Genomic DNA, 141,010 nt, shown 5'->3' with positions numbered 1-141,010 from the left:
GGAAAGCTGTTAAACACAGTCACATGATTTTACTGAAAGTGAGCAGAGTGAAAAATATTGTTGAGAGAATAGTAGAACAGCCTATGAGCGGACAGTGTACTTTATGCTCTTTGCAATTTTGTTTCCCTGTGTCACAGCTGCGACTCAGAGACTATGTCCTTGATAACCGTAACAAGGCGCCCATCGGACCTGACGACGTGTACAACATCCTACCTGTGGTGAAACACCTCACCATGACGACCCAGGATGCCTCACGGCTATTTCGTGCTGCCCAGGGTTACCTGCAGAAAGGTACATGTGTCTGTGTGTGTTTGTCATGACTGAATGAGCAAGTGTAGATCCCTCCCTCATACAATACAAATATTCTCAGTCTTTCTCTGTCGCTGTCTCTCTCTCTCTTGATGTCTCATTAACTATACAGTATTTTTTTTTTGGATGTACTACTGTAAATTTGTCTGAAATATGTTATGGTTATCTGTTTCTCACTCTGAAATGTGTGTGTGTGTGTCTTCAGGCCAGCTGGACAGGGGGTATGAGCAGCTGAAGGAGGCGGCCTATCTGTTTGGTCGTGTGTGTGATGACCTTCACCCGGAGGCCTGTAGCTGTCTCAGTCTGCTGGCCAAAGCAGCCTACCTACAGGGCCGGCCCACGGAGGTATGCGTTTCTCTGTGTGTGTGTCTGTATCAGTGTCTGTGTCTGTGTGTTGATATACTACCCATAATGCTCTGCTCTGCCCTTCCACCTCCAGGCTCGTAGTGTTCAACTGAGGGTGGTGGTGATCAGTGAGAGAGTGCTGGGCTTCGACCACCCCAACACCATCAAGCAGTATGTAAGTATGGAGACAGGACACACTCAACACAACATTACACCTACTTAACTCTCCTATTACACTGCAACCTACTCAACACCGTCAACCAGTGTGTGTGAGACACAGGAACAATCTTTAACCATAACACTAAGCGACTAAACGACTGCCGACTGACTGTATACAGCACATGCTGCACTGGTACTGGTGGTGCGGCTGTCTTGAGTGCATGCTGTGCTGTGAAGGAATGTCTTTACAGATCCCAGTTATACCCTGAGTGCATGCTGTACTGTAAAGGAATGTCTTTACAGATCCCAGTTATAGTCTGAGTGCATGCTTTACTGTGAAGGAATGTCTTTACAGATCCCAGTTATACTGTAGCCTGTGGCGTGTCTGAGCCTATTGTGTGTAGCCGTTGTATCCTGTGTCATGTTGTATTATTAATGTTGTATTAACTGAGGTTACTTAACAAAGGTAGAGGGTAAAGGTAAAGGTTAAGAATTTAGGAGATGTTTTTTTAAAGTGGCTTACAGAGATAAGCAAATCCAGGTCGATCACATTCCAAGCAGCGACGCTTCTCTATTTCTCTCTCTCTCTCAACTTCTCTGACTTGTTGTTTCTTGCTCTCTCTCTGACTTCTCTCTCTCTCTCTCTTTCTATGTAGGCTCTGTTGGCGGTGTATGTGTACTGTGGCGGTGAGGTGGCCTTGGCACAGCGGTGTCTGTACCGCGCTCGTCTCCTCATGCTGCTGGTGCACGGAGAAGACCACCCCTACATCGCCACCCTGGATGTAAGTCATTACTCATAGTTACTCATCATACTCATCATAACCACAATCCACTAATGCTAATACCCCAGTGGCTATTCCTGCCTTTTTAAAATGTCTGCCCCTGTCTCTTCTGCCTATAAATCCTTGTGAAACACACTTCCATTCTTAATCCCATCTAAACTCTGTCTTCCATCATTTACCCCTTCAATGCCGTTTCCCTTTCCATAAGGAAAGATTCATGTGGATTTTGACATTATCGTGGCTGATTCTTTGTCCAGTTATAAAACCTCACATAAACAAGTGCTAGCGGATGTCTGTAATACATTCAAGTAAATTAGGTCATGAAATGTATGAGTAACATCCTGATGTGGCCTCCTATTTTCCTTGCTCCTATCCCAGAGTTCCCTGGGATTAGTGTTACAGGGACCACAGTCCATCCAGTACCTGCAGAATGCCCTCAAAATCAACTCCTCCTTCAGGGGAGACATGGATGTCAAGACTGCCCTCAAGTAAGACATGAATCCATACCTTATTGCAAGAGTGCATACACCATTGCAGTTCTGTGATATTGGATGTTAAAGACAATACATGAACTACCGGTATTATCTCATTTGTCATAAGGATTTCCTTTCTTTATTTGGATTGGACACATCCAGTGCTTAGTGATTTGCTATAATGTCTATGGCAATGAAAACCAAATATCATGGATTTTAAGTTTGTGTTGTGTCATGTGTATGCAGTCACCATCTGCTGGCCCAGAAGATGTGTGTAGCTGGAGACTACAGGGCAGCCATGACCCACGAGAGGGAAGCCCAGACAGTGTTTAAGAACAAGGTCAGACAAGTTACACACACACACACACACGCGCATGCACGCACACACACACTCACACTCATGCAAACAAACTATAACAACAGTGAACCCATGTAAAAATATGTCTTTATCTTTATTCATTTCAATAGTGTAATCTGTAATTTAAAACCAAGTTAACATTTATATGCACACTTTTGTGTCATAGTGTGGCGAGGACCATCCCCAGACCAAATGCAGTGCTGATTTCCTGACAGCAATTACCCAGCAGGCTGTGCGTGTGGAGCGCTCCCTTCGTCAGGGAGGATCGGAGCTCTCTGACTTTACCACACCTGAGGTAAGATGATTGACACATTAAGAACTAGATTTTATGATATTTTGGTGTGAATGTTTAGATTTCTGTCCTTTGGAACACTAGACTCATGTTTATTGTTCACAACCTCAATGTTCTGTTTCTTGTGTCCAGACTTTGGCGCCCTCTACAGACACAACACTCGAACAGCTGGCTCTGGTCAATGGCATCCTCAAGACCTCCTACAGGTAGTGAGTGACCTTGTTCATAAGTCATTGAAGCCAAATAGTATTAGTACTGCCTGATACATGACACTTGGTAGTAAGCTAAACTACAAACAATTCAACTCTTTCCCTTTAGTGAGAAACTTCTTCAGATGAAAGAAAAACTGAGAGAAAAGAAGGCATTGGAGGAAGCCACAGAGACAAAATCTGAAACCCCAGAAACAGCCAATGGACAACCTGAAGAACAATCGGCCAATGATGGAGAGGTTGCCGAGGGTGAAACCACTCCCTCACCTGATGAGAGAGCTAACGGTCAGTTGAATTCTACTGCTAACGCTGAGTCACCCATCCTCAATGGAAACTGCTCAGCAAGTGACACAGACGAGGAAGGAGGAGCCACAAGGAATGAGGACCTATCAAAATTGACCAATGGTGAAGTGCACTCCACAGCAGCCAGTAACCAATCAGAAGAGGCAGAGCCAAAAGTTAACGGGGTGTCTGGATCTCACGAGGAAGAAGACAACACAAAAGATGGAGCCCTGACTGCTGTGAGCAAATCAGGGTCAAAGGTTGGTGTCTCCGTGGTGACGGATTCCCAATCTGAAGCCACCATGATCAATGGAAGAGACAGCATCATGGCCAACGGTGAAGTGACGCCAGCACTGCAAAATTCTGAGTGAGAGTTGAGCAACCAATCAGAAATAAGGATTTGTGAACATTGGCAGAGTGAACAAACCAATTAGAGCAAAATGACACATCAACTAGAGAATCACTGGCTAAACCATGCTTTTTGCCACCAAGTGACCAAGGCTATACCATATTTGAAGATGTTTAAGCCCTAACTCATAAAATTTCCACAACCCTCATAGTACTACTATGGGATTTGCTTTGATTCTAACCATGCAAGGTGACATTTTGCAGCACTGATATCATATCCAAGGACAGTATTTTGTTCTGATTTACTTTTAGAATTTAGAAAATAAAAAAAAGCCTTACAGTCACCCTTTTATTATGGTTATTCCCTGTAAATGTATTACTCACATTCCCTTTATCCCAAATGTCTACACCCCCAAGACTTAAAACTGGACCAGAAAAATCTGTTGCTCTCTCACAAATACAATTGACTCGTTTCATAACGAGGGCAGAGTGAGAAGAGAATGACATGAAAGAATGACGAGGTAAAATTGTTTTAAAAAAAAAAAAAAAGAGACACTAGAAAAGGAGGGATAGAAAGCAGTTGAGAGAAGAGAGGAGACTGTTGTTTTGTGGTCTCCTCATGTTGTCTACAGTGAATCATGTATCTGGTGATGGGAACGGGATGTTGCTGTCTGTCTGAAGGCTTTTTTAAATGGTTACAATAAACAAGACACTTTCACCAAAACAGATGGTTTTTGTGGATAGTTGTTTTTTGTGTGTTTTTAATAGGATTCGGTTAAAGCTCAGTTTGCTTTTCATGTAGACACAACACCACTGCATATTTGATACTTAAAGCAATGATACAATATAAAGTTATAGTTGTCTCTCTTTTTAGCCACATTGTATAATATACCATGATAAATTACCATGCTCTGCTTGCAATAGTAAGTCCCTGCCCCCCCCCCCCCCCCCAACACACACACTTACATCATCACTGTCATCACTTCACATACATACAGCACACTGCTTGCTACAGTAAGCCTCCTCTACATACTTGCTGCACACTGCCCGCCCCCCCCCCCCCCCCCCCCACCCCACATACACAGCACATTGTCTTCAGGATCTTCTCCAACACCCCCCCCCCCCCCCCCCCCTACATACACAGCACATTATTTCATCAGGAAGCTTCTCCAACACACATCCCCAACATACTTACAGCACACTGCCCCCCCCCCCCCCCCCCCCCCCCCAATACACAGCACATTGTCTCATGAGGAAGCTTCTCCAATACACATATTGCACACTGCCCACTCCCCACATACACAGCACACTATCCCATCTCCCCTGTCATCCCCCCAACCCCAACACACACACCAAGACCCCTGGCAGTTGGGTTAGCCCCTTGAGCCGTGGATCTGCCCAAGGTTTCTTCCTTGGTAAGGGAGTTTTTCCTTGCCCCTGTTGCTCTTGGGTGCTCCTTGTTGGTGCCCCCCACCCAATCCCAATCCTCCCCCACCTTTTTTATGCAGCCCTTGCCACTTAATCTACTAAACCCCTCTTCTACTGCACTTTTTACCCCCCCCCCCCCCCCCTATTAATGCACAAATAGGCTGACACCAGACATAATTTCACTGCATTTCTTACTTCCAGTAACTATATGCATGTGACAATAAACTTCCTTGTATCCTTGTATCCTTGTAAAAGACATTGAAGACACCATGACAATTTAAGATTCCTTTATGAATCCCAGAACCCAAATAGCAGTTGCTCACTAATCATAATTGAACGACATTAGCATTCAAAACGATATCAAGAACAGGGGTAAAAATATACAACTAAACTACCAAACCACTGATACTGACACTGACCACGCAACATTATGGCAGTTGAAGCATCAAAATATTTCCAAGAAGCACATAATCCTAGTATCTCTATGATGTCATTATGGGGATGATGGAACAAAAACATAAATAAACAGCTGACAACAGCCTAAGGGTAGGACATTCTTTGGGTGTGACAAGTCCTGAGTTCATCCCGGATAAGCCCCCAATTTGTTACGTTACCCCTTTTTAGCCTAAGGGAAAAGGGAATGTTAGCAAAAGTACTGTATGTTGGTTTTGCTAGGCTGTTCTAGTTTGCTTACTCCTACATAAGTGAAGAGTAATATATAAAGGACACAAGGGTAAAACCAATGTTTTTCAACTAATATTAACTACATGTGATGTGAGCAGATGTTAGCGACCAAATCAGATTGATTACCTAATTTTCACTTGGTATATCCTGACTGGCAGTCTTGTGTTCTTGTGCATGAATTATAGCTATTGTGTGACATGTGGAAGTGTTGAGCTAAATCCTAAATGTTTGTGGTTAAGCTCTTACTCATGGTGTTAAAATTATCAAATGGATTTTGTCTCATTATTACATAAGCTTAGCCTGGCTAACGTCAGACCTCATCTCATTGAGATGGGGTCTGGGAACTAGACATTAATTTTCTCGTATTTGAAACGTGGTTTACGAATGCCCAGAGCCGTTTATTGGGCGCTACGAATGTCTACCAAATGCATCTGTACATAGCTCATAACGGCTTTGGTGTGTCGTCATCGTCTTGCTGCCCTCCCTCCATTCTGTCATTGGTTCCTTCGTTGAGGTGAAAACAAAGTCCATAGAATCCAGGCTGCCTAGCAGCGTGAATAAAATCAGTTTAGTTAGACCTACTTCTAGGGCCCAGAGTGACTATGATGAGTTTTGCATGTTGGACTTTGAAAATGTGTCTTTATTCAAATTTTAGCTTATAGGGCAATAACATGAAAGTCTTGGAAAAAACTTTCATCACTTGATTCTCCATTCTTCCCTTCATATTCACAAACAATTTGTTTTCAGTAGCATTTTGAAAAGTTGTCACTATTCGAATATGTCACATATATTGCAAAAATGTCTCTCAGTTGTCAAAGATCTAAAGCATCATCCCTATAATCAATTAGGTATACTATTCAAATTTGCAATGCAACAAAATATTTGGAGCTGAATAGCCTAAGGTAGCCTAATTACAGGTACTGCAATCAGTATAGCCAAAGTCCTTTTAGGCAAGTCCCTCCACTCGGCGGCCATATACCAACGTTTTATGGGCACTCATCGGGCACAGTCTTTGGGTCGAACTGCGCGTGCGCAAGGCTTCACGACACCAATCTTGCTCCAGCGGCGAGATCACAACACATGATTGGCACGATGTCTTCACAACACACCATATGATTGGCTCAATGTATTCACATGTTTTGCCGAGGAAGGGGTGGGATATGTGTAGACAACGGCCATATTGGCGTGACAAACTAGCCCCATGCATTTCTATGGAGTATTTTTTGAGTGCTGTGTCTCCACATTAGAAAGTCTCTGGTATAGCTAAGACTAATCAGTATAATGATATGGTGCAATTATTCTGGTTTTGCTTTAGAGCTTTGGCTACAGCTTTTGCCTCCGCTCTCTCTGCTTTTCTGTGAATACCGTTACGGGCACTGGCAAGTTCAGCAAAGATTTTGCTATCCATTTCATTGATCTTCTTCTCGTGGTTCATCTCGAGGTTGGCTCGTAACTTTTCAAGTTTCTTCATGTCTTCGTCTTTCTCTCAGAGACCATTATCACGCAAGTTCCTAAGCTTCCTCTCCAGTGCCTGCTTGATCTTGGATATTTCACTGACTAAAAAAGCGACATCTTTGTCAGTATTTGATTGTTCCAGTTTTTCCATTCTCTGCAGTAACAGTCTCATCTCTCTTGCTCTGATATTTGCCTCTGTTTCCTCAAACATGGCAGTGGTGTAGAATTTTCCTCCATTTTGCTGAATCATTCTGTCAATCTTACCCAGAAGAGACATGATCTGATGTTTCTGTGTGTCTTTGTCCTTGTTGCAGAAGACGTGGTACCGACCACCACAGTCCTCAATTAGAGCCTGCAGGGTCGGCTGGACTTTGTTGTATGTACTCCTTAATGTCAATATTTTCTTCCCTCAGAAGCTCGCCTCTAGTGTAGCCCACAACTGTGTACGCTTTTGAGTACTCTCCAAAGATCTCCTGGATCATCTTCACTGTCTCCCTCTCCTCTTGGGTGAAGCGTCCCACAGAGATCAGACGCAGGAACACATGAGGTCCTGGTGAGGACATGGTGATGCACTTCCCAATCTCTTCCCGTATATTCTCATGGGAGACAGATGTATCAAACAGGCCTGGAGTGTCAATGACCTGCACCATTTTTGAACCAATTATTGCCGTCCTTTTCTCACACTCTGTTGTGACAGATACCATTAAGGCAGAGGACTTGAATTCCTTATTTCCCAGGATGGGAAACCGATTTTGTAAGGAGCTACCTCCCCGCCCCCAAACAAAAAACATGGCTACAGACAGAGTTAAGAGGAACATATAAATGTGGTTCTTGTAAACACTGTGGAGGAGATGTCCAAAGTAAGAGTGCATGACCCGAGAACACAGAGAGAATACAAGACGAATGGTTTTATCAATTGCAATTCTGAATATGTGGTGTATTGTCTGAAATGCCCATGTGGATGTTTTTATGTTGGCAGGACGAAAAGAAAACTTAAAGAGCGTTTTTATGAACACAAGTATGCAATTAGAGTACAGAATGAAGATCCTATGACCAAGCACTATAAGGATGTACACCACAGTGACCCTTCAAGCCTGAAAATTCAAGGGGTTGAAATTGTAACATCAATACGTGGTGGAGACAAACTCAAGTTATTACTGCAACGAGAAACTTATTGGATTTGGAAACTAAAAGCAATGGAATTTCCAGGCTTGAATGAGGAAATAGATTATGCACAGTTTTTGTTGTTTTTAGCTTTTCATGGTCTTGTAAGAAAATATAGGGCCTAGATCTATTTATAGGCTACTCTATGTATGTATGTAGATAGTGTAGTCTCACAACAAGTAAAATATGTATGTTTTCTTGATTTTGTGAATGTTTACTATCTTATGCAGGGACCCGTGTGAGAGGCGGCCCAAAGTTTGTTTTGCTATTTTGATTGACAGCTCTCTACTGCTGAGAGCTGTGTGAGAGGCGGGCTCAGCAGTGGGGAGAAGCTCACCACTAATTGTCTAGTTGTCTGCACCTGTCCTTACCCACATCCTTAACAAATGCACTACTCTGTTCTTTTGTGTTACTGCCCTGAAGAAGGCACTCATGCCGCTACGCGTGGGCCTTGTTTTTAATATGTCCATGTAGGACTTGTCAAATTAATAAAGACACTTTAAGTTGGAGTGCCTTAGTCAGAGAATTTATTCTCATTCTTGAACCTTTAGCCCCAATAGGTCATGAAAATGTTTGTCCCCTTTCATAAAGATGGTAATAATAAATGGCCCTGGCCTCCTTTGTTTATTCAAACCGATTATACCAATTAATGAGCCTATTATTTTAGAAATGCATGCAGCATTCATTCAGTTACTGAAAAATATCCTTTTTATTTTCACAAGAATACAACATTGCAAGAATAACACATAATGGTGAGTGCAAGAATGAATCTTGAGTAGACTCACAGGGTGATTCTTATCATTTTGTCTTTTGTTGTTATAATCAATGCTGATGATCATGATAAGATTTACGTGTGAAGAAGAAAAGGTGTACTGTCTGCTTCATGTGAATGTCAATATGCTTATAATGTACATTATGTGGTTGAAAGGACAAAGATCACTGTGCTCTTTATGTAAGTTTGAATTCTGACAATTAACCATTATTGACATGGGAAAAGAAGCAGCTTAAAGACATAAACTTTGCAGCTTCAAGTGTTATTTCATGAACTTAGAAAATACACAAAAAAATCAAGTAGAAAAAAATGTGAAATGAGCTAGGGCGTCTGATGTTTTACTTGGAAAATTAGACATGATGTTCACACACACAGACACATTCTTCGTAGTACTGTATTTATACAGTTTTTACGTAATAAAGTATTTATTAGTGTAGCTTACTTTTTTGTGATGTTGATGGCTTTCCCCCTTCAGAAACCTTTGTCGTCTATAATACAAACAGCAAAAGCCGGTTAGATCAGTTGATAGCCAGTATTGTTTTACCTGTCAATCCAACATTTAAATGACATTGCAAAGAGTACATTCACATGAATTTGAGTATACTAGCAACGATTGAGTTTTAAAGTATATTGTTTCTATGTGACATCATGTTCCCCAATTTCAGGAACCCAGACAAGCTTTTATCCCAATTTTGATAAACCCAGTCATGCCAGCTGGAGTTTTCTGTAGAACCCAGGATGCTGTTGCATGTATACACCATATCCTGTTTTTTGATTGCTGCTGATTACATGTACAGGCAGCCTCAATTGTACGTAGAAGTCTATGATATATTATGTACATTGTTATGCTGTGGCAGCAGAATATGAGTTGTGGAATATGCATAACATATAGCCTGGATGCACAGTAATTTTATGTTCTAACATTAATTTACATTTACATTTATATATTTTGCATTATCATGCATTTCAGGCTACCTTTTCAGGCAAGCTCCTTAACCACTAACACCACCCCACTAGTGTTTTTCAATAACATTATGATGGTTAATAAATTAATTCCAACTGAGAATCAGAGCCTACCATAAGATGGTGAAGTCTTACCTTCAAGTCTCATCTCCTTACAAACCACTTGTGTCACTCCTATATATATGCTCCTCAGTCTTGAACAGCCTACCAAAGACTGTGGTGAAATTTGATCTATTCGATTGTGTCTGCTGTTGAGTGAACGTCTAGAAAATGAAAGAATGTTGTTGACAAAGTTTTGCAGCAACCTTTAGATTACATAACATGCACAATATTTTAGGGAAGGGCATGTATGATTTTATGAGATATGATATATTACATGATAACAATAATTTTTTGCCTTTATTTGGACAGGACAGTGAAGATAGATGGGGTGGGAATCAGGAAATGACCGCAGGTCGGATTCAAACCTGGGTCCCCGTGGGCACTCGGACCCGTACTGTACATGTGGGCGCTGTAGCCTGCTGTGCCACAGTGCCCCCCACAATTATTAATATTTGACTCTGTATAAAATCACCACAACAACAAAATTATAGAGATATCAGTAATACACTAATCAAAATAGCATTTTCGTCGAGATAATCTGGGTGGGCATGTGCCCATCTATCTTCAAGGGGCACAACGCCTGGTTCCTTTCTGCATTCTCTGTATTTTACTTTTTCAGTATTATTTGGAGTTGATGACAATTTTCTGATTTCCCTGTCATAAAATATGAAAGGTAGTTCACATAATTGTACATGCACACATACAAAATTGATGGTGGTGAAACAATAATTTGTATCGATTACTGCTGCAACAATAATTAATAGTAATGTATTATTATTATTATTACTATTATTATTATTATTAGTAGTAGTAGTAGTAGCAGTTGTTGAAGCAGTACTACTACAAACTTTTTCAGACCAAGGACCACTTAACCAATAAGTAAAAAACTCACGGACCACCTAGCTAAAAAACAGTACACCTACTGTACTTCAACAGTATATTACACAGTAGGCCTACTCATTGAACCACTTTGCTTATCGTCTTTGCACCTTGCTTATTATGTCAGAGGATTTATATGATTTAGACTGGCATAGCTTACATAGGCAGTATTGCAGAATTGTTTGGATTTACATATGTGACCCCTGGGGGGGGGGGCCTTCAAACCAGTTACAGTTTGTAACCAACAATCTGAGTTTAGATGTTAGAAGCAGGTTATCCCAATAAAGGGAAATAAATGGAGAAAGGGACTGGAGTATTATAAAAGTAACAAAACAGTTTATTTTATTATTCACGTAGATGCATACATTAGAACAGACACTAGGCCTCTGGGCAGTAAACTCACAGGGACAACAATGTGCAAAATTAAGGTGTTTGGATAAGTAACACTCAAAGATTCAGCAAGTTTCAATCAGCAAACACAGAATATATATAGGGCACGTCACAGGTCACACACACAGCAATTCATTTACTATACACAGCAATCCAGTGATCACACAACAAGATTGTTACCCCCCCCCCCCCCCCCCGAATATTGCACTAACCCAATGGCCTAGAATACATACAACATACAACAGACAAACAGGAAACATACAGCAACACATACAAGCAACAAACAGAGGGAAACTAAACTTGATGTCAGAGTTCAGCTTGATAGACTACGAAACACTTGAAAAAACGGTACAGAATCTCAGCTCTTCCACATGTGTCTTAGACACTCTGCCTACGAATTTCTTCAAAACTGTTTTTCACCTCATAGCGGCGGATGTCCTTCAAATTGTAAATGTATCACTGCTGTCTGGCGCTTTTCCTAAGTCACTGAAAACAGCTGTTGTAAAGCCACTTCTCAAGAAGAATAACCTGGATGCCTCCATGCTAAACAATTACAGGCCCATATTCAATCTACCTTTTATTGGCAAAATTATTGAAAAAGTAGTCTTTAATCAATTAACCACCTTCCTAACATCAAATGGGTATTTTGATTACTTTCAGTCTGGTTTTCGGGCAAATCACAGCACTGAAACAGCTCTCATTAAAGTTTCCAATGACATACGCCTCAACACAGATTCAGGTAAAACATCAGTCCTAGTGCTACTGGATCTTAGTGCAGCATTTGACACTGTTGATCACAATATTTTACTACACAGACTAGAACACTGGGTTGGATTTACAGGCATAGTTATCAGCTGGCTAAAATCATATCTACAAGAAAGGAGCTTCTTTGTTGCCATCGGAAACTGTACCTCAACACCAACGTCCTTGACCTGTGGTGTTCCCCAGGGGTCGATCTTGGGGCCACTATTATTCAACCTCTATATGCTCCCACTTGGACAAATCATTCAAAATAATTTGATTTCATATCATAGCTATGCAGATGACACACAAATTTACTTAGCTCTATCACCAAACGACTATGGTCCTCTTGAATCTATGTGTCAGTGTATAGAACAAATCAACACCTGGATGTCTCAAAATTTTCTTCAGCTGAACAAAGAAAAAACTGAAGTAATTATATTTGGTAAAAATGAGGAAAGACTTAGGGTTGCCACTCTCCTTCACACAAAAGGGTTGAAGGCAAAGGATACTGTTAAAAATCTTGGTGTATTAATTGACAGTGATCTAAATTTGAACAGCCACATGAAAGCGATAACCACCTCAAAAATATTGCCAAACTCAGAGGGCTGATGTCAAAACATGACTTAGAAAAACTCATTCATGCATTTATCTCCAGCAGGGTTGATTACTGCAATGGACTGTTCACAGGCCTTCCTAAAAAGACTATTAAACAGCTTCAGGTGATACAAAATGCAGCAGCTAGGGGTGTGTGTGCTTCCCCCAGGACTTCCCGGATCATCCAGCTCCTGCCATCGCTGTTCGGCTACTGGGGGAACACACACACGCAGACTCTTGGAACTCCTGTACCCCCCCCGGAACCCCCTTAACCCCCAACCCTTAAATAAACTTTTGAACGTGACGCTTTTGTGGTCCTCGTCCTGTTTGGTGTCTGACACATTGAATGACCTCTGTGTATGAAATGTGCTATATAAATAAACTTGACTTGACTTGACAAGAGACTGATGGGCAGCACGGTGGGCCTCCCTCCCACACACACGCTCGCTCTCACACACACACAACTGAATACTAAAACAGGGCACAGGAAAAACCGTGGCCAAGGTGGCGTACGACGGTCCTCCTGTATGAACGCAGGCCGCGGCGTCTAGCCAGGAGTTTGTTTAGTTATAATTCCGTAGCGATCACTTTAAGCCGTCAGGTTTTTACTCGTACATTCCCCAGGCCAAAACTCTCAGGACAACAAACAGCACTCAGCAAGTTAGCGGTCACACTCTAGACCGGTGAATTTTCATTGAAACACGCGGACACAATTTGTAGCCGGCGAGGGCTTGTGGAGACAAGAAGCTGGACGTAACCACGGCACTAACCGCACAAACACCAGGCCAAGATTAACTTGTATGACCAACCGATACTCCAAGGAACCAAGAGTCTGGGTGGCGAGACACACTAATGAGGCACCGGTACGGTGTTCATTTTAGGACATCCTCAGACTCAGGTGTCAGACTCAGAAAAACATCTGTCATTTTCAGACAAAACTGCCTCAGCTTCAGAAAAACTTCTGTCATCTTCAGACAAAACTGCCTCAGCGTAAGAAAAACCTGTCATCCTCAGATAAAACTGCTTCAAACCAAACTGCCTCAGAAAAACATCTCTAAGGAGTCAGGTCTCAGAAAAAACGCTGTCAGAAAAAGTGGAGTCAGGTCTCAGAAAATCAGGTCTCAGAAAAGTATTAAGTATTAAATAAAGACAAATGTGCTATGCCATGATGTAATACCATATAATACCATTATAAAACGTTAGCAGTTGTCATTGTCATTGCACAACAATAATAGACAGACATAAAGATAGACAGGTACTTGAAATGTAATCCCCAGGGGACAATAACTGCAGCGTTGTTGAATTCATTTGATATGAGATGTTATCTTAACTTATTTAGAGAAATGTGCCTTGTTGTTGGTACCTGCTATTTCATGTATTATCATAATGGTATTATATGGTATTACATCATGACATAGCACATTTGTCTTTATGGGGGTTTGGGAATAATGATGTGATGATAATGATGCAGGTTTCTTACTGGTAGGTAGTGTACAACTGGGAAACGGTTAGCAAAAGTAAGAAATAATGGTCCAGGTGTCGTTCTGGACTTTCGTGGTGGAAAAATGTTTAACCCACTTTTCCCTAGCTCATTGAATGTACCGTAATCCTACGAAAAACAAATTATTTTGCTGTATGTAGTACGTAGCTTACTCCGGAATGTGCCTTACAGCAGCTGCTAATGTTACTAGCGAAGTGAGGTTAGCTAAGTTACATCCATGGATTTCCTATGTAACCCTGTTGAAAATGTATACATTAATATAAGATTTAAATACATAATTTCATAGTTAATAAATAGTATGTAAGGTTAAAAAGTTAAGATTCATTGACCAGCAATGATGTTATGAGTTTGCTCATTAAGAGAAATGCATATTGGGTAATGTTCATGTTTACTGAAAATAGCATTTAAAATGTTAAATATTTGTTGTTTAATAATATGTTAAAATGCTTTAAAAATGCCTGTAAGAATAGAAAGAAAGAGTTACACAAATGTTTTGTGAATTTATTTTATTTCTGAAAGTTTTGTGAATAAGCCAATCACATTCAAGTTCAAAAGACAAGGAAGTGAGTGGTGCGGGAGAGAAACGGGAAGACAACGTGAAATGGAGTTGAGAGAAAGCACGAGAGAGTACGAGTCGAGAAGCATGTTTGTGGATAGAGAACTGTTTATGTAATGCACCAGTTTAGTAAGTGTTCAACCAGAACTCTTATACAAAGCGTAAATGGTGATAGTTTATGTCCGGTTGAGTGGACGACTCAGCACACACAGACAGAAAGAAGTTTAAGCTAGCTGCTGACTTAGTGGCTAGTGCTTTGCATGGACTTTGCTAACAAGCTAGCAACCAGTGACCTTGACTAGTAAAGCCTGTGTGAAACTGCAAGAAGAACGACAAAGACCCGACGGAGCCGGATAGCGTTGCCGAGTGGTGGACTTTGCGAGGTCGTCAGCTGCATGAATCTTCTCTTCAACTGGCTCATCTTCATTGTGAATCTTCTCGTCATATCTCCTGCTCCTGCTCCTGCTGCTGCTGCTGCTGCTGATCCTGCGCGCGTGAGGCTACATTCCCTTTGAGTAAAGGTACCATTTTTCTTTTGTTTTTGCCTTCGTGGTGAAGCAGCCATTTTGTTTAGGGCTACAACGCACCCGAGCTGCATTCAGGCCTGCATCACTTGAACATTTGAAGGGTATTTACAATTAGACTAGGTTATTGCCGGCTATTTTATTTTCTTGGGCCCTTAGGTTTTCAATGTGAAAGTGTTTGCATTTATGATTTGAAAAGTGATTTTGAAAAGACACATTTAAATACTTACCTACTTTTTCTAAGTAAATCTTTTATACTTTTTATAAAACAGTTGTGGTGAATGACTTTTGATATTTTAAGTTAATTAAGAAAAAGAGTAATTTTGGTTAAAAAGTGAAAGTGTTTAAAGGATAAAGGTAAGTCCAAGACATTTAATTGTATGTTAAAGTGTACATATTAAGGCTTAAATAGTGATTTAAAGGGAAAGAGTAATTCATATAATAAGTTAGTAATTACACACACACAAGTTAAACACTGATTGCACACTGATGACGTTTATTAGTGAAACCCCACTTATTTGATTGATAGTATAGTTAAAGAATTCAGGATAGCCACCTCTCACTATAGCCAAACACGCTAGAGAGGCGCTACACCTACAATGTACATACCATTGGATCACTTTCTACCTTTACCATTGGATCACTTTCTACTTAATTTCTACATCTAACCAAGCACCAAATATAACATGCCAGTGACCAGGCTTGGAATTTCACCATTCTGGGGGCAAGGCCACTTGGCCTTCAGTTGGGCATATTTGGTGGGGGGCACAAAGGCCACATGGGCACCAAGGCCAAAGTTAACTATACAGTAGTAGGCTATAAAAATTATCAAAGTTGTATTTAGCCTATTCACTGCAGTAGACCTGCATCATTGTATGAAACATAACAAAAACATGAAACATGACATATTACATATAACTGTAAATCATCTGATCATCTAATAAAAACAGATATCTAGGCTATATATAACATTTATTTTATATTTGGCCTGCTATGAAATCATGTGTTGAACAATTTAAATTTAAGCACAGCTCATCTTTAAGAAACTCAAATAGCCTAGATGCATGCTTAGCATTTTGTGATCAGGCTACTTTCATAAACTCTTAGTCAGCTGTCCTCTGATTTACCAATATCTAGGCGATATTTGTAACATTTATTTTGTATTTTTTCCCGTTATGAAATCGTGTGGAACAATTTAAACACATCGTAAAACTTAAAGCCCAAATTTGGAGACATCAATGCATGTCGAAATGTACTGCAAATTCAAAACTGGATTACTCTGGAACGGCTAACTGTACAGGGGACTGCTTTACACCTTTATGTTCGGTAAGGTCTGCTGTTTATTCTGATATGTGGTTTGTCATGTGTTAAAAGAAGGGTTCGTATTCCACCGAGATGAATGGGTAGGGAGATCATGGACGCAAAACCTTCAGTAGAATGTATGATTAAATTGAATTATATTATTTACTTTTCTCGCGAACCGTTCAACACAGCAATTATCGGCTAACATCGTTTAAAAGCTGAGAAAAAGCTCTTTCATGTGACATCACTTGTGATGTCTGTGTGATGAATAGGCTACTTCGCGAGTAGTTCAACTGAAGAATGGGTGAATTTGGACGCACTTTCTTGCGATGTCACTTTCTCCACTGCGTAAAAGACTACATTAATTTGCGCTGTGAATGCTAAGATTATTTTGACAGGCCGCAGGCTAAATAAAAATCGCTATTAGTAGGACACAAAGCAGAATATTGAAAGAAGGGGGCACCAAGGCCACCGTGGCCTGTAAACCTATGATTTTCAAAGGGGCTTCACGGCCAACGCAAGGGGCTACCACGGCCGTCGTGGCCGCCGTGAAATTCCTACCCTGCCAGTGACAGAATAACGTATTAAGCATAATATTAAACTCACCGTTCTGTATCCGTCGTCTTCTTCTGTCCCCACAATAACTTTTCATTTGAGACGTTTTCGTCTGACTCTGTTTTTTCTGACAGCGTTTTTTCTGAGACCTGATTTTCTGAGACCTGACTCCACTTTTTCTGACAGCGTTTTTTCTGAGACCTGATTTTCTGAGACCTGACTCCACTTTTTCTGAGGCAGTTTGGTTTGAAGCAGTTTTATCTGAGGATGACAGAGGTTTTTCTTACGCTGAGGCAGTTTTGTCTGAAGATGACCGATGTTTTTCTGAGTCTGACACCTGAGTCTGAGGATGTCCTAAAATGAACACCGTACACCGGCAGTTTGTTGGATTTAAAGGTGTAGCACCAAGCGGCCACCACCTGATTCAATGAAGACGTACAATCAAGGCGCAAGTCCCACTGCCTACGTCCTACCCGCTACACATACAAGTTGTTCAACATTGCAAACAACTCATCTATACTATATTTTACCACGTCTGCTCACGGACTAGCTGTGGAACGGACCTGGGCCTCAGTGGTCCCTAGACCACACTTTGAAAAATAATGTACTACTAGTAGAAAGTCAATGGACTATTAGAGAATAATACATACAACTCACAGACTACAGTTTTTAAAATATAGCAGAACCTACCTTCAAGTCTCACCACTTTGTAATGCCCAGACTCAAACAGTTTATTTGATTTTTGTGCCATTCACACCTCAGGGAGAAATTTGATCAATGTGATTAGTCTGCTGCTTGCTAGGTCGACCTGTTCGCCGGGTGAACCTAAAAGAATGCTGAGGCATTCCTTGATAGTATTGAAAGTTTCCACAAGTCTTGAAAACAATGCACATATTTCTTGGCCCATGTAGTGTGAGGTATTCCTTGGTCAAAGATTTAGTCATGCCAAAACTGTGCTGTTTGCTTTGTAATTTTTTGACATGCAAGCATACAATGGGAGATTAGTGGCTTAAGGCACTTGCATGCAGGGTGCGATTTGTGTAAAAACCAGAGGGGGGGGTGATTTTGAATAAGTTTGTAACCCCCCCCCCCCCCCCCCCCCAAAAAAAATGAACGAACGATTCATAGCCTAGTAATGTCATGGCTAATAATACCCTAGGCTATATTATTTTTGCCACCTTTGTAACATTTTAGTTTTAGTTTACGTGGTGTATGACTTTAAACAGCGAGTGTGCTTGGTATGATGATCAGCTCCTCTAATGCAGGGTAGGACTACGTTTTGACAAGCATACAAATTCACCTTGTTCTTGCCCCATCTGAAATGACTTCTCTACTTTTGCTGCCTCCATCTTTTCTGTATTTGTTGTGTAAAAAAACGTTGTATATGATGGCACTGAAGTCTTAAGTTAGTGAATTGGCTAACAGTATTAGTTGGTAACCAAATAGCCTACACATTGCGCTACACGCTGCATAGGCTACGTGCATTCTCTCTCCTGCTGATTTGCGTTTAGTAGCCAAGTGCGTAATATTGCAAAAGTTGAAAAAATAAATGTGTTTATTGTAGCCTACAGAAAATAAATAGCCTATCATACTGTCAGTTAATTGTCTACTGTGCAGTGAAGAGTTTGGAGAGTAAAGTTATAGGGCAACTTGAAGTTTTATGAAAATAATTTACGAACCAGAACATAAAGACCATGAAGCTCCTATTTCTTGCAGCTGTTAAAACACCCGCTAGATAGTTTACAGTAAATACCCACCAACATTCGTTTTTGCAGTACAGATTATTTCTAAAAGTTATTTGTCTACTACTGGCTGATTTATCAAACGAGTGCTTTCTCGTTCGTCCTCCGCAAACTACAGGTGTTTCGGTAGAGAGCCATTGAATAAGCGATGCCAAGCAATTTCTGTAACACTTTTTGTGACATTCCCCAGAGGAAACTTTTGCTTCTCATTTGTATCCCTTCTGTTGCTAAGGAGGCAAAATGGTGATTCTCTTTTAAGGATCATTTAAGTATTACTTTTGTCACAATTATTTCTCCTAATTTTGCCTTAGGAGGAATAAAACAAGCAAAAGATGAGACACATAGCAATAAGACAAGTAGGAGTCACATAAGAGATATTAGTTTGAGAAGCAGGAGAAATACAGGAGATCTCTTATATGTTTGAGTAGTCTCACTTACAACTTGTTTCTCCTTAGGAGAAATAATAGAGCAGATGGAGTCACATAAGAGATATTAGTTTGAGAAGCAGGAGAAATACGGGCGATCTCTTATATGTTTGAGTGTAGTCTCATTTACAACTTGTTTCTCCTTAGGATAAATAATAGAGCAAATGAGGAGACATTGCAATGAGAAACTGTTAGTAGGAGTTACAATTGAGATCAGTTTGAGGGTCAAAAAATAGGGCACTCCATAGCATTTCAAACTTTTATTTTATAAAACAAAGCAAAACAGTTGTACTTTAAAAATGGACTTTAAGCAATGGGAGCTTGCACAGTTGCACTTTAAAATGGACTTCAAGCAATGGAAGCATGTTAATGCCTTGATATGTTCTTTTTATAATGTGTATTCATATTTTTTATTTTTTTGTGTGTGTGAGCGTAAGACCTTTTTAAGACCACTTACATGAAAATTAAGACCTACATCACACCCATTATGCGGTTGTAAAACACCAGATCAAATCCATAATGACAATTAAAACAACACTTCCCCATGATGTGCTGTCCTCTCCTTTCGACTGATTATGTTTATTCATTGCTGCCGGTGCGAAAACCCAAAGTATTGTTTGCGCATATCCTAAGAAATTAGACTAGTGTAGTTGCCACGATACCAAAATTATTGTTTCGATACCGATACCACATCAAGAATTGCAATTTCGATAATTCTTAAAAAATTTATTTGATTTGGGGGCCCAGACCACCTTGACATCATCAGTAATATTGAATATAGTGTTATCATTCACACCAGTGGGCATCCTAGATTCTGCTTGACTCTTTCCACACACACGGAAAATTATGGTTTATTTCATATGTTTCTATTTCATATACCTTCGAATTCATATAAAGTGTACAGTTAATGTATAGTATTTTTTAATCGGCATAATTACTATTTATCTGCTTAATTGCTAAACATATTTAGTCATTTGAATACTTAATATTTATTTTTAAACTATTACACCTAGGCAAATTTTAATGTGGTGTGTAGGCCTAGGTGTAATTGAGTGTTTGTCACTTTAAGAAATACGTGAGTAATTACTGTAGCCTTCAGTCTCACGGTTTTAGGCTAGTGAATAATAGTTGCACATAATGCATAAGGATATGTGGATGCAATTCATTGTTGTCTGTCATTAGATAAAATAAATGTAAATAAAAAACGATCAAGTTCATAGAGCGGATCATGTTCAATGATTTTAGCACTAATTACGAATGACATACATGACTTGAGCTAGCAGAATTAGTTAGTAAGGAGCTCTCTCCAGATGTAAAAGTTTGCAAAGGTTGCGCTGCCTATTTCTAAATGACATTAAACCCAATAGTAGACCTACGTACATCTCATAGCCTAGGTAGGTTAGCAACACAAAGTTGAGAGGTGCAAGTGAGCAAATCAACTTGATATTAGCCTATTATTATGTGTTACCACAGAATCACTTAAGTTAAACTAGCAGCCATGTCTCGCTGTTTATGGCACGACAGCTGCGCATATGTGTGTGAGGAGAAAAAACGCACAGCCACAGGCTTGGGGAGGAGGCACTAGAAGCATGCCTTGTGCACACAAACAAGAACACGGTCATTCTTAAAAGTATTGATACTAATAAAATTAGGTATTGTGACAACTGCTAATAGCTATTGCGACACTTTTGTAGTATCGGTGCTCCGTGCAACACTAAATTAGACGATCTCTGACGTTAATCAACCCCCTGTTGAATTTTCACATTGTTGTTGTTTTTTCCTAGCCTAGAAATCTAGACGCACCCGGCGGCGGCAAATTAATTTGCTCAGCCTGTACATCTAGTATCAAACCATAGGGATTTCTATTGGCTGATGCCGTGGACGTCATCCAATCACAGCGCTCTATTTTGTTAGAGAGTCTTAAGACGGGCTTAACAGGATGGCGACAGTCCTGCGACAGTAAACAACAAGGAAGGTGGCTATGGCAAACGAAGAGCGGTTGTTTGAATCGGCGTTGGCGTCAACTTTGGAGGAGTTGGACTTGTGCTTTTCTTTGAAAGTTGAGCAACACAATGCACTTAAGTCATTCCTTTCGAAGAAGGATGTATTTGCCATTTTGCCGACCGGATACGGATATGGTCGTAGCGCTGGCCTATTGCATGCCTAGGCAGTTTGAAAGACAATTCTCTGCCCGCCCCTTGGATTAAGCGAGGTGAATGGCTCGATTCCAGACTATACATTTCAATGATATAGGATGGCCCGCCAGGCTAGTTTTTTCCCCCATTTCACCTTGCTTGCAGGCTAGTATAATTAAAATTGAAGACCTTCGTTTAAAAAATTAAGACTTTGGCAACGGAATTTAAGACTTTTTCAGACCTTAATTAAGGAACATGACATTTAAGACCGTTTAAAGACTTTTAAGACCCCGCGGCTACCCTGCATTATGTCAGGAATACCAAAAGTACTTCTATACGGCTCTGGGCTATACTTCCCTGTCCATAACTCAGAATTGGCTGTGCCACATTTTCTTTTTCCTATGAACAGCACACAGTGATTTCCAACAAGAGCTATGGATCAATTCATACCGGATTTGTCCTTTAAGTGATTTGTAAACAAGGAGTGCTTTAGGGTCAATCCGGTAAATCAAAGACAATGACTCAATATTACATCTAAATTAGCCCAAAACATTTAGCTCTGATCACTCAAGAGACACTGACAATTGTCAAGAACAAAAACAAAATACAGAAAATACAGTATACACCAGGGGTATTCAATTAATCTTCAGCAAGGTCGTTATGGAAAATTTCCTCAAGCAAAGGTCCGGAGCATCATAATGTTTAGGCTATGTATGTATGTATAATATATATACAGGGGCGGAGCCAGAGGGGTGGCTCCGGGTGGCACAGGCCACCCTTGAGATTCGATTGGCCACCCCAGGTGCCACCCCAAATCCTAGTCTACGATTGGCCATTAACATGGTGTAAGGCGGGACCTTTCTTGATGCACTTGCAGCAGCCTTTATTGGCCTGCGGCACAATTGAACTGCGGAACGAAAGGTTTCCCCGATCAGGAAATACTCCTTAATACGCAACTTTGTGTAGGCTTAACAGAGGTAGCCTAAATATCGTGCCTATGACGATGACAGCTTTAAAAAGAAAAACATTTATTTCACTTGTCTCGCTGGATTGAAGGCAGAATGTGGGCTGTTGCGCAAATAGATGAATGAGGGTCGGGAGATTCCGTTAACAAAAACCTAAAGTTTTGCTAACATTTTCTCCATTATTATCGTAAAATATGTCTCCATGCAGGGCAGGGCTGGTTCTAACCTAGGCTACTATATTTGGGTGGGCTGGTAGAAATTTTGGGTGGGCAACATAGCAAAGCTGTCAAATTGGATCAAAACTAACATAACACAAAACAAACACAAAACAATAAGTACTACCTAGCTTGAGTTGCTGCAGCCAACAGCCAGGGATAGGCAGTATGTCTGATACATGTATGTAAAATACAAAATAGTATGTTGTCATTTTTATTTTATTTAATTGGGAAAAATGGCATCATATTTTGTATCAAAATACTTTATAGGTTTGTAGTTTAAAAATAGTGCCAAATTATTTTGGTAAAACCAATAACCTACTTTTGGTGATGTGATTATAAAAGTGCAAAACAATGAATGCAGCACTGGTGCTGACTTGTAATTTGCCCAGAGTTGTTGTGATCAGAATATTGAGATTCAGGGAGATAAGTTTCTTGAGAACTTTAGTCATCCAATTCAAACACATGGAACCGGTTATGTGGTTGTCCTGCAAGAAGTTGCACCATGTGCAACGTGCACAATGTTTGCACACATCCACAATACACTCCTTCATACCAACCTCAAGTTTCTTGAGAACTTTAAAGTTCTCAAGAAACTGATGATTAATCATCTAATCGGAAGACATGGAACCAGTTATGGTTGCCCTGCAACAAGTTACCCCACATGAAAATTTAATTAATAATTTGCCCAGACTTGTTGTGATCATAATATTGAGATTCAGGAAGATGAAATTGCTCACATACACAATACACTCCTTCATACCAACCTCAAGTTTCTTGAGAAAATAAACAAATAGACAAAAAAGCAGGTCAAATTATTGTAACAGCTACAAAAATAGATGGCCATAGAGTGGAGGAAATGTCTTGGATGAGTATATTTTGTATATCTTCATTTACAGTAATATAATAAAATTGATTATATTTTAATGTCCCCATGATGGAATTTGTTTTAGAACAGCATAGCCCAGTGACAGACAACTTAGATAATTAACTTTAATATGTTTGTAAATTGTATTCAAATACAAAGTCATTTTATGTGAGAGTAAGGTATTTGTGTTTTTTTGTCCTTCAATTTATGAGTATGGTGTTTGCATCTGATTTCCCTAATGTATTTGTGCTAATTTCACATCTTGAGCCTGTTTCTGTTTATCTGGATGTTTTGCCTCATGTGTTTCATGTTTAGATTGCAGATGCATTCTTTACAGTTAATAGGAGCCTCCTCACATTCCTCCTTATTTCGTATATATGATAAAACACACAAGAGTGCATTAGGCTACAGTTTAAATCGGCATCTTAAAAGCCTTTTCCCTTTCGTTTCCATCTCGTAAGCTCCACTACAGTAAAAGCGCATTGTTGTTTATTTTATCTCTGCTCTTTTTCGCCTATTGCGCAAAAGCCTCGTTATATCAATTTCTCATTCTTACAACATAGCCACGCCACAACACCAATAGGCCTACATACAGTAGCCTATATATAGCCTTGGCACAAGCAAGCACACGTTTAACTCGAGAGGAAAATGCGGATATCACTTACCAGATAAAGAAACCTCCAAATAGCCTACCGTACGTACTACAGCGACTTGAGTTATTTGCACAGTATGTTTACATCGGAATTGACGTCCATGGTGTTATGGATTCATTTGTCTGCGACGGAACATGCAACTTCTCTCTGGAACACCTTATCAGCTGAAGAGTAACCTTCTGCATAGTGCGCGACAACCCAAACCCTCGGATGCGCATTTGAACTTATTTTGGTAGGTCAGCACTTGTGCAGCGCAGGCTTTTCCCAAACTGGTGGTGCTTAAAATGCTATATAATACAACTGTGTTCAAAGCAGGATGAGGATAACCTAAGGTTGTATGTGTGTGTGAGCAGACAATAACGGCTTTGAAAATAGGCCATTTAACATTGTTTCACATTACATCCCATTGAACTCATTCCATGTAGCCTACAGAAGGACTGCAATAATAATGATAATAATAACTTATTACTATATTGCAAAATTCAGTGTCAGTGCACCACCATGCATACTACTACTGCTACTAGTAGTAGTAGTAGTAGTAGTAGTAGTAGTAGTAGTAGTAGTAGTAGTAGAAGGCAAGCAGTAGGCAGTGTGCTGTACATATCTATCAAACCACCTAGATGGTGAGGGTGGCGTAAAACAAGGTCAGGGAGGCCTTCATGCATTGTAGAATGTTTTGTGGTCGGAAAAAGTTTGAGAACTCATGCACAAGGCTATTGATTTGAAGGCCCATTGAAACTACAATAAATAGGTCTAAAAATTAGGTTTACTCAGTACTGTTCATATTGACATTTTAAAAGCCGACTTAAAAGTAACTCAAAAGTTACTTTCTCTAGTAACTACTTACTTTTGATATACAGTAATTGGTAAGGTAATTCAATTACTTTTGAAAGGAGTAACTAGTAACTGTAACTAATTACTAATTTTCAGTAACCTGCCCAACACTGCCTTCACCATACCTAGATATATCATGGTTTTATTTCAGTTAGGCTAATAGCTGGTTTGATTTGCATATACCTTTGGGTACAATGGGTATTATGTGTGAATGGCTTGGCAAAGGGGATGAGTAGGTGAATGTATCTTCGTTGGCTGTAGTTTTTAGCCCTAGCTGCAGTCATAGCCCAAATTCCTTTTAGTGAAGGCTGATGGTCATTGCATGTTTGAATTAACTACGATGTATCAGACTGCCTGTACCATGCTATATGTCATGCTGCAAAGTGTGGTAAATTGCAGTGTTTAATGTGGTTTGCTTTTTGTTTGATTTTTGTTGTGTTTTTTTAGATCCAGACTGCTACATGGTGTTGCTAAGCTGCTGTTCTCTACACTGTATGTTTGTATGACTGGTATGGTTCTTAGACTGTGCATATTTATTCATGTGTATTTTGTTTGCCCCTTCTAGCCTGTGGCTAGGTGTATGTAATAGCGTATAGGCCGTTCTGTGAGCCACAGGTTAGAGGGGCTTTTCTTTTCTTTTACCCCCGTCTTCCCTTGTCCCTTAAGGCCCTAAGTAATTTCAGATACAGTCGAGCCTGGGTAGTGTGGGAGGCTACTGGATAGCGGGTTCCCTTAAAGTTCACTCAATGACTGGTTGTAGTGCTGTGTGTGAGCCTTTAGTTAGGCTTTCCTTAGCGACAGAAGATTTGCAGTGCAGTGTATTGTGAATTCTTAGCGTGTATTACTTCAAGAAGTGCGGTCATCATTCACGTGTGGTAGTGAGACCTAACATCCTGTTAGTATTTCATCTCTCAGCCACTCGACTAGTCTAAACTTGATGGCTGTAACTTTCCCTTCCCCCCTCCATGTGTAATTGTTGACCAACCACAGCAACACCTTAAGTATTTAATAAAGACTGTATTTTTATACTTTTCTAAACACCTGTCTTTGTACATTCATTGGGATAGAGTTCCCCTTGCTCTAATATCAGACACTACTTATCTCAAGGGGTGGCGTAGTCAGCTGTGCATTAGGGGGCGCTACAGTAGCAAAGCTTAGAGAGAAGATCTTATCGGTGGTCCAAATGGAAGATCCTCTATTAGCTTACGAGAAAGAGAGAGAGGAGAAAATGGCAAAGGTGAGAGAGGAAGAGAGAAAGTTGAGAGAGGTAGAAGAAAAAGCAAGAGAGCAGGACAAATTAATAAAAGAGATGAAGGCAAAGGTTGAAGAGCAGGAGAAATTATTAATAAAAGAGATGAAGGCAAAGGTTGAAGAAGAGGAAAGGAAAAGGAGAGAGATGGAAGAGGAGCGATTGAGAAATGCGAGAAGGAGGCGGGGACCGAGGGAAGTGTTTGAGGATTTCTATTTTTCGCTCATAGTAACATTTTTTGACCTTAAAAGGCATTATAAATAATGTACAAAGGTCTCATTTAGTACTTTTGTTCAAATTATTTACACTTGATTCACATTTTACACAGTGTCATATATTTTTTTAGAATTGGGTTTGTAGGCTAATAAAGGCATTTGCACATTGCATAGACATAACCGTTTTATTTGCAATGATTTGTTTCTCCTAGACAATAATGAGATCACAGTGATATGAAAAATGAGATTATTGCTTTTGTCTCCCGCTTCTCAGGTTTGTCTCTGGAGCAAAAGAGTTAAGTTATCTCAGTGTAGACTCCCTTTAATATACAAATGAGATCTCATCAATATTTTAAATAATGCTCAGTGTTGTCTAATTTATACATCTCATATTTTACTCAGGCTGATCCACCAGAGAGCTCTCTCTGTAAACTCATGCAATTCTCATTTCAGATCTTTTTGGTAAATCTCAGATTAGGCTCCATCAGTTCTGTAAAAGAGATCTCTTCACAAGCTTGAACCGTTCTCATTCTAGTCATCTCAGTTTAGTCCTTTTTTGATTTACAAAAGAGATCTCAGCAAAGGCTTATACAATACTCAGACTTGCTCAATTTATATATCTCATATTTTACTCAGGCTTATCCATCAGAGAGCTCTCTAAGTGAACTAATCCCAGATAGCAAACATACACTGGGACGGAACTGGGCCACACCTACCACAACGTCCGGCACGGATCTGCATAATGGACCTGATCCGGCGTCCAAACGCACATTGGTCCAAAATTGGTCTGGATCCGTTTGACGGATCTGGTACCAATAAGGGCTAAGACTGGCCCAGTTCCGTATGGTAGTCTGTGTTACTGACGTGTTCCAGATCTGTTTATCATATGCAATACGGGTCCGCTTATTCTGTGTGGTACGGATTCGTTTTTTTATCATCAGTGATCCTGTTAGCGTTATCACTGTTTTTTTCCAAAATAGTTATTGTGATAGCTGTTTTGCTTAAGTTAAGCTAGTTGTTGTTGCTGGAAAATAATAGTAAAGTTCTATCGCTCGGTTGCTTATTGTTGTCTCTGAATAAACCAACAGAGATAAAAAGCAGATACTACCTTGAAAAGTTGGGCTGTCCTAGTCCAACCCCAGGCTGGTAAATCATGTCAAAAGATTGATAGTGAGCAAACCAAAGATCCTTGATTAACATTACTGCTTGGACTTCTGCATGCGTGGCAAGAATATGGGGTTGTTTCATAGCACTGTTAGATCTGACACAAACAACAATTGACTACTTTTACCACTGCTAGGTAATAATAAAAATAATGAAACGAACATATGATCAATATTGAGCCAACTATATCTTCTTTTCCAGCCTTACTGTAGAAATGAAGTGGCCATGGGAACATAGTGCACTCCCATGGTTTCTAAATTTGTGCCATTCCAAAATACCTTTTTTTTCTTTAGCAGCCAGTTGACAATGAAGTAGGGAAAGGGGTCAATTTAGAATCAGCACCTTAATTAATATCATTACCACCTGGGTCTGCTGTGAAAAAATGGTCCTTCGGCTCATATCCGTATCACAGGTTTGGGCCAAATCAGTGTTTTGTATTTTAAACGCTTCTCCTGACTTCCAGTTGAGTTGCGGAAATTGGACCTGGGACAAATCTGTAAATCGGTGATAAAACAGCATTGCTAGCAGAGCTGAAACCTGTATCGGGAGTAGACCTGGCCCACAGTCAGATACCGTATGTCCGCTACAGGCGGATCTAAAGGCTTTTATGCGGATCCGGCCCAAAGGAAATTGCTATCTGGGAGGGTTCATGTCTACAGCAGGTCACACACCAGTGCACAGGTGACTGTGATGAGCCATTAGGCTTGTGTGTGGTTCACATCAAGGCACTTCATGATGATTGTATGCAAAGGACTCATTTGCCTAATTCCTCTGGCCACTGGAACATGCCAGGCAATATAATGGATATGTAAGTAGTAAAGGTTGTGTGTTGCATGCAGTGTTTGGCCATGTTCTTTATGCCCTCAGACACATGCAACAAAGAAGACTTCATTAAATGATTACACACTCAGGCATGCCAAACAAGCATACACAAAAGTTTCAAGAGTGGGGGATGGAGTAAAATATGGAGACAAATTGAAGTGTGATTTATTTTCGCGGAACGGATGTACAGGACTGAGCGGCGGTCATATTTTGTACCGCTATGCGGTACATCTAGTTTTTTCAGTAGCAATTTTTTCTCCATAATTCTCTTTGTGTTTTTGTCCGTCTGTCTTCCTGTTTATAGGGCTTGAAAGTGAAAAACAGCAGTCAGGTAAAGTTTCGTTGGACACATGGGTATGTGTTGAAGAAAATATGTCCAGTTGTACTGTATTAAATAAATTGTAAACATATGTTTGTTTTTGCTTTCCTATCAGTAAACTGTGTGAGGCTGGTCCTGATTGGAAAGACTGGAGTTGGAAAGAGTGCTACAGGAAACACCATCCTAGGAAGGAAAGAATTTGATTCCATTGTTTCAACAGTTTCTGTCACGACAAAATGTGAAAAAAGCACAGCTATGATTGGTGCCAGAATGGTGCAGGTAATTGACACCCCAGGTCTTTTTGATACGACTGTCTCAAATGAGAAGATCAAAGAAGAGATTGGGAAATGCATCACCATGTCCTCACCAGGTCCCCATGTGTTCCTGCTGTTGGTCTCTGTTGGACGCTTCACCCAAGAGGAGAGGGAGACAGTGAAGATGATCCAGGAGATCTTTGGAGAGCACTCCAAAGCGTACACAATGGTGGGATTCACTAGAGGAGACGATCTTGGGGAATGCACAAGCATAGAGGAGTATATTCAGTCAGGCCATAATGAGATGAGGGAACTCATACAAGAATGTGGGGGAAGATACCATGTCTTCTACAATAAGAGAAATAGCAATGATTATCAGGCCAGCTCTCTGCTGGAGAAAGTTGACAAGATGATCCACCAAAATGGAGGAGGATTCTACACCACAGCCATGTATGAAGAGACAGAAGCAAACATTACAGCAAGAGAGATGATGCTTTTACATAAAAGAGTGGAGGAATTGAAGCAAAGAAGTAAAGTGATCTATTTTGCACGCTACAATGTAACAACTGTAGCCCAGCCAGTAGAGGGTGAGAAGACTCTAAACAATGTGAGAGGTGAACTTGTCAAATCAAGTGAGAAGGAGAGGTCCACGCCGGGGAAATTAAGGCCCCATGGGAATATGGAAGACATGGAAGAAAATATCTTATCTGAGCTGGCCAAGAGTCGTGATGTCATCCGGGAACAGGCTGAGAAGGATGAAGCCAAAGCCACTGCCAAAACTTTAAAATTAAGACGTTTTAGATGCTCCATCTCATAAGATCTGCCAGCATGGCAGTACAACATTTTGGGTGTGCCACTAATCTAGTCTTGTGAGACTGATCTAAATTCTAAATAGGTCTGGCCTTACTCCATTGTGGATTGTGCCTAGTCCTTGTATCCTAATGGACATACATTTAGGGATAACCGATTAATTAATTGGTTTAATGAAACTAATTAATTAATGAATTTATTAATTAGTTGTATTAATTAACAAACAATTAATGTTGCAAACTGATCTGATCTAAGCAGGGGGAAACAGTAGAGGGCGCCAACACGATAGGCTAATTAGTGACAGTGTTATGAATTAAATGAACAGTTAAGTGCTGCCATGGAGAGGAGAAAAGCGCTTCAAAAGTTGGTCAAATAAACCAACACGTTCGAAACAGTTATGACGCCAACTTTAAAATTATAGTCGTGAATGAGGCGGAATCATCTAATAATTGTATGCCAAAAAATGCTGCCAAAAAATTTGGAGTCACAGAATGCAACGTTCGGAGGTGGCAGGCACAAAAAGAACGACTAAAAAATTGCTATAGCCAAAGGAAAGCTTATGATAGAATCTATGAATATGTGATAGAAAAACGTCGGGATGCGATGCCAATCACAAGAGAAATCATTTGGCTGAGAGCTCTGGAGATAGCCAATTAGCTGAACATACCGACAAATAAATTCAAAGCTAGCACTGGGTGGTGTACACGAATGATGTGACGCAAAGGGCTGACACTGCGTCGTAGAACAAGTCTGGCTCAGCGCCTGCCCTCAGACTTCGAGGAGACGTTGCTGTCTTTTCAGCGATATGTGCTTGAACTGAGGAAAACTCACTCATACCCCCTGGATCAGATAGGGAATGCTGACCAAACGCCAGACATTTTTGACATGTCAACTGTAATGTGAATAAACCGACACGACACACAGAGCTGTAGTCGGAGCTTAGGCTACTCCATTTATTCGAACAGCACACGATTCTAACTTCCTACTCACGTGCCAACATAAAACCCAATCAACACGCAGCGTTGTCATAGCAATGCCAAACATAACATTTTCCCCCCCTTCACAAGAATCTAAGTGTGATACTCAGTTACAAAATCATTCAAACGTTCAGGCCGGGTATGTGCACGGGCTGGGCGAGGCTGGTGGTCGTCACCGGTCTCCGGGGTTGCCTCCTGGTGGTTGTCACCGCTCTCCGGGGTTGCCTCCATGGCTCCTTGCTGGGCAGGAGGCGCTGTGGCTGATGAGCGGTCAGGTTGCGGGGCAGCGCTTAGACCTAGTCCAGAAGGAGCCTGTACTTTGCGCAGACGGCTGGCATGCCAGCGAGTGCCATCTGTGAGCCTGAATGTGGCGGCCCCAAGCTGTTGGCTAACCTGGACAGGGTCTGACCAGAACGACTGCAATTTGTTGTCGCGGTGGGGTCGGCGGATCCTGACCCAGTCTTGAGCGGCAATGGCGGGTGGCCTGGCTCGCCGTCTCCGGTCAAACCAGTTCTTCATCTGGCTCTGACGAGCATGAACCCTCGCTAGGATTGGGTGAACTGGAGCCTGAGCCAGAACAGGGCGAAGTCTATCCAAAGGCAGCTGGAGTTCCCGTCCCAGCATGAGGGAGGCTGGGGAGGCCCCCGTGGTGGCATGTGGTGTGGCGCGGTAGTGTAAGAGTGTCTGGAGGAGGCTTGCATGGAACGTGAGCCCTTGAGCGAGGTGCGCCCTTATTCCATTCTTTAGGGACTGGTTCAGCCTTTCGACCCCCCCGTTGGCCGATGGGTTATAGTAAGCCGTGCGAATATGGCGAATCCCTTTCTCTTTCAGGTAGGTGCCCAGTTCATGTGAGACCATCTGAGGCCCATTGTCGGTGGTGATTTTCTTGGGCAAACCCCATCGGGCAAACAGCAAGTCTAAGATGTCAGTTAGCATCTTGGCAGTTACAGAGCCCACGGGTATAACCTCAGGCCACTTGGAATGGAGGTCATAAATAACGACCAGAAATCGTTGGTGGTGCGGCACGCCATGTAACTCTCCACAGATGTCTAGTTGTAGGTGCTCCCACGGTTGGGATGGCCAGTCCAAGGGCTGCATGGGTGGGGGCGGGGCTGGGGCCCTGGTCTTGCCACTGAGGAGACAGGCGGTGCAGTCCTTGACCAGGGTCTCGATGTCTCTGTCGATCCCCGGCCACCAAACAAGGTCCCGACACCGTTGTTTGAGCCTGACTATGCCCAAGTGACCCTCGTGTGCCATAGCAAGAACACGCGCACGAAGGGCACTTGGGACCACAGTGCAGAGCCCTCTAGCAACACAAGTGTCGTTCCAGCCTGCAAGCTGCTCACGGATTCTGAAATAGGGTGACAGCTCATCTGGTACCTTTGTAGGCCAGCCATGCCTAATGTATGAGGACACTAAGGAGAGGACAGGGTCGGCTGCTGAGGCGTCCAACAGCTCACGCAGTGACACAGTTTCCTGAAGTGGTGTGTGGAGAAGCTGTATGAGGTCATGCTCTGTTCGGTCCTGCTCGGAGGCCAGAAACTGAGGCGTGGGTTGAGCAGGGATTGACCGTGATAGCAAGTCTGCCACCACATTGTCACGCCCTGGTGTGAACTGCAGACGATAGTTGTACTGCTGTAGGCGGTCAGCCCAGCGGTGAAGTCGAAGTGGTTTGTGGCCAGTGCCTGACGTGGCCAGGAGAGCAGTGAGTGCTTGGTGGTCTGTTCTTAAGGTGAATGTGCGTCCATACAGATACATGTGCCACCGCTCACAAGCCCAGAGGCACGCTAGCGCCTCTCGCTCCCCTACCGAGTACCTCTGTTCTGTAGGGCTGAGTGCTCGAGAGGCAAAAGCGATTGGCCTTTCCACGCCCCCCTGGAGTTGGGACATCACGGCACCAATGGCGATGGCTGAGGCGTCACATGTGACGAGCGTGGAGCTGGCCGGGTCAAAGTGCGCTAGGACTGGTGGTGAAGTGAGCTGTGACTTCAGACGATGCACTGCTTCGGCACAAGCGGGTGTCCAGACCCAAGGCTCATCGGTTTTCATCAGCTTGCGCAGTGGAGCAGTTGTGTCTGAGTACTGAGGCAGAAACCGAAGGTAATACGCGGTCATCCCCAGGAAGGAGGCAACCTGGGCAGGTGATGTGGGCTCAGGGACACGCTGGATGGCCTCTGTGTTTGAGTGGAGCGGGCTTATGCCTTCGGCTGAGAGACGGAACCCCACATATTCAATGACCGAGGCCCCAAAGACACACTTGTCTCCATTAAGTGTGAGGTGGTGCTCAGCTAATGCGCTAAACACTCTGTGGAGGCGTTCGTCGTGCACTGCAGTGGTGGTTCCGTGAACAACAATGTCGTCAAGATAAGCAGCCACACCCGGAATCCCTGCCAGGATGGAAGCCATTATTTTCTGAAAACAGCTTGGAGCTGAACTCAGTCCAAAAGCCATGCGTTTGTAGCGAAAGACACCTTCATGGGTAATGAAGGCGGTTAGGTTGCGGCTATCAGGGTGTAAAGGCACTTGGAGGTAGCCCTGGCGGAGGTCAAGTTTTGAAAAAATCGTTGATCCATAAAACTGGGCTGTGAGCTCCTCTGTTGTCGGCAAAGGGTAGCGGTCAGGTATTATGGCTTTGTTTACTGCTCTGAGGTCCACGCAGATGCGCAGGCCTCCCGTCTTTTTCTTTGCCACCACCAGGTTGGATATCCACGGTGAAGCATTCACCTGCTCGATTATGTCCTCATCTAGCATGCGCCGTAGCTCAGAGGAGATGTCATCCCGCAGGGCTAGAGGAGAGCGGCGTAGTGGCTGCACCACTGGTGTTACATTACGATCTACCAGGGGCTGGTGGGCAAAAGCAGTGAGACAACCCACCCCATCAAACAATGCTGGCCACTGTTGGTGCCACGGAGTGGCGACAGTGTGGATTTCCGAGCCTGTGGTATCCAGTAGGGTGAATCCCAGGCCGTGGAAGAGGTCAAGGCCAAGTAGGTTAGTCCCATGGCGTGACACATGGAATGTGAATGTTGGCAGAGCCTTGTCCCCGTAACGTACAGGCAACTGGAGAGAGCCCACTATATCTATCTCAGCGTTTCCATAACCTCGCAAAGTTGTGGAGGCTGGTCCCAGTGGCTTATGGGAGAAGAAACGTTTCCAGGTTATCAAGTTCAACAGTGACACAGTGGCCCCTGTGTCAAGGAGGAGAGGCAGAGTGACATCATCTAGCATTAGAGAGCAGGTTTTGAATGAAACTCGTCCTGAGCGGACATTATGGATCACAGTTGGAGGAGCTACTGGGTTTTGTCGGTGGCCTCTGGCTGGGGCAGACCTACACACTTTGTGAAAATGATTGAGCTTCCCACAGTTGGAGCAGGCTTTTCCTCGTGCAGGGCAAGCTTGTGCTCTGGAATTGTGTGTGTGTGAGCCACAGTTACCACATGGCTGTTGTGATCTCTCACGGGGTTGTGAGGCTATTTGTACCATGTGTGGGCTGCTAGTGCCGATGGAGGCCGTTTGTGGCTGTGACTGTGCTGTATCCACTGTTTGATCATGCAGAAGCAGAGAGGCAGGAGAAGACAGACTGGCAGCGCATTCTAATGCAGACTCCACTTGTAATGCTATCTTAAGGGCCTGGGTTAATGTCAGGTCGTCATTTTCCAACAACAGTTTGTCCCTAATTTTGTCACAATTCGTGTGCAGGATGAGTTGGTCGCGTATTAATTCCTCTTGCAATGTCTTAAATTTGCATAAGCTAGCTAAACCTCGTAGGTCAGCCACGTATTGGGACACAGACTCACCCGCTCTTTGATGTCGCCGCCAGAACATAACACGACGGAGAAGAGCGCTCTGTGGAGCTGCAAAATGCTCCTTGAGTAGTTTTACAGAGTCATCATATTTTGTGGTTTTAGCAAAAGTTCCGAACACTCGTTGTCCCTCTGCTCCAAGACAGTGCAGCAACAGTGCACGCTTCCTCCCGTCGGGCACGCCTTCCAAGCCGGCTGCAAGGAGATAAGTTTCAAACGAAGCGATCCAACGGATCCATGGTACGGCAGGTTCTCCGGGTAGAGCCAGGAAAGGAGAGGGTGGAGGTAAAGAACAGTCAGCCATCCTCGTCGCCAATGTAATGTGAATAAACCGACACGACACACAGAGCTGTAGTCGGAGCTTAGGCTACTCCATTTATTCGAACAGCACACGATTCTAACTTCCTACTCACGTGCCAACATAAAACCCAATCAACACGCAGCGTTGTCATAGCAATGCCAAACATAACATCAACATCTGTCACTGTTGCCAAGAAAGGGGACAAATCAGTTATTATATCTACTGGAAATGGAAAAAAAAAACCGAATCACTGTAATGTTGGCGTGTCTCGCGGACCAAACTCCTCCCATATGTGATTTTGAAACGCAAGACTATGCCAAAGGAGACGATACCTGATGGCATTATCATACGTGCCCAGGAAAAGGGCTGGATGGACACTGACCTGGTAGTGGACTGGCTCAAGGTAATGTGGGGCAGGCGCCGCAGTGCGCTTCATAAGAAGAGAAATATGCTCGCTTTAGAAGCATTCGTCTTATATTCAGGGTCGTCTTATATTCGGGTATCAACCTGCGGATATATACGGTACACTTTTTTTGTGTCTGTTTTTGTGGACTAGGATGGATAAGGAAGTTATCCATTTTTAATTACTTTTGGTTGAGTTCATGGATTAACAAACCCATTGACAATTCATTTTGAAATATACTTTGTATTGTTGTCAGTGGAAAAAGATTTTATGTTTATGTTGTGTGTATATTGTGTATGTGAAATGTGTCACAAAGTCAATCAAGAAATCTGAATTTTTGTAGCCCTATGAGGCTGGATATGCCTCATAGACTTGTAGAAGTATAATCTCTGAATAATCTTGGTAAAACACAATCCTCGAAAATGATAGACACCATCTGATATTGATTTCAAGTAATCTTTGTTGTTATTCCAGTAGTGAGTGTATAGACACCTCACTCACTTAAATATCTTTATTACACGGCTCTTCACAATGCTAGTAGAATGCTCCATTGACTTGAATGGGATTTCCCAAAGTTCTAGCGGTAAATAAATTCATGTAATTACCGCTGCAAACATATAACTAGATCTACCGCAGAGCGGTACAAAATATGACCGCCGCCCAGTCCAGCACATTTTTTCCACAAAAAGAAATCACGCTGAAAGGCCTATATGATTCTAACTGTCTCACTAAATTGCATTATCCACACTCAATTCTCACTGGTATCTGCTAGACAACAAGTACCAAAACATGATTAGTTCATAGATTTCACATGTAAAATTCATTTTATACAACCCCATCTCCATCTTGCCTGTTCATAATTCTGAGAAATTCTTGATTGTTTGTGTTATGTTTATGTTATGTGTGTGGGTGTGTGAGTGTGTCCCGGGAATCATTGACGGAAATTTGGGCATGCGAAAAAGAAAAATAAAAAAAATAAAAAAATTTGACTAAACCTATATGACCTTCGCTGCGCGGCGGTCATAATTACCGCTGTCAATGGCAACGGGTTTTGTGCTTCTGATACGTCTTTCATATCACTACGCAAGGACTGGAACTTCATTCAAACGTGAAAGCAGACGGTTCATCAGCTGTGTTCTAAAGAATGTTTGTTTCAAGTTCAGCAGCGTGTGTTGTTGCGTACTATTTGTTTCTCACCAAAAGCCACGATGAAACGGTAACAAATAGGCTATAGCCTATGTGGGCTAAAGAGTCATATCGTGGGGAGTTTATTGTTTCGTTTTGGCAAGTAGCTGTTTAATAAGCGGGATAATGTATAGAACGCCGGTCATTATTGGGAAATAGGTCCCTTCTGGGTGGAACAAGACCCCGGTTCGCCCTGTCGGGACCTATTTCCCGATAATGACCGGTGTTCTATACATTTTCCCTTACGTATCAACATAAACATCAATGTCACTGCAATAAGATTCTGAGGGGACCTGGACCAAGACACCACAGCCAGTAATACATGTGATGGAAAGGTACATCATCAAGGAGGTGTGTGTGTGTGTGTGTGATCTCTACATTTTGTAATGCCAGCAAATATTTACCATTTCAGAGATCCCTTTTGTTGAATTACATCTAGGATTTAATGTTGATAATCAAATTTGACTGAATAAAATATTTGAGAAGCTAATACTATTCATGTGTATATTGAACAATTCATCATTGTTATTTTTTTGTTTGTTTAATTTTATTCAGCATGTGTTGTAAAGGTAACCGTAAAGGTACCATTCAAATAAAAGTGTTACATTTTCATATGCCTTTTTTAAGATTTGGGATTTTGTACCAAAGAGGGGATTACCAGTTTAATCTATGCATAATCATACTTTGGCTAGGAGTGGACTCGAACAATCCACAGTTTACAAGCAGGTAGGCCTCTGTATCCAATACACCACATTATCTCAGGAAAAATGCTTTATTGGCTTTAGAATGCAAGAAAGGAAGGATGTACACATCTTATGGTTACACTAACACAAAGCACACTTACACACAACAGATACTGTGAATACCAGCTAGCAGTAGCACACAATCCCATTCTGAAGTGCTGCAAGCTTGTGGGTTCAGGCCCATGTCTGAGAGTCAACACAACACCGGTTAAAAGAGCAACACAGGGAGCCGCTGTGGCGCAGGTGGCTACAGCGTCCACACCACCACATTTGGGTTTAAGTGTCTATGGGGAACAGGCTTTGAGTCCAATCTGGGTCAATTCCCAATTCCACCCTCTTTCTCGCTCTTTTAACTGTCTTGACTGATTAAACACATTAAAATTAAAATAAAATAACACACGGCCAAAACATTATGTGACAGTATGTCAGTGAGATGGTGAGAGAGAGAGAGAGAGAGAGCAGGCAATGCAACAGTGGCTGTGAGCAAACAGAAACAGAGAATTTCCCACTTATATTTATTATATTATATTATCCCACAAATAACAAGTGTTTTGATGTGGTTGTTCTTGTGAGTGTCCTTTCAGACTATTCTTAAGATATAGTGCATTTTTGCTGGTTGTGCTGTAAGGTCTTAGCCATGGCTTTCGCTTCAGCTTTCTCCGCTTGTCTGCGAATGCTATCACGACTTCTGGCAAGGTCAGTGAAAATTTTGCCATCTATTTCCTTGATCTTCTTCTGGTGGTTCTTCTCCAGGTCGGCTCGAATCTCTTCGAGTTTCTTCATGTCTTCGTCTCTCTCCTTGACAGCTTCATCACGCAGGTTCCTGAGCTTCCTCTCCAGTGCCAGCTTGATCTTGGATAATTCATTGACCAAAAAAGAGACGTCTTTGTCTTCATTTGCATGCTCTAGTTCCTCCATTCTCTGCTGTAGCAGTCTCATCTCTCTTGCTCTGATCTTTGCTTCTGTCTCCTCAAACATGGCGGTGGTGTAGAAGCTTCCTCCATTTTGTTGAATCATCCCGTCAATCTTCTTGAGGAGAGATAAGACCTGTTGTTCCCGAGTCTCTTTGTCCTTGTTACAGAAGACATGGTACCGACCACCACAGTCCTCCATGAGCTCCTTTAAAGCAGCTGGGCTTTTTTCAATGTATGTCTTCATGGCAATGCCCTCTTCCTTCAGTTCCTCTCCTTTGGTGAATCCTACCATTGTGTATGCTTTCGAATACTCACCAAAGATCTCCTGGATCATCTTCACTGTGTCTCTCTCCTCTTGGGTGAAGCGTCCTACAGAGATCAGAAGCAGGAACACATGTGGTCCTGGTGAGGACATGGTGATGCATTTTCCAATCTCCTCCCGTATATTCTCATTTGAGACTGCGGTGTCAAACAGACCTGGGGTGTCAATGACCTGCACCATTTTTGAACCAACTACTGCTGACCTTCTCTTACATTTTGTTGTGACAGACCCCATTAAAGCAGAGGATAAGAATTCCTTCTTCCCGAGGATGGTGTTTCCTGTGGCACTCTTTCCAACTCCAGTCTTTCCAATCAGGACCAGCCTCACACAGTCCACTAGAGAAAAGGATAGTATTAAATACTTAAAATATTCTTATCTTTTAAAACAATGTGTTAACATTTTATCCTTAGACAAGAGAGTTCACAGTTCTTGAGTCTGTGATAATACCTGTTTGTTTTTTCTCTCTTTCAAGCCCTAAAAAGAGAAAAGGAGAGTGATGAACTTTATTGAACCATAAAAAAAACTAAATATCATACTTCTCAAATACACTTCCACCCGAAATTCAACAAATATTTTACATGATTCATCATTGCAATATTGCATAATTCCCAATTAAACTGCCATGGTGTATATTATATTAACTAATGCTTACATGTGTTGAGTTTTGATGAAAACCGAGGAGGTGTCTCCACACTTTCAGGCTCCTGTCTCTCTGCAGGTTCCTGCCTTTGCCCTGCTGTGGGTTCAGACAAATTATGCGCAAACTTTGTTCGAGGTTTTTTCTGAACAGGTGGTGCAGTTTTGAGAATCTGCCTGAGATAGAAACCATTATTTTTCTCTGTTAGTCCCTCCATTTTAGACAAAAGGTGTTGAACTTGCTTTCTGTCTTGGTGTTTTGTGTTGTCGAAAATGTGCACTTTTGGCCTAATTGCCTCTGGGAAGTTCTCTGCAGCTGTTTCCTTTTGGTCACCGTGTGTGATAATAGCAAGAGAGGAATCTTCTGCTTTTTCTCCAAAAGTCGCCCTAATAGTTGCAAGTGTCTCTTCAAGGTTGCGACCAACATCAGCTGGGGTTAGCACCAGTAAAAACACACAAGGCCCTGGAGTTGTCTCTGTGGCGATGGAAACCATCTGTTTCTGTAGCACCTCTTGGCTAACTTTGGAGCCAAACAGGTCTGGGGTGTCGATGACGACCACATCTCTGCCACCGACCACTCCTCGGGCAATTTGTGGTTTCAGAGTTACGGGTTCAGGGGAGGAGGGTGGACGGGTCTGGAAGACTTGCTTCCCCAGGATGGTGTTCCCACACGAGCTCTTCCCCACACCACTCTTCCCCAGGAGCACAAGGTTCAGTCCCTCACCAGCTCTAGACACTGTTGAAGTAAAATCACATGGAGAGATTTCAAATGTCACTAATCTGGCTGCTTTGCCCAATCAATACTGTAGGTTGAACAGAAATATTCCTATTACAAATCAGATGATGAGAATACAGTCTTTGGTTAATCCTTTCTTAGTCATGAAGGTTAATATAGGGCTGGCTTCTGTGGTGCAAGATTTCCCCCAACAGTCTCAGAGGAACAGAATTTTCCAAATGGAGTTTTATATCTTTCATCTGCCCGAAATGACACTTTTTTCATGACATCTTTAAAGGTACTGTCAGTGATTCAGAATGACGTCATATCTGTTGATATGTGAAACAAACACCAGCAAAACACCAGAGAGCGAACTCACCAATCCCCTCCCCAAATTTCCATCTGCTTTTCGGTGATTGGCAAGAACAGTTTTGTATGGGGGACAGGCATGCTCCACCTTATTTCTAGTTCACGGAGCCAGGGGTGTGTAAGTTTTTGTTTTTTTACAGTGTACTCACAACTAGAGGATCGTCAGGAGATATTCAATGAATGTAACAAAAAGGGTTAGAAATAGCTTAGAACCGCTGACAGTACCTTAATGAAGGCAATGAAGGCTGAGCTCTGATAAACAGGCAGGGCTCTACACTAACATTTTTTTCCAGGAGCACTTGTGCGCCCAAGTTAAAACATTTAGGAGCACAGACAAAAATTTGGGCGCACAGTCAGTTCTGTACTTAACTTAAACATAATCTAACATTACACTGCAGCTAACACTTAAACATGCCAGTGCACCAATTGTGAATATTAAGAATGACTGACAACATTTAGGCTACAGGAAATAGGATTTTAAAGATCAGTGCCTACTTTATTTTCAGTCTGTTCTATTTTCCTACATTTTGTTAATGTAAAATAGTATAATACATTGACATATTTGCATTTAGCCTGTATATCAAGTATCCTGCCAAATGTAGGCTAATTTATTTATTTGTGAATCCATCTGTAGCTAATCCAAATATGCCCATGGTGACCTATCTGACTGCATACTGCCTAAAACAGCTAACTACAACATTTTCTCATCCACAAAACCCAACATAGGCTAATCAAGGATATATATTTTTTTTATACTTTTACTTTTTATTTGAAATATCTGCATTGATGGGGGCAGTAGGCAAACGTTAGGCCTACTTTCGTTTTGCACTTCAGCTTGTATTCGGTGTAAACAAACAAGCATGCGTGGAAGCCTGGAGTTGTCAGTAAGTAAGTCAGCCAATACGTCAACTGGGCTAAAAGGCATGTTAGGTTACCTTTTCTTCTCTCACTGCATTCTCAGAATCTCATCCTGTTCCTCCAAAATCCGATGAATTCGGTGGATAGAAGAACTAATTTCTTCAATCTTTGCATCTTGGCTGGCTAGTCTAACTTTCCACTTTTTCTGCGTGCTCTTGGATTTGATAGAAGCGACTACTAGCGAGTCACAACGCGAAACTGCTAACGTTGATGGGAGTTTTTATGCTGCATTCGCGACGTGATTCTATGATTTGCACCAGTAATGTTTCTTAATGTTGCGGTGTATTTTGTAGACAAACATTGACATGGTTAGAAGTCATTCGCACCAGTGCGCCTAAATATTTTTTTGCACTCACACGCCATCATTTTTACTCGCATGTGCGAGTGAAATGGGCGCACTGTAGAGCCCTGACAGGTCCGTACCACACATAATAAGCGGACCCATATTGCACATGATAAGCAGATCCATACCGCATCTGTAACATATCATACGGAGCTGGACCAGTGCTAGCCCCTATACGCAGTAGATCCGTCAATTGAATCCAAACCAATTTTGGACCGATGGGCATTTGGACACTGAGGGCCGGATGTACAGAGAAAGTGCTAATACCGAGTTTTTCTATGCGCAGAAAGCAAATTTACTTTGATTGGATTACACCTGCTTTTAACTGGCACAAGTTTTTCACCGCAAAACAGACATGCGCCGTTTTCATACATATGGCGGAATACCGAATCAATCTCTATTAGCACTTCTCCCCTGTGTTTGCGTGATACTCCTACTTTCCCCTGACCCTCCTATGAATGCATATGCATGACATGGTAAAGCGCAAATGGCCATTCGCAGCTCCCGGGACAGGCAGTCTGTACATACCTCGTCATGTTTTTATGTGCATGTTGCGAATCAAATACGCCTAGCCTGACGAGCCAGACTCACATTAAAATGTAGGGTCTGGGCACTCACCGTTCGCAGTGCTCAGTCCGAGGGGCAGGATAATCGGTTGTCTTTCAAATTCCCTCTACACCCAATAGGACAGCGCTATGAGTCCCATGCGGTTTCCCACCAGCGAAGCTAGTTGGCTTGTTCAAACTTTTGCCAACTTAAAAAAAGCTTAACTCTTGTCACACTGTTGGCCAACAGCAACATCCATCTTCTTTGTTTTCAACAGCAGGGAATTCAAGCCAAACCGTTGCAACTCTGCCATCAATCATTATGTTAAGCCCGCCTAACGACTATACACGATTTGATTGGCATGATAGAAGTTTAATTTTTCGAGCTCACAAGCCAACGGAGAGTTGCTAGACTAGCCCTGGAAGCAAATGTAATTTGCTGCCGCTAGAGTGCGTCTAGATTTCTAGGCTAAAATACGCCTGCAGTGGGCGCAAAAACGTTAGTACATCTGGTCCTGAATTGGGTCTGTATTTTTGCTATTTGGGAAAGCATGTGCAAGGTGGAATAAGTGGAATGATTATAGAATGTATGTTCTGCAAAAGAAGAATGTGGATATACCAGATTTCTTTGTTGATTTACTGACACCGCCCAACTTAATCTTTAAATGTGGCAGCCAGCTTTGTAACCGGTTCCTTAAAAGATGGTAATAGAATGGGAAAGCATGTGCAAGGTGGAATAAGTGGAATGATTATAGAATGTATGTTCTGCAAAAGAAGAATGTGGATATACCAGATTTCTTTGTTGATTTACTGACACCGCCCAACTTAATCTTTAAATGTGGCAGCCAGCTTTGTAACCGGTTCCTTAAAAGATGGCAATAGAATGATCATCTTTTTTTTTTTTATTATACAGCTGATTAAGGTGACGTGATAACGCCAGGGGCTGTTCTTATTTGGTTTTGCTCCTTAAGTTCAGGTGTAAGGTGAAATAGGTTCACGCAATACAGCTACTATTCGCACATCATACACCTGTTTGAACATCACCAACAACATGACGACCCTGCCACCTTTACAGGATCCCAAGGAATTACATTGCGGAGACCTGGTTAGAGAGGTAAAAACATTATTCTGAAGCTTCAGTCCTGGAAAATCTCCAGAATCACTGGAATCAAAACAACTGTTTCAATACATTAGGCTTATTGAACTTCATGCAGCATGATGCATGCTGGGTTTTGTACAATGCAAACATGTCTTTATCTGTGCAGTGCTGCATGAAGTTGAATGAGCCAATTGTCATATGAAATGATTGAAGGCGTGTCAACACGTCTGTCGAGTTTCCCATCACTAGTGCAAACAGCACTATTTGAACAAATCAGATTCTGCTCAGACAATCAAATATTCAAAAAGTTCTGACACCTTATATTACTACTTCTACTACTACAATAACTACTACTACAACAATAACTACTAATTCTACTACTACTACTACATATCTGTGAATTACTGAGGCTACGTAATTTCATCGATGTAAATGAAAAATTATTGTAACTTACTGTTTGTGATGTTGAAGGCTTTTTGAGAAATATTTCTACTGTAAAAAGGCAAAAGCCATAAATTACATGACTGTAAAATCAAATATATGATTCAAATCCACCCTCAAAATTACATTACAGCATCTGCATTAAGTGCATATTATTATTAGTTCATCATTATAACAGATTAGATGATGGATAGAACAGACAGACTTAATACTACTACTACTACTACTACTAATAATAATAATAATAATAATACATAACTATCGCTAGTACTAGTGATAATAATAATAATCATTATAAAGCTACAGTATATTACATTTTATGACATTTGCAGTAGAATAGGTTTTGCAGCAGTAGTATTTTTTTTTCTGGAAGTACTGTAGCATTGGCTGAAAATGATTTGTGGGTTATGCATTTCAATATTACCAGTATATGTTGTGTAATAATAAAGTGTCTTATTAACATTTGTGCTCAGTTCATAAAGACAATCCTACCAAAAATCAGCCTCCTGTGAGTTGGCGATGTGTCGTCTTCAAGTCTCAACTCTTCACAAACCATTCATGTCACTCTTCTTTGGTCTTTATATGTTCTGCTGAAATCTGATTGGGCCATGTGCGGGCTGATATTTAGAAAGTGAAAGAATTTTTGAAAATGTATGCACAGTATTGTAAGGAATTATTTTGGACAATGACAAGCCCAACCTGGTTGTATGGTCTAGTTTAAAACATTTACAATAGGCAAGCGAGAAGGCAACAATTCACTCATGGAATTACTGTAGAGTGTACACATATTTTAATTGATTATGTGGAACGACGATGAAAACATTTTATTTCAGGCTTTTCTGGTCTCTATCAGTATGAAATACAGAACTGATACTGTGTCTGTGGCAAAGCTGTTGTCCTGTGTGTGCACTGACAGAGGTGTCATCTCAAGGGTAGACTGGCTTGGCACTGATATGGCCTGAGCTAGGACCTACTCTTGAAATTAGAGTGTCATTATTCATCAGCTGCAAGCCAGGTCTGTCCTGAGGTCAAAATTGTAGCAATGAAATGGAGAGAAATCATAAGTGCATAACTGGGGCGTAGCCAGAGATTAAAATTAAGGTGTGCCTGTGAGATTTTAGGTGGCCTCAACCCAGTGAAAGCGAGTGGCGCAGAGACATGGAAATGTAAACACTACTCTTACTGTATAGCCTATAGTGCTCTCAAAATTAACGTGATCGCGTAATGACAATCAAAAACTGCACATTAAAATATGGTATACTCGCAAGAATAATTCACTTTCAGAGGCTGCATCATAAGTAGAAACAATAAGCCATAAGATATTTTAAGGCAGGATAAAAACTCAGTGCATATTTTAGAGATGGGTTTTTACTGATTATCAAAGACTGTGTAACCGATTGGCCTAAGTAAGGTATTAATGTTTGAGAATATATCCTTTGGACAAACATCAAGAATCTTAATCAGTGAAGGACAGGAGTAACAAGCACTTACTTTTCTGTAAATTTTTCTGTGCTAACACAGTCAGTTCAGAGACTCCAAAGGCGAATCCATAATGTGCGCTGGCTGCGTTTTGGCGGCAATGTGAGGCTACAGTGCAAGACGGCGGGGCTTGGATTTAAACATTAAAACAATTTCACCATCATGCAGACTTTTTGTCAACTCTCTTTCAAAAGACAGTAAGCTATTCAACTGCCATGTGTGCATTGAGGAGCTGATGGGTGTCTTCACCCGGTTAACTGTTATGGCAATGCCACGTATTTTCGCCACCTACTGGCGAATGCATAGACCACAACAATCCTATGGTTTGTGTACCCTGTAGCCTCGTTTTGATTTACAATGGCTGTCACGTGTATACTGTAAGGCGAATTGATTGTGTACAGTACAAGATAGTTCCTTGTGGTAGTCATTAGGGGGTGCTACACTTAAACAAAATAACATGTCCTCAAATGTAATCAAGAGATTACACTTTACTGTGGCTTGTGGCACAATCTGTGAGTGTGTGTATATGTGTACGTATGTGGGTAAATTTCACCTCAATTATTAGTCTGTTTCAATATGTTGTAACATACTTCGAACACAAGACAAATAGGCTCCTACCACAGCCATTTGCTGGCTATTAACCTTATGAGCCCTAGGCCATGGACGAGACAATGGATGGATACGCAGCAGGTCCTTCCCGGGAATGTGCCAACCTGTGGCCCCACCTCGCCAGACTATTTAGATTTTCTGAACAAGTTAATGATAGTTTTCGCTTCAAGTGTTTCAATTACAAAATAGTATTTTGTATTTGAAATACATATTTGAAATACATGTATACTGCCCATCCCTGGCAACATGGTAAAATGATGAAAATGACTTGATTTTACTTTCAATTCCTTTTACATTCTCCAAAGTATTAACATTAAAATTTTTCATAACTCCATGTAGGACGTTTCTGTACATAAATGTAAGCACTGTGGCAGTAGTAATGCAATATTTAGAAAATGTAGGCTACTCTTGTACTCTTGATACTCAAGTACTTTTAAAAACAAGTACTTCAGTACTTTTACTTAAGTAGACATCTGACTGTTGTACTTTTACTTGTACTTGAGTAAAATTTAGCAAATCTGTACTTTTAAGTAATGAACCTGTGTACTCTGTCCGCCTCTGAATAAGTCACACATTGAAAGATGGAAGGAAGAGACTGATTGTATTCATGTCATGCATGTTGCATTGTATTCATGTCATGCACTTGGTGTGGTATTTGGAGTAAGTAGGCCCTTCATGAAGTACCTTCATGGTAGGAAGTTCCTATTATTGACAGACCATAAGCCATTGCTTAAAACTCTAGGGCCTAAAACAGGTGTGGCAACACTGGCCACCTTTAGATATACAGTAGGCCTACTTACAAGATTACAAAGGGTCAGAGAAACATAGCAATGCTGATGCCTTATCAAGATTACCTGTGTGGATGGTGACGGTGATTCCTGAAAAGAGTGGCTTATTGCTTTTTTAAAACGGTTACTACATATATCTGTCAAGATTTTATAAAATAAAGGCACATAGAAATGTAACGATTTATTCATAGATAATCGCCAAGAAATATATTTCCGCTATCAGAATGGCTGCCAAGCAACGTCAAGACGCAGCTACTCTAACTTTTCTTTGAAGTTGTGGTAGCGCAGTACGAACGCAGAACGAAATGCGGTCAAGGTGTATGTAGGGGAGTTGGATTTTATCAGGCATCGAATGTGATTCAGCCAATCATAATCAAGGACCAGAACTATCTGTTTTGATCAGATACTAAATAGTTTGACTGGACTTTACTGTTAGCCTACAATTAATCATTAGTGTATCAGATATTAACCTTTTATGAAACTGTTGATTTACTTACTTACCAGAGTCTTAGTCACAAATGTAATTTGTGAATTTTGCAGATGAATTCTTTCGGTAACACTTGACACTGAACACATGACACGGTCATGACATATGAACCCTAACCCTTAATCCTAATCCTAACCCTAACTCTATCCCTAACCCTAACCTTAAACCTAACCCTAACTTTCCAAACTAACCAAATGTCACTTAACAGAAGCGTTGTCAAACATTTATGACATGTTTATGACATGTTCATGACAGGGTCATGTCACTCTTATGTTGATACTGTCAAGTAAAGTGTAACCATTCTCTTAACGTAATGGCTTACTTCTATTCACTATTGGCATCATGGTTTACTTCTGTATTCACTGACCAAATATTATGTATCTAATGTGGTCTTTGCTATTAGGCTACATGATTAAGTAGCCTAATGGGTCACGTATTACTGCATATTAATATTGACACAAAGCCTGTTACTGTACCCTAACTTAGCACATTGAGATAATATGAACTTCTGGGGAGATGCCAACTGCATCTTGTTTAAGTATGTGTACTGTAGCCTACTTATCAAATTACAATAAAGTGGAACCTAATCTAAATTTCTAGCCAGCGTTTTGGTAAAACTAGAGGCTTTGAACTAGTTGTAAGACACCAAAGGAGAGTCAGAGGGGAATGGTAATTAATTACAATTTTATCGAAGCCAACAATAGTTTTGGAAACAGGAAAACAAAAAAGGTAGCAGCTTAGTGGTGTTTAAGCAAACCAAAAATAATGTACACAAAAGGTAAATAAACAATCAAAATACAAAAACATCCAAAAGGGTTGTTTTTGTTTCAAGTTGACAAATCACACCAACACCCATCTCAAGCTCACACAAAAGGCCTACCAGTACACAGGCTACAGCCAGCCAGTCCCTCAATAATCAGCTTGAATTAGAACATAGTAAACAGAATAAATTAAAATTACTGTTACTTTAACTATTACACAACTCAAAAATCAACAAATTAACCAAAATTGTTGAATGCACTTGACAGACAGACTAGGCAAAACACAAGCAAACAAAATGCAAACAGGCAAATAGCCAAGACCCACTGGGTAGGTCACCAGAATAGTAGTAGCCTTAAGGCTGCCCGTGACCAGACAGCAATATAGGTTAACCTTTAAGTAATTGAAGATAAACGGTAGTAGGCAGTGCAATTAATCAATGAGGCAAAGGTGCTCAAACTCATATTACAAATTTATTAAATATAAATAAACAGTCAATCACATTGAATTCACAGTTAAAATGTACGTCAAATACGACAGTGTAATAAAACGAGACCACAGCCAGCAATACCGCCACCAGCAGCGCCAGACACCCCACAGCAGTCCCCACAGTAGTAAACAAACGAGCAAGCAAGCAGCAGGCGAGTTAGTAGCTTCAGTGTTCTCCGGCCTAGCCTAGCCAAGCAGTCATCCGCACGGCAACCCACAAATGTGCCAATCGCTCGGTACCGTCCCGCAAGTCCTCCACAGATCGTAGGCTACTCAGCTCTCCACCCGATCACCAGCAGCGATGTAATCACTCAGCTGAAACAAAGGAGACTTTTGGCAGTACGGAGCTAACTACCACTGCTAATACACGTTGTTCGAGGCAAAAAAGGGAGCTACTCACATTGCCGGGTGCAGACCAAATCTGCCACCTGGAATATAGCTTTTGCGTGGATGCCGAAATCCTGGAACTGCTCTGCTGTGTGTCCGGTTGTGTGTCCGACTGGGTAGGCCACCTCTGGCTCGGCCGCTGTGTCTTTTGCAGTTTTGACTTGATATCCTCCATGTCTGTCGATCCTGCAAATATAGGGGAAAAAAAAAAAAAAAAACCCTCCCACACACCTGTTCCCCCTCATTAAATTAAGCAGCCTCCTTCCTATAGGTTCGATTGAGAGTCTGGGAGTCTATTTATTGAGAGTCTGTTAATTGTCAGTTTGATTTGGGACAGCCGTGACTGGAATATCAAAGTCCACACGTGAAAGCAAAACAAAAAACACAGCACACAGGACACAAATAAATGCATTAAAACACAACAAACGTGAAACATGATATTTTGCACACCGCGACATCCCCCCAGGCTTTTCCTTTGGCAGTCCCTGACAAATAACTGTCCCACAGAAACTCACATCAAGTACAGAGCTGGTGGCTGACCTAAATTCTCCCTAGCAGACCGTCGAGGGCCCACTGGCTCAGGGTCCCTTGGGTCATCCCCTTGCTTTTAGACCAACCCCATGTTACCTACATGCTCAGCTACTACATAAGGTTCGGGGTGCCACCGGCCTCAGAGTTTACCTTGTCTATTCCGATTCCGAAGCCAGACTCTCACCTACAACCAGAGGGGCGGCTTTGGTGTGGGGTCCATAGAGATGCCTTTGTCGTGATGCTGCACGGCCGCTTTTCTCCTTCGACAGGGCTTGATTTTTCTGTAGGTTACACATGTCAACTGCATCTGACGTACCTCAGACTCCATGTTGGGCCAGAAGTAGTGTCTGCGGATGTTGGCCGTGGTTCGCTTCACTCCAGCATGGCCAGCAGCCTGGTGATACTTCTCCCACACTTCCTGCTTCCTAGAAGATGGGCAGACAAGCTGGAACACACTTATTGGTCTTCGGATGGATCATTCGGCGGCAAAGGGTTCCATCACGTATGACCAAGCGGCCAGCCTGTCGAAGTAGCCGCTTAACGCCTGATGACAAACCCCTCCACTCAGGGGGCCTTGGCAGATTCTGGCTGATCACATACCTTGCCACTGTCTGAATGTCAACGTCCTCTTGGTTAACCTTCCAGTCACCGCTGATCCGATGGACTGCAGCTTCAGTCTGGGACAGCAGGGGCTTGTTGGGCCGCATACGGACTTGGGACATTCCAGCAATTGGCTGCTTTATTGGAACTCTAGCTACAACATCAACGTTGCCTTCTTCGCAACACGAGTGGCCCTTGACCTCACAGTCCGATTCGAGCTGGGCACTCAATCTTAGTTCAGTAGCTCCAAGCCTAGCTGTTTGTAAATGCCACAGGGTTGTTGCCAGGGAACACTTGACGCCACACTCTTTGGGTCTGAGGGTCCTGGTGCGGCAACGACGGAAACTGGACTGGTCCCTGGAAAACAGCATTCCAACATGTAGCAATTACATTCATGCCAATAATGAGAGGGGTTGTGAGCCCTTCTTGCTTTACAATCACAACTCCACGGTCAGGCACTCGGACACCATCTATGGTAAAATTCAGTGTGGCATATCCAACGTAGGGGATGTCTAGGCCATTTGCAGCTTTCAGTGCCAGGAACATGGGCTCTGACCCCAAACCCACCTGGTTGGCAAAATGTTCATTGAACAGATCTTGCTGCATTAGTGTTACCTGAGAGCCTGTATCCAGCAATCCCTCCATTAACATTAACTTTTACAGTTGGACACTGGGCCACAAACACGGAATTGGTCCTTGCCTCACTAGTCCCACTGGTAAGCCCTGCTACTTGGACCTCAGCAGCAGGGGTAACTAGTTTAAAGGCAGCTGAGAATCAGAATGACGACGACAGTGACGCCCAACATGGCCTGCTTGTCCACAGTGATGGCATATAGGTTTACCTTCTGCATTCCAGAGATGAGATTGTAACTCAGCTCGCCTCCTCCCACAAGGTTGCCTACCAGTAGGCCCATCCATCATGGGCAGAGCTGTTGCCTGCTGTCGTCCGTTCCAAAGCTCCTGGGTCCACTCCCTTAGCTGGCCCTTCAGATCGCTCAGGAATTCCTCCTTCAGGGTCTGCTTCCAGCGACTTTCCTGTGGGTGTGACTGGAGGGTATTGGTCTCACTTACCCATGCACAGGCAACATCTTGGCCCTCCATGTTCTGGTGTTCCTCTTCCAACAACAAGGCTTCCTGATACACCTCTGCAAATGTCTCATCTGGACTCCTGCGAACATACATGCGTTTTTAGGGCACGACACAAACTACCGTCCCACAGGCCAAGCAGCAGTTGGTCTCGCAGCTGTCGGTCCGATGGGGCCTCTTCGGCACTCCGTTTTTGGAAATGCGGGGGAACTCCCTCAGCCGTAACACAAAGGACCTCAAGGACTCATTAGTTTGTTTGCAACTAAAAAAAAAACAGAGTGTAACACAGGAAGAGGTATCTGATCCCCATACGACTTTGTCAACACAGCCAAAATCTTTGAAGCCTTGTCCCGCTCCTTCATCCAAGACCAAAATTTCCTGTTTAGCTTCCCCCTGTAATGCCCCCAATAACAAATTTACAGCTTGAGACTCTGATGCAGAAGCATCGATTAAACCCGTTACCTGGTCTTTGCAGTCGCTATACTTTAAACCCTGTCTACTTCCATCAAACTTGAGAATCCATGGGGCCCCGGCAAAAATAGGCATAATCTTGACAATTTAAAAAATTCAATCTAAAAACAGTGTCAATATTTAAAACCTCTAACGAAACCCAATGCCTCTAGACTGCACACACTGCCGTCCACCAAACCCTGCTCGCAGCGCCAGAAAGATGTCACCAGAGTAGTAGCCTTAAGGCTGCCCTTGACCAGACAGCAATATAGGTTAACCTTTAAGTAATTGAAGATAAACGGCAGTAGGCAATGCAATTAATCAATGAGGCAAAGGGGCTCAAACTCCTATTACAAATTTATTAAATATAAATAAACAGTCAATCACATTGAATTCACAGTTAAAATGTACGTCAAATACGACACTGTAATAAAACGAGACCACAGCCAGTAATACCGCCGCCAGCCACCCGCAGCGCCAGACAGCAGTCCCCACAGTCAGCACAGCAGTAAACAAACGAGCAAGCAAGCAGCAGGCGAGTTAGTAGCTTCAGTGTTCTCCGGCCTAGCCTAGCCAAGCAGTCATCCGCACGGCAACCCACAAATGTGCCAATCGCTCGGTAGATCGTAGGCTACTCAGCTCTCCACCCGATCACCAGCAGCGATGTAATCGCTCAGCTGAAACAAAGGAGACTTTTGGCAGTACGAAGCAAACTACCACTGCTAATACACGTTGTTGTTCGAGGCAAAAAAGGAGCTACTCACATTGCCGGGTGCAGACCAAATCTGCCACCCGGAATATAGCTTTTGCGTGGATGCCGAAATCCTGGAACTGCTCTGTTGTGTGTCCGACTGGGTAGGCCACCTCTGGCTCGGCCGCTGTGTCTTTTGCAGTTCTGACTTGATACATCTTCTATGTCTGTCGATCCTGCAAATATAGGGGGGAAAACACTCCCACACACCTGTTCCCCCTCATTAAATTAAGCAGCCTCCTTCCTATAGGTTCGATTGAGAGTCTGGGAGTCTTTATATTAAACATTCAATTAAGGACAGCAGTAAAAAAAATATATATATTACTAATACTGTATATACAGTATAACTAAACTATCCCATTCAAAGACCATGACATTAGGGCAGTTAAAGCATCAAAATATATATGCTAAAAATAATAATAGTAAGAATAACATCTATGAGACTCAAAAGTTTACAGGTGTATCATACTATTAAGGAAGTCCCAATGATGATTTTGATAGCTCATAGTCTTGTTAACCCAAGCAAAATATACTGTTCAGTGAAGAATAACATTTTCCGAAAGAAGTACTTGAGTTGCATTTTTCAAACCATTGAAGATATTTTAAGAATGCTCTTTCAATAGCAAATTTCCAATACACTAAACACATAAATCTTATTTATTCATACTGATTGTTTGCCTGTGGATAACTAAGTGAGTCATTAAGTAAGTTAGTGTAACTGCTGGCTAAGTTCTTATGATATGGTGCACTTTTCATGATTTTTTTAGCCACAGCTTTTGCCTCGGCTTTCTCCGCTTCTTTGCGAATACCATCACGAGCACTGATGAGCTCGGCCAACATTTTGCCATCTATTTCACTGATCTTCTTGTCCTGGTTCTTCTCCAAGTTAGAGAGCAAGTCTTCGAACCATATCATGTCTTCATCCATGTCCTTGACAAATTTATCAGGTAGGTCCTTGGACTTCTTCTTCCATGGCAGCTTGATCTTGGATAGTTCATTAACTAAAAATGAGACTTTTTTGTCTTTATTTGCGTGCACCAGTTCTTCCATTCTCTGCTGTAATAATCTCATCTCTCTTGCTCTGATCTTTGCTTCTGTCTCCTCAAACATGGCGGTGGTGTAGAACTTTCCTCCATTTTGTTGAATCATTTTGTCCATCTTCTCCAGGAGAGATACAACCTGTTGTTTCTGTGTGCCTTTGTTCTTGTTACTGAAGACATGGTACCGGCCACTACAGTAATTAATCAGTTCTTTCAAAGCAGCTGGACCTGTCTGGATGTGGTCCTCAATGCTCCGGCCTTCATCAAGATCGTCTCCTCTTGTGAAGCCCACCATTGTGTATGCTCTGGAGTACTCTCCGAAGGTGTCCTGGATCATCTTCACTGTGTCTCTCTCCTCTTGGGTGAAGCGTCCAACAGAGATCAGAAGCAGGAACACATGGGGTCCTGGTGAGGACATGGTGATGCATTTCCCAATCTCTTCTTTGATCTTCTCATTTGAGACAGCCGTGTCAAACAGACCTGGGGTGTCAATGACCTGCAGCATTCTGGTACCTATCATTGTTGTCCTTTTCTTACATTTTTTTGTGAGAGACTTTCCCGAAGAAAAAGACTCAAATTCCGTCTTTCCCAGGATGGTGTTTCCTGTAGCACTCTTTCCAACTCCAGTCTTCCCTGTCAGGACCAGCCTCACACAGTCCACTGAAAGGAGAAAGAGGGAGTAGCTATGGTTTGTTTTCTTAAACATAGACATAGGCATACTCCCATAACAATCTTTTCTGAGGCCAGCTGTGATGTCCTATTACCCACAAATTTGTACCGCAACTCCAAAGAAACTGCTGTGACAATTTTTTTAGATATTTTTTGATTAGATTTGTCAAAATCTAGTGAGAAATGAACACGTTACTATCTGATTATACCGTCATTGTAACCATTGATAGTGTCAATATACACAGTTAAAATATTTGGGAAAGTGTAGCCTACCTGTTTGCACTTTTTCTTGTTGACGCCCTACAAACAGACACACACACACACACACACACACACAGACATAGACACACAAATATTATAAACATCACACAATGCATGCTTACTTTGAACATAGCCTGTTAGATATAGATCTGATGAACAAATAAAAGAAATATAAAGTTAGTCACTTTTCTTCCTACAATCATATTTTTTGTTTATCTTATCTTCATACTTAAATCCAATAGATTTGCTTGTCTCTCCAATACTGATATGCTGTTGAACATCATGTGACGTTTGAATTTTAATGTGAGGAGAATATGGGTTCATGTTCTATCTTTATTTGCTCTACCTTTACAGTAGGTACCTGGTTAGAGGTAGACACTAAAGTATAATGTCATATAACAAACTTACACTAAATATGATGAAAAGTCATGTGTCTCCTCTTGTCCAGCCCCCACTTCCTCCTTCCACTTGTGTTCATCTTTCTGTTTCTCTCTTCTCTGTTGATCTTCTCTCTTTGTCCTGGTTGATTGCAATGGTCTTGCTCCATCCGGATTTGATTTCATTGTGGGGTTGTCATTGGATCTCTCACCAAAGCTGTTGTTCTCCATCATTGCCTCAATTTTGTCCAGAAGATTGTCAACTTGATTTTGGCGTTCATCCTTGAAGAACAAGTGGAACTTATTTCTCAGTGCCCTAGGAAGACTTTTACTTGCTTGGCTGTTTATCAAGCTAATATTCTTCTCATCCATACTATCTAGGGTGATCAGAGCCATGGTATTTTCTACCGCCTTCTCACCAAAAGCTTTTTGCATGAAGCCAAGCCTTCCCTCAAGGTCAGACCCTACTTCACTCTTTGTAATCACCAACAGAAAGATGCAAGTACCAGAGGAGGTCATAGAGGTGATGGCCAAAATTTCTGCCTGTAGCTCCTCACGGGTGAGTTGGGAACCAAACAGTTCGGGGGTGTCAACAATGACCAAACGTTTACCTCTGACACGTCCACTGGACATTTCACTTGCCAGCGTTACAGGGTCAGAAGACGAGGAGGCACGAGTCTCAAATGCATCTCTCCCCAGGATGGTGCTCCCACACGAGCTCTTCCCAACCCCACTCTTCCCCAGGAGCACAATGTTCAGAGCATGGGATCTCTTGTCAGCTCTGGACTCTGTATAGAATAAACAGGGCACAATCAAAAAGGGGCATCTGTGTGTATGTGAGAGCCATACCAAGAAACCAATCACATAGGCTACGTTTGCACCGTCAGTTACTAATTGTGACCCAATTCCGATTTTTTTGTGTGCCACAATTCTGATGTGCAGTGTTAAGCGATATTTTCAGATCAATTATATGTGGACATAAATCAGATATGAGTCGGATATGTGCCAATGCGACTGCAGTCTAAACGGGCAGATTGGATATTCCCTGTCATTTTCTACTTGTACAATGTTGAAAAAATTGGCCACAATGTTGTGTGTTTTCACATTTACATTACACACAATGTTGCTTTCAGTTTCACGTGCACGCACGACTGGCAAAACGTCTAATTAAAATGACAACACAGCCACTGAAATACCTAATGCAAAGTTTGCAGTGCCTTCTGTTTTTTTTTGCTTTCATTTTAGTGGCCAAAGTTCCTCTGGTAAGCATGCGGATTGTCAAGCGTTTAAAATAAGTGAACTATGTTAAAAGTAAACAGATATCTACGGAAGCGTATTGCTGCCACACTAAAAAAAAATAAAAAGGCTCAGTATTATTTAATTATGTGAAAAGTTTTCTTGTTATAACAATATTTTTTTCACGTTTTAACAAGATATGTATCACGTTATTACATGAAATTATCACGTTATTTCATGATAATGATATTTTCACGTTATAACGTGAAAATATGTTATTTCAAGATATTATTTTTTCACGTTTTTACAAGATATGTATCACGTTTTTACATGAAATTATCACGTTATTTCAAAATAACGAAACTAAACGAAACGAGGCCACAAGAGCTCATGGCTGGCATAAATGATAACTAGTCGTGTCTATGAACTTGCACCCTGACTGCTATTCCACAGTGCTGCTTGATGAACAGTGCTGTTTGTTTTTGTGCATAGGTGTGTATGTGTGTGTAGGCTACGCGTGTGTGGTCAATTCCCAGCTGACTGAGGAGCAGCGAAGAGGGATGTGTGTGTATCGGCAGAGAGCCGCAGAAAAGGAGGTTCTGTGCAGGATAGCCTGCTCACACAGCCTGATAGTTCTGCTTTATCTTCTTATCAACACAATAAATAAAACTTTCGCTAACTTGACGCAAGAGGGAGAAAGGGCTTTGATAAATATGCAAATCTTCACGCAATGTGGGTGAATGTATAGAGCGCTCTGGCTCGGTAGCCTGCATGTCAGGTCATCGCAGTCATTAGGCTGTGGGGAAGGGACGCGGGGAGTGAGTAGTGAAGCACTGCAGTCGCACAGTGCAGGCTGCTGGAGAGCACAGCAAAGAAAACATTCAAACAGCAATAGCATGCGCTTTTTGAGATCACACTACAGTAATCACCCCGGCCTCTCCCGATTGCCACTCCGCTAGGCTAGCCTACTGCACACATGGTGCAGAATATTCTGGACAATGCTTGGGTGTTCGCATAGGCTATAGGCCTATAACAATATCATCCACCGTGTTCAATAACGAGAATGTCTTAAATCGAGCTTAAAATAAAATTTGATTGAGTCGTGTAAACGAGCATAGCCTATTCTTGCCTCTCGTTTCGTTTAGTTTCATTATCTTGAATAACGTGATAATTTCATGTAATAACGTGATATACTTATATCTTGTAAAAACATAAAAATATCATATCTTGAAATAACATGATATTTTCACGTTATAACGTGAAAATATCAGTATCATGAAATAATGTGATAATTTCATGTAATAACGTGATACATATCTTGTTAAAACGTAAAAAAGATATTGTTATAACAAGAAACTTTTCACTTTACGTAATACTGAGCCTTTTTATTTATTTTAGTGTGGCAGCAATACGTTTCCGTAGATATCTGATATGGGCTGAAATCTGATATATTCTGAAACGTAGCCTAGATGTAGACGGGCTGTCAAAAAAATCGGATAAGGGCAGAAAATCAGGACTGTGCATCAAGCCCTGTGCAGCCATTAATGAGCGGTGGTAGAGATAAGGAGGTGGACTAGCTTGCAGCCAGCAATATGTGGGTTCAATTTCCAGATTGTGCCATTGAGCAAGGCACTTAACCCCGAGTTGCTCTGGGGAGAATGGCCCTTGTAATATAATTGACATGTACATTTGCTTTGGATAAAAGTGACTGCTAAATGAATGTAAATGTAATAAAATAACTATCACTCTAATGTGGGGTTAATCATAGAGATACAGAACAGACAATATTGATTGATTTACATGTGTTTTGCAAATATGCCTTATTTTACAACAGGTCGTTTCAATATGGCAATTTTTAAAATGTGTGTTATGTACAGTATTATAAAGAAATGAAAGCAGATTTATATCATGTTCATTTTTTTATTGATTATAAAACAGATGTAATGTTAGTGAACTTACTACTTGCATCCGTTCCCTTTGATGATGAAATTTTCAGACCAGATTCACCAACTGCTGCTTCTCTTCAGTCTGTCGCACTTTAACTCAGAGAAACTTCTGAACTTGACTGTGGAGAACATTTGATCAGTTTGATTGGGTCTGCTGCAAATTGAATATATGGAAAATGAGGACATTTGAAGTCTTCTAGTGACCTTTTATCACCTTTTCATAACATGTACTTTTGCTCCACAAAGCCATCCTTGCTGTGCGGTCTTCATAAACTATGTATAGTGAAGTTAGACATCTAAACGTCATATTATCTGTAAGACTGTCAGAGTTAAAGCAAGCGACCAGTTAATAACATTAGTTAATGACATCGTAGGTTCAATCCCCAGGTGTGTGCTGTCGTCTCTTGCTTCTGACTGCGTGCAGTTGATCTAGTGTGACATGAGGAACTTTGTGCTGTGCAACTTTACTTGAAGCTACTTTTTAACTAAAGCCTATTGGTCCCTCGATGTAGAGCAACTATGATCCACCATTGACATTGATCCATTGAACATTGATCCACCAGACAGACAAATAATTTGACAACTTGAAATTCACGTAGGTAGGCTATACATTTTTTGATACTTAAATATTTAGGTTACACTTGACAGTATCGACATAAGACTGACATTACTGTACACTGTCATGAACGTGACATAACGCTTCTGTAATTAAGTGACATTCGGTCTTTGTCATAACAAGTTAGAGCTAGGGTTAGGGTTTGATAGCAATAATTTTACGGTTAAAATTAATAATAATCTAATTTCTACGTTATCCATGTGGCCCTTCTTGGTTTAAAACAAAGACACCCTCCCCTCCCCCAATGAAATGCTAATGTACTGGTTCTAAGGCCTATCAGGTACACCAGACAAAGGATGTTACCTTGATATAATGTATCCATGTGTCATGAAATGTAAATATATTCATGTTTGGTATCATTGTAATAGTAACAAGGATTGTAATGATTTGATTGTGAGAATGTTTGGAACATTCTATAAGTGATATTTCTGATATATAAGATATCGCTCCTCATGTTCTTCAGATAGGTCTGAAGTGGGTGTGAGTAGGGTTGTCTGATGCCAAGTGTAGAACCAATCACGTGGAATTGTTTTGCCGCCAGTTTTCTTTTTTGTTTAACCCATACAAAAGTGATTAACTTGCATTGTAAGAATAAGACTAAGATTAGAAGGATGGGGAACTGAAGAAGAGAGAGAGGGTGATCCAACAGAGGCCATGGCCTAGGCTACATAGACCATAGACCCTGTACCCTCCCAGTATATGTTGAGTAATAACAAGTGTCTTATTAACATTTGCGCTCAGTTCATAAAGACAATCCTACCAAAAATCAGCCTCCTGTGAGTTGGCGATGTGTCTTCACATCTCGCCTCTTCACAAACCACTCATGTCACCCTTCTTTGCTCTTTATATGTTCTTGTGAAATCTGATTGGGCCATGTGTGGACCGAATATTTAGAAAGTGAAAGAATTTCAACATTTCAACATCTGTCAGTGCCCATTTGATCACAACAGGCAACAATTTAAAACCAGAAGAGAGGAACAGGAGTTTCCAGTCTATTGTCCTCAGACCTGATCCTTGTGGAGATATCCCATAGGTTCCATTTTATGTTGAATTACATTACAGTTATGTGGATAGTATATTATGATTTACAAAATGATGCTGCCTCAATGCATTTTTGAAAAGCAAGAAAAGGTTACACTGAACATTTTTTAAATCTTACTCTGTTGTTTATTTTGAATGCAGCCTCATTTGGATGCGGCCACCAAAATTATCATTATTTCAAAACACATGAAATTACGGAGAATAGCAGTCGTGCGCTGTCTCCTGTATACCATGGTATTCAGAAAATATAAAACGGTCTCCCCAAAACATGAAATTGTGAACTTCCCCACCCTTATTACATAACATGGCTTTATCACAGTGATTGCTAAAACCAGTTTGTGTTAAATCACTAAGATAAACCTGTAATACCAAGTTCAACAGAGCAACTACAAAATGTGCTTTCTCTCTCTCTCTCTCTCACTCACTCACTCACTCACACACACACACACTCACACACACACACACACACACACACACACACACACACACACACACACACACACACACCACACACACTGTGTTATCTCTGCTCTCTCCTGATGATCTCCAGATCTGGGCAGTGCTGGTACTGTGGTTCTTCTGGGTCAACCCAGGTGGATTCTGGGAGTTGGCTGAGGCTTTGAGGGGTGAAGCAGATCAGTGCCGTATCATTGAACACATCCAGGAAACGCTGTGAGCAGGGCAGGGCTGTCTCTTCGCACACACTCATCACCTGGCAACAGTGTGAGTGGTCAAGGTCCTAACTTACTTTTTTAAAAAGTTACAGAATTATAAACAGAAGCTGGGGTGGATTCCAAGTAGGTGTGTTAATGACAAGAGTAAGTCCTCTTTTCCATGAGGTACATTTGCATTGCGTTGCTTCTGTGTCACATTTTCAGAAGCGAGAACCGCAAGACTTGGTGCATATTTGAAGTGAGGCAGTGTACAGCTGCTTCTGAAATATGCCACTGTGCGGCTGGTGGAAAAGGAAGCATTGACTTGCATGATGGCTATTAGCTCCTTCCTTGCGCATTGCAGATGGAACCCAATGGAGATTTAACATAAACAAATATGGTGGAATACAGGAGTATGTAGCACACCTCCTTATAGAAAATCCCTATGACTTCATTAAGCTACAGGGCTCTTCTTTTAGGAGGTTTTTTATTTACAAGAACTCTAAGTTAACTGACTTAGGTTGGTCACTAACAAATGTACTAGGAATTATATTTTGGTAATTGTTTTGAGTGAAAGGATACAGTGGACAGGTAGGCATAGTCCCTCTGGAGCTCCCTCTGCAGCATTCTAAGGGAAACACACACACACGTTTAAATTGCAAAGGAATTTGATTAATGTATTTTTTTTATTTAAGAATGCTGATGATTCGTACAATTTCAACATTAATGCAAATTCTGCCTGACATATTATCTTATAAAACACAAATCCTTTGTTTAAGCCAGCTTATATGTTTTGAAATGTCAACTTGTGAAATGTATTTTTTAAATGAAAATACACTTTAGACAAGGACAGTGTGGATTTGTTTCATCTCTCATTCACTTTTTGGCAACAGATGTCAGTTAGGACACACCTCTCTTGGATGCCATGGAAACTGTTGCCAATGATGAGGAGTTTGGGCAGGGCCTGAGAGCTCCAGTTCTTCCAGAGCAGGTTGTTATACAGAGCCTTCCCACAATGCATCAGGTAGAAGAGCGTTGGCTGACGCACAGCTCGCTTGCCTTCCTAAAACACCACCCATGCCACAGGATTATTGTTAAACAAACAAACAACAAAGATTCAATTCACTTTAAATATAAATCACCAGTGTCCCCTGCAGCTTGCAGATAAGAGAGCGATAGTGGGCATTTGTGTTTTATTCACCTCATTTTCCGTGAGTACTGAAAACCCCAGAGCTCTAAGTGTCTCAAGCTCCGTCAGTGAGAACACAGGATCATACACACTGCAGTGCTCCACTGGGATCTGCAGAGTGAAACTAGTGAGTAACCGGATAGTACTTTGCAAACATTGAACACTGTGTATCAATATATTTCTGTTTCCAAACATTCTTTTCAGATGCGTTATGAATGTTATTAATTGTGAGATGAACCTATTTGTGTCACTATTCATTCACTATTCATTCAAAGCATTCAAAACATGTCTAAACATATTTACACTGCGTATGCGTGTTGTCTTTTTGAGGACAAGAGCTCATATGTATATGGAACGATCAAAATAAACTCAGGGGCAAGCGTACAAGTGTAGCTTGTGCTTTTTGTTTGAAAGAGCGTGTCATCATTTATGTTTGGGTCTAAACTATAAAAAAAAAAAACTCTGGGTCACCCCTAATCAAGACTGATTTGCCAATGAGTGAGCCTTGTGCTCAGAGGCATTTAGGGTGATCAACCAATGGATGAGCTCTATGCACTATTGGACCAGGTGTTCACTAATTGGGATGAATATAAAGACACTTTGGATGTTGGCGTTGTGTAAGTTTGAAGAAGGCCAGACGGCCGAAACGTCACTTCAACATTAAAACATGGAGCAGAGTGTGCGGCATTCTCTTTATTTTCTTTAACATGGGTCTAAACTATATACATGCATGAACATGGTTCAAAGTGCATGTCAGGTGGGTATTATTATTTTATTACAATAATATTATTAGAAGCCTTGTAGCTTTATTTCCCTGGCAAAGCAGAGCCGTAGCTATAGAGCTAAGCCACACTTGAAATACCCTTGTGTCTATTTGGCACACACCTTTAGGGCATCCAGCAGGAGAAGTAGTAAGGCCAGCTGATAGCGTGCAGACACACATGTGGAGAAGCTGCCCAGGCCATAACACACACAATCCTGCAGGCATTCAATCTGGACACCTGTCTGACCCCTATAGGACCCAGTGTCGGACAACCGTCCTGTTAGTAGATCTGTGAATGATGAGACGGAGGAGATTACAAAAACAAGTGATCAATCATAATCAAAGTACAATTTTGGCATTAACACTTGCCTGACAGTTTGGCAGTTAGGCCAAACCAATCTGTATAGGCCTACGCTTGAACGATATGGAGATAGACAAGAGAACCACTAACCTTTCCACTCTGACCAGAAGTCCTCCCCTCTCAATTCATTCCTATGGGAAGAGGAGATTCAAACAGTAATAGCCTGTCATGTGTATGAGGCATGGTGTGTGTTTACTGTAGATATTGACTACTGCAGATTGCTTATACTGGAATGCTGTTTTCATTTATGCTACAGACACTCTTACTGACGCCAAAAAAGGGTGTAATGCTCACAAGGTCTGAATGATACGTTGCTGATCTCGATGGCTGTCGCCAGCTTCGGGGACTGGAAGATCAACAGCGGCCACAGTTGATGTTTTCTTCTTTCTACTTGAGGCTCCTTTACGCCGACCTGCTACCTGCCACTCATTGTCACTAGCCATCACTCAGTAATCAGTAAAGCCAAGCTAAGCCAAGGGGGCAGATGAGAGCACACTGAGCCTAGTTACTAGGATTCCTTTACGTATTTAACACGTAACGTTACCATGCTTTTTTGGTAAATTCTAGGTTAAACTGAGTTGTGTAGCCTATTCAGTATATAGCACATAATCGCATTTAATGACCATGTTATTTCAGCAACTGAGACGGTTCAGGCATCAAGGCAGCGACTTCACGTGTTTACAAAAACGTTACAGGGGAGCAACAGCAGCTTCCTGAAACAGTCTGTCGTCACAGTTTGATTCAAAATAAAAGTTAAACAATGTTCAAAATAAAAGTTCTATGTTCACTCGTTTGATTTGTACCAATTTTACAGGGCATACAACAGGTCTCCATTAGATAGCTAGCACCATTATTCTATATTGTCAGTTAAACAGATATGGAGTATCCTGACAGCATGCACCCCCACTCTCATCTCTCTAAATTGTTTAATTTTAGATTTGTGTTGCATGGAATTTGCAGTGTTCGGGATAAGTAGGCTACGACTTTTGTGGTTTTATTAGTCCATGAAGGAAGTTGCGCCACGAACTGGCGGAAAACGAAAGTGAAACTAGCGTAAGTAGGCTACCTGTTACAACAAAACATTCGCAAAATCTGTCCTATGAGGAATGATTGATGCGATGTCAGGTAACCAGGACTTTTTCACGTCTCCGATGGTGGACGAACTCAGAGACCATGATGCAATTCCATCTACAGCAGAGAGAAAGGTAGGAAGGTCTGGTTACAGGTTCCACTTGTGTAGAGCTCTGGCTAGGCTACAACTTGAACTAGACATGCAGAGTGAGGCAAACAACGTAGGCCCTAGGCTATAATTTGGAATACAAATCAGTCTACCTGAACTGCACTTGATGTTTGGTCAGTAAAATATTGGCTCTTTTATGGTTGGTAAATTTGGTAACACTTCTCAATCGCTATTTAAAACTATTATTAGGTGCTTGAGGGGATATGTGTCTGTGGCAGAGCTCTCTCAATCTAGCTGTAACTACCTGACCATTGGTGGTTGACACTATGGTGGTGGTTGACACTATGAATCACTTTGACATTGTAGCCTAAAATCTGTCCAGACATCTCAGATCTTTCCCAGATAGCAATTTCCTTTGGGCCGGATCCGCATAAAAGCCTTTAGATCCGCCTGTAGCGGACATACGGTATCTGACTGTGGGCCAGGTCTACTCCCGATACAGGTTTCAGCTCTGCTAGCAATGCTGTTTTATCACCGATTTACAGATTTGTCCCAGGTCCAATTTCCGCAACTCAACTGGAAGTCAGGAGATTTAAAATGTTGTTTAAAATACAAAACACTGATTTGGCCCAAACCTGTGATACGGATATGAGCCGAAGGATCATTTTTTCACAGCAGACCCAGGTGGTAATGATATGAATTAAGGTGCTGATTCTAAATTGACCCCTTTCCCTACTTCATTGTCAACTGGCTTCTAAAGAAAAAAAAGGTATTTTGGAATGGCACAAATTTAGAAACCATGGGGGTGCACTATGTTCCCATGGCCACTTCATTTCTACAGTAAGGCTGGAAAGGAAAATATAGTTGGCTCAATATTGATCATATGTTCGTTTCATTATTTTTATTATTACCTAGCAGTGGTAAAAGTAGTCAATTGTTGTTTGTGTCAGATCTAACAGTGCTATGAAACAACCCCATATTCTTGCCACGCATGCAGAAGTCCAAGCAGTAATGTTAATCAAGTTGCTCACTATCAATCTTTTGACATGATTTACCAGCCTGGGGTTGGACTAGGACAGCCCAACTTTTCAAGGTAGTATCTGCTTTTAATCTCTGTTGGTTTATTCAGAGACAACAAGCAACCGAGCGATTGATAACTTTACTATTATTTTCCAGCAACAACTAGCTTAACTTAAGCAAAACAGCTATCACAATAACTATTTTGGAAAAAAAACAGTGATAACGCTAACAGGATCACTGATGATAAAAAACGAGTGTAATTGTGACTTAGCCTATTTGCAAAAAGGAATAAATGTGGAATTAACACGACTTAAACTTTGTCTGGGATTGCACTTCTACAGCCAGGTTGTTGAATAAAAAAAATAATAAGACACTTATGTGTAAAGTTTTTTTTACCCCCCTTGTGTTTGTAGCCTAGCTTATGTTTATCAGTTGAGCTGTTGGGAAAACGTTGAACTTTAGCCTTGGTGAACCTATAACGAACCTGTTAGCAAATGTGTAGCAAACAGATTTTTCAGGATAATTAGCCCTAATTACCAATCACATTTCACATGTCAAATAAAGCCGGCTGATGTCTGATAAACGAGTCCGTACCACACACAATAAGCGGACCCGTATTGCATATGATAAACAGATCTGGAACACGTCAGTAACACAGACTACCATACGGAACTGGGCCAGTCTTAGCCCTTATTGGTACCAGATCCGCCAAACGGATCCAGACCAATTTTGGACCGATGTGCGTTTGGACGCCGGATCAGGTCCATTATGCAGATCCGTGCCGGACGTTGTGGTAGGTGTGGCCCAGTTCCGTCCCAGTGTATGTTTGCTATCTGGGTTGTGACTTGAGGTTTATTATCTACAAGTTCATAAGTCAACTTTGTGGTAGGCCTACTAAAATGTTATCAAGGCTTCCTTCCTGTTCTCCTTTTTGCTCCCCAAAGACAATTTTATTTCACTACATCCTAATGAAAGAACTAATGTTCAGCAATGCTATCAGTTTAGACAGGGTTCCATATGGATTACAGCACATTTTTTAAATAATTATGTTGGCAACTGTGAGAATGGGTTAGAGTGATTGCTGTTCAAGTCTGAAAAACTATAATTAAATAATGTTTTTTGTTTTTGTTTTTTTAAATAAATATGAATAAATCTGTGATATCACAAAGCAGTGTTGATTCTATGTATTTTTCTAACATAGACACGCTTCAGGGAGACCCACAGTAAAATTCAGCAGAGAATCCAGATGAAAGAGAAGAAGCTGCAGGCATTGAGGAAAGCTGTGGAGACACTCAAGGTGAGTAGCTAACAGGAGTGGAGGGCTGGTGGCTCTAGTCAGTCAAAGAAGAGTCTATAATGCAGAGTAACTTAGAAGCTCCTCCACTTTAGATGAAACATTCTACATTGTATGTGTCCTAACAGAGCTCTGCTCAGACAGCAGTGGTGGACAGTGAGAGGATCTTCATTGAAATGATCTACTTCATTGAGAGAAGGCGCTCTGAGGTGAAAGAGTTGATCAGAGCTCAGGAGAAGGCTGAGGTGAGTCGGGCTGAAAGCCTCCTGAAGCAACTGGAGCAGGAGATTGCTGAGCTGAAGAGGAGAGATTCTGAGATGGAGCAGCTTTTACATGCAAAGGATAACATCCAATTCCTCAAGGTAACTGTTGATGCATGGCTAGTTAGTTGGTTAGACAATGTTTTGTGTGTTGTGTTTGTTTCAATGAGGCACAATTACTCTCAGCTATTTTATCCATTTTCTTGCTCACAAAACACATGCAAAATTATTATATAACTTTATGATAGCCATATGGTACACTATGCAGGTTTAGGTATTTTTGGCGAATGTAGAGCTCCCTCTAGAGTCGTGTTATATGTATATTTTACTCCGCTGTTGTAACTTCTTGTAACTTACTGTACACAATGAAAATGCTTTTGTTGTGGAGGTGAAGGATTAACAACAGGCAAAACCTATCTCCAAAGGCCTATATCTACTGACAAGTTAATGTTTCACGATTCTCGTGAGATTTGTTGCTACGTCTATGCTGTATAGCTATGCTAGTTGAACAGTTGGTCTATTACAATTTAATTTACCAACAAATTGGTTTCGTAAAGGTTACATTAAGGTGAAAATCTTGCACAGTGTACCATTAAGCGACATCACTATAAATTCAGATGTCCCACACAAGTTGAAACCAAGCCGGCTTGAGGGTGAAATGTAATTATTTAGATGTACATCAAGAAACTTAATTTTGCCTCCAGTCATCCCTCTCTATTTCTTGTATTTCCCTCTAAAGACTTTCTAGTTTGTTAGTGACCAGCGTCGGTCTAAAGACTTACCCTGTATCACTATTAACCAGAGCCTTACAGAGAAATCTGTCTCCACACTAAAAGAACAGCTGGAAGACTTCTGCAAGCAGGAAGTCATGAAGATATCTGCAGGTTGGTCATATTCCTGCCATGAGTTTAATCTCCTGTCTTATTTTGTATCAGTGAAAACATGGAAATGGTAAATTCTAGGATCTGTGAAAATGTGAGATGGTGGTAGCATAATGGCTTAGGAGCTGGTATAGCATGCCCTAGCCAGAAAAGTTGTAGGTTTAATTGCCAACTGCAACTGTTGTGCAAAACACCTAACTCCGAGTTGCTCTGAGGAGACTAAACCTTGTAATAATTTACGTAAGTCACTTTGGATAAAAGTGTCAGCTAAATGAATAAGTAAGTGAAGTGAAGTAAAATACAAAAACACAACATGTGTGGGTAACAAGGAGTCATGCCCGTCTGTTGTGGAGAGATGAAGACAATGGTCTTCAGAAGAGAGATGCCACATTTTCCTTTGGCAAATTTGAATTTGCTCTGCAGGTCTGTCTGGAAAAGAGGCCATTTCCTCCCATTTCCAATGTTCCAAAAACCTGACAACATGATAAAACCTGACAACATGACATCGAAACAGTTTTTAAAAAACGCTTGTTTTTTGGTTTTTTTCTGTTGCTCTGCATATGTCATCTCCTTCATTGTTCTGATTTGTTTTAGGTCTATTCAATTGTAACCAGAGGCATTTTGGCTTGGAAATGGGAGGTGAATGAACCTTGTCCAGACCCAATCTCAATTTCAATTGAGATACGGTTTGGTGCTAACCGCTCACTTGTAATTGGTTGTAATGTTTTCTGCTCAGTGTCTGATGTCCAGGCTGTCTTGCCTGAACCAGTGACCAGAGAGGAGTTCTTACTGTGTAAGTTGGACTTGCAAGCCATGCAAGTTAAAACACACACACACACACACACACACACACACACACACACACATACAGTCAGATGCAAAGAAGCACTTGCATACATGTACTCAATGCATTTGCATGCACACAGACTCATACTTGTTAGTCACATTTGGAAAGGACTCCCCTCAAACACACACACATCACAAACACGCACAAAAGACAAATAAATACGTATCATTGTACTGGCTTCTCCCCCAACAGATTTCACTCCCTTCACACTGGATCCAAACACAGCACACAGAGAACTCCATCTGTCTGAGGGGAACAGGAGCGTGGAATGGAGAGCTAAGGTCCAGTCATATTCAGATCATCCAGAGAGATTTGATTGGCCTCAGGTACTGTGTAGAGAGGGAGTGTCTGGACGCTGCTACTGGGAGGTTGAGTGGAGTGGGGAAAATGCGGTTGATATAGCAGTCTCTTATAAAAGTATCAGCAGGAAAGGAGGGTGTGAGTGTGTGTTTGGAGGTAATGACCAATCCTGGAGTCTGATGCTTGTCAGCTCTAACTCCTCTTTCAGACACAACGATGAAGAGACTAAACTCCCTCTAGTCTGCAGTTCGAAAAAGATAGGAGTGTACGTGGATCACAGGGCAGGCACTCTGGCCTTCTACAGCATCTCTGATACAATGACCCTCCTGCACAGAGTTCAGACTACATTCACTCACACACTCTACCCTGGGTTTTTGGTTGGCTTTAGGTCATCGGTTAAGTTGTTGTGACAGAGATATACAGTATAGACACTTCTTCCAGAGCACATCCTTCCTGTCTATTCTGGGTTTTGGTTTTGGCGATAAAGGCACTATGTCGAGTTCCATAGGCTTTTAGTTGTCTTGAAAGCAGCCACATGTAAATCTTTTGTTAACCCATATTGTATGCAATACAGCGGCTACATGCTAACTTCAGTGTATATCTGGGCAACACAGCGCAAAGGGTTTTTGTTTATGCCAAAACAGTTGTTTCTTCCCATTCTGATGCTATTTCTAGTTTTCTTTTGTATGATTTATACAAACGCTAAATAGCACCTCATCTGTGAAGCTATTGTGACTCAAAAATAACTAAGACTATTCACCCAACTTCTCTTATATAGTTTCTCTAGTTAAGTTTGCTTTGCTATTAGATATTTATAATTAAGTTTGGTTTGCTATTAGATAAGTTTGCTTTGCTATTAAACTGTTATGACACTCAGGTAGGACCACATGTTGGAAAATGTCCTGCAATGTGTTGGTGATCTGGAAATAGAAGGTATCATCTGCTAAATCTCCAAGCCACTTTAGTTTACATGTCCTTTGTATCTTATATACTTTATACTTCTTTGCACTTCAGACTTGACTTGACTATTTAAATGATACTTTAATGTTCCTATTTATATTACCTAAATAAGTTGAGCTGGTTCTGAGTCTAAAGAATTTCACTACTGGAAATTATGTTGCATCTTGATCAAGTGTAGGAAAGTACTGAAGACAAACTCAGAATTTATTTAGAATGACCAAAATGCAAATAAAGACAGAGGTGTAATTTGTTAGATTACCCTAATTACAAAATGATATATAGCCAAGGCATTTCATGTTTTACCTAATCGGTTTTCTTGTTTTTGAAGATATATGTTCATTTTGAAATTGATGCCTGCAACACGTTCCAAAATTTACCACAGACAATTGTGGATTAATGTGACATCACATTGAGCTCGGCAGTGAAAACAACTAATAGTGAAAAGAGAATTTGGGATTGACGGGTACATGTGCTTTAGTGGATTATTTCCATTTAATTTTTATTTATTTCCATTTGGATTTATTATACCAATCCACCACATTCCACAGGAAAATATGGTACTATTTACTCTTATTTTACAGCATTAGTTACTAAAATAAAACACATTTATAGCCAGAGGTTTCCAACCATTTGGGCTTCTGATGTCTCACAAACACATGTAATGTACACATTTAATGTCCAGGAGAGTTGGTAAAAGCCTCCACCGAACTGGGATGTGTCCCTCTAAACTTCACATATGATTTTATTTCAGGGGATCCAGCAGCAGAGCTTTGTTTTTTAAATGCCTTCTTCCATATCATTTCATGACCCCTCAGATTTTTTTGTTGTCCCTGCATATAAAACTTTTTTATTTTTTATAAAACTTTTTTTCTACAACTGTAAAACTTTTTTTCTACAACTGTAAAATATTGCTTACATGCTGATCTTTCAATACTGGTGATCCAATGAGGTCATTTGATACACAGAGGGATCACACTTTTACTTAAATACATTCCCATGCCATGTTTTACTGTACTTTTCATACAAGATGTGTACTTGTAATACAGTATTTTTGCATTGCTGTATCTGTATTCTTACTTAAGTAAAGGATCTGAATTCACCCGTCAGTCTCTCATTACAGCACTTTTCACTCATTACAACACTTTTCAGTGTCAACCAGTGGCGATTCTAGAAAAATGTTGATGGGGTGGCGGGGCTGGGGCACAGACTCAAAGAGGAGTGGCACATAAACATAACAAAAGTAAAACAATACATATGAATGCCTTCAATATCAATATTAAAACAAATCATGCATTATTAATAGCCAAACTGTTTTATGTAAATATTATTTCAAAACACAACTTTATGAAGTAACAAATAGCTTACGTTTTTGTAAATCACCTGAAGCACATAACTTCGTAGATGCAATGCAACAAGAAAGAGAGTATTTTCAGGTAAAGCAGTAGGGAGGTTTTCCACCATTATGTAAGCTAGATGTGCATAAAGAACAACTTCATTACAATGGTAGAAAGAGACATTTCATGCTGACGATCCCAACCATCCCAACTTTCATTTTTATTTATTTCCATTTGGATTTATTTATCTTCGGTAGGGTGGCGAACTGGATTCTGGGGGTGGCCTGTGCCTCCATCTGGCTCTGCCCCTGGTGTCAACTCTGTATCTGATTTGGCATCGGGTGGATGGGGTAGTTTATATAAGAGCCCTTTAAGACATATATAGCCCCGGTACTCACCTGTTTCAGTCCTTTTTGCAGTGGCTGTGACCGTGTCATGGCCTTGGTGTTCCTACATCACACACATATAGCAAACCCAACTCTGATTGGTGCTACACCTTATGATGAGAGCAGATGCTCTCCTGTATCTGGCCTGTGGCATCAACCACTGAATGCTTTCTACCGGGGGTTAAGATCATTGTGAGCTTTGAAGTGAGTTTCACAGTAAGACAACAGACAATCCAGACAGGAGTTCACTGCTTTGAGTTTTCGCCCAGTGTAGATGTACACAGACACTTCGGAAAAGGTCTGTCTGCACTGGGGACAGCTGTAGATGCCTCATTCTTGATCACAGCAGTCCTTAATACATTCAATACAATAGTTGTGTCCACATGGAATGGGGACAGGTCCAGACAAGCTGGACAAGTGGAAGACCCCTCTCTTTTGGCATCTGCCATTTCTTGTCCAGATCACACACACCCAGAAAGTAGACGGCAGTGTGAAAGGTCACTTTTGGTTTCCTGTATTTGTATCAGGAGGAGTGGCTGCCACATTGCTAAGGAGGATGGTCAGTAATATGCCCTATATTTTATGCCTGGTGCAGCATGGGTCGAGGTGGGATGTAACTAGTCTTTGATAGTTTGTGTATTGTGCCCAATGCAATTATCATCAGCTCTCTAAGGTTCCTAGACATTCAAATCTGTTCCGAAGCGAGTTTTCCTTAGGACTGCAAGCCATGTTGTAGTTTGCAGATCTGGCTTTATTTCTGATACGAAGCTTGGAGGTCTGGTAGCATCTGAATGTGTTGGTGTTTTTTGGAGGTAATTACACTTCTTTTTGTGTATCACTTTGGCTCTGCCTCTGTCAATGGTCTGTACCCGCATTTTGCTTTGTGAAGTTGGCATTCATCCACTCCATAAACAGTGATATCAGTCTATCAGAGTGCATTCTCTATTCCCAGTTTCTGTTGCTGTACTGTATACTCACTTCCTGGAATGTCTCCCTTAGTTGATCCGTCTTTGATGGAAGGGCATCAATCTCTGATTCCAAAATAGATTCTGTGTTCTAGCTCAGTTCATTTTTCACAGGCTCTACTAGGTCTTGCAGTGGATTTGCAAATTTTATTTTAATCTAACCTTGAGGCTGTATCATTGGCAGGGTTGGGTCAGATTACTTTGAAATGTAATCCATTACTGACTTAGCCTGGCCCATCCTATATCATTGAAATGTATAGTCTGGAATCGAATCATTCACCTGCTTAATCCAAGGGGCGGGCAGAGAATTGTCTTTCAAACTGCCTAGGCATGCAATAGGCCAGCGCTACGACCATATCCGTATCCGGTCGGCAAAACGGCAAATACATCCTTCTTCGAAAGGAATGACTTAAGTGCATTGTGTTGCTCTACTTTCAAAGAAAAGCACAAGTACAACTCCTCCAAAGTTGACGCCAACGCCGATTCAAACAACCGCTCTTCGTTCGCCATAGCCACCTTCCTTGTTGTTCACCGTCGCAGGATGTTGTTATCCTGTTAAGACCACCTTAAGACTCTCTAACGAAATAGAGCGCTGTGATTGGAGAACATCCACGGTGTTAAGCCAATAGAATTTCCTATGGTTCGATACTAGACGTACAGGCTGAGCAAATTAATTTGCCGCCGCTAGGGTGCATCTAGATTTCTAGGCTATTACTGACTACAAATTACATGGCAATTTTTGTAATCAGTAACGTAATCAGTTGGATTACCAAAAACATGTAACTTAATCTGATTACTTTAGGATTACTTTTAGATTACTTCAATAAATATGTCCCTTAAGTAAAAGACACCACCACTGAATTTATGAAAGAATTCTCATTCTATTTTTCTCTTTATTATTTCAATACATCTAAGAAATCTCTTTGCTCTGAGTAAAGCATTTCTCTGTGAATTAACTGATCTTTTCCTTCAAAAATCTTAATGTAGCCCCTTGTTTTAGTGTTACCATTTACTTTAAGATCACCAGGTCCCATTATCTGAAAAACACCCAAAACTAATAACATTTCTATAGCTATTCTTCACTTTGGGGGTGGTGTTTTGGTGGTTGAAATTTTCACCCCATCCCAAAATTGATCACTTAGTCATCATGGATGTGATCATGGATCACTATTCTCCAAACATGCACAACTCAGTTTAACCTTTATAAGGGCACACCTGGACAATGAATTTAGCTTTCGCTGGATTTTTTTGACCCAGGGACATGGCCTGAGATTGAATGACACCATGTCCATTTCAATTGTGGGGGGAGAAAATTTCTCAAAGTAAACGGTAACACTAAAACAAGAGGCTACATTAAGATTAGGAGGCCGAGAGACCTGCCCCAATAGTAAATAAGTTAGTAAGTAAGTTAAAAGATAGCCAGGCTATCATAAAAAAGTTGCCTTGGATGCTTCCGGTGACGACATGCTTTAAGCAGCAACCTAAAAGTTGAGCTCCGTCCAACCAAATACTAAATAACCTAACAAACTTCTTAAAACTCGGCATTTCATCACGAATTGACAATGGCAACATCTTCAAGAAATAGACCTGCAACTAAACAAGATGCGTCGAAAGAGAAGAATGATAATTTGAAATTAAATCAAAATGCGGGTAACGATAGTGCTAGCCCAGAATCCAAAATACTAGCCGAGCTAGAAAAGCTAAGGTCAGAAAACCGGGAAGGACATAATCAGACCAAATTATGCCTTACGAAACTGGAAACATCAATGGAAGAACTGAAAGGTGAAATGACAAAGCTAGAGAAAAGAACCAAGGAGGCGGAAGATCGTATAAGTGCTGCCGAAGACGATGGGAGAAGGTACGAGAGAGCTATACGTTATCTGTTACACCGAGAGATGAACCTAACAGCTAGATGCGAAGATTTGCAGAACAGAACAAGGCGTAACAATCTGAGAATCTATCGGGTGCCTGAGGGTAGCGAGGGGAAAAATGTGAAGACATTTGTCAAGGAGCTGATTCAGTCTGTTCTTAAACCAATGCCTGACGTGAATATGCAAATAGAGAGAGCACACCGCTCTATAGCCTCCAAACCGAAAAACCCCAATGCTACTCCTAGGTCGTTAGTAGTCCGATTTGTGGATTACTCGGTCAAAGACAAGATCCTTCGACAAGCATGGAGTCAAAAACTAATATACAAAGACGAGCAAATATACTTCGACCACGACTACTCTCCGGAATTGCAAAGGAAGAGAACACAAGTGCGAGAGGTCATCAAACAACTAAAGGAGAAGAACATTAAAGCCAAGTGCCTCTATCCAGCGCAACTGAAATTGACCATGGAAACAGGGGAACAGACCTACCCTACGCTCACAGAGGCTCTTCCAGTCTTGGCGGAGTATGACATACATCCAGAAGTAGACGAAAGAGCTAAGATGGAGGGCGAGATGTCCCGCTACAGGTGGAATGTTGTGGGTGAGAGACGTGGGGAAGATGCAGCGGGAGTGTTGCCTTCTGCGGATCTTGCGGCCCTCTTTGACTAAGAGTGAGGTCAACGCCGAGACTTTTCTTTGAATATTTCTGGATATACTTAAGGTTAGGATTATTATTTCTTCCTTCTTTTCTTCAATGGACGGAACTCAGCTGAACTGTGAGTGAATAGCACAATGAGCAGCAACCGCTCCACGAACTGGACGACAGCAGCCAAGACACTTTGTGTTAATCCCACGGAGGAACTGTCACCATCCTCTGCCCAGGCTACATCGGGATATGGTTTGCTTAGTTTAGAGGCCAATGTTCTTTTCTTTCTCAGTAGGCCTACAGCAAACCATTTGGGTATGTGGAAGTGTATTGTTCTTATAGTTAGACGTTTTATTTTATGTTTGATTTGTTACTGTCACCTTGAGATTATTAGTCTAGTTACTGGTGGAGCTTTGTTAACAGGTAGTTTAAATGTTAAGAATGAGTGATATAGGTAGGCTTAAGGATAGGCTCCAAACATGTACATATAACTGGTATGAATAGTCTTAACTGCATTAGCTATAATGTTAAGGGCTTAGGCAATCCAATCAAGAGGAAAAAAATACTTAGCCAATTTAAAAAATTACATTGTTCTATAGCAATGATCCAAGAAACCCATCTGTCCGAAAAAGAGCATTTAAAGCTTAAAAGAGAATGGGTAGATCAGGTGTTCAGCTCCTCTTTTGAAAGGGGGAGAAGACGGGGCGTGGCCATTCTCTTTAATAAATCTGTATACTTCAATCATATAGAAACGGTTAAAGATAAAGATGGCAGATATATCATTGTAAAGGGGGATATTAGTGGCACAAGAGTAACACTGCTCAATCTATATGCCCCAAATGAAGACTGTTCTATCTTTTTTAAAGACATAGCAACTTTATTAGCAGGCACAGTAGAAGGGATTGTGTTAATAGGAGGCGATTTCAACTGTGTCCTGAGACAAAATATGGATAGGCTACCTGCAGAAGTGGGCTCAGTATCTAGAAAAGCTACTACACTACAGGCTATGATGAGCGAACTGGGCTTAGTGGATGTATGGCGGCGCTTACATCCCAAAGAGAAGGACTTTACTTTTATGTCACAGGTACATGGCAGTTACTCCAGGTTGGACATGTTTCTAATATCTGGACCAGATCTGTATAGGGTCAATGAGTGTAAAATAGAGCCAATCACCATATCAGATCATGCTCCAGTCACTTTAAAAATAAATATAGGGCCAACCAAATCATTTAAGTATTGGAGACTTAATGTTTCATTGTTAAAGGACGAATTAATTAAACAAGAAATACACAAGGAATTAACAAATTATTTTGAGATAAATGAAGGTGATACCGTCTCTCCAATAACTCTGTGGGAGGGGGCTAAGGCTGTGATGCGGGGCTGTATTATTGCCATTTCTTCTAGATTGAAAAAGCAAAGGTTAAGTCAACAGGATAGGCTAGAGAAAGAAATTAAGCAATTAGAAACAGAACATCAGCAATCTAAGAAACAAGAAGTATTGCATGCATTGAAAGAGAAAAGGAAAACATTGGATGACCTACTAACTTACAAAACAGAGGGGGCTTTAAGATTTGTAAATAGAAAATATTATGAAATGGGAAACAAAGCAAGTCGCTTGTTGGCTTTCCAATTGCGGAAAGCGCAAAATAGCAGGACAGTTCACAAAATAAAAAGTCCAGACAGTGACGAAATCTTAACACAACCTACTGATGTTACAGAGGCTTTTGCCACATACTATAGAAAGTTATATGAAGAGCAGCTGGACCCACACAAAAAAGACAAGATTGAGTCTTTTTTTAGATCCATCAAACTGGCAAAACTAACATCAGAAGAGGCTGACATGCTGTCATTGCCAATTACAGAAAAAGAAATCAGAGACAATATCTTAAAACTTAAAAATAACAAATCCCCAGGAACAGATGGTTTCCCAGGAGAATACTACAAAACATTTATAGATTATCTGACCCCAATCTTGTGTAAGGTCTATAACCATGCATTAAATAAGGGAGATCCGCCTGGATCCTGGTCAGAAGCGATAATTAGTGTTATCCACAAAGAAAACAAGGACCCAATCCAATGTACCTCCTATCGTCCAATCAGCCTCCTGTGTGTTGATCTTAAAATTCTTACTTCAATTATAGCGAAAAGAGTACAAAAATTCATACACAAACTCGTAAAACCGGATCAGACAGGTTTTATTAATAATCGACAAGGAGTAGACAATGTCAGGAGGGCTTTAAACCTGCAATGTATTGCAGCCAAAAGGAATACCCCTTCAATGCTTCTCAGCTTAGATGCTGAGAAGGCATTTGATAGGGTTGACTGGTCTTTCCTCTATCAGACTCTAAGATATATGGGTTTTAATGACACATTTATTAATTGGATAGGCATATTTTATAAAAACCCTAAATCTAGAGTTAGAGTGAATGGGCACTGCTCCAACTTCTTCCCACTGGGACGTGGCACCCGCCAGGGAGACTCTTTATCTCCTTCTTTATTTGCCTTAAGCATAGAACCATTGGCTGAATTAATAAGGACAAACCCCCTCATACTGGGTATTCCTGATGAGGGAATGATTCAACACAAACTAGCTCTATTTGCTGATGACATATTGCTATTCTTAGAGCGTCCCATGGTTTCTATCCCTGCACTTCTAAATAGCTTAAATAAATACAGTGCAGTGTCAGGATATAAGATAAATACTAACAAATCGGAAGCAATGATGATAAGTGGTGAATGGCCGCAGCAATTAGATGACTTGGTCTCCTTTAAAAAATCCAAACAGGGATTTAGATATTTAGGCGTTATTTTGACACCAAAACCAGCACAGCTTTACTCCTCCAATTACAACAAATTAATCGAAGAGATCAACCAAGATATAAGTAGGTGGGATATGCTACCTCTGTCACTTTTTGGCCGAATAGAGTCAGTGAGGATGAATATCTTACCTAGACTCCTTTTCTTATTTCAATCTCTGCCTATTCATGTGCCACAATCAACCCTTAAGCTTCTCGAAAAACGTATATCAAAATTTATTTGGCAAAATAGGAGACCCAGAATACGTCTAAAAATATTGATGGCAAGTAAAGAAAAAGGAGGCCTGGGTCTACCTAATCTTAAAATGTATTATTTAGCAGCCCAACTTAGAGCAATAGTGGCATGGGTGACCACAGATGAAGAAACAGGATGGCTATCCATTGAACAGAATTCCTTACCAGGGATACCAATATCTACTCTTCCATTTCTTAGTCAGCAGGCTCAGAAAAAAATAAGAATTAATAACATCTGGGTCAAACACACACTTAAAGCCTGGAGCAGTGTCCAGAAGCAATTAAAGGGGTCTATGCCTCTATCAAGAGCAATGCCCATTCTTGGAAACATTGATTTTCTCCCATCTTTGACAGACTTAGCATTCAGAAGATGGGCGGAGAAGGGGTTGGTTATTATAAATCAGTTGTTTGAAAACAACACATTGCGATCATTTTCACAACTTCAAGATAAGTTTGACTTGCCCTCATGTGACTTGTATAGATACCTACAAATACGACATTATATCACAAAGCACACAGATTGGGATAGTCTAAAAAGAGATCCAACTGGGGTTGAATGGTACTTTATACATATATCTCAACAAATGGTATCAACAAAGCATCAAGTATCACATATCTATAGGAGTCTTATGAAAGACACATCAGATAATACTTTCCATATAAAAAGTGAATGGGAAATGGAGTTTAATACAATTATAGATGATGATACATGGGAAGATATATGTCTGGCAAGTCATAAAGGGATTGGAAGTCAAATGTGGAAAGAATTTGACTGGAAGGTGAAAATGAGATTCTTTAGGACCCCTCTTAAGGTATCAATGTTCAAAAACAATGCCCCAAACACTTGCTGGAGAAACTGTGGCATGGTTGGGGACCATACCCACATATTCTGGGACTGCTCCGTGATACAGACATACTGGAAAGACATTAAAAAGGAGTTGGACAAAATATTTAGGATGGATATTCCTCTGGACCCTTTACTTTTCATACTGGAGAAAACACCTGAAAACCTGCTTTCTAAGGACCAAAGCTACATGTTTCACATCTTGTTAATGATTGCAAGAAAAATGATCACTATTAATTGGATGAAGCCTAGCCCTCCTACAATAGCTCAGTGGATACAAAAAATCCAACAGGTCCATACAATGGAAAATATGACTGCTATTTTACAGCTGAAAATACCTTTGTTTGTAAGAAGATGGACCCCTGTTATTCTGGGCCTTGATTTAGAATAATCTAAACATACCGTGTGAATGCAATGGTTTATCTATCCTGCCTCTATGTAATCAGTATATGTGTTGAATGAAGCTCAAACACAAGGTGACTCCCCCCCCCTTTTTTTTTTTTTTTTTTCTCTTTCCTCCTTTTTTTTTTTGGTTGTTTTTAACCCTGAGAGTGTGTTTAATGTGTGTGTGTGTGGGTCTATGTTTGTATTGTAATGCTAAAATTGCTTGTAATGTTCAGTATGGGCAATAAAGTTCAAAAAAAAAAAGTTGCCTTGTTTGCATGATAAAATGTAATTAGGTAATCCCCAACAATGTAACTGTAATCTGATTACACATTTTTTTTATTGTATCCGGGCTGATTATAGTTGCTTGATTTTTGTAATAACATTACGTAATCCAGATTACATGTAATCCGTTACTACCCAACCCTGATCATTGGTATCTGTGACTCAGTTATTATCAGTTGAATCAACTGGCTTACATAGAGTTGTCTGATTTTAACAGTAACTACTGAAGTTTAGTCTATGTGTGCAAAAAGGAAAGGTAATGCATGAGCAGTGTGACTTGCTCATATGTGACCCTGCAAAACAAGTCGCTTTGCGCACGCACGGTGCTATTTCGAGAAAATCCACGATAAACAAACGTACGGGTTAAAATGTTGAATTTTACGTAAAAACGTAAGAAACAAATTTCACGGAAAAACATACGTTTTGACTGTTAAATCCTGACTTTATTTAGGTGAAGATTCAACACATTAGCAGTCATTCCCTTTTGTCTACGCCGCTATAAGGTTTTACGGTAGGGTACGGTAGAGCTGATTTACTCATTAGGCTACTCATTACACGTTACTCAATGTGTCAGCTCTCTATCGTTCTTGGCAGATGTAACCGAATATGAATGTGTAAGACTTGCCTTTCAGGGCACGAACGGTCAAAAGCACGAACTTTTAGAAATATCCTGGCGTCATTTTAGGGACCAGAAGTTTTCCATTGACGTAGCGCATTTTAAAAGTATACACAATCTGTGTACACAGAACCTCTCCCCTTACTTCCCTCGAAATACATTAATTATATTCTATAGTGACACCTAATGACCGTCCCAGGTATTAACTAGGGGGCAGAAAAAGCTCATTGCACGGTTGTGCAATGAGTCTTTTCGCAAAAAGTCATCCGCGAAAAGTCACGCTACCGTAAGGCTAATAATAGCTGTGCCCTCACACATCGCACGTGACAATTTACTTAAAAAGGTGATTTTCTCCTCTTCTGGTGTATCGTGACAGGAGAACCATGCCAACTTTGGATGCGGTTATCTTAGTGATACTTTTTGCAATACCCTCGATATACATATAGTTGGAAAGCTTAGTTTATGCCCGCTCGTCTAAGCACAATAACTTAATTTTGTAATTTTTACCAAAGCGACTGATTTCGCCTTGCAGGGTCACATATACATGAATACACAGACTATATTAATTTTGTCCAAGAAAACTGCACTGTACATAAACATAAATACTACAAACTGCACCACATCACACAATTGCAATCAAATACTTAAAGGTAGAGTCAGGGATTTTATGCAATTTCAAGCCCATACATTTTTGTGTCACATTCAGCAATCATCTCACGACTGCTAGCTGCCCATTCCATAAGTACACTGTAAAAAGTAAAAAAAAAGACAGCCCAGGCTCTGAAAACTGGAAACAAACAAAGTAGGGGCAGCCTGTCCCCCTAATAAAAAACGAAACCTTGTGTGGAATTTCTCTGGGAATACTGAAGGTAAGGACAAGCTACCTCTCTGGCGTGTTCGTTTGGTCTATGGTTGAAATATAATGTATGTTTTTTTGCACAAAAGAGTCTGCTAATAAATTTAAATATAAACATAAACACAAACAAACCTGACTTCCTGCACAATCCCTGACTATAGCTTTAATGCTTTAAAGCAGGATCTCAAGAGGAAGAAGGAGAAAGGTATTAAACGGTGTGCTATATTATTCAGGACATGAAAGTGTCATTTGTTAAAGCAGAAACTTTTATTGAAGACAAACACGCTACCGTAATCGTAAACATGGTAAAACTGATACAAGCATGTGAGAAGATAATAAAGCCTCAGCTTTTAAACTGATCAATCAGAGTGCTGCTGAGTAAATGGTAGCGTTAATGGTGGTATCATTTTGATCAGAGTAAATGATGTACACTAGCCAATCATAAAACCAATAGATAAAAGTAACTTGCTGCTAACATAAATGGGCACTATTCAGCCCCCAAACAGCTGTTAGCAAAAGTTGTGGTAAGTTGTAAGTTGTGGTTCTTGATGACAAAAATAGTAACGCACAGTGACTTTGATAGGTAACTTTAATCTGATTACTCGTTTAGAAATAGCAGCGCACTGGATTACTTGTTACCGAAAAAAGTGGTCAGAATAGAGTAACACGTTACTGCATCACTGTCACTGATCAGGATATTATCTGTATACGACTTGACTTTGGCTCTACCTTCCTCCCTCCTGTTCTCAGGTTTACACCGCTGTGTTTGGATCCAGTGTGAAGCGAGTCTAATAAAGGAGAAGATAGGACAAGCTTAGAACGTTTACTTTTGTAAGGTGTGTGTGTGTGTGTGTGTGTGTGTGTGTGTGTGTGTGTGTGTGTGTGTGTGTGTGTGTGTGTGAGAGAGAGAGGGAGAGACAGTGAGAGTGAGAATATGTTTGTCTGAGGAGTGTGTGTCTATGAGCAACTTACACTGTGAGAACTCCTATCTGCTCACTGGTTCAGAAAGAAAGCCTAGATTTTACTGAGACATAAAACACTGCATTACAACGATTAGTAAACATAATAACGTATGAATTGTATAACAAGATCACAGCATGCTCATTTCTAAATCGGTAGAGACTTCTAACCCTCCTGCTCTGTCACTATAGCTTGGCTGCATTTAAGAGATAAACAAGATTTTAAGTTATGTGGCTTCTTAAGTCCTATTACATACACACACACACACACATACATACACAGACACACACAGACAATCACCTCCCCAGCTCACCGGCGTAAAGTAAGCTTGACGTGACCAAGGTGGACAGCATTGGTCATGAGGTCTACCACCTCCTTGTGTGAGTAGCCAGTAATGGATGTGCCATCGATGCAGATGAGCTCGTCCCCCACCTGAAGCCGGCCATCCCGCTCTGCTGCTCCCAACGGCATGATCATCGCAATGTACACCTGAACAAAAACACACGCTCAAGTATATATTATATACATACATACACACTTATATTACAGGACTGTTTTGCTCTCCCTCTAATGTACCCATGCATTGTTTGTTGTTGTTAAAAAATATGTGACAGAAAATTGCTCTCAAATATGCAAATTATTTTTGCAAATGAATTAACATGGCTGACACCAATCCAACTCTCAATTGAGAACTGGTCTGGACACAGTCAGTTCTCTTTTGATTTCCAAGCATAACCAGCAGTGAAATGAAACTCTTAAAGGGACACCAGGCAAGCCTTTTTCTCTAAGAAACCCCCCCTCGCTCGGTCTGAAGCTCTTTTCCTTTTCTTTGCGTCTTCTGTCAAGGATTTTCGCTGCTTCTTCGCCGGCTCTGCCATTATACACACGTTTGCAACAATCTAGCGTTTCATTAGCCTGCCTGCTTCGGTCGGCGGGTAGGATACACTGAACTTGCAAGCGGGATATTCTTCCTACAGGCAGTAGGGGCAGGCGAGAGAGTCCTCATTCGCCCTGTAACGAGTCATTTAACCATATACCGACTTACGAAGATGAGTAATTAACACGAAAACGTTGCCTGGTGTCCCTTTAAATACCTCCAGGAGTATAGCAAGAAAGCAAAATAGATGCCATCAGTGCAGCCATTGGCTGTGTGCGGTGCCAACCACCCTCTTCTGTCTGTCATTGTGTAAAGCTCGCTCCATGCTGGATATGTGGTTGTGATTAGTTTCTGAGATTGAATTCAAAGATTTGAATTCAAAATGTGCTCTCAGAATCATCTGGTCTCCAGGTTACAGTTGAATGGTAGTCAATCTTAAACAGAGCTTATGCTGGCAGCATTTTCCAACAAAGACTATTAGAGCTATATAGTGATATGGGCCATATTTAAAAAGGTGGGCTGCCTGCTCAGAAGGTTCACATCAGAAATACTCACGGCCTGCCCGGGTCTCTCTCCTCCACAGATTTTTAGGCCAAAGCCTGACTCATCATGCAGTGTGATGAACACATCCAGATTCACAGTGTTCACAGCCGAGGCTGGAGAAGAGGAAGAAGTCACTCAACACAAGTTAATATATATAACTGCTGAGAATGTGCTGTACTTGGGCTTAAATCTGATGCAAACATATGCTGGAATGTCTTGCCAGTTAAACAGATGTTCAGAGAAAAGAAAATTCTGACACTATTTTGTGACAACTAAATTAGCTCATTTATATTAACCACACCAAGGAGGTTGGTGTACACACATGAACACACAAATACACACACACTCACACACACACACACACTCACACACACACATGTTTATAAGATTTGGATAGAACTGGCTAGGATTTCCCCATATCTTATTCTTAATCAAATCAAATGTCAAAGCGCAAAGTCAAAAAAGATGGCTTCAACACAGCAGTAAGTCTTCCAGACACCCAGAAACTTTTCACCAAGCACTTCATTCAGGTGGATGGCAAACAAAACTTGCAGATCTTCAGGCATTTATCTATCTCATTAGCTCACCTCCTCGGATCACCAAGAGTGTGATGGTGGCCCCTATGGGCACCTTCTTGAGCAGGCCCACCACCTGCGTGTGGCTGAGCATCTGCACGTCGCAGTTGTTGATCTCCTTGATGATGTCGTCCTTGAGCAGGCCACAACAGCTCTGCTCGTCCAAGAGCTTACTGACCCTCTGGCCCAGCGGGCTGTCGACGATGCAAAAGCCGAACCCACATGGCCCACTCTGCAGCACCACCTCTAATAGCTTCGGCCCTAGGTGGGTGCCCTCCACCCGACCCCAATACTCCACTGGGGATTCCAGGACGTCAGTGGATAGCATCTGTCTGTCCACAGTGCAATGCATGGGGACGGCTTTGGTCATGACCCTGCTGGCGGTGTTGGGCAGTGAGCAGCTGCGTTGCAGCCGCAACTCGGTCTGCTGGCCCACCACAGATTGGGTCTTGCCAAACATGCTGCGACCTCCCATTTCCACTGGCACATCATATGAACAGATGAGGGGAGAGCAGAGGAGAGAAGACGAGAGGGGAGTGTGTAAGAAGTAGTGAGTAGAGAGGAAAAGATAAGGAGATACGAATATTAGCGATTGCTGTTATAACTAACTGTATAACTAACTGTAACAACTGTGCGTGTGTGTGCGTGTGTGTGTGGTGGCGGCATGTATATATGTCACCGTAAGATCTCTCTAGTCACTGGCTCAGGAATAATAACCGGTACAAATAATCACCAATTATATTATTTATACAGAGCATCTCTGATGTAAAACCTTAAAGGCTGTCAGAATCGCTCAGTGATAACTTACTGCGGTTTGTTCTTCTGACTGGGAGTTCTGGATCAGTATCTGGGAACCAGACAAAGAAGACCAAGGATGTGTAGATGAGACTGGCCTACTTATGGCCTAGTGCCCATATCATTTCAGCATATTTAAATGTTTAAAGTGTGTGTGTGTGTGTTTGATTAGATGATGTGGACTTGATCAGTCAGACCAAAATACTGTAAATAGCTCATGACTGTGGCGTTTTGTCCAACCTGCTGCAGATATCTTGACTACTCCTTGCATGATGATGTCATCTAGTTTCTCTTCCAGCTGCGCCTTCACTGCAGAGACAGATTCCTTCACAGCCTCAAATGAGAAACTTGATTGGCTGAATGTCTTGCTGGTTGTTACTGTACTGCAAGGAGCACTGGTGGCTGACACAACATTCTACAGAGAGATACACACAAAAGATCTGTCATGAAACAGACAATCATTAAATTGCAGAATGATCGAATGCTCCCTCGGGTATGATAGTAGCTTTATTGAGATTTCAGGAATAGCAACTCAGTAGATGATCTGTAAATTGTAAATCTGTAAAGTATTTTTTTAAATTAATTAATGACATTATACCTTGAGGAAATGGATGTGGTCGTTTGTGTGTGAAAGCTTCTCCAGCTCAGCATGTCTCCTCTTCATCTCAGCAATCTCCTGCTCCAGTTGCTTCAGGAGTCCTTTAGCCCGACTCACCTCAGCCTTCTCCTGAGCTCTGATCAGCTCTTTCACCTCAGTGCGTCTTCTCTCAATGGAGCGGATCATCTCAGTGAAGATCCTCTCACTGTCCTCCACTGCTGTTTGTGCAGATCTCTGTTGGAAACACACAAAGAGGAGGGAAAGAGAGGCACAGTCTCGCTCATTATGATCTCTTTTAGATCATGTGACAAATCCTGCGAGACTGACATTCTGGCTGTGTCCGAAATGGAAGGATATGGAAATATGTATCTGTATTATATTTTAATGTTATGTCAGATATACAATATTTCCTGGCTGGCGTGATGTCTTGACAGCCATGACCTAGTTGTAGTGCATCATTGTGATAAACGTCACAGCACATATCTCAAACCTCCATCAGCCAGCTGTGTTCTGTGTGTCTGTCAGTAGGCCAACTCACCCTGACAGTCCCCTCAGCCTTCCTCAGTTCCTGCAGCTCCATCTCTCTCTTCTGTACCCTCTGCTGGAAGCTCCTCTGGATCTGCCCCAACTGCGTCTACAGGTATATTGAAGAAAACCATTAGATCCAAATCACAATGCAAATATTCCTGAATTAACATACTGTTTCACTCTGCTCATGTTGTTGAACAGACCATTTGTAAGAGGGCTATTTCATTACATTGTGTTAGTGAGAAAAACACAAAAGATATTTTGTCAATCATCCATATGGGCTCCTCACAAACTGTTTTATTTTTTGTAAGTATTACATCTGTGTGAATATCCCACCACCTATATATTGTTTTGTATATTGTTAATGATAGATTATCTGTTTGATTAACAGATTTATGTATTGTGTCAATTTGTGTTTTCAGCAACACAAAACAACAAGGGTGGCGGCAGCCTTAAGTTTGTGTAGAATTCTACAAGGAACCAGGAAAATAATTCACTCAACAGGTTAAGTTAACCATCTGGTTTTACAAGTTCACAACAGTAGAGGACCCCCCCCACACACACACACACACATCACTTACATTCTGACATCATTCAACCCAACACTGGATTGGTGTTTACAATGTACTATTGTTAAACCGCGACACAAAAAATATCCAGTGTAAACTGTCCCTACCTGTTTCTCCTTTCTCCCTGCAGAGGTGGACACAGTGTCATGGCCTTTGTGTTCATTCAGCAGACAGAGAAAACAGACACAGCTTTGATCCGTACGACAAAATATCTCCAAAGGCTTCCCATGTTGGGCACAGATCCTCTCCTGTAGCTGACCTGTGGCATCAACCACTTTGTGGTTTCTTCCAGGATTAAGTTCATTGTGAGCTTTATAGTGAGTTTCACAGTACGAATGCACACACTCCAGGCAGGACTTTACAGCTTTGAGTTTTCTCCCAGTGCATACATCACACTCCACATCTCCAGGTCCAGCATAACAGTGAAAAGGAGGATTAGCTTGAATTCTGGTCTTCCTAAATTTCTCCACCATTTCAGCAATCAGAGGATTTTTGTAGAGAACAGGTCTGGGAGTGAAGGTGTGTTTGCACAGGGGGCAGCTGTAGACTCTTTTCTGATCCTCCCGATCCCAGCAGTCATGAATGCACCTCATACAGTAATTATGTCCACAGGGAATAGCTACTGGATCCTTCAGGAGATCCAGACAGACTGGACAAATGAAAGACTCTTCGTCCTGAGAAATCGCCTCTGCCATTTTCAATCTCTCACCAACAACAAGCACACTCTGAGAAGCAGCAGCAGAGTGAGTTGAGTTTTGTTTCTGTTTTGTCATTAGAACTCTCAGGAGAAAGACAGGTAAGGTAAGGTTGGGGAGTAGCCAATCAGAGCAGGGAGCTTGCCCGCCCTTTAAATAAGATCTACCTGATAAAAGTAGTATGGAGTCGATGAAGACAGTTTAGATCATGCTGTAAATGTTGATCCCGTCTTTTAGGATCCCGTCTTTCACACATGGCCATTTCCCCATATCCATGTTCCCCCACCCCGCCCTTACAAACTCACAAATATTAACTTGCACACAAAGATTCATGCAAACAAATGCACGCACACAAATCTGCCTTTATACAGTGCCTATAAAAAGTATTCACCCCATTGGATATTTCCCCTTTTACTTATTTTATAAATGGAATCTTGTTCAATTTAATTTGGCCTTTTCTACAATAATTTAGAAGAATTCCCTCTTTAATGTCAAAGTGAATGCAGATTTCTACAAAGTAATGTTAATGAACTAAAAATATAAAATGCAAAATAAGAGATTGCAGTGACTGACCTAAATCAACAGCGGTCCAGCCAATAGGTAGTGCTAATAGTCTCACAATTAGTGAAATGGAGATCGCCTGAGTGCAGTGAATGTATAGTATTGTAGCGACTGGCTGTCAATCAGCCATGTATAACCCTGGGCACGCTGATGGTTGGCAGCCTGGTGAGAAGGGGCGGACCCCCCTGGGTTGAGGAAGTTCTGTCTCTTTTCAGTTCTGGGCCTGACACGGCCCGCTGTGTTTTATGCCAACAGGTGTTATACGGTGGCTGGCTTTCATGTTAACTGGCTGGACTTTTGCCTCTGGAGTTAACGTAACCGCCCCCTTCTCTTGCAGATGTGTTCAGCTGATGATTTAGCCTCCGATACCTGGTCGCAGATTCGTCTGACAAGAAGTTGTGTGGAATCTTGTGTCAGATAAGGTCTGATCTTCCTAATGACCGACATAATTTTGCAATTAAAGCTACATGCTCAGAGAAGTTAGATCAGTCATCAATTACACCGACCAAGTTAGTAATATAAAGACACCTGCGTCTGGAAGGTCCAGTCATTGGTCAATAAGTTTTCCTGGCTATAATTCCACCGTGAAGACAAAAGAACACTCAAAACAACTCAAAGAAAAGTTTTTGAAAAGCATAAGTGGGGGGATGGATACAAAACAAATGTTCAAGTCACTGAACATCCCCTGGAGTTTAGTGAAATCCACCATTAAGGAATGTAGGATTATGGAAAATGTGCAAATCTGCCTAGAGCAGGCTGTCATCACAAACTAAGTGAAACTAACCGTTCAAGAAGAATACTGGTGGGGAGGCCACCAGGGCACCTTTGACAACTCTGAAGGACTTAAAAGCTTCAGCAGTTGAGATGGGAGAAACTCTGCATACAACAACTTTTGCCCGAGTCCTTCAAGAGCCAAAGCTCTATGAGTGAGTGGCAAAGGTCTTATTATATCTCGACTTAAGTTCTCCCAAAGACATGTGCGAGACCGAGACTCCAAGGTCAAATGGGAGAAGGTTTCCCATTGAGTGACAAGAGGTTACAAAGAGGCTACAAGGGTAGCCCTAAAAAAGACATCACTTACCCCAATAATATTCTAATGACTGAATGAAAATCTTAAGTACATTCTCATCCAAAATCCCTGATTTGCAGTCTGAATTAAAGATGCAACATGTTATAAAACATATTTTAAAAAGGGGTATTCTGTAGACCTAGAAGTAGGCTTACCATTTACAGTGTTTCCATAATGGTCCTCTCTGCAGAATGCTGTTTACACAAACTCAAATCTCTACCTACCTTTTACAATAATGAGCTCGAAGATGCTGTGAGTGAGTTTACCAGTCACAACACTATGCAGCCTTCTTTTGCCACAAGAGCACCAGTTATACATTGGATGAGTAGTTATCCATTGGAAAACTAGATGTACCGCATAGCGGTACAAAATATGACCGCCGCTCAGTCCTGTACATCCGTTCCGCGAAAATAAATCACACTTCAATTTGTCTCCATATTTTACTCCATCCCCCACTCTTGAAACTTTTGTGTATGCTTGTTCGGCATGCCTGAGTGTGTGTGTGCGGCTGCACAGAGAGTAGCCTACTGGTGCTGAAAAGGTGAATAGAATGTAGAATAGCCAAAGAAGATGTAGCATTGTTATAAAACCTTTAACATCTCTAAACAATCACAAGTAGGGCAGTTCATCACAGTTCATCCATTGTTCAGTTCAGCAACTGGATTGATGAAAGGTCACTTACACCTGTAGGCTACATTGTATTTGGGAAAAGCAAAAGGTATCAGCATAATGTTATTTATTTATTTATTTATTTATTTATTTATAAACAAAAACATCTCTGTCAGATCAAAAACAAAGGTCATTTTTGGATGGATGGATTTTTTGTGAATGTTTCTTCTTCTACATAAGATTTTAGTCATCTTTAGTTCATGTAATACTTTATTGTCAATGCACAAATTAAGTAACAGTAGTCTGAAACGTTATTGTTAATGCACAAATTAAGTAACAGTAGTCTGAAACGAAATGCTGTTTTACATCTAACCAGTGGTGCAAATAACTGACATGTCCAAATGGGCCTTGATGAAATGCGTCGCTAGACTGTTCATACACATTTTAACGGGCCAAAGTTGAAGAGCTGTTGTCCGTTATTGTTCGTGCAAATATAGGCTGATTCATGTTCCCTTGCATTGTGTAACTGAGGTCCATGGCTAGTCTGGCTTTCACCAGACCAAGCTCAATCTTTTAAGAAATCAAAAAATAAATAGCGGGCAGATTAGGTTGGGTTCACCCAGCCTAGTCCATAGGCACCCGATATTGTTTAATTTTCCGATTGAGATATCCACGCTCTGGCTATTCTAAATGCAAAAATGCATCAGGGAGTTATGACAAAACTGTAACTAACAAACTAGATCCTAATGGAAAGCTGTTAGCTTCCCTAAGCTACAGGTAGGCTTATAAGGTAGGCCTATATTTACAACATAAATTGTCAATAGGCTATGCTGGCGACACAAATAAAATCTCCTTTGGAAACCAATGGCTTACGCCTTAGTATCAAGCGGACTTAAACTGCCATATCGTGGCGAAAAGTTGTAATAAAATTCACGCAGCTCCATGAGTCAAGGAAAGCGCGAATAATAAAGTAGCCACTTCTAAATGGGACCCACTACACAGTAGCTTAAGGTGTGTTGCTAAAGCAGCCATAATGAAAGGAAGGTGTCATTGTTTGGATATTTCACACACACGTGCTTTTTAATTTCACAGACTACAACTACCAAGCTGGAATCAAAGCACATCGATTCCCCTCTCACACCCTGCACGCACTTAAAACAAAATAAACAGGCGTCTCAGTCACAAGCATGTATAGGCAAAACTGTATCAGACCGGTGTGTAACGTTGGTAAATCTTCCATTGCACAGAATGATTTTTGTAGCACGTGCAACAAATGACAGTCGAAAGATACAATTACAGTGCTGCTATCAATTTGCTTGGTATAACCGCATTTATAGTTTTCTACAAATGCAATCAATCAAATTGGCCTCCATCACCATCACTCAACCAACGCTAACGGTAACATTACCTAGGTCCTTATTGATATTATAAGATTAACGTACCTGCAGTAAAAACCAAGCATGTCCGATAAACATCCTCAGATTTATTTCGGCTTCAAGAAGAAATGGGAATTACATTTCATGTGAACATCGTCCTATCCTTATTAGACGTTCTCTGCGGTACAGTCCTTGTAGGAAGCGTCCATTGTTTTTCCAACCCACTTTTAACTTCCAACAAAATGACGTCTCACTGCAACTATGCGCCATCTAGTGCAGGGGTCCCCAGTCGTTTATGTACCATGGACCGGTTTGATTCCTATTTTTTTTCCACGGACCGGCGGCGGGGGGTTCCATGTTCCATATGTGTTGTGCATGCATTACTTGAAAAGAACTAGCTCCAGTTATGTATGAACAGTGAAGGTAACGATCTCTTAAACATGTGAAAAACGTGAACTTGAAAAAGTGAAAGTGAAAACGTGTGAACATGCTTAACAAAATATGGGAACAAAACATGGGAACTAAACGTGCATTACGAATATAATCAGTGGGAGCCCTGCTTATGGAATGATGGAAGACACCCTCAGTGTGTTTGAAATGTCCAGTCGATTGCGCAATTTGGTCTTAGTTGCAGTCATTGCCGAAAACCCGGCCTCGTGGTGGGAAATGGTAGCAACGTCTTCAGCGCTTTTACGGCTATCTCAGGATATTCTGCTTTGTTATTGATCCAAAAACCCGCCAGAGAGGTTTCCTTATAGACACTCTTAAGACCACCGTCATTTGCAATTTCGATCAACTGCTCTTCCTCCTGCGCTGACAAGTTAGGACTATTTGGGATATTGACAAATGGGTTGCGGACCCACTCATTGGTTTGCCGTGGATCTTTGGAGGATGGGAAGTAACGCTCAAACTCATTTGAAAGCGCCACAAGGTGATCGCACCAGCTGCGAGAGAAAGGGCCCTGCCTCAGTATCTCCCAAAACCCCCACTACTGTTTGGAACATATCAAATACACCCCGGTCCACTCGTCGTCCCCACAAATCAAGCTTGGCTTTAAATGCAGCTTTATCTGCCAGTTTAAAGACAGTCGTCATTCTCCCCTGGAGTGACCGGTTGAGGTCATTAAGCAATCCGAATATGTCACACAGGTAAGCGAGTTTTGACACCCAGTCCTCATCACTAAAATGTGCAGCTTTTTTCTGTAAGAAATCTCTGCGGCGGCTCTCTAAACTCAAACACTCTGGCCAGTGACCTGCTAAAGATGCTTGTTTTTTGTTGCTCATTCTAGCAGTTTAGCTAACTTCGTGTGACATACCGTTCGCCAAGAACTGATCAAGTGAAGTGAGCTGACCTGAGGCTGCGCAGCGCTGAAGGCAATATGTAAAAGTGTTGAAGGCGGGACAGACAGACGTAAGAAAATAGACCTTGCAAAATGCAAACATGCGTGCAATCAAACAACTGCATATAGGCCTATGCCATGTAAAAACGTGACATTATTGCGAATTAAATTTAGTTTAGTTTGCATGCATTTTTTTTTAAACTCATTTCGTAGGCTACGGCCCAGTTAGGAATGTCCCGCCACCCGGTACCGGTCCGCGGCCCGGTGGTTGGGGACCGCTGATCTAGTGGACAAACGACTACTTATCGCCAATACTGGAAATGCAGCCATGATGATGATGATGAATATTTATTTTGGCTTTCTTTTAATCCTACTGAATTTGTAATTATGTATCGGCCGTTCTAATACCGATAGTATGTGGGTGCCTGTGTGTGTGTGCATGTGTATATGTGTGCACCGCCATCTACAGGCCAATGAGTGTACAGTCACTAAATGTACACATAACCTAATTTTTTTTAGACCCCCCCATGGATGAAATTCTACGAAACTTGGCATACCACCAGAGAATGCCAGGTCAATCATACACATAAAATTTGGTGCAGTTCTGAACATCTTAACTGAAGATAGGGGCGATTAAAGCAGAATAATATTGCATTTTCATTTTTTTACTGGGGGGGGGGGGGTGCAAATCACAAATGAGTGATTATGGGCCAGGTTGATGTGGGCCCTTGAGACCAACATACCATAAAAGATTCTTCATCCTCAGTGCCACGGTTCAGGTAGTTATTTAGGAAAAACTGCTTTTTTTGCGGTTCAGGAGGCCCAGCATGGGGGGGGGGGGAGTGGCCCCCGGGGACGAAACGAAATTTTTCCGTAAAAGTCTAGTGGGGCTACATACCCACCAAAATTCATGTGCCCCGGTGGTTCATGTGCCCCAGGTATCGTTGACCAAAAATTCAGGAAGTAGATGACGGAAAAAAAAAAAAAAAAAAACTTTGACAATCCCTATATGACCGCTTCGCTAGCTTCGCTAGCGGCGGTCATAATAATAATTGCCAAAGGCTGCAATTGACATTAATGCCTTTCCTACTGACATAGCCTAGCTCTGAGAGAAGACATTTTCTGCCTCATTTTGCAACATTTTCCAAAGTCAAGTCAAGTCAAGTCAAGTCAAGTTTATTTATATACCGCATTTCATAGAGGTCATTCAATGTGCTTTACACAAACAAAATAAAGTGAAACTATTTTTTGCTGGTTGGAAAGAAGGGGAATGCGAGACTTGACAAAAGATTTTTCGGGGGTCACCAGACAAGAAGTTTAACAACCACTGTTTTCTGGCACTGAATGCCTAATGTTTTGATCATTCTTCACTGTAAACAAAAGTCATTTCTAGGTGATCTCATGATGATGGTATGCATCACAGCCAAAATATGAGGGCGATGTATGTGACAAACATGATTATTGTTAAAATGATAACTTTATTCAGTAGTTGAAAGAAGTTGTCGCAGACTGTAAAAAATAATACTGTGGTTTTGTTGCTTTAACTGTATTTGTTTAGTTAATATAACTAAACTCTGTGAAAATTGTCGAGTCAAAAAGGAATACTAAGTTTTCACTGATTCAACTTTGTTCTAAGTTCAATGAACAAGCATTTTGTTGTCTTCACTTAAAGGAGAATTCCGGTGTGATATTGACCTAAAGTGTATTGAAACATGATACCGAGTGTGAACGTATGTCTCATAGCCCATCTCGGCTTGTCCCCTGCACTCCAAAATCTGGCGCTAGTTAGCCGATGCTACCAACAGCTTTTTCAATAGTGGTGCTTCGGCATCGGGCTAGCCATGCAAATAAATCACTGTTTTACACCCATTTACGAGGCTCAGTGTATCTCCACACTTCATTGGTAGACTTCCGAGGGCCCTGACATTTAAAACGAGACATTGAGAACTTTGAAAAAGCACTGGTAGTTTACTTACAAGACGATTTATACAGACAGTATCTTCACGAAGTTTAGCGTTTGCAGCCATCTTGAATTTAGTCACGATAAGTCGAGCAACGAGTAAGAATGAACAGGTATGATAAGGGATCAGATTCCAAAAATAATTCAGTGGAAATGCATGGATTCCAGTTGCTGCTACTGGAAGAAACTGGAATCCATGCATTTCCACTGAATTATTTTTGGACAATATCACACCGGAATTCTCCTTTAAATGAACAAGTAGCCCTAACAAAACACGACACATGCTCGTTACTGCCACCTCTGGCCAGACCTGTTTACATCACTTTGCCCTGTTGGAAGAAAAGCACATGGAGGAATCATCTCAACTTTCATCCGACGTAATCCGTCAATATTCAGTGTTTTTGGTGAGTAGACTTTAGTACACAACCACTCAATGAATTCAATGAGTAGAACTATTTCCATATAATTGGATAAAACACTTGCATTTCGTAGATGTTTTCGCTTAACCACATATCTCGCTAGTTATACCAGTAAAATCTAGCTATCATAATGCTGTAATGTACCAAGCCACTTGAAGAAAACAAGTCTTTTCTCTATTCCTTATGGTTATTTCCCCTTGTGTATTTTACAAAAATAGCTAAGGAGATGTTTTTTGTTTGTTTGTTTAAGCCAAGTTGGTTGGTGGTTATCTATTTGCATACATTCACTTACATGGGTACGAACTAGCCTGCTAACTAACGGAAGCTTCACTTGTCCATCAGCATGTTCTTCCTTCACAAGGACTAATGACAATTTAACCTTAATTCAGATTAGTAAGGGTGATATGTTTGTTTTCACAGTTTGAGCCAAAAGTTTACTTTAAAAACAGCACTGAGAGTGTGTGGCAAGAAATGAGTCAATAACTGAAGGATTTTACACTGCAGGTTACTTGATACATCCTATATCAAGATACAAGGAAGTTTATTGTCACATGCATATAGTTACTGGAAGTAAGAAATGCAGTGAAATTATGTCTGGCGTCAGCCTATTTGTGCATTAATGGGGGGGGGGGGGGGGGGTGCAGTAGAAGAGGGGTTTAGTAGATTAAGTGGCAAGGGCTGCATAAGAAAGGTGGGGGAGGATTGGGATTGGGGGGGGGGGGGGGGGGTGGGGCACCAACAAGGAGCACCCAAGAGCAACAGGGGCAAGGAAAAACTCCCTTACCAAGGAAGAAACCTTGGGAAGATCCACGGCTCAAAGGGCTAACCCAACTGCCAGGGGTCTTGGTGTGTGTGTTGGGGGGATGACAGGGGAGATGGGATAGTGTGCTGTGTATGTGGGGAGAGGGCAGTGTGCAATATGTGTGTTGGAGAAGCTTCCTGATGAAATAATGTGCTGTGTATGTAGGGGAGAGGGGGGGGGCAGTGTACTGCAAGTATGGTGAAGGGACTTACTATTGCATGTATTGTATGTATGATGTATGTGAGTGACAGTGGCGGCTGGTGGTATTTTTTTCTAGTGAAGCAGTTATGAAATTATGAAAAGTGATGGCAAGCTAATGGAGACAGTGATTGCCCAGAGTGTTGCGTCAATCATATTCAACGGCAGGAAGTGTGAAATTCTGCCCAATCGGTCACTGCTTCACGGGTGGGACTTATCTGCCATAAGGATCAATTGAAACGGAAAAAATCCACGAGCCGCCTGGGGTTTCACTCGATTTACATTGAAGTCAATGGGGAAAGATATCTATGGTAGTGAAGCAAAACGAAAAGTTGGTGAAGCAGTCTGATTCACTGTAATTCTCTGTTCCACCGCGGGTGCGATGGCGCTGTTGTCACTCACAGAACGGATTTCAGGAAAACAGCTCGTGTTAGTGACTGTATTTCTGTTTCAAAGGAGTAAAATTGTGATAATTGTAAGATTTTTTTTGTGTTTTGTTTTTTACTTTTTTTTGGTGAAGCAAAACCTTCACCTGTAGTCTTATAGAAGCCTCCTCTGGTGAGTGATGACAGTCAACCATCTCCGATGCTATTTAGCACAGTGGACATAAATGTAGATTATTATTATGAACCCATTAAGCATATCTTTATTAAGTATGACTTCATTCTCACTATGTTTAGTATAGGTGATAAAAGTTACCTAAGCATTTCTACAGTGTTCATAGAAAGTCTTTATTCAAATCTGAATAATATTGTGTATCATAATGTAGGCCATGTAGTATCAATGTTTAACAGATATCTCAATGATGCTCTTACAAACACATTTTTGTGCATTGAAATCTCAGATGCTTGTAATTTATCTCTGTTACAGAAGAGTGTTAATGAAGTGGACCTGTAAACTGAGCCCATTTTCAACGTGGAATCAGAGGGTCATCAGAAGACATACTCTGAAGCACGGACAGCACAGCCACTTTTGCCCCTTGCTCTGCATGTTTTATCACCTTCAGAAGGCAAGTTGATCTGAACGGACATTTCTGTACACACAATTGACTTTTTTTATTTTATAGTGTCACCAGGTATTAACAGAATTGCCTGTAGAATGAACACAAAAATATTGATTTAATGTCTTTTATCTTTTCTTTTTTGTTGTCATATTCTGCATTCTGCATTCACTGCATCCTCACGGAATTCAACTGTCTGATGTCTGCTGATCTCCTGAGAACCTTCCTCAGTGAACTTGATGAATATCTGCCCATGTTTCTTGTCCTTTTCAGAAAAAGGGACCCTGCCATCACAAACATTCTTAGATGGCTTGATGCTCATGTAAGTATTGAACATATGACTCCTGCATTCTATGATGTGAATATTAATGAGCTCAGAGTTTTTTCTATTTTGTTTTTGTTTAACATTGTGTTTGCGTTTGTGTGTTTCCTTTTGCATTTCAGGATTCCAACCAGAATAAGCGAACAACAGTCCTGCTTGGCATGCCCCACTGTCTTCGTCAAGATACTTCCAGCATTCTAAAGACCTGTGAGGTAGGTTTAGCAAATTACTTCAATTGTGATTTGGAAGCACTGGTTGAAATACAAGGACATGCTCTACAGATGGAAACTCATCATTTTATAAAGCATGTAACATTGTATTTGAACTAAGCAGATTATTTTAACTGTTCTTAACTGTAATAGAATAAAAGCATGTCCCTGGTAATAAGTTAAATATTCACCTTTCTGGTGATTTGTTTTTCAGCCAACTGGTCCAGTTGAAGATGTCTTAAAAGAAACCAGTGTGGGGATCCTGATCGTGTATGAGGACTGCAGCAAATGCGTGGTTCTACAAAATCAATGACATATGTCTTGTTTTGGAGGAACAGTTTATCGTCATGGACATTTCCAATATTCCAAAGGCCTTTGAACTCTTTGGACCGATGGGTCTCAATATGGACTACCCGAAGCATCTAAAATTCACATTTGAAGTACTACAAAAGCTGTTCTTGAACATTGGAGGGAGCTCCTCTTCACATGAACATTGCAGCTGTTTTCTCCAAAACAGGCTGCTTGGTAAAGAGTAGTACAACAACCTTCCGTAGAACTTGGACTTGGTCCTCAGTTTTGATTTGTTTTTATGTGTGTTTTCAGATTATTTTTTCTAATGTAGCATAATGGGTTTCCCCCCCAAATTTGATGTGCTGTACATCCACCTGTGTATTTTTAGTTGTTTTTTTCTTTGATATTATGATGTGCATCCTCTCTTTGAAAAAAATAAGTATAAAAGTTTTTAAAAGTTAATAAAAACTAACAAGGAAAATACATGTCTGAACAAATTTATTTCAACTAATGATCCTATTTTGAAACAACATGTAAATTAATCAAGTTAACTTACATGGCTTTTTTGACACAACAAGAGTCTATGTAAAATTTGCAGTTGACTTGAAAGATAAGTTAAATCAAATTTAATTTTATGTCAAGTTAACTCAAAAACGTAAGGCAGCGGGGTAACAAACCTTTTTAAGTAAACTAAATCTGTATTTATTACATTGTAATACACATATATATGTCAGTTTCATGTAATATACCTAATTACTTAGACAACATTTGTAATGTTAAATGAAAAATGTAAAACAATTTACTTTCCCTGTTTTTCCCCCCTCTAAATCACTAGTCCTATTAAAAAAACATGCTAAAAAGATGGATTAGTAATACACAGTAGACTAGAAAAACCTTTCATTCATGTTCTAATAATTTTGAGATAAATGTGTGTTAGTTCTCATGTAATAACACATTTCTTTTCAGGTGGTTGTAGTTTTTTAGCTGTCTCTTCAGCTTGAGCTTTCTCTGCTATTTCACGCAGTTGACCTTGAATTTTGGAGAGCTCACCAAAGACCTTCTCCTCTACGTCTACGTGTTTTTTCTTTTCAATATGCAATTTCTCCAGTTTCTCTTGTAGGAGTTTAATCTCTCTTCGTCTGATTTGTTTCTCAGTTCCTTCATACATGGCTGTGGTATAGAATCTTTCTCCATTTTGGTGAATCATCTTGTCAATCTTCTCCAGGAGAGAACTAACCTGGTGACCCTTATCTTTTTCTTTGTTTCTGAAGACATGGTACCGGCCATCACAGTCCTCAATGAGTTCCTTCAAAGCAGCTGGGCCTGTCTGGATGTATTTCTCAATGGTACAGTCTTCATCTTCAAGAATCTCTCCTCTGGTGAAGCCTACCATTGTGTATGCTCTGGAGTTCTCTCCAAATGTGTCTTGAATCATCTTCACCGTGTCTCTCTCCTCTTTGGTGAAGCGTCCCATGGAGATCAGAAGCAGGAACACATGGGGTCCTGGTGAGGACATGGTGATGCACTTCCCAATCTCTGCTCTGATCTTCTCATTGGAGACAGCCGTGTCAAACAGACCTGGAGTGTCAACTACCTGCACGGCTCGGGAGCCAATGATTGCATTCTTTTTTTGACATTCTGCTGTGACAGATACCATTGCAGTGGAGGACTTAAATTCCTCTTTTCCCAGGATGGTGTTTCCTGTGGCACTTTTTCCAACTCCAGTCTTCCCAATCAGGACCAGCCTGATCCAGTCAACTACAGGAAAGAGAAAGGAAAATGGTTGGTCACAAAACATTTCCGCATTTGTATGTATATCTGTATGTAATGAAAAACACGGCAAAGGCATGTCAAAGGTACTCTACCTTTATTTTTCTCTCTTTCAAGCCCTGGAAACAGATATCATCCATGCATGTATATAGACAGAGAGACAAGACAGAGAGAAGCACAAACACACATGAAAAAACACCAACTTGTTTTCTTTAACATGGACATGGACAAGACATATCAGTAAGACAAAGTCAATGTGATAGTCAGTGAGCTTACATTTGTTAAGAAATCAATGAGCTTACATTTGTTAAGTTTATCTGAAAACATTTCAGGTGTCTCCTCTTGCTCTGGTTTGTTTGTTCCCTTTGAGAGTATTTCCTTTCCTTTTGATATTTCGTTTTGTGGACTATGACCATCCTCAGGCTTGTGTTCTGTCAGAAAGATTCTCCTGGCTGTGACAGCTGGCTTGCTCTGCACTGCTTCCCTGGAAGAATCTTCATTTCCCCCCTGCATTCTCTCTGTATTTTATCCAAAAGACTTGAGTTGAGACTCAAGACGTTTTGAGTATTTGAGTAATAACACAAATCTTGATGGAACTTTACTGTTTGGAGTTGATGACAATTTTGTGAATTTCCTGTCATAAAACATGGAAAATTCACAAAATTGTACATGCACACATGCATTGACATTGATACTCAGTGAAAAACTTGGCAAAAAATAGTTTGTCTACCACTACTGCTGCAGCAATAATTAAAAGCAGGGACTAAACTTTTATGTAATTCATTTCTAGATGGAGATTTTTTCTGGCATCTGCCAGAATGACAACCTTTAATGAGGCATGAAAAAAGATGTAAATCTAGCAAGCATGCCTGAGGCACAGGGTGGAACAAGTGGAATGCCGATGGAATGTAATGCACCAATTAAATGCTTTGTTCTGAAGAGGTACAAATGAATGTGGGTATACTGACAACACCCACATCAATCATCAATAGATGTTGCTCTTTATAACATAAATATCATCAGGTTTTTAAATTATACAGCAGAGTAAGATAACAAACACCATGGGATTTTCTTGCTTGGCATGGCTCTGTTTAAGTTCATATGTATGGTGAACTAGCTTTAAGCAATCCAGCTGGATAAACTGCTCAAACCTGGTCTTGGATAAAATATTCTGAAGCTTCAGTCCTGGGAAATCACCTGCCCTGTTGTAATATTGGAGTTGTAAGCTGTAACTTACTGTTTTTGCTCCTGAAATATTTTAGAGCACAAAAATGGCAAACGATTTTAAAAGATTACATGACTGTAAATACAACAGAACATAGGGCCAGTAAGAGACTCTATAAAATTCAGTTTGGAAATGACATATCCACCTATCCACCTGATAATAATAGATATTAATCAACATTATAATAACAATCAACATTAGAATAAGATAAAAAAGATTCAACATTCTTGTCACTGAACAAGTACCAACCAGAATGTAGTTTTACATCTGACCAGAAGCACAAACAGTAGATTAAATGACTGTTGAGGAGATATCTACAATTTATATAAATCTCTTTGATAAGTAATTAGATAATAACCAGATACTACATACAATAGTAGTATACTAGTAGTGCTTATTTATACTGTCTATGAGTACTACTAGAAGCTGCGGTGTCAATTGCAATTATAATTACACATGACATTGAAACATTAGAAGTGGAATCAGAGTTGCAGCAACACAATGCCATTTTCATTTTCTAGATGTAGCATTGGCTGGGTAGGAGTTGTGCATTATGCAAAAAAATATTACCCCAATGTCTTAACAATATTTATGTTTTTAGTTCATAAAGGGATTCCTGCCGAGAAACAGAGCCTACCGTGAGTTGGTGATGTGCTGTCTTCTTGTTGACTCACCTCTTCACAAACCACTCATGTCTCACTGAAAACACTCACTGCCATGTGCTGAAATCTGATTGGGCTGTCTGTGGACTAAGCATTTAGAAAGTGAAAGAATTTTGACAACCAGGCCTTTGATGGCACAATATACCAAGAAAGAATCTAAACTGTATCTATTATATTATTTATTTTGACCTAGCACCTTCACAGACCTCAGGTCAACTATCTGGCTCAGTTGATGATTTACTGGATATTTGTTTTATTTAAACATATTAAGGATGATATTGCTTCGCTGCGCGGCGGTCATAAAAAATAAAAGTAAAAAGACATACAAACTAAAATAAAAGTAAAAAAGAGATAAAAACTTAAATAAAAGTAAAAAGAGATTAAAAACCAACTCAAATCCAATAAATAAAATAAAATCAAATAAATAAAATATACTGCCCACATAACACATCTACATACCATCAACACACTACCTGGGGTTAAAAGCCAGAGAAAAGAGGTGAGTTTTAAGATGGGACTTAAAAAGGGACAGTGAAGGGGCCTGTCTGATGTGAAGGGGCAGATTGTTCCATAGTTTTGGAGCTGCAACGGCAAAAGCTCGTTCCCCTCTAGATTTTAGCCTGGCTCTGGGCTCTGTCAGGAGCAGCTGGAAGTCGGGGAGGGACATTATCAACTGGAGAGCCTGAGGGCTTCAAATGACCAACATATCCAGCACAAAGGGCAGGGTCACAGGCTGAAATGAGTCAAAAACAGCAGAGAAGGGGACAGACACTGAAGGGTCAATGGCAGGTGGTGAAATAAGTGTTCTGGCAGATGTGACTTTATCAATAAAAAAGTGAAGAAAGTTTTCACACACAGCCGGGGAGGCCTCAATTCCAACAGTCTGTGGTGCATTTAAAACAGAGTTAATAACTTTAAACAAAACACGAGGTTTGTGAGAGTTTGACAGGACAATATCAGAGAAATATTTTCTTTTAGCCTCTTTCACAACGGATTGGTAATGACGCCAGCAATCCCTCAGCATTTGAAATGACACTTGTAATTTGTTTTCCATTTTCTCTCAACTCTTCGGCAATTCTGTCTGGCAGCACGGGTTGTTTCATTTAGCCAGGGCTCCGCCTCCGACATAGTGTTATGCCGTTATGCCGCAATGTCTATGGCAGTTTGACAGGTGTCGAGAAACCATGAGTTCAGAGACTCAGTATCACACCCAGATGCAGGCAATACACAGTTTTGACTGAAGGCAGTGGTGAAGCGAGCAGCAGTGGAAGGGTTAATAACCCGACATCTACGAGCAGCAGCAGCGCGAGGTTTGGCTGCTTGACAGCAAACGGTAGCTTCAAACAGTACAGGCATATGGTCAGAGAAAAATGCATCACAGATCTCCAGATTGTCAACAGGCAGACCGTAAGATAACACAAGATCAGGTGTGTGACCACGTTCAATGTGTAAGCCCAATTACACACTCACCCTTGAATATGTAAAGATATAACTCCAATGGCAAAAAAGTTGGGTCAATGTGTTAAATGCACATAACAACAGAATGTAATAATCTGCAAACCTTATAAACCCATATTTAGCTGCAAAAAGACACAGACAACATATCACGTGCTGAAAGTGACCTATTTCATGGAAAATATAAGCTCATTTGGATTTTGATGCTAGCAATACATCTAAAAAAATTGGTTCAGGGGCAACTAAAGGCAGGAAATATTGTGTAATAATAAAGACATCAAAAGGAGGAAGATACACTACTAATTGGGTTAATTGGCACCATGACTGGGTATAAAAAGGGCATCCCACAGATCCAGAGTCTCTCAGAAGTAAAGATGGCGAGGCATTCATATTTGAAAACCTATGTGGGCAAATAGTGCAACCATATAACCATAATATTTTTCTAGGCTACACTATTTACTGGCTATATTAGCCCATACAGTATGTACAACCCCTCCCTCCATCCCCCAGTATGGACTGTGGTCTAACATCATACTTGACCAATGACTGACCCTGTTACTGCAAACCTATCCTTGCACTGCTGCTATAATTCTTATATTACTATGTTGACATGTTTCTCTATATTGTCCACTTATACTATAACTGTAATATTACTATGCTTTTTTCTCTTATATTGTCCATATTTAATACTTTTCTGTTATATTGTCCATATTTATTGCTGGTCACTAGACTTTAACCCTGCACTGTTGCACTGTTGGACTTATTTGCACTACCACCATGACACACCAAGTGGTATTGAGCACCTTACCACTGCATGCTAAATCACAGGGTCAGTCCCTGCCCTGTCACTGCAAGCGCCTCATGCTTATACATCCTTAGTACATTCATGTGGATCCTTGTTTTAGTATCTTTAGTGTCTTTTACTGTTCATTTTAGTCATATGGATTTTTTTTTTCTTTTATCATCCTGTTTATGTTGTTGTGGTGTCTTAACCTTGAATTTGAATAAAGTATCTATCTATCTATCTATCTATCTATCTATCTTTCTATCTATCTATCTGTCTATCTAGATAGTTTTTGCCTGTTATTAGTCCTTTTCCTCCACAACAGAAGCATTTTCGTTGGGTATAGGGGGAACAAGCCATAAGAAGTAGGCTAGGCTATTTACAACGGCAAAGTAAAATATAAATATAATGTGACTCTAGGGGAGCTCTATAGTTGCCAAAAATACCTGAAACTGCATAGTATACCTTTTAAAGGACCTTTTTCTGTGTCTCGATCCATTCTACTGGATCTCTCACTTTTCTCTCTCTCACTTTCTCTCACTACTTCTCTTTCTTCACTTTTTCTCACTTTTGCTCTCTCTCTCTCTATTCCAATTTCAATTACTCTTCAAACTATTTTGATATTTTGATATTAATATTCATACTAGGCACCCCAGCAACACCTTAGTTACCACTTCAATTACCCTAGCAACATTCTAGCAATGGTTTTACATGCACTGGTAATTCCTTGGAAGTGTATTTATTTAGGCAATAGGCATAGACTTCACTCATGTAGAACAGTATTCTTCATCAATCGGGTTTTGACTTCACAGATCAGCTTTACAGGATGATGCCTTGTCATGTACTATTTTCTTCAGTTTCCACCATATATTTTCAATGAGATTGAGATTCAGACTGTTTGCTTGCCATCTCATTGACTTGATATGTCTTTCCTGAATAAAACTTTGGTAACACTTTACTTGACAGTATCGACATAAGAGTGACATGACACTGTCATGAACACATGACACTGTTATGAACCCTAACCCTAATCCTAACCTCTAACCCTAATCCTAACCCTAAACCTAACCCTAATCCTAACCCTACAGTAACTTGTTATGACAAAAACCGAATGTCACTTAATAACAGAAGTGTTATGTCATAAACGTTTATGACTTGTTTATGACACATTCATGACAGTGTCATGTCACCCTTATGTCGATACTGTCAAGTAAAGTGTAACCAAAACTTTTAACCTTCTTTACTCTATGAAAGGATAAATTATTATCCTGGAAAATTATTACCTCATCACCAAAACTCCTTTGAATTGGTGAAATGACAAAAGTGTCCAAAATGTGTCATTTGGACTGCACTAAACAACATTTTCAGCATAATCTCCTTGCCCAATGCAGATTTATGATTCAGTCCATGCTTCTCTTTAGCCCACTATAAACAAATTTAAATGAAATAATATAACTGCCTGACGAAAACAAGCAATTTTCCACAGTCATTGATGATATGGTGTTGCATGTCAGGACCAGGGGAAATGGCAGTCATTACCTCTAAATGCACAAGTGTACATTGACATTTTGGACACTTTTGTCATTCCATCAATCAAAAGGAAATTTTTAGTGATGAGGAAGTCCTTTTCCAGGATGATAATGTCCAGGATGATTATCATGGAGAGGAAAAGATGCAAAGGCAGTCCTGTGAAGCAATAAAACACATCAATACACAGGTGCATGTTCTCAAAAAATGTAAACTTTATTAAAAGATCCACCCTGTATATATAGTATACATGTATCAAACTCAGAAGGCTTGACATTATAGATATAACAATGGAGAAGACCATCTGATGAAGAGAACATACTTTGTACAATTTAGGATCATTGTATAACACACAAAAAAGTAATACATTTGTAAGGAAATCTTGTATAGCTAAAGAGTTCCCATCTGGACAGCACTTATTCCAAGGCACTTAGTTGCACAAAATGTACCACCCTAAATACAAAGTACTGATACCACACATATCATACAGAATACAAAGATAGTGATATCTGGAGAGTTTGTGCATCAGCAGCACTTGAGATCATCAGAGGGAGGAACTCCGAGAGGGCCAGTGAGGCAGGAAGAAAGAGAGAGAGAGAGAGTCTAGACAATGTGACAGTGATTGTAAAATTATTAAAGGAAAATTCCGGTATTTAGCACTTTGAGTCCCTTTTCTGGTTTGTTTTGGATGAACTAGAGTGGTGGACACCAACATTTTGACGATTGGTCCCGACTTTTCTGACTCGTTTTGAATCGCCTTTGACATCCGTTCAATATTTTTTCCAAAACAAGTAGCGTAGTAAAAATACAGTTTCTGGCGTGTTTTATTTGCCATTTTGTAAAATCCCATTGATTTCTGTTGGAAGACTCATTGCACATTGATATTACTGCGCCACCGTCTATGCTTCAGGCTCAAATATTGAACGGAAGTTTATACCCGGTTGTGAGGTGTCTGAAAAAATAGTTCCACAATAGCAAATAAGACGGCTGGAAATCATACATTGCGCCGATATATTTGATTTTAATAATCAACGAACACCACTAACCACTCGGTGAGTTGCACAGTTTTGAAAACGAACGTTAAGGGTTGTTTTAAGACATGTTTGAGCATGCCTGTAGGCAGCCACTCTGAGTAGTCAAAGGCGATTCAAAATGAGTCAGAAAAGTCGAGACAGGACCAATCGTCAAAATTTCGGTGTCCACCACTCTAGTTCATCCAAAACAAACCAGAAAAGGGACTCAAAGTGCTAAATACCGGAATTTTCCTTTAAGATAATGATTATCTTGATAGTATTAGAAGAAGATCTTTGGCCTCTTTCTCTAATAGTGAAATGGCACTCTTTACTTTCTCCTTCATTTCTCACCCATCCAGACTATTCTTAAGATATAGTGCATTTTTGCTGGTTGTGCTGTAAGGTCTTAGCCATGGCTTTCGCTTCAGCTTTCTCCGCTTGTCTGCGAATTTCATCGCGACTTTTGGTGAGCTCAGAGAAAATGTTGCTATCTATTTCCTTGATCTTCTTCTCGTGGTTCTTCTCCAGGTCGGCTCGTAACTCTTCGAGTTTCTTCATGTCTTCGTCCTTCTCCTTGACAGCTTCATCACATAGGTTCCTGAGCTTCCTCTCCAGTGCCAGCTTGATCTTGGATAATTCATTGACCAAAAAAGAGACGTCTTTGTCTTCATTTGCATGCTCCAGTTCCTCCATTCTCTGCTGTAGCAGTCTCATCTCTCTTGCTCTGATCTTTGCTTCTGTCTCCTCAAACATGGCGGTGGTGTAGAAGCTTCCTCCATTTTGTTGAATCATTCTGTTAGTCTTCTCCAGGAGAGATAAGACCTGTTGTTCCCGAGTCTCTTTGTCCTTGTTACAGAAGACATGGTACCGACCACCACAGTCCTCCATGAGCTCCTTTAAAGCAGCTGGGCTTTTTTCAATGTATGTCTTCATGGCAATGCCCTCTTCCTTCAGTTCCTCTCCTTTGGTGAATCCTACCATTGTGTATGCTTTCGAATACTCACCAAAGATCTCCTGGATTATCTTCACCGTGTCTCTCTCCTCTTGGGTGAAGCGTCCAACAGAGATCAGAAGCAGGAACACATGGGGTCCTGGTGAGGACATGGTGATGCATTTTCCAATCTCCTCCCGTATATTCTCATGTGTGACTGCTGTATCAAACAGACCTGGGGTGTCAATGACCTGCATCATTTTTTAACCAACTACTGCTGACCTTCTCTTACATTTTCTTGTGACAGACCCCATTAAAGCAGAGGATAAGAATTCCTTCTTTCCGAGGATGGTGTTTCCTGTTGGACTCTTTCCAACTCCAGTCTTCCCAATCAGGACCAGCCTCACACAGTCCACTAGAGTAAAGACAAATACTCGAGTTTTTAAAAAAAAAAATTTTATCCTATTTTTATCCTCAGACAGGAGAATGAAGAAGTTTTGAATGTAATATTACCTGTTTGCTTTTTCTCCCTTTCAAGCCCTAGGAGAAAGAAAGAGAGAAATATATATACTGTATATATATATAATTCGATAAATATATTCGAAAACCGAAAAGGTGTCTCCACACTTCCATGTCTCTCCACAGGGCCCTTTCTTTGCCCTGCTGCAGGCCTGAGATAGAAAACATTATTTTTTTCCTCTATTTGTCTCTCTATTTTGGACAAAAGGTGTTGAACTTGCTTGCTTGGAAACCATCTGTTTCTGTAACTCCTTTTGGCTAACCTGAGAACCAAACTGGTCTGGGGTGTCAATGACGACCACATCTGTGCCACCGATCACTCCTCGGGCAATTTGTGGTTTCAGAGTTACGGGTTCAGGGGAGGAGGGTGGTGCTCCCACACGAGCTCTTCCCCACACCACTCTTCCCCAGGAGCACAAGGTTCAGTCCCTCACCAGCGCTAGACACTGTTGAGGTAAAATCACATTGAGAGATTTCAAACGTCACTAATCTGGCTGCTTTCCTATTTAAGATCAAATCATGAGTTAATCCTTTCCTAATAATGGAGGTTAATAGGGACTGTGTTTATAGCTGTTATCTGCAATGTTTCATTTATGCAAAACAAACATGTTTTAATGGTAAAACCATAGCCTATATAATTGCAAAACCCTATATAAACTTCTAAGTCCATAGTTCATTATTTAGAATGATAATAATACATTGTGTATAAGAAACTGAGATGTGAATATCTCGAGAACTGTAGGGACAATACAATAAATTAATATATATGTATATTAATGACTGCACACTATGCATGAACACACACACACACACACACACACACACACACATAAACACACACACACACATAAATGCACACATACACACACACACACACACAAACACACATAAACACAAACATGTATACGCAAGCATGCACAAACAAACCCACATGCATGCACACACACACACACACACAAACACGCACACACACAAACACACACATGCAGGCAAGCAGGTACACACACACGCACAAGCACACATATACTGTACACAAAAGCAAACACACACACACACACATGCACATACTCATTTACATACACAAAAGTTGGGGGATGGAGTAGGAGACAAATTGACAAGCAAGATTTATTTTTGCGGAGAGAATGTGCAGGACTGAGCATCAATCATATTTTGTACCGCTTTACGGTACATCTAGGTATAAAGTATTACAGAGAGATATGAAACGAAAACGAAACGAAACATCTTGCCACTTCTAGTTGGAGATTTGTCTCTCTTATTTGCCAGAAATGACATCTGCATGGCACCTTGAATGAGGCATGAAAGATGAGGTCTAGCAAGCATGCCTGAGGCACAGGGTGGAACAAGCAGAATGCCGATGGAGGTAGTGCATGGGCGTAGATTTAGGGTGGGACGCTAAGGACTAGTCCTAATCAAAATTTTAAGATGACAAAATTGTCCCCACCAATATTTTAGCGAACTTATATGTACTGCTGATCATTCCGACAGCCAGCACGACAATACAAGAAACGTCAGGGTTATCTGACACGCAGGCTACACGCATGGAGAATGCCAATGCACAGGCTACTTTGCAGTGGCAGTCAAGCGAGCAGGTGTGTCAACGACAACGGTAAGTTACCAGGGCTGTCTGCCAATACATACCCCATAAAAGGCCAAAGTAAAACATTTTGATATTGAATTTGACTGACAGAGCTTTCAATTCGGCAGCCGTGGCCTAGGCTACTGGTTAGCGCTTCGGACTTGTAACCGGAGGGTTGCCGATTCGAACCCCGACCCCTCATTGCTACCCAAGTGCTGCTGTTGTTGCAGGTAGCTCACTGCGCCGGGATTAGTGTGTGCTTCACCTCACTGTGTGCTGAGTGTTTCACTAATTCACGGATTGGGATAAATGCAGAGATTAAAATATACTTATACTTACAATTAACCACATTATAATCAATAGGCCAAAATCATAATTGTGTATCTGTGCCGAATTTCGTAATTCAAGTCCAGTGTAGAACTGAATAAGAAAATCATAAGGCTGTATATCTTGAACTTCCAGTATGTGAGAAACTTGACTTGCCTTAATATCTCCAACCTCAAGTATGCAGATAATAAGGAAATATAATTGTTATTTAATTAAACAAGGTGAACTTCTCCCCACTGTGCAATGCAGAAAAGGATGCTACAAGGAAGGGAATTCAAACACACTCAACACCTTACCATCTATTGATGTCATTGTGGTTCATTGAGATATCTGACATTTTTTCTGTTAATTGGCTTGGATACAAAAGGACATTGTTGCCTTTGTCGGTGTCCTTATGTGAACTTGCACAGGTAACCTTGCTCATCTTTACTTGCGTACGACTTCACACCAGTGGTTCAGGGCAGCCGTGGCCTACTGGTTAGCGCTTCGGACTTGTGACCGGAGGGTTGCCGGGTTCAAACCCCGATCAGTAGGCACGGCTGAAGTGCCCTTGAGCAAGGCACCTAACCCCTCACTGCTCCCTGAGCGCCGCTGTTGTTGCAGGCAGCTTACTGCGCCGTGATTAGTGGGTACCTCACTGTGTGCTGAGTGTGTTTCACTAATTCACAGATTGGGATAAATGCAGAGACCAAATTTCCCTCACGGGATCAAAGGGGTATTTATACTTATACCAGAGCTGATGCTTAAGCAAAGGCCGTCACTGAAAAGCTGTGAATGTCGTTGAACACAGCTGTTCTCACATTAGCTGATTGCGATAAACATTAACCATTGTTGCCTAATTACCAATTATTCATCAAGTAGTAACTTTTTTTTAGTGTTTTTCACATAGTATTTTGCAGTATTTTTAAAATACAAAAATACACACCAAAAAAGTATTTTGATACAAAATACAGAGCCATTTCCTTCAACCCAATAAAATAAAAATTACAAAATACTATTTTGTATTTGAAATACATATTACATGTTTCAGAAATCTTGACATGTCTAAGTTTTGGGTTGCAATATACAGGTAGTGGGCTCTCTGTTAATTTTAATGAGTAGGCCTAAGCCTAAAGTTACAGCATTTCTATCACAATTGACCAGACTTTGACCTTTGGTCTGCTTTTAACAAAATTCTGGCTATGATTGTTCCTTGTATTACATCATGAGCCATCACTGTGCCTATTGCATTCTACTGTTGTTAGCCTTAAGCCTAGCTCAGTCATTATGTTATACCACATCACCCTCCATTAGAAGTGCAATGAGCTGCATTGAGCATAATAAACTGCATTTAGAATTCCAAATTCATATTTCTAGATATTTTGGTGAAAGTAACTCAAAAGTAATACAATAGTAGTGTAATGCCTTACAATTCAGATACATATTATAATGTAACAAATTATTTTGAAATGACAGTAATGAGTAATACATAACACTGATGACAACCATCACTTTCTATGTGTGTGTGTGTGTGTGTGTGTGTGTGTGTGTGTGTGTGTGTGTGTGTGTGTGTGTGTGTGGAGGGTCAATCAAATTCTATGATTGCCACTGATGTGAATGATCTCACAAATCACACAAACCAAATCAAGTTTTAAAAAAATCGCAAAAGTATCGAAATTGAGATTCTTCACTTAGTATTGGTATTGAAACACTAATGTTGGTATTGTGACAACAGGAGTTGGGGATGTGTCCCCACCAAAGCTGAGACCAAACCTACGCCCTTGAGGTAGTGTACCAATCGTTTTGTTCTGAAGATGCACACATGAGATATTTCCTTTGTTGTTTGAGTTTACTGACAACACCTATAGCCTGAAGATTCCAGACCCAAATCTGAGAGATTAAGGGTCTGTCCATGAATAATGTGAATGAATAATGCCCCAACTCGAGGGGCGGCACCAAGCATGCATTTGAAGGTGTAAGGTGAAATAGCTTCTAGCAATACAGCTGAAAACTACTTGCATGCAATACTGACATATGATTAAAAACATCTCCAACAAGAGACTTGATTACCTTGACACCTTTAGAGGGCAATGCTTAAACCTGGTTTCAGAGATAAAAACTATCTTGGACCTTTATTCATGGAAAATCACCTTATTTGTGAAGTCAAACAACACTCAGAGTGTTTTGAAACATTGGGGTTTCAGTACTTAAGTATGGTGTATGCAGTAACTTACTGTTTTGTGATTTTGATGGCCTTTTCCCTTTGACAAAATACTCTGCAGCACAAAAACGCGAAAGTTTTAAAAAGATCACATAAGTGCAAATACAACATAATATAGGGCCAGTGTGAGACTCTGTAAAACAAGTTTGAAATGACAAATCCACCTTCAAAATATTATTACAATGTCTACATGTAATGTGGGTAAGTTAACTCAAAGTAAGTGGTAAACCTCCTGGGCAATACCATGGAAAATTACATTTTTTGTAACACCCATAACGCCAATAAAATCTGAAGGTATGATATGATGTGAATGATTACATGAAATTTGAGCATTTGCTATTTTTGGCTGAAGAATGTAAATGAGAAAAAATGCACAAAAAATGAATGTTATCATTCTCATCATACAAATGCCAAGGCATTTCACTGGCGTTATGGATGTGACAAAAAGTCAATTTTCTGTGGAATTACCCTCCTACAACAAGAGCCCTCTGGCATTGTTTTTTTTAGAAGAATGAAGCCATTAAGCTCTTTTATTAGGAGGTTTAACACTTCCTCTGAGTTACCTTACCCAGGTTTGTCACTAAACTACATACTTGAAATACCCCCCTTGAGACCCGAAACACATATACTACTACTACTACTACTACTACTACTGCTTATAACAATAATATTTATGACCGCCGCGCAGCGAAGCGGCGGTCATATAGGTTTAGTCAGATTATTATTTTTTTTTTTTCGCATGTCCAAATTTCCGTCAAGGATTCCCGGGACACTGAAAGACCGGGGTAGACGAAACTTGGTGGGCATGTAACCCCATATGGATAGCATGGAACCATCGTTTTTCGTTTTGATCTGTAGCCCCCCCGCTGGACTGCACCCCCCGAAAGGAGGGTAGGGCAGACACAGTTTTCTGTGAATATCTCGAGAACCGTAAGGTTTAGGAGGACCATTTTTTTTTGTATGTTGATCTCAAGGGGCCATGTCAACCCATTCCATAACCACTCATTTCATGTATAGCGCCACCTAGTTAAACACAAAAAAGTAAAAATGAGGTGTTGTAATCGCAGGTATCTGTGACCTAACATAGTCAAAACTGCACAAAATTGGAAGTGTAGGATCATTATGACACCCTGTGAATGCACGCCAAGTTTCGTCGAATTCCGTTCATGGGGGGCCACACAATAAATTAACTATTACTATACACCAACTGGCCTGTAGGTGGCCGGAGACAGTTTTCTGTGAATATCTCGAGAACTGTAGGGCCTAGGAGGTCCACCTTTTTTTTGTATGTTGGTCTTAAGGGGGTATGTCAACCCATCCCATTACCACTTATTTCATGTATAGCACCACCTAGTTAAAAATTAAAAAGCAAAAAATTAGGTGTTTTCACCACAATATCTCTGGCTGACATGGTCAAAACTGCACGAAATTGAAAGTGTAGGATCATTATGACACCCTCCAAATGCATGCCAGGCCTTACAATAAAATAATTTATGTGTACATTTAGTGACCGTACACCAACAAGGATTCCCGGGACACTGAAAGACCGGGGTGCACGAAACTTGGTGGGCATGCACACAATTCAAGAATTTCTCAGAATTATGAACAGGCAAGATGGGGGTGGGGTTGTATAAAATTAATTTTACATGTGAAATCTATGAACTAATCATGTTTTGGTACTTGTTGTCTAGCAGATACCAGTGAGAATTGAGTGTGGATAATGCAATTTAGTGAGACAGTTAGAATCATATAGGCCTTTCAGCGTGATTTATTTTTGTGGAAAAAATGTGCTGGACTGGGCGGCGGTCATGTTTTGTACCGCTCTGCGGTACATCTAGTTATTATGGTGTTGGTAGTAGGGCTTATGTATACTGTCTATGAGTACTATTAGTAGGATAGCAGCACTTCCCAATTAGAATTATCACAGTTCAACTTCTTTTATTAACAACTATTTTTCAAAAAGGAAATAATTTCTGTCAGTAGCAGTGGCATTGGAGTTGCAGAAGTGCATTGAATTGTTTTTCTGGACATACAGTAGCATTGGCTGGATAGGAGTTGTGGATAATGCAAAAAATTTTAACATTCATGCACTAAGTTCATAAAGTGATTCCTTCCAAGAATCAGAGCCTACCCTGAGTTGGTGATGTGTTGTCTTCAGACCTCTTCACAAACCACTCCTGTTCCTCTTCTTTCATCTTTATATGCTCCTCAGTCACTGACGACTGTGGTTGAATCTGATTGGGTTGTCTGTAGATTCAACATTTAGAAAGTGAAAGAATTTTGACAATCTGACTTTAGTATCATATCATATTTACAACTGATGTGTAGACAACATTGTACTGCAGGGATTAGTACAGAGTAGGGCTGCACGATTTGGGGGAAAATATCTAATTGCAATTTTTCTGTCTGATATTGCAATTGTAATTTGATTTGCGATATAATTTTTGAAAGTAAAGCTTCTAAATTCAATATGTTGCTTTAAGGCCACTTCTGATTGATGCTGACATTTGAACCCTCCTCTCATTAACAGGGAAGATGCACAGTCCATGATTTCCAAAAAGAATAACAAATTGATTGGTCTAACTACAGGACATTTTCCACTTTACCTCAGCCCATCTGAAATGAACTTGGGCCGAGACAAGATGACAGAATTTCTGTGGCATGTCTGACTGTGGTTTCTTCTTTGCATGGTAGAGTTTTGTGGATTGAGTATTAAACTGTGATCACTAGTTCACAATCTGAAATTTACATAAAGAGATGCGAATGAAGAGTGTGTTTGGCAAGGTCTCTGCCCAGGGTCTTGAAGTGTTTTGCGGGATCGTGCAAGAGTCAACTGCGCTGGCAGTCATGTAGGATCCCGGCATACACCCCTTTATTCTATTATTTAGACTGCAAATCAGAGACCTGACAGATTGAAGAAGCAGGTGTGGCAAATTCTGCACACTCCTCTCGAACTTCTGTTTGTAAGCGCCATTTCATAATTATTGGAGCCAATACAATGTTTTTCTTTACAGAAACAGGGCTGGTTTTAAGTGCATTGCCATCTGAAGCCCAAAATATTTCTCTGGATTCTCTGAATATTTGAATGATATTTCTCGTAATTATCTGTTGATGAGTATTTTTATTGTTTATTTTTATTGTCGTTGCATTATTTGCCCATATACTTCTGAGTTACGTGTTGCTAGCATCAAATAAAACAAATGGTGTATTTTATATTAAATTTCAAATTTGTCACTTTCAACATGTTGTCTATGTCTTTCTTGCAGCTAAATATGGGTTGATGAAATTTGCAGATTATCACATTCTGTTCTTATGTGCATTTTAAACAGTGTCCCATTTTTTTGAATGGGGGTTGTACTATATTTTATGTTAGATGTCTAGATATGATTATGTAATATGATGGGATTCCACAAATAACAAGGTGTGGCACCCATCATGTCTACAGGTGCAAGAAAGCATGACATGCCAAGACAATGCCTTGTTGATATTGCATTAAGTAGCGGAGAGTGAAAACCAGAGTTTCCAGTTTCTTATTCTTGTGAAAATCAACCGAGCAGGCAGGTTTTTATTATATGTTGAATACATATATGTTATCATGTGGATTATATTATTTTGGAGGTCAGGTTACATAACAAGAAACATAAACAGTAAAACATTTGTTAAATCATAACTTGTAACATGTCAGACCTGTTTTACAATGCCCTACATTCTTTCAAAATGATGTTGTTGTCATGATGTTGTTGTCAAAATGTTATTATTATGACCGCCGCGCAGCTTTTTCGCATTTTCGCATTTTCGCAAATTTCCGTCAAGGATTCCCGGGACACTGAAAGACCGGGGTACACGAAACTTGGTGGGCATGTAACCCCACATGGATAGCATGGAACCATCGTTTTTCGTTTTGATCTGTAGCCCCCCCGCTGGACTGGACCCCCCCCGAAAGGAGGGTAGGGCAGGCACAGTTTTCTGTGAATATCTCGAGAACCGTAGGGTTTAGGAGGACCATTTTTTTGGTATGTTGATCTCAAGGGGCCATGTCAACCCATTCCATAACCACTCATTTCATGTATAGCGCCACCTAGTTAAAAATTAAAAAGCAAAAAATGAGGTGTTTTCATCACAATATCTCTGGCTGACATTGTCAAAACTGCACGAAATTGAAAGTGTAGGATCATTATGACACCCTCCGAATGCATGCCAAGTTTTGTGAACTTTCGTTCATGGGGGGCCTTACAATAAAATAATTTATGTGTACATTTAGTGACCGTACACCAACAGTTTTCTGTGAATATCTTGAGAACCGTAGGGCCTAGGATGACCAATTTTTTCCGTATGTTTGCCTCCAGGGGTCATGTTAACCCATTCCATATGCACACATGTGCATAAACAGATACACACGCACACACATTCACAGTAATCATACGTATGACACATACTCACACAGTAGACATATGTACGCATGCATGCACATGCACAAACACAGGCACATACGCAGGCACACACACACACAGTTAGACAGTTAGAATCATATAGGCCTTGAATTTCCCCTGGGGATCAATAAAGTATCTATCTATCTCTATCTATCTTTCAGTGTGATTTATTTTTGTGGAAAAAATGTGCTGGACTGGGCAGCGGTCATATTTTGTATCGCTCTGCGGTACATCTAGTTGTTGATCAGGTGATGTTGAGTAAAGAAAAGCTTGCACTAAGATGCGGTGACAAGCTGACATTATGTTTGTGCATATTAGTCCATTTTATTGTATATTCTATAATTTATTTTGAGTGTAAAATGTCCAAATATATGCAATGGGATGCTTTCATGCATTTAATAATCTACATTTGTAAATAGAACACATTTGCAACATCAGACATTTTGAAATGAAAAATGTAGAGCTTTCATCCATCTTGAAATATTTCAGCATTTCAGACATGCATTCTAGTGCTTGCTGCAGTGCTGATTTTCCATATTTTTTCTCAGGATGCTTGTAAATCAACTTGAAAATGAACTTTTAGGCTACTGTCACACCATATTAGGGCAGTCTGAAGTAACAATGGTATTGGTAGCCTATACCAATTAGTTTGGCTAACACACTAGACTATTAAAGGGAAACTTACTGCTGTGATGGAAAGCAGACATTATAAGGCACTGTATTTGTGCAAGGAGAAGTGTCCTGTCATAACTCCCACCATCTAGGATTCATCGTCCACCACCATCAACCCTTAGTGTGCCAACCACCCCAAGAGAGATGCAAATGGTTTGTGCAAAGCCAGTGCTTCAGAAAAAAACACATATCACATAGGTTATCATTAACAAAAAATGAATAAATAAAAAGGCACAAAGAAAGAATGCACACAGGTGAACACAACAGCAAGTTCCCACCTTCAGAGTGAATGTAGATTCAGAGAATGGAGTCTATGCTAAAGTTAAAGTTAAGTCCACAGATGTGGAGTAGTGGAGTTTATCATGGTTAGTCCCAGCGAAGGCGGCCGACCTGTGCTGAGACACTGCGCCATACCTCTACCAGGTGGCTCAGCCAGCAGTCAAACATAGTTACACGACTTTAAACGACCGTGGTAATACATATTTTTATTTATACTTTCACTATTCGAATAGTGTTGTAATACTTAGGATACAATTATTCTTTATTTATTCATCTAAAATTTGAACTAGTCGTCTTTCAGGCCTCTACAAGTTGCTGTGCATGTGTAGTGGTTGCTTTGCAGTTTAATTGTGTATTACGTAACTGTGTGCTCTTGGCTTTGTGTGTGTCTTAAACCCTGAAGGTGTGCAGGTAAGTTTCAAGTTTATTTGTCACATATTTAATTATACAGGTACAGTATAACCAGTAGTGAAATGCTTAAGTACCTGTCCAGTTGTGCACAGTTACCCCTAAGTCCCCTGTGTTTCCAACTGTTAGTTCAATCAAATTTTAACTGATTGACCTTTCCTCTCTTTAACCTCTTTTATTTTGTACCGACAGTACTCATGACCTCGAGAAAGAGAGGTGTGAAAAATCGCTGGAATTCTCCTTCAAACAGACTCTCTTTTATTGCTGTGTTATTCGTCTGAATTTCTGTGTGGCAGCAAAGTAAAAACCACACCCCACGACCACAGTGATGACAATAATTGAAATTGAGAAATTCTGTCATTCCAGATGTCTTTGAGTAATTATCTGGGATCACAGACACAAAGCAGCCGTCATCTGTGTAGTCAACTGTATTTGAGTTTGTTTTAATATGTTGACTATTCTCAGAGAGACAATGAATGTCACAGGGTAAGCTTGGCAAGGCAATTTTATTTGTCAATTTAGGTAAGGTATTTATCAAGGTATTTATCAAGGTGTGTTATTCAATGTGTTGTAGTTTGTTTAATCAAAGTCCAAAGACAGTCCAAAGTAATCTGGGCTATTTGAAGTGGCAGTTTAGTATGTTGTCGTTTTGAATAGCCACTGCATACCCGTGTTGGCGTGTTGTTGCAAATTTCACAGAATCATTTTAGGCAAGCAAACTGCATACAGAGGCCGTCTTTATTGTTGAGGTCAGACATGATAATCATCCAAACATCTTGCACTCGCTTGAGTTTCAGGGGTAGATCTACTAACACTTTTGTGCCCACTTGAGACGTAATTTCATCGCAGTGTGCGCGTAAAATCATGGCATGGTATGTACAAACAGCCCGCACTTTGGGACTGCGTGTAGCAGGAGCTGAGAATGGCAATTTGCGCTTTTCCGTGTCATACATATGCATTCATAGGAAGGTCAAGGGGAAAGTGGGAGTTTCCCATAAAAAGATGGGAGGAGAAGCATAAAGTAAGTAAGTGTAAATACTCTTTTGATCCCGTGAGGGAAATTTAGTCTCTGCATTTATCCCAATACATGAATTAGTGAAACACACTTAGCACACAGTGAACAAAAGCACACACTAATCCCGGCATTAGGTGCCTTGCTCAAGAGCACTTCAGCCATGCCTACTGGTCAGGGTTCAAACTGGCAACCCTCCGGTTACAAGTCCAAAGCGCTAACCAGTAGGCCACGGCTGCCCAAAAATAGAGTGCGTAGTCGGCAGGATTAAAGTGCGTCTAATTATGTATTTCCCTGTACAGTATGTATGAAAACTCCCTGTGAAAGCTCACCTGTTTTGCGGTGAAAATTCTCCACCTCATAAATGCAGGTGTAAGACTCCTCACAATATTACAAACCTTGGCAACAGGATCAATCATTTCATACAGCCATAGCATTAGCTGTCAATACCTACATTTCCAATGCTGAAATAACAATCATCAAGATAGATAGATAGGCCCCAGCTGTGGCGCAACTGGCTGGGGCACCTGCACCGTGACCCGGGTTCGATTCCCGCCCTGTGGTCCTTTCCGGATCCCACCCCTGCTTTCTCTCCCATTCGCCTCCTGTCACTCTCTACTGTCCTATCATTAAAGGCATAAAAAGCCCAAAAAATATACTTAAAAAAAAAAAAAGATAGATAGATAGATACTTTATTGAGTAAGGGGAAAATCAAGGTCTCAGAAGCATACAGACATCACACACAACATGCACTTACAGTAGAAAAAGTAATATACATATAAATATATTATACAATATACTATATATATTACAATATATATATAATATACTATAAAAAACTAAATCAAATATCAAATATCAAATATCAACATAGTGTGCTTAAGGATGATCAAGCATGACAGGGCAGGGACTGAGCCTGTAATTCAGAGAGCAGCTGAGGATGATTGCTTCCTTGTTGTCCCTGTCAAGGGTGCCATGGTCGTTGACCCCTCAACAGACACAAGCAAGATGCAATATATCAGATGAAGGGGTGGGGATAGTAATATGGACATATAAGAGAATAATGTATAATGTAGACAAGATAATATAACAAAACTATGTCAGTGCAAGAATAGGTTGAGGTAAAAGGGTTACAGCCATTGGTCAAGTATTGAGTATAAGCAGAGACTTTCTAATGTGGAGACACAGCACTCAAAAAATACTCCATAGAAATGCATGGGGCTAGTTTGTCACGCCAATATGGCCGTTGTCTACACATATCCCACCCCTTCCTCGGCAAAACGTCGACATGTGAATACATTGAGCCAATCATATGGTGTGTTGTGAAGACATCGTGCCAATCATGTGTTGTGATCTCGCCACTGGAGCAAGATTGGTGTCGTGAAGCCTTGCGCACGCGCAGTTCGACCCAAAGACTGTGCCCGATGAGTGCCCATAAAACGTTGGTATATGGCCGCCGAGTGGAGGGACTTGGCCTAAAAGGACTTTGGTATAAGGCAATTAAGCATCAAGTACGGCCACAGTCCAGGAGGGAGGGAGGGGTTTTGCAAATGTGCTAATATAGCATGTAAACAGACTATGCAGAGAAGTCTATCTCTCCTCTACCCTTAAGTGAAGCGTTGAACAGTTCAATGGCCCTGGGGACAAATGACTTCCTCAGCCTTTCAGTTGTGCATGGCAGTGAGCGAAGTCTCCAGCTGATCAGGCTCTTCTGCTTTACAATAGTGCTATGGAGTGGATGACATTGATTGTACCCACATACCAACTGCCCCCCCTTCAATGCACATTTACAGAAATAGAAAACATACTGTTGTGACCTCAACAACAATTAAAGTAATGTCCATTCCAAGATGCTTCTCAACACCGGGCACAACTCCAGTGCTTTATTGAACAGAGTCGTTGCAGAGTCGTAACATACAATACGTTTTTCATCACCTCAAAACTACCCCCACGACACCCCCATATGTCATAACTCACTCTTGCTCTCACACCACACGCACACTCAGGCAATTCAAAAACAGTATACCTCACATAAAACCCCCCACATTATGACATCCCTCCCCCCATAGTTCAAAATAAGTCCCTTTTTCTTTCTTTGTTTTTTTCCCCCTAGGTACACTTAATTTTCCTGGCAAACGAAATAACAACTTCAGTAAGCTAACCAGAACTAACTGAGAGTGAGGGGTAGACTGCCCTCACTCCCGCGGGCCTCCCGCTCCAAACTACAAATCTAAACGAACAGGTGCATTGCAGACTCTTATCGACCGCCAGGGGACAACATTAGACCCAGCTTTAGCGGGCTCCCCCGTATCGGGATGTGGGATGTCCTCACCGTCTGGCTGACCTGCAGTGGTGCCCTCCGGAGTAGGGGGCTCTAGCGGGAGGATGCTCTGCTGCTCATTACCTGGATCCCACTCCTCCTCGGCTAATGGAGAGGTGCGTCGGCACAGTAGGTGGTCCACATGACGACGCTACACATTGCCAGCTACCTCCACTCTGTAAGAGAGCGGCCCTGTCTTGTCGATCACCATGCCAGGCAGCCACTTCTCCCTTCCCGAGAAGTCTCTTACCCACACTGTTGTTCTGAGTGGCAACTCCCGACTGACTGGGTGTCTTTTTGAGTTGGCTACCATTCTCTCTTGACTACGGAGGACTTTCGGTTGCATGTCAGTCAGGCCACAACAGATCCCACCTGGTGCGCACACGCCGACCAAACATCAACTCTGCAGGGGAGAGACCAGTGGTGGCGTGTGGGATGAAACGGTATGCTGCCAGGAATCTTGCTAACCTTTCTCTCAGTGTTCCACCTGTTATCTTCTTAAGTGATTTCTTCAGTGACTGCACTGCCCTCTCCACCAGTCCATTTGAGGATGGGTGGTAGGGGGCGGAGGTGAGGTGACGAACACCATTCATCTTCAAAAACCCCTTAAATTCAGAGCTGGTCAGAGCTGGTGGAAGACAGTGGCATTATCGGACACTATGGTATATGGAAGGCCATGTGCACTGAAAACCTCTCTGAGGTGCTCCACTGTTGCTGCTGATGTGGCTGACTTCACTTCCAACCACTTCGAATGAGCATCCATAAGCACCAAAAACATTTCTCCTAGGAACGGGCCAGCATAGTCAATGTGCAAGCGTGTACAGGGACTGTATCCAGTCCAAGCCACCACATGTAAGCCCGCACTACAGCTTTCATCCTTGATGCCCCTGGGTGCGCCTCATGCAGCTCCTCCAGCAGAGCCTGCCGTCCTTGTGGTGGGATGATGACGCAAAGCCCCCATAAAAGGACTCCGTTCTCAATTGTGAGCTCGATCTTCACACCTCTTGAAATAGGGCTGAATATCTCCAGCAGGGCCACCCTCCCATGACGTACTGGCAGACCCGGGCCAGAAGGGAGTCACGTCGGGTCCAATCTTTTAATTGGGTGCTTGTTATGGGTGCTGTCTGAAACTGCTGCATCCGACACACCAGCTCAGGGGGAGTGACGGGATCTAGCACCGTGTGGGGCAGTGGCAATCTGCTTAGACTACCAGGGCCTCTTTTTCCAAATGGGCGTACTTTTTCTCAGCTGGTGCCAGAGCTCGCGATGCAAAACAGACTGGGCGCTCAGTTCCATCTTGGTATCTTTAAGACAATACTGCTGACTGACAATACCGAGGCCAAATGGTGAAGCATCAGCAGCAATCGCCAGTGGGAGTGCGGGGTCATAGTGGGCTAGGAGCACCCCTGAAGACAACAAGGCCTTTGACTTGTCAAATGCATGTTTATGCAATAGTTATGTGTGTGTGTGTGGGGGGGGGGAGTCATTCAAAATAAGTTATTTTTTATGTTCTTCACAGAAAATGAGCCAAGACCAATGAGTCCGAGTTGGGAGAAATAATAAATCTGGACCCGAATATAATAATTGTAGGTGCTATGTACCTTAACTGTGTCCTCCTCCTAACTGGGCCTGCTGTGTGTGTGTGTGTGTGTGTGTCTGTGCGTCTGCAGGGGTGCCATCACTTGTGTGAAAGTAGTATTGCCAAATTTTTTGCCAAGCCCAATGTGTTGTATTTATATCAGAGGCAATTCATTCGGAATGGGTCATGCAGGAAGCCTACTTATTACCAGTGTAACCTTTCATTGTGAAATGGCACCCCTATGTGGTAATTGTTTGTAATGCATCTGTGCTGGCTTCATTAAAAAGCTTCAAAAACATATTATGGTTTATTTGTTTTATTGAAAATGTGAAAACAAAATAAAATAAAATAAAATAGAATAGAAAATTAAAATTAAAAATTAGGTTCTTCTGCACTTTTTAAAGCATTTCCGTACAGACTTGGAGATGGATGAAAAGAATCTGGCAAAAATGTTTTGTTTCTTGGATTTCTCCTCAGAGCCCTTTTCTGTCTGGGATGTGGAGGTTTGTGCTTTGCTGCCCTGACCTACAATGGAGCAGGAAGTGTTTCAAAATGAAAGCTTGCCAACGTTTATGATAAATAATTCACAACATAATTAAACTGACTAGAAGTAAAACTCCTTGTCAGAATCTCAACAGGCTACTATCAGAAGCTTTCCTGTTCCACTCTCTTTGCATTTAAGGCCTTTAAAGACATTTTTTTTTTTCAAGTCAAGGCCTTGTCCATGTTAGAGAACACCTATTATATCAATACTCTACTTTGTCTATTACTTATTGACAAAACAATAATATAAGCTGAATAAATTAATGAAAATCATCATCTGACAAATTAATGTATGTAGATCCATTGTTATTTTTGTTACTATGTCCAACTGTAGCTGTAGATGAAGGATCCTCCTGCAAATTACCCTCTTGTGGATTTATTGCTGATGTGTTTGTGTCCTGTATCAGCACCATTGGGGACACAGCATTTTTCTTAGAGAGGCGCTGCAATGTAAAAGAACCATTTTACATCACAATGCATTCAAAATACCGCATATTATATGCAGCAGTGGTTTTGTCTTACTTGGTGACCCATGTAAACTCAAGTTTTTGGGACAAGCCCTTGTCAAAGGGTTAATATCTGTTACATTACATTTAGAATTTAGTATATATGCTTTACAACTCTGACTATGTTTACCTTTCCATTGATCCTCCTAGACACATTTGATTTTTTGTTCTTTTTTATCTTCTTTCTCTCTTCTCCAGTGCATGGGTTGATGTCAACCCAGTCAGTGTCAGACATCTCAAAAGATCTGTTGGGGCAAGCAGCAACCTTGCTTCTTTGGCCTGCGCTGGGGCTGGGAAGTTCAACCTCACTGGAAGCCATGATCACCATTCCAGCTTCCTCCGGCTTCGTTGCCAACTCGTTGAAATGTATGCTCTGGCATGAGCAAGGAGGCCGCGCCCGAGCTGCTAATATTTCAGAAAGCACTCTCATTGTTTCGCTCACAAGCCGGTCTATCAGCAAGTGCAATTTAGTTGTTTCATCCAGGGCATGAGAGGAACAGATAGAGTCTCCAGAGCAGCTTCCATGTGCTTCCTTTGCCATGCAGGGGTTGGAGCTCGGGGTTCCCTGGATGAAGTCCTCTGGGACACACACTCTACATGGGCAAGATGGGAACAGCAGCTGATGCAAGAACTTTTTCACAGACTCCTCAGTTAACATGTATGCATCATTTCGTCTCTGCAGTGATGGCAGATCTGTGTCGGAAACGCTTCGGCCAGCCAGCAGGTTGCATCTCTGGCAGGTGTTCTTTTTCAGTAGATGACACACCTGATTGGTAAGGTCAAAGGAAAACTGCCGAAGCCCTCCATTGTTAATGAAATATTCCAACCTTGCCAAAACCTGGCCCATTCCATCAGCTTCAGCTCTCTTTGCTGTAGTAGAGGGTTTCTGTGACATGCACTTATCCTTCTTCTGTGAAGCAGACCATGCAGTAGCAACTGGTGTACCCACCCCTATCTCAGGCTCAGTTATCCTGGTCAAGGTGGGAGTTATTTCCACAGTAGATGCAAATGGGCGAAAACGTGCTATATCCTCTTCGTAGAGAACAATGTCCTGTGAATGTGAACGCTCCTTCCTGATCACTTCATGAATACGCAGAGTCATAACCTTTCTGACAACATCTTTAGTTTGCGGCTCAGTGTTGTTATGGTCCACCACCATTTTGTCACAATGAGTTTCAGCTGGAAGTACATTCTCACATGAACTTTGTTTATCAAAGTAAACTGTGCTCTTTCTTCCTGCTGTTAAATGAAAATCCTTTGAGGGTTTCTTGGGAGAGGGCCTCTTGGGAGAGGGCCTGACCCTTGGGGAAGTCCTCTCCTTGTGTCCTGCATCTTGTTTGCCATGTCTCTGACCAGTATAACACTCCTCTGACAGCCCTTTCTGTGAACAGCATTGATCGCTTAAGGAAAGTGGAGTTTCAATTGCTGCCCATATTTTTAACTTTAAATCCTTTGCACTTTTCTTTGGTCCTATCTTGTCAGTGGAAGAAGCAATACTGCCTGTACCATTTACTTTTCCCCTCCTGGTGCTAGGAAGTTCATTCAGACGGAGCATCACATCGTCAACACATTCAGTGGCTGCAAGACTCATTTCTGTTTCCATGTCTCCAGCAGCTTTTGAGCTTTGTTTGAATGGCTGAGAACCTCCACTTCCCTTTTCATTTCCCATTCCAGTTTCCTTATGCAAGATCAAAAAGTGCTTGACTTTATGCTGTACTTTGCCAAACATGTCGGTGGCAGACAAAGAAATACTCTCTTCACCGATTTCTGACACTGCAACCAGGATGTCAAGAACAGTGCCAACTATGCCTGTTGTGAGACTATCTGTTGTAACGATGTAGGGTAATACAGCACACTTCTTTGGCGATGCTATCTTCTCTGCTTTTAACACATTTGGTTGTTTGGCTGTGCAATCCACAAATGGACACTTGACATGTTGTAGAAGCACATGGAGTACAGTTTTGGTGGCCTTTGTCTTAAAGTCAGCGGTGAGCAGAAGGGGAGGCACCTTCTTCAAAGAGCTGGAGCCAAAGGAAAAGCCAGGATGGAGTGCGCTTTTAGAGGCTTTTGAAGATGCCAGGAGTTTGGTCTTCTTGGCCAGTGCATGTAACAGGATAGTGGTTGCTTCAGGATGCTCGTAATGGAGACAGGAGCTCTCAATGAGAGTCAAAACCGCAATCACCACTTTCTTTGTGATATCTCTTGCCTTTTTGAGGAGCTGTTCTTCCCCAGAAAGGCCACTGGCAGCCAATATCCGTGCATCCAGTCTCTTGGTGAGCACTTTTAAGGTCTCCTCCTCTAGTTGAAGAGCTGGGCCTCTCCCATCAGCACCAGGTCCAGTGGGTGGAGTGCTTAGGGAAATCCTTTCCAGAGTCACAATGAAGGCCTTCTTGACCTCCTGACGAATTTGTCCACGTAATGTGCGGACAAAAGGTAAATTTGAAGGAGACCTACGAAATTAGAATTATGACAAGTTTAATTATTTTGTGTCTATTGTAAATCACACTTAAGTTGTAGTTTTTCAAGAGCCATCAAACTTTTTTTCTTACCCTTTAAATACAGCAGCATCAGATGAGCTCTGAGGCAGCTGAGAATCCTCCAAGTAAGTTGCATCATAGTCCATGATTTGGACAACAACTGGTTTAAACTTCTTAAATGTAGATTTCGACAAATGTGAAATAAAGCCTAAGCATAATTCTACAAAGTCCAGTCTCATCATCTGCTAAGAAGAAACAACATTATGAGAACCAGTCGACACTCAAGCGGTAAAGGAAGAGGCATATTTTTAGTATGTAAGTGCAGATATTATCGCAGAAGAACTGCCGTAAAAACTTACATCCTGCATTCCACTTGTCACAACAGTCCACTGTCTGGAAGAGAAAGACATCAATAAAAAAATCCAGTTTAACAGTTACACCAAAACGAATCAACAGACTTTGTCACAGGAGTACAACACCCTGCAGATAAACAAATTCTGATGCGAACAGCATTGCTGTGTCACAGGAAATACTCCTTTATCTGGCCCTGTAACATAGGGCCTTCACAAATATTTATGTTCTGCCCCAAATCTACATGCTTATGATTAAGAAAATATATGGACATACTCATCACTTAATTTCTCTATGACAGCAATGATATCGCAGTGAACAGAGCTACTTCTGTTGATCTTCACTCTTTTGTGTTCTTGACAGGCTGCAGGATGACCTTGGGTAGGGCTTCTTTCAGACATTTTTTTAAAAATCCTTCACAGGAAAGAAGAGGGATACAAAGACGTAGGCTACATAAATATTTATGTGGTTGATTGTGTCCCTTGTTCCTTGAATCACTGAATAAGCTACTGTAATGCGCCCTTTTAAATTGCCCCTTGGGAACAAATAAAGTGCTTTGAATTGAATTGAATTATTAAACACTAATAAAAAGGAATCCACCCAGAAAATATCTAATACAAATTTAGAAATTCTCAACTTAGCCTACCATGGATTGGCCTACACAATCAGAATTAGTCTGAGTTACACACACGGTACATTTGATCATTTTACATTTTTGGAAATGACACCCTAAACTAAATAGGGTGAACTAGCCTACACTAAATATTAGGCTAAAAACACACGGCAGCAGATGGCCACGCATACACCTAATTTTAAGCTTAGCGCGCATAGGCTACGCCTGTAGGCCTACTCATGTTAAAACAAGCTATCTTTTTGTTTTTCCATCAAAGCGGGCTGCGTGAACTCGTGTCTGTGTCATTTACATAGCTATTACCTACTTGTCCGTTTTGTCTACCACACGATTATTTAGGACATACACAATCATACATTCAGTTAAAATTTCGTTATTCTAGTCAACTGAAGGCTATATTCGACCTTACCTTTTACTTTCAACTGAGGTCGTCGAGAAGAGGTTGTAGACTGACAAAAGTAGGCTATGCGTTTAATAATAGCCTATATTAATATACGTGTAAACGAGCCCTCATTATGAGAAACTCACCATTCTACATTACAGTGTTCTACGTGTAATCAATTGTTACGCACGGGCGTTCTGAAATCGTTCGCCAAATAGCCTATGGGTTTCCGTTTTAGGCTACTTAAAAATGAGAGGGTTCCAAGGAAAATAGCCTGCCATGTCCTGAAGGAGCATTCTGGTCATCCTTCTAGGTCTCTTACGTTTCGAGCAGTAGTCGAGGCCAAGGAGTAGACTAGCCTACCTGTTTCAGACTTCCCAGCATTTGTCAATGATTTTGGTGCAGAGGCTTGATGCAATTACCTGGAATGGCATCACAACTGTCAAGAGTGGCACGCAGTACACCACACAATGGTAGATAAATAAAAGGAAGTTGGCTAAAGTCAGGTTTTTAAAAATGTAGGCCTACATCTAATAAATGTAATGGCATAAGCTTTATAAATGTACATCTATTCAATTTAATGACATAATATAGGCATACAGCAGTGGATTCATTTGTATAATCATGATTAAGAATATAAACCTAGAAGTTTATAACTAAACGTAAGGTGTTCAGTGTGGTGGAGGAGGAATATAACACGTTACTGGCCATACCAGTAGCGTATGTTTGGTTTCCATATTGTACAGTATGCAAAAGCAGGCATTAGTGTACTATTGCACTACATCACTTGCATTATTAAAAAATAAATACTTAATTTGTTTACTTAGAATGTCCAAGTTTTGTACAAGTCTAAACTTTTCATCCACCAGAAACATACTGTATCTTTAGCATTATTAGAATGTGCTATATTATTTACCTATAAAACAGTGTGATATGAAATGGTGTAGAGTACAACAAAGATACAAAGATTAAATTCAAACACGCACACACAGAGATATTTGCTGCAAAGTTTATTGTGAAGGAAAATAAATTATATTGTTTAAATATCAGATAAAATGTCATTTTCATCTGGATATCTTGATACTTTTAGACACCACGTTGGAGACAGATCTGAAAAATTCCTTGGCCCTCCAGAAGAGTGGGAACAGTGGAGTTTTTCTCTGTCTGACTGGATGAGGTGGGATGTCTTTCATTGTGAAGACCTGCAGAAGGATACACCTCAGACTTCCATAACCACATGTCAGGTCACAGACTACAAACAAAACTACCTTTTCACCAACTGAAAAGAGGATGTGTTGAAAATGTACTGAGACTGATTGTACTTGTACTTGGCGATAATGACATAGACTACTAAACATACACAATTATAATCTATACACATGTATAAATTCTGTTTTACATATAACACAATGAGCAGTGATCTGCAGTGAGAATCTGCAATGAACTGTTTCCCTGTCAATGGGTTTGTGACTTGTGAAAAGTGTGACAAGTGTGAAAAGATTTTTTATTCAAGCTTTCTATGACATGAACAAATATCTAATTTGTTTAATTTCAATATAATACAATCTATATACCATATACAATCTGGAATGTTTACAATGGAAATAGATCTCTGTCCATTATAGCAAAGTATCATATAAGTGGATATCTGTATGGCACATCTGTGCATTCTCTGGTCTGTGGAACAAACTATTTTGTTTACTGAGGACTTACCTGTTGTCCCCTTCTGCATATAATTTTCTTGCAGGATGCTTGCTCTTGCATATGCCTCAAACAACATTGGACTCACTGCATTTTTCTTAGATAAATACTGAAATCACAAACAGATAATATTGACTTGACTCATTCCTCAAGACAGAACTTCATTTTACACAATAGCAGCATAATGGAATGGGCAATAAAAAAACACATTTCTTGTTATTTTTGCAGTAGTGTTAAAAATAGTTTTGAGTTAACTTCACTGTACCTTGTTGTTGATCCTCAGAGTCCTTATTTTGGGTTTGATGCAGATCTTCACTTCAGTTTTTACTTTTCTCTTTGGCTTTCTTAATTTATTTGCTGAATCAGTGTGTAAGCCAATGATCAACCCTAAAGAGCTGGTGGAGCATGCGACATCCTTGACAGAAGGATTCTCAACATACTGTGTGGATAAACCAACAGCTGGGATGCTCTTGGCATCATGGGAGGAACAGGTAGAGTCTCCAGAGCAGCTTTCATGTACTGCCTTTGCCATGCAGGGGTTGGAGCTTGGGGTTCTCTGGATGAAGTCCTCTGGGTCAATCACTTTGCTTGGACATGATGGGAACAGCAGCTGATGCAAGAAACATTTCACAGACGCCTCAACAAACATGTAGGGATCCTTAAGAGAAGCACTTTTGTCTGTCTCATAATTTCCTCTGCACAATAATGGAGGACCTAGATCAGTAGGCAGGCTTGGTCTCTGGCAAGTGTTCTTTCTCAGCAGACTGACCAACTTATATGTAAGGTCACACGAAAACATCTCCATTTCCCCACTAGAGATGAACTCCTGATCTAAGGCAGCCTCTGAGGTTGTGTCCTGACATAACTGACATGCGATACCATCAGACATCGCATTTTTGCTGGAGCACCTCTGCTTTGATATGGATGTATCATATCCTGCTCCAGGCTTTGCTGTCCCAGTAATAGACCCTCCATCCACTTCCGATGTACTAGACACGGATATGAACGATGACTTTTTGTATAGATTGAAAAACTCTTTAATCTTTTCTTGTACTTCCTTCAACAAAGAAGACACATATGAAGTTTTTTCCTTTTCTGTATAATATGCAGACAGATCGTCACTGCCTGAGGTTTCACTCTGGTCTGAACTCATCTCTGACATGGTCTCAGTTCTTCTTAGACATGGTGGTGTGTAACACAGGAGTGTCTTTAGTGTATCAATGACTGTTAGTGTAACACTAGAGGTCTGGTCCATAGATGAGGTCAAAGATGAGGTCAAAGATGAGGTAGATGCAAAGGAAGAGTCTTCCATTCTTTCACAAAGTACCTCGTTCACCAGTTCATTGGGTTTCACATAAAATTCCTCACTGGAGAGCCTCTTAATGGTCTCTGACGACAGACTAAAGGCCTCTGAAGAACTCGAGCTACTTTCGCTACTTTGTTTAGAATGACAGTTATGGCCACAAAGAATGTGTTCACACAGAGTTTTTTCAGGTATATAATACGATGAGGATGAGTGGGAGCCCAATGTACTTTCCAGTTGCGAGTGGATACTATTGACAGACTCAGTAATTAGGTCATCATCCACAGGACTTACATCTTCCTTCTCCTTTTTCTTTGCCTTGTGTATGTACAAAGTCAGCACTTTCTTGAACACATCTTTCATACATGAACCAGCATCCACATCCTCATCCATTTTGTTACCGGGAACTTCATCAGGAGGAAGGTTCTCACTCAAACCTCTTGGTGGGGATGCAGGTCTGCTTTCAAATTCATTTGTCAAATCAAAATCATCCAAGCTTTGTTGTGGTAATGGTTTGACAGATAAGGAAGACACTTCAGCTTGTTGTTCAACCTGATTTTCAAGCTTTGTGTGGCTTTCCTCTTTGGAAACATGTCCTTCTTTCAATATGAAAAAATCTTTTACCTTATCTTGCACAGTTTGAAACATACCAGAAGAACATGAATTCTTGGCATAGCCATCTTGGTATCTCTGCATTTTCTGCAGGAGATGGATTGCAGATTTTGTAATAGAAGAGACATGGTGTTCCATAGTTTGTGGTAAATGAGAGGTTTGGCTAGATTCTGCAGAGACAGCCCTGTCTCTCTTATTAAGGAGAACATCGCTCACGGCACGGATGGCTTTAAGTTCAAACTCCTCACTTGAAAGTGTCTTCATCCTCCTCCTAATATAGCCCTGCATTCTGTTTACATCTTGTGGGTCTTCAATTTGGGAAAGAATTCTAGCTATGGCCTCTTTACTCTCTGAAGGTGTGGAAAGTCCATCCACCAAGGTTGATCTTAATCTTTTAATTTCCTCAAGAACAAAGAGAGTCACCACCCCTCTTATGACCTCTTCGGTGTAAGAGATGACATCAGCCTCACGTGTAGTTTCAGTGTGAGATTCAAATAGGTGTAATTCTTCCACTGAAGCAAGTGATGAACAAACAACTCCTTGTGGTGCGTGTTCTTTGAGATGTAGATCATGCACTGTTGTTTTCTGGGAAGTCATTCTTTGGAATGAACATGCATCCTGTCCTTGTTTCAGAATGAAATCTCTAATCTTGCTCTCAATGTTCTGGTAGATGTGATGAGCATAGACAGAATTCACAGTTTCAATGATATGCGAGAGATCTTGTAGACATTCCATCACTGTTTCCACAATGTCCGCAGCAAAAGAATCAACATGACCCAAGGATGCCTTCTCTCTGAAGGTATCCAACTCAGCCAACACTTTGCTCACCTTTCTGTGAGCCATGCTCTGAAAATCTGGACTTATCACTTTCTTGGTGCTTTCATTAGAACCATCAAGGTTAGATTGGAAAGGCTGTTGTGTAGATGACCTAGTGTCAGCAAGCGTATTGAGCTGGATCATCACATGGTCAACAACAGACACCTCTGACTCCCTTCCTGGTGCCGTTTTGTGCTGTTCCACTTTTGACCGATTTGACAGGTATGCATGGTAAATCTGGAGGATAACCTTTTTTGTGCACATAGTGGTGACATCATCTTCTAAAGAATGTTGGGATGGCTGTAGACTTGCAATATCTGTTTTGTTTTTCCGTACAGAGGTCTTTGATAAAGTCATGAACTGCTCAACCTCATTTAGAATCTTATGGAACATGTCCATGGCAGAGGAAAAAATTATCTCATCATTGAATCCAGGTATTAAAGCAAGGCTCGCAAGAATGGTAATGACTATTTTGAATACGATAGAATCAACAGTCACAATGTAGGATAAATCAGGTCGATGCTTTGGTGTAGTTGACGGCAAGGAGTTTGAGTGGCAGGTCCTGTCCTCCAGTGCTTCTGAGTTGTTTTTACCTCTGAGAAGCATCGCAAGAACGGTCTGGGAAACTTTAACAGGGAAGTCAGGGGAAAGCTGCAAGTACAGCTCCCCTTTTAAAGGGCAGCTGATGGAAGGAGAACCAAATGAAAGGTTTTGTTTTGAGGTCTTTGGAGAGGCCAATATTTTGATCTTTGCAGCAATTTCATGTAAGACTTTGGATATTTCTCCTGCCTGCTCCTTGTTGAGATTGGAGCTCTCAATGAGATTTAAGACAGATATCACCACCTGCACAGTCATGGCTCTAGCTTCTGAATCTAGCACCACTTCTTCATGGTTGTGGACATTGGCTAAAATGTTCAATGTGTCTAATCTTTCATAGATTGCTTTAACCGTTTCCTCTTCTAGCATCATCCCTTTACTAGACTGAGTTGAATCTTTGCTTGAGGTGATCCTTTTAATAGCCACAAAAAGGGCCAATTTCACCTCTTCAACAATTTGAGCAAGGATGTAGTGGTTATAGGGTGTGTCCAAAGGAGAGCTGTGAAAGCAGTGTTCAGGGGAAGTTAATAATTTGATAGCTTTAAATAAAATAGCTTTAAAGCACTTTGTTCTGTATTGTTGCACTGGTTCAAGAATTGTAAAAACTGCATCACTTACTCATTACATGAGGCCTGAGGTGACACAGGAGCCTCTGGTGACTTCTGAGAGTCATAGGAATCGTCAGTGTGAAGTTTACAGGACTCCAAAATTTCAACGACTGGTAAGTACCTCTTGAATGTAGACTTTGACAAGTAAGAAATCAGGCCTAAGCATGTTTTTACAAATTCCAGTCTTGTCATCTAATATAGACAAGAAAAATTAAGCCAGTAAGAGTGGAGTTATGCACTGCAGAGGGTAAGGAAATTCATGTGTATAAGCTGTTAAAACTTACATCTTGCATGTCCTTTGTCAAGACATTCCATTGTCTAGAACAACACATTGAATCGTGTAGTTAGAAAAAAGACTCGAAAGAATACATTTGTCTTCTACAAATTATTTTATGAAACAAAAAAACATATTAAAATAGGCCATATCAGTGGCTCCCAAGGTGTGAGAATATGGGTTCCCACGGGTCATGGAATTTCTGGAATATCATGGAATTTTGGAAAGTCTATTCCAGACATGGAAAGTCAGGGAATTTATCATTTTGGAGGCAAAGTCATGGAATATCAGAGAATTTTGTTCTCAGTTTAAAATTGACTTGCCAAAATACAATCTCCACTCAGAATTGATGTATATCTGGTTATTAGCTTTATTGCTTGCTTGAGTGGTTAGCCCAACTTTGTTCATTCAATACCCATTTTTTCATCTCCCGCTCTAAAAAAAAGTAAAAGATTCTTGAATGCTATGCGACTGTTCTGAAATCGTTGGTCGGTATATTGTACCATTCATTATAAAGTAGGTCATGAATTTTTTTTTTTTTGTCAGGGAAAGTCAGGGAAAAGTCATAGAATTTTACATTTCACTTAGGGAACCCTGAGTACATACAATGGGGGTGTAACCGGTTCAGGATAAAAACACAGAACTACAGGTCAAATTTGGGAACCACTGGGTGATATGAAATGATTATTCTACAAAAGGTGAATTATGCAGATAGACAAACAAACTAGCATACCCATCACTCAGGTTCTCAATGACACCAATGACATCGCAATGAACCAAGCTGCTCCTGTTTATCTTCACTCGCCCTCTGTGCAGGGGGTGGGCTGCTGAACGATCCGGGAATAAGATCTTGCCTGTCTGCATTTTTTATAGTAACCTACACAGTAGACAGTAAAACAAATCTCAGAAAACCATATCGAACAGCACTCAAGGTCAAACACAAAGCTCAACAGAATCTAATTTAACCTATTTCAATCTAATTTAACCCATTTAACCTAGTTCTTCTGAGGCTCTGGAGCAGAATCTAATCTAACCTATTATATACAGGTTCTTTTGAGGCGCTGGAGCAGAATCAAATCAAACCTATTTCATTAGGGTTCTTCTGAGGCACTGGAGCAGAATCAAATTTAACCTATTCATAAGGTTCTTTTGAGGTGAGAAGAAAATCAATTAAAAAATAAATAAATAAATAACTTCATCAGACTGATGGGCTATGTATAGCTGATTTTAAGATAGCTAATGTTGTAATGAGTGATTTGTTTTCTCCTCATAGAAATGTAATATTCCCAGACAGTTCCCAACATGCATCAGACGTATAGAGATATAATATTGTTCAGGTTTTTGCGTTTTATGTCTGATAGTAGTGATTGCATCATTAAGGATGAATTCTCTCATGTGTGTTTCCTGCTTGTAATAAATAAAAGGCTATACTTCCAAAAAGGCTAAACAGCTGTCCTCTTCTACAAGAAAACTAAGCTGGACACTAGGCTGTTGTGAGAAGAAGGTACATGCCATCGCTCAAGACCTCATCGAGCAGCTACAGCAAGAGGGGGCATATGGCCGATTCAGAGGCTTATTTTTCAAGAACCTAGGCCATGGTCGCTTTTGCCCCAACAGGTCCTCACTGACCTCATCCAACTAGACTACCCACCACATTGGTACTAATGAATGGTCAGAGGGTTCTCTAAAGTCACTGCCGCCAACCAAGGATCTTTCATGCCACTTTCATCATTTTAAAACCATTATTACCATTACCATTGTTGTTTGTTGTTTATCCGATAAGGTTTGTGACTTTATTATTTGTGCAACGCCTGTGTTAGTCTCTTCTGTTATCAATCTCACGCCTATATCTCAGTGAATGGTGGCATCCCCTCTTGTTGTATCAGGGGATGAAAAGTGTTATAGGTGCTGATTAATAAAAGGCAATAATACATATCTAACTAATGACAACTAATGACATCACTATCAGTGATTAGATTAGTACTTAGTAACGCGTTACTCTAATCTGACCACTTTTTTCGGAAACGAGTAATCTAACACGTTACTATTTCCAAACCAGTAATCAGATTAAAGTTACTTTTCCAAGTCACTGTGCATAACTTTTTTGTCGTTTTCTTCTAGTCTCGGGAGTAACGTCGTACAGTATGTTCACTTTTCAGCATGAGGACAACTGTAAGAGGGCATACCATGCAGCGACACCAACAACAATGGAGGGAGGAGACAGATGCCGTTTTCTAACTGGAAATACAGTTTTTGTTTTTAGTTTTTGTCAGCTAAACATGACAACATTAAGGTATGTTGTGAACTCTGTGCTGGCGAAAAAGTGCTGTCTGGGAGTCTCCCGCATATTGATAGCAGCTCCCTCACGCCTGCAAATTAGATAAAATCTCCCGGAATCTAATGCGAGCGGGCAAGAGCGCACACGTGAGACCGAAAGTTCAAATCGCGATTGCATCTGAGTGTAGCGCGCGCACGATAGAGAGGGAGAGAGCTTTTGTCTATGGGAGAAAGGGAGCGTGTGTGCCTGAAGCGCATCGAAGACAGAGAACATCTTGATTGGCCTGTTTCGCTAAATCAACCAATCAGATGACTTCAGCATTGAGGTAAGTTTAACATAATTTAATTTGCATATTATTCAGGCTTAGTTGCCAAGGCTACATGAAAAGCCCAAACTACCAAAATCTATATATTTTATTCTCATAATTTCTATCTAGGCCTTCCTTATTTGGTGTACTGACTAGACAGACAAACATATTCATCTGTATTTCAGTATCAGTATGTAATGTTTTTGTTGAGGCGGCAGGTGTAGTAATGAATGTAACTAATAAAGTAACTTGTAGCCTAATCTACTTACTTTTAAAACCAAGTAATCAGTAAAGTAACTAAGTTACTTTTTAAAGAAGTAATCATATTACCTTTTCAAGGTAACTGCAACACTGCCTAAAATGTGTGTGGGCTTCCAAAAAGTAAAAATATGAATTTCTCAACCCTGACAAAGTAGGCATATCTCCACGCAGTTTAAAATAGCAACCTGTTGAACAAACATGGCAGATGTAGCCTAATGATTAGGGCTTCATTTGGCCTATTGTAGGCTACTAGAAAACACAAAGAAAAAATCCTAAATCTGCTCACTTACCAAGCAACCGTTAGTGATCCATCCATAGCGAAAGATTTAGAGAGTGGTTAAACAGTCAGTCATTCGTGGTATGAAACTTCTGAAAGGCCAGATAAACTAGCCTTAAGTAGGCCTAGATGAATCATCCAAGGCCTACTGTCAAGCGCTCTGCATTATGACGCAGCTGCATAAGCATCCTGAAAACGTCATGAATGACGTCGCGACATCAGCACAGGGAAACTCTCTCTGCAGGAAACATTTCAGTAGGCCTAGCTTATGCACAAGAATCGCAAAATTCCCTGGGATCGATTCAAATACTCGTTAGGCTACATCCTGTATTTAAAACGTAGGCTAATTCTATCGTAACATATTTGGAGAATATTAAACCATGGAAGGTCGACTTAGAATAGCTGGCTATAGCCTAGCCTAAAACAAAGACTAACTTACAGGCTTCCATCTCTCGCCTGCCGACTCTTTTACTAGGCCTACAGTGTGAAAAAATGCCCCTCAATTGTTTGATCAGGTGGGGCAAATTTTAGGCCTACATGTTAGACCTATAGGCTAAAGCAGATTAATTTACGAAAGACACCATACAAATTGAACAGGTAGGCCTACTTAAATGAGGACAATAGGCCACAAATATCTGCTCTACCTGATGTAGAGGTCTGCACTCCCGCGGTAGACCCGCGGGTCCCGACGCAAAAGAGTGCAGCGCGGGACAACTTTTGAAAGCTCTTTGCGGGAGCGGGCGGGATGACAGAGGTGCGTTCGCGGGTGCGGGACAAACCGACGATTCACTGCACTCCCGCAAATTTAATATGTGCGTAGAATTAAATATGGAAATGATTAAAGTAGGCCTACTGTGTATAACTATAGTTCAGCTGGATGTTCTGTTAGGCAGCATTAAAAAACGCGGTTTAAGCATAACTGACGGATAGCAGGACTATAGCCTATATTGTCGTTTACGTGGGTTCAATTTGTGAAAGCATGACAGAGGAAGAGGGCACCAGACTAGGCCTACTTCAGTTGTTAGCCTACATTCAGAACCAAGAAACTGACATCTGGAGTCTTTCTCAGGTGTGTGCAGGGCTCGAATTACGTGGGAGCCAGAGGGAGCCGAGCTCCCATAGAGTGAGGACTGGCTCCCATGAAAGCAACAAAGTCAAAAACCTGAGGGGGACTCACATATCTGAAGGTGTCTGGCATTGTAATTTAATCTTAACAACCGCTCATTATCCATCCCTGTGCGATCTCTTACCATTAAAGACGTTAAATTAAAATACACTACGCTCTTGAACGCAGCATGACACTTCACCACCACACCACTAGACTAAATGAGCAAACCGTATCGATTTGACAGCACTCGCAAATTTGAAGGAGTCAAATTGCTTCGATGTGAGTGTTTTTTTTTGGTGATTTGCATAGGCGTTCATTGGGCTAGCCTACGTGGTTTGATACGTGCTGAAAAGTCCTGTTTGCTGTTGAACTTGCGCTTCACCTATTCTATGTTGATTGACAAAGCCATAAATTATGGCCCATAATGCAGCCTACAATGATTGTGTTGTCTGATGATCTAGCTATCCTCTGTCATTCAGTTACACTACATGCATTATTGTGTTTGACACTGAGGATAGTCTATCTGAGACGGTGGTCTGGTTTAAATGAGTTACGTTGTGAAATTGAGAATGGCGCAGACTAAATCGTTTAGTCTATTTCTCTGTATTGTTACATTGAAATGAGATATGGACTATTACAATCAATAATATGTTGAAATTAATTAAAAGTAATCAATTTCTATGAAAAATCTATGTCTGTTGTGTGCGTGTGTCAAGGTAAAGCCTAGGCCTACCGTGCGCTGTACTGCGCAAAAGCGCCACTTGCGCCTAGGCTATTTCATTGTATCGCCTTGTTAGGCTATGCGCGGGGTGTGCCAACTTTTTATGAGATAGAGACCCCCTTAAAGACAAAAGATAATTCGAGCCCTGGGTGTGTGTGCTCCTTTCGTGAGACAGAAAGAAAAACTGAATAGGCTATCCCTCCTGCATGCGGGCATTAATGCGGGAGCGGGACAGAATATAGAAAAATCATTCCCGCGCAGACCTCTAACCTGATGTTCAATATATTTTGTGGTGCATGTTTTGTGTCCCGTATGCTAGATGTCGCTGTTGATCAGTCCCTGGATGATAGGCTCCATAACCTAATAAACTACTGGCAAAGACCTCATGTGGCGATGGCAGGGGAAGGAATAAAGGATCAACATAGAAATTACTCTTTTTATAAAGAGGCAATTGACATTATGGAGTCATTCTGAACAGACACGACGGAAGGTGGTCTGAAAACAGATAGCCTACAGAGGATCCAACTACACGCCCCAATGTTGATGTTCGTTGTAGCCTACTAACCGCTTGCACAAAGCTCCTCCCTTTACTGTGTCCCTGCTGGGTATGGCTTCTGGAAGAGGCCAATCTCCCATATAGGCTACTTTAAAAAAAACATATACTATAGAATACAATATACTAGTCAAGAATCATTTAAAAAAAAATACATAACTTATTTGCACTATTTGTACGTGTAGTGTTTTTATTCAGTGATCATTTAGTGATAAGCCTGTATGGTTATGGTATTTAGCATACAAATAGCAACAATACAATAATTTAATTTAACAGTAAACAATTAAAAAAAAGTTGGTAAGACTACACCAAGGAAAACAGCAATAATAACAACAATGTCAATTCAATAGCCTAATGAAAATAAATAAATAGCCTAGGCCTCTATCTAACATGTGTGTGTTGACATGTCCGTTCTCATAGTCGCTCATGAAATTACAAACAATGCGCATGCGCACACTGTGGTCAGACAGTAACCTATCCAGCCTTTCCATACTTTTGAGTGAATGCGTCTGCAGGTGAAACACTCACCGCTACCTAACTAAAAGCGTCTACAAACTTAATAAAATAGTCGATATTCAGCTTTCTCAGCTCGATAGACTACTTGTTTGAGAGTATCGAAATCCGGTAGGTTGCCATTTGGGATTGCTAACGCAGATATCATCAACTACATAGAAAACTTAAACCTCGTTGCATCATGTCATTTTCAATTTTTAAAATAGACTGAAGGGGACAACCCCATTTACATGTCGGCACTTATCATGACAAAAATGTACTCTTTTGGCGAGGGTCAGCCCATGGAACGCAAGGGAAGAGGGCAAGTTTTCTTCTATTTGAAAGTGGACGTGCACCGAATTGTTACAAAGGAAGCAACAACATCCTGATTTTCCCTCTGGATTTATTTTATTTATTCTCTGTCTGGAGTCCTACGCCATGGAGACTCTTGGAAAGTTTGAGTTTAACAGGAAAGACTTGATCGGACATGGTGCCTTCGCAGTTGTGTTTAGAGGAAGACATAAGAAGGTATGACCTATTTTCGTTTACCTCCGCTATCGCAGATACATTGTCAGAGCTCAAGCAATGATGCAACTATTTCCAAGATACAAGCAATGATACAACTATTTCCTTTTAATACACCATTGTCTCGAATAGGCTATGTCGTCATCGTGAATAGCCTCTACGCAATGTCTTCTTGACCTAACTTGTTCGTCATCTAGCTGTATTTTGCTTTCTTTACAGAGGCATGATCTGGAGGTTGCCGTGAAGTGCATAAACAAAAAGAACTTGGCAAAATCACAGTCACTTTTGGGAAAAGAGATCAAAATATTAAAAGTAGGTCTTGTCCAGAATGCAACCACTTGTGTTTTTGCCACGCTGAAATATAATCCACCTTTAGTTACCCTGATGTTAACTCGTCACGTTTGATTTTTTTAGGAGCTGAAACATGAGAACATCGTTGGTCTTCTTGACTTTCAGGTAGGCTATGTTGTCTATGCCCGTAACCATGTATGCCAGTGAGTATTGAGGAGGCCACTCGGGCCAAGGGCATTGTAAAATCATTCCTCGTTTGGCAGGGGGAAGGAATAAAGGTAGGATCAACAGAAATTACTCTTTATAAAGAGGCAATTGACATTATGGAGTCATTCTGAACAGACACAACGGAAGGTGGTCTGAAAACATATAGCCTACAGAGGATCCAAACAACTACACGCCTCAATGTTGATGTTCGTTGTAACCGCTTCCTCTCATTGGGTGTGCACAAAGCTCCTCCCTTTACTGTGTCCCTGCTGGTTATGGCTTCTAGAGGCCCATCTCCCATATAGGCCTAGGCTACTTTTTTTTAAAACATATACTATTCCAGAATACAATATACTAGTAAAGAATAATGTTAAATAAAATACATAATGTATTAGCACTATTTATACATGTAGTGTTATTACAGTGCATGAAAATGCACTGTTCTGTTATCCGAAGTCTTCTTCTTATTCTTATTCTTCCCACCAAATTTCTGCGTCTAATTCAGCTTCAACCGTTTAACGTAGAAACTTCGTTCAAACTTTGTAACGTAGGTCTTGAAAAGGAGACTTGAGGAATGTATTTTTTGCTTTTGTAAACTTTATACTTTTTGAGATATTAATAAAAAACAAGCTTATTTTTCCCCATAGACTTTGTATGGGGACTATGACATCATAATGGGCTGATTAACTTGATTTGCACCTGTATCAACTTCCAGCTGCTCAACTAGGTCCCATCAAAAAGCTAGTTAAACTGATCACACCTGTATCAACTGCTTTCTGCTCAATTAGGCCAACTCTCTCTGTGTATCTCCATTCTACAAGGATATAAGGCACATTCCATCCAACTTTCTATCCATTCATCCTCTTCAAACCATTCACTCATCTACCCATTAAACTATCCCATCAACATCCATTAAACAATCTGCCTATCAACATCCATTCAACTTTCTGTCTATCAGCATCCATTACACTATCTACATTTAACTTTTAAACTATATACTCTGTCTCAGGCTTTAAACATACAATCTGGCTCTACAGATCCCGTTCAAAATTTCCTCTGCCCACAACTGTTTCAAAACAAATGTCCTCACTACAATAATTCACTATTAAATAATTTAACTATTTAAACTACTCAACTATTTAACTGTTCAGCCATTTCAACTGTCAGTTGTTATCAACTATGACTTCTGCCAACTGTTATCAAATAAAAGTTTGTTTTGCATTTTATGTTAATATACAGTATGTTTATATTTTCATGCACTGGTAATTTCCTCGAAATTACATTTTCTAGTTATTCAGTATGATCTGTTAGTGAATACAATAATTTAATTGAACAGTAAACAATGAAAAAAGTTGGTAAGACTACACCAAGGAGAACAACAATAATAAACAACAATGTCAATAGCCTAATGAAAATAAATAAATAGTACAACATATACAAACCATAATGCATAAGAAATGCTTAATAAACTAAGTGCATGTTAAACAGCTATGCTTTTAGGCCTGTAATATGATATTCAATTGGCTGCTGCACTTTGCTTAATTAGCAGAATGTGGCATTAAAGTTAGATATTAAAGAAAAGCAGTTAAGACATGCATTTCCATTAATGAAAACAACAACAAACTGTATAATTGGGAACAATCAATAGAGCAAACAAAATAAGTCCATATTGTGTAGCCCAAGGCAACTGTGTGCTGAATTGATGTCAAGGAGATCTTAGTACATTTCAATCTTTGAGTCTAGGCAACAGGAAATTAGGGTGTTTGCAGCAGGTGGTTTGCTAGTGTTTTTCCAAACCATCTCCAGATGGTATCAAGGGCTGCACTCAAGAGCTGTTCCTTCCATTAGCTGCTCCAGACAAGAACTAGCAGAGAACATGTTACAGGAGGAGATTTGACAAGCGGAGGCACTAAAGGCTTTAAGATGTTAGAAAAACTGAAACCAGAACCTCTCCTGCTCAGTTGCAGGCTTTGTGTTTTGTCGTGTAGCAGCCAACTGTTGTGTGAGCATGCATGTTGTAAATCCCCTGCAAATAGACTTAGCCAGTTTGAGACATGCACTCAGCCATGTTGGCTGTCAGCTG

The 141,010-nt window shown here is 40.9% G+C and overlaps 12 protein-coding genes and 4 long non-coding RNA genes across 24 annotated transcripts in view; 6 read left to right on the top strand and 10 right to left on the bottom strand.

The window, feature by feature from the left end:
• si:ch211-166a6.5 (clustered mitochondria protein homolog) overlaps positions 1-4,285 on the top strand; it is a 21,104-nt gene extending 16,819 nt beyond the window's left edge. The window contains exons 19-27 of one of the 2 annotated variants that reach the window (XM_042100847.1): positions 138-291; positions 515-654; positions 749-829; positions 1,470-1,595; positions 1,974-2,083; positions 2,315-2,408; positions 2,593-2,721; positions 2,851-2,927; positions 3,037-4,285. In XM_042100847.1, coding sequence (XP_041956781.1) covers positions 138-291; positions 515-654; positions 749-829; positions 1,470-1,595; positions 1,974-2,083; positions 2,315-2,408; positions 2,593-2,721; positions 2,851-2,927; positions 3,037-3,580 — 1,455 coding nt within the window. In that variant the 3' untranslated portion in view covers positions 3,581-4,285. The remainder of the gene's footprint in view (positions 1-137; positions 292-514; positions 655-748; positions 830-1,469; positions 1,596-1,973; positions 2,084-2,314; positions 2,409-2,592; positions 2,722-2,850; positions 2,928-3,036) is intronic. The other variant, XM_042100848.1, reaches the window with a different exon arrangement.
• A 24,135-nt stretch (positions 4,286-28,420) lies between these two features.
• On the top strand, positions 28,421-30,752 carry LOC121715698 (GTPase IMAP family member 7-like). The gene is made up of 3 exons (XM_042101588.1): positions 28,421-28,427; positions 28,762-28,788; positions 28,892-30,752. Exons 1-3 carry the CDS (start codon positions 28,421-28,423, stop codon positions 29,845-29,847), a joined length of 990 nt encoding a protein of 329 aa, XP_041957522.1. The 3' UTR covers positions 29,848-30,752.
• Positions 30,753-37,267: 6,515 nt separating this feature from the next.
• LOC121715288 (immune-associated nucleotide-binding protein 9-like) lies at positions 37,268-58,964 on the bottom strand. Its single transcript, XM_042100857.1, has 5 exons — positions 58,876-58,964; positions 43,568-43,605; positions 39,141-39,860; positions 38,936-38,962; positions 37,268-38,823 (listed from the first exon to the last, which is right to left on the bottom strand). Coding segments are annotated over exons 2-5 (1,728 nt in total). The 5' UTR covers positions 43,569-43,605; positions 58,876-58,964; the 3' UTR covers positions 37,268-37,843.
• On the bottom strand, positions 52,247-57,749 carry LOC121715696 (GTPase IMAP family member 7-like). Its single transcript, XM_042101586.1, has 4 exons — positions 57,731-57,749; positions 54,929-55,105; positions 53,953-53,979; positions 52,247-53,670 (listed from the first exon to the last, which is right to left on the bottom strand). The coding sequence occupies exons 1-4, from the start codon at positions 57,747-57,749 to the stop codon at positions 52,628-52,630; spliced, it is 1,266 nt and encodes a 421-aa protein (XP_041957520.1). The 3' UTR covers positions 52,247-52,627.
• A 295-nt stretch (positions 58,965-59,259) lies between the features above and the next one.
• srrd (SRR1 domain containing) lies at positions 59,260-62,892 on the bottom strand. Of its 3 annotated transcripts, none has more exons than XM_042100878.1 (8): positions 62,417-62,892; positions 62,213-62,253; positions 61,884-62,050; positions 61,011-61,109; positions 60,721-60,872; positions 60,392-60,437; positions 59,664-59,868; positions 59,260-59,620 (listed from the first exon to the last, which is right to left on the bottom strand). In XM_042100878.1, exons 1-7 carry the CDS (start codon positions 62,563-62,565, stop codon positions 59,677-59,679), a joined length of 846 nt encoding a protein of 281 aa, XP_041956812.1. In that variant the 5' UTR covers positions 62,566-62,892; the 3' UTR covers positions 59,260-59,620; positions 59,664-59,676. The 3 variants fall into 3 exon arrangements, with proteins under 3 accessions (XP_041956812.1, XP_041956810.1, XP_041956809.1); XM_042100876.1 differs by having other exon boundaries at positions 59,260-59,604; XM_042100875.1 differs by having other exon boundaries at positions 59,260-59,868; positions 62,417-62,890.
• A 96-nt stretch (positions 62,893-62,988) lies between these two features.
• On the top strand, positions 62,989-69,963 carry LOC121715295 (tripartite motif-containing protein 16-like). Of its 3 annotated transcripts, none has more exons than XR_006033573.1 (7): positions 62,989-63,327; positions 65,524-65,619; positions 65,745-65,978; positions 66,679-66,760; positions 67,494-67,550; positions 67,797-69,327; positions 69,616-69,963. XR_006033573.1 is itself a non-coding variant. In XM_042100871.1 (7 exons), exons 1-7 carry the CDS (start codon positions 63,229-63,231, stop codon positions 69,643-69,645), a joined length of 732 nt encoding a protein of 243 aa, XP_041956805.1. In that variant the 5' UTR covers positions 62,989-63,228; the 3' UTR covers positions 69,646-69,963. The 3 variants fall into 3 exon arrangements, 2 of the variants coding, with proteins under 2 accessions (XP_041956805.1, XP_041956804.1); XM_042100871.1 differs by having other exon boundaries at positions 67,797-67,930; XM_042100870.1 differs by having other exon boundaries at positions 67,797-69,963.
• A 10,324-nt stretch (positions 69,964-80,287) lies between these two features.
• On the bottom strand, positions 80,288-81,467 carry LOC121715302. The gene is made up of 3 exons (XR_006033576.1): positions 81,375-81,467; positions 81,074-81,125; positions 80,288-80,889 (listed from the first exon to the last, which is right to left on the bottom strand). It is a non-coding gene; the product is annotated as an uncharacterized LOC121715302 (long non-coding RNA).
• On the bottom strand, positions 81,371-86,323 carry LOC121715695 (E3 ubiquitin-protein ligase TRIM47-like). The gene is made up of 8 exons (XM_042101585.1): positions 85,654-86,323; positions 84,988-85,083; positions 84,450-84,683; positions 84,092-84,266; positions 83,865-83,903; positions 83,069-83,536; positions 82,494-82,594; positions 81,371-81,550 (listed from the first exon to the last, which is right to left on the bottom strand). Exons 1-8 carry the CDS (start codon positions 86,317-86,319, stop codon positions 81,371-81,373), a joined length of 1,959 nt encoding a protein of 652 aa, XP_041957519.1. The 5' UTR covers positions 86,320-86,323.
• A 7,084-nt stretch (positions 86,324-93,407) lies between these two features.
• On the top strand, positions 93,408-95,583 carry LOC121715300. The gene is made up of 2 exons (XR_006033574.1): positions 93,408-93,559; positions 95,445-95,583. It is a non-coding gene; the product is annotated as an uncharacterized LOC121715300 (long non-coding RNA).
• Positions 95,584-95,841: 258 nt separating this feature from the next.
• Positions 95,842-96,408, top strand: LOC121715301. The gene is made up of 3 exons (XR_006033575.1): positions 95,842-95,896; positions 96,019-96,108; positions 96,320-96,408. It is a non-coding gene; the product is annotated as an uncharacterized LOC121715301 (long non-coding RNA).
• Positions 96,409-97,240: 832 nt separating this feature from the next.
• Positions 97,241-100,115, bottom strand: LOC121715296 (GTPase IMAP family member 7-like). 3 transcript variants are annotated; one of them, XM_042100873.1, is made up of 5 exons: positions 100,029-100,105; positions 99,404-99,414; positions 98,469-98,684; positions 98,262-98,285; positions 97,241-98,154 (listed from the first exon to the last, which is right to left on the bottom strand). In XM_042100873.1, the coding sequence occupies exons 3-5, from the start codon at positions 98,677-98,679 to the stop codon at positions 97,337-97,339; spliced, it is 1,053 nt and encodes a 350-aa protein (XP_041956807.1). In that variant the 5' UTR covers positions 98,680-98,684; positions 99,404-99,414; positions 100,029-100,105; the 3' UTR covers positions 97,241-97,336. The 3 variants fall into 3 exon arrangements, with proteins under 3 accessions (XP_041956807.1, XP_041956806.1, XP_041956808.1); XM_042100872.1 differs by lacking the exon at positions 99,404-99,414 and having other exon boundaries at positions 100,029-100,115; XM_042100874.1 differs by lacking the exon at positions 99,404-99,414 and having other exon boundaries at positions 100,012-100,064.
• A 4,954-nt stretch (positions 100,116-105,069) lies between these two features.
• LOC121715299 (GTPase IMAP family member 7-like) lies at positions 105,070-106,303 on the bottom strand. Its single transcript, XM_042100885.1, has 2 exons — positions 106,277-106,303; positions 105,070-106,178 (listed from the first exon to the last, which is right to left on the bottom strand). The coding sequence occupies exon 2, from the start codon at positions 106,021-106,023 to the stop codon at positions 105,199-105,201; it is 825 nt and encodes a 274-aa protein (XP_041956819.1). The 5' UTR covers positions 106,024-106,178; positions 106,277-106,303; the 3' UTR covers positions 105,070-105,198.
• A 211-nt stretch (positions 106,304-106,514) lies between these two features.
• Positions 106,515-112,621, bottom strand: LOC121715992. Its single transcript, XR_006033728.1, has 3 exons — positions 112,538-112,621; positions 110,420-110,461; positions 106,515-106,728 (listed from the first exon to the last, which is right to left on the bottom strand). It is a non-coding gene; the product is annotated as an uncharacterized LOC121715992 (long non-coding RNA).
• Positions 112,622-121,485: 8,864 nt separating this feature from the next.
• On the bottom strand, positions 121,486-126,442 carry LOC121715693. Its single transcript, XM_042101583.1, has 7 exons — positions 126,024-126,442; positions 125,260-125,397; positions 124,992-125,025; positions 124,705-124,877; positions 122,286-124,605; positions 122,014-122,092; positions 121,486-121,631 (listed from the first exon to the last, which is right to left on the bottom strand). Exons 2-7 carry the CDS (start codon positions 125,382-125,384, stop codon positions 121,486-121,488), a joined length of 2,877 nt encoding a protein of 958 aa, XP_041957517.1. The 5' UTR covers positions 125,385-125,397; positions 126,024-126,442.
• Positions 126,443-126,991: 549 nt separating this feature from the next.
• LOC121715894 lies at positions 126,992-135,480 on the bottom strand. Its single transcript, XM_042101923.1, has 7 exons — positions 135,044-135,480; positions 132,641-132,784; positions 131,918-131,951; positions 131,644-131,825; positions 127,963-131,524; positions 127,710-127,806; positions 126,992-127,198 (listed from the first exon to the last, which is right to left on the bottom strand). The coding sequence occupies exons 2-7, from the start codon at positions 132,769-132,771 to the stop codon at positions 127,083-127,085; spliced, it is 4,122 nt and encodes a 1,373-aa protein (XP_041957857.1). The 5' UTR covers positions 132,772-132,784; positions 135,044-135,480; the 3' UTR covers positions 126,992-127,082.
• A 2,320-nt stretch (positions 135,481-137,800) lies between these two features.
• Positions 137,801-141,010, top strand: part of ulk1a (unc-51 like autophagy activating kinase 1a) — a 26,395-nt gene continuing 23,185 nt past the window's right edge. For both annotated transcript variants that reach the window (XM_042102436.1, XM_042102435.1), the window contains exons 1-3: positions 137,801-138,432; positions 138,649-138,741; positions 138,844-138,885. In XM_042102436.1, the coding sequence (XP_041958370.1) occupies positions 138,343-138,432; positions 138,649-138,741; positions 138,844-138,885 (225 nt within the window). In that variant the 5' untranslated portion in view covers positions 137,801-138,342. The remainder of the gene's footprint in view (positions 138,433-138,648; positions 138,742-138,843; positions 138,886-141,010) is intronic.

Source organism: Alosa sapidissima, chromosome 8 (genome assembly GCF_018492685.1).
Source record: "Alosa sapidissima isolate fAloSap1 chromosome 8, fAloSap1.pri, whole genome shotgun sequence".
NCBI lineage: Eukaryota > Metazoa > Chordata > Actinopteri > Clupeiformes > Clupeidae > Alosa > Alosa sapidissima.
Note: the sequence above shows the minus strand (reverse complement) of the source record. Positions and strands in the feature narration are given on the sequence as shown.

Excerpts from the sequence above, each read along its gene's own strand:
- LOC121715698 (XM_042101588.1), top strand. Across the intron at positions 28,789-28,891 it reads AAGTGAAAAACAGCAGTCAG|TAAACTGTGTGAGGCTGGTC; the intron begins GTAAAGTTTCGT and ends CTTTCCTATCAG.
- LOC121715288 (XM_042100857.1), bottom strand. Across the intron at positions 38,963-39,140 it reads TTCATCAAAACTCAACACAT|GGCTTGAAAGAGAGAAAAAA; the intron begins GTAAGCATTAGT and ends TTCTCTTTTTAG. Across the intron at positions 38,824-38,935 it reads AAGAGAGAAAAAACAAACAG|TGGACTGTGTGAGGCTGGTC; the intron begins GTATTATCACAG and ends CCTTTTCTCTAG.
- LOC121715696 (XM_042101586.1), bottom strand. Across the intron at positions 53,980-54,928 it reads GTCCAGTGGACGTGTCAGAG|GGCGTCAACAAGAAAAAGTG; the intron begins GTAAACGTTTGG and ends GTCTGTTTGTAG. Across the intron at positions 53,671-53,952 it reads ACAAGAAAAAGTGCAAACAG|TGGACTGTGTGAGGCTGGTC; the intron begins GTAGGCTACACT and ends TTCTCCTTTCAG.
- srrd (XM_042100878.1), bottom strand. The coding sequence starts at position 62,565 with ATGGCTAGTGACAATGAGTGGCAGGTAGCAGGTCGGCGTAAAGGAGCC. Across the intron at positions 62,254-62,416 it reads CAACGTATCATTCAGACCTT|GAATGAATTGAGAGGGGAGG; the intron begins GTGAGCATTACA and ends CTCTTCCCATAG. Across the intron at positions 59,869-60,391 it reads ACTATGCCTACCTGTCCACT|GTGATGAGTGTGTGCGAAGA; the intron begins GTATCCTTTCAC and ends CACTGTTGCCAG.
- LOC121715295 (XM_042100870.1), top strand. The coding sequence starts at position 63,229 with ATGATTGATGCGATGTCAGGTAACCAGGACTTTTTCACGTCTCCGATG. Across the intron at positions 63,328-65,523 it reads CATCTACAGCAGAGAGAAAG|ACACGCTTCAGGGAGACCCA; the intron begins GTAGGAAGGTCT and ends TTTCTAACATAG. Across the intron at positions 65,620-65,744 it reads AAGCTGTGGAGACACTCAAG|AGCTCTGCTCAGACAGCAGT; the intron begins GTGAGTAGCTAA and ends GTGTCCTAACAG.
- LOC121715695 (XM_042101585.1), bottom strand. The coding sequence starts at position 86,319 with ATGACAAAACAGAAACAAAACTCAACTCACTCTGCTGCTGCTTCTCAG. Across the intron at positions 82,595-83,068 it reads ACTCTTGGTGATCCGAGGAG|CCTCGGCTGTGAACACTGTG; the intron begins GTGAGCTAATGA and ends CCTCTTCTCCAG. Across the intron at positions 81,551-82,493 it reads GAGAGAGACCCGGGCAGGCC|GTGTACATTGCGATGATCAT; the intron begins GTGAGTATTTCT and ends GTTTTTGTTCAG.
- LOC121715296 (XM_042100872.1), bottom strand. The coding sequence starts at position 98,679 with ATGCAGGGGGGAAATGAAGATTCTTCCAGGGAAGCAGTGCAGAGCAAG. Across the intron at positions 98,286-98,468 it reads TTCAGATAAACTTAACAAAT|GGCTTGAAAGAGAGAAAAAT; the intron begins GTAAGCTCATTG and ends ATCTGTTTCCAG. Across the intron at positions 98,155-98,261 it reads TGAAAGAGAGAAAAATAAAG|TTGACTGGATCAGGCTGGTC; the intron begins GTAGAGTACCTT and ends TCTTTCCTGTAG.
- LOC121715299 (XM_042100885.1), bottom strand. The coding sequence starts at position 106,023 with ATGATGCAGGTCATTGACACCCCAGGTCTGTTTGATACAGCAGTCACA.
- LOC121715693 (XM_042101583.1), bottom strand. The coding sequence starts at position 125,384 with ATGTCTGAAAGAAGCCCTACCCAAGGTCATCCTGCAGCCTGTCAAGAA. Across the intron at positions 124,878-124,991 it reads TGACAAGTGGAATGCAGGAT|CAGATGATGAGACTGGACTT; the intron begins GTAAGTTTTTAC and ends GTTTCTTCTTAG. Across the intron at positions 122,093-122,285 it reads CTAGGAGGATCAATGGAAAG|CGCCTCTCTAAGAAAAATGC; the intron begins GTAAACATAGTC and ends TTTACATTGCAG.
- LOC121715894 (XM_042101923.1), bottom strand. The coding sequence starts at position 132,771 with ATGCAGACAGGCAAGATCTTATTCCCGGATCGTTCAGCAGCCCACCCC. Across the intron at positions 131,952-132,640 it reads ATTGAGAACCTGAGTGATGG|ACAATGGAATGTCTTGACAA; the intron begins GTATGCTAGTTT and ends GTGTTGTTCTAG. Across the intron at positions 131,826-131,917 it reads TGACAAAGGACATGCAAGAT|ATGACAAGACTGGAATTTGT; the intron begins GTAAGTTTTAAC and ends TGTCTATATTAG.